This window comes from Macaca thibetana, chromosome 9, assembly GCF_024542745.1.
Source record: "Macaca thibetana thibetana isolate TM-01 chromosome 9, ASM2454274v1, whole genome shotgun sequence".
Lineage (NCBI taxonomy): Eukaryota > Metazoa > Chordata > Mammalia > Primates > Cercopithecidae > Macaca > Macaca thibetana.
Window position 1 is genome coordinate 103,768,377 of NC_065586.1, and position 144,179 is coordinate 103,912,555.

A 144,179-nucleotide genomic window follows, 5' to 3' on the forward strand; every position below is an offset into this window, starting at 1 on the left:
TGGAGACACGCTCTCTCTGTCTCTCTCTCTCTCTCTCTCTCTCTCACACACACACACCCTACATGTTTGTTGCCCCCCAAAATTTATAAATTTACTTCTTGAAAGCAAATTTCCCAATGTGATGGTATTTGGAGGTGGGGGTTTTTGAAGGTTACCAGTCATGAGGCTGGATCTCTTATGAATGAGATCCATGCCCTTATATAAGGTGCTTCAGAGAGCTCTCTCCCCCTTCTGCCGTGTGAAGACACAGCAAAGAGATGGCTGTCTGTGAACCAGGTGTGGGTACCCAGTAGACACAAAATCTGCTGGCAATTTTATCTTGGACTTCCCAGATTTCAGAACTATAAAAAAAATTTTGTTGTTTTATAATCTTTCCAGTATATGGTATTTTTATTATTATAGCCCAAATGAACTAAGATATCTATCTATCTATCTATCTATCTATCTATCTATCTATCTATCTATCTATCTATCTATATATTCTCTCTCATAAACATATGAAAGAGATGAGAGAGAGACAGAGACAGATGGGGGAGGGGGAGAGAGAGAGAGAGTGAGAGGGAGAAACCTCACACACTAAGCTAGTCCCCAAGAATCAAGAAAAACTGAAATATAAGCCCTGGCATTGTAAGCTTACAGTTCTGTGGAAAATTAGAAAATAGTGTAATACAGAGTAAAAAAATAAACAACTAAGTAAAACTTATTAAGGAGAGTATGATAGGAGATGATGTTTGAGCCTGTTTTGAGGTCTAGGGAAATAAATGTGAGTGACGGATTCTAAGAGGAAACAGTGTGCTCATGTGCATAGGTGCAGAGTCATTTGAAAACATGACACTTTAAAAAAAATTAAGTTCCTTCTTTGTAAATTTAGAAATGGGTCCTGCTAGGTTGCCCAGGCTGGAATGCAGTGGCTATTCATAGGAACGATCATAGCACAATGTAGCCTTGAACTCCTGGCCTCAAGTATCTCTCCTGCCTTGGACTCCTGAGTATCTGGGACAACAGGCACATGGCACTGCACCCCAGCTTGGAAGCATGACACTTTAAATGGATATGGAATCAAAGAATATACTTGGGGGAAATTAGCATATAATGCCAGAAAGCTGACAGATCATGAAGAACCTGGTATGAATCCTAAGGCTTTTTGACTTTCATACTCTGAGATTTAGGAAGCCATCATGGGATTTTAAACAGGGAAGAAACAATTGATTTGTATTTTAGTAAAATCATACTGATAACACAGAAATATAGATAATAAGAAACAAGGCTGAAGTCAATAGGTTTGTGGTTCTTACAGTAATTCAGTGGGGAAAAAATACATTGGTAACTTCTGTGATTAATAAAGAGTTGACAGCTTGAGAAATAATGTCTAATGCAAATTCAACATCTATTGGTGACAATTAGATGTGAGATTTGAGAAAAAATTAAAGGAATTTCTGTGCTTGGATACTAAAGATAGTGATGCCATGTACTGCGATCACTGAACGAGATTGTTGGAAGGAGGAGAGAAGTTCTGGATAGGATGTGTTGATTCATGGAGCTAATGGATTTTCTGCTGAAGATGAAGAGGAGATTTTTAGAAAGACCAAGTAGAGAAACTCTTTTAAAACCCAAACCAGTCATTTTTTCCCAAATAGTAGTGGTATATGTTTCACAGCAGAGATGAGGCAAAAGGTGGTTCTGGAGACATGAAATCAGGAAAGGTTATAGGAGAGTAAATTAGAAAGAACAGGGACATGGTGCAGGGAAGAGAGGGGAGAGATGACAGACAAATTTAAAAAATTCATATTTCACAAACCTTGTGCTTGGTTTTGAAGGCTATGAAATCAGTTCAAGTTCCTTGTTCTCAATAGGATATCGCTGCTAATTTTTATGGAAACTTGGATTCATATTAATGGGGTTTTATAGAAGAGTTCAATGGGTTTGGGGTAGCTGTTTTAATGCTACAAGGGGCAGGCATCTCCAGTGAGCTGTGCTGTTGTTTATAATGGCTCCGTACGGCCACCAGTGAGCAGCATGGTGGATATGGATGAGAACCTCTCTCATAAAGGTTTTCACCAATCTCCTATAGCTTAGTGGTTAACTTTAAAGCCCCATCACCACTCAAATCAGCTATCATAGTATATATCACTATCCATGTCACCCTTCCACCTTGAATTTTTTGGGGACTAAGCTATTTGGAACCAGGCCAGCAAACAATGCCAGAACACAGAACTCTTGAGGAGAATCAAGCACGTTCTCCCGGAACACTCGCAGCTCATGAAGTCAAGGGGAATGATGGAAGAAAGGTGCGATCATTATAAATGGTGAGTAGAGTGAAGGGAGGCAGATTTCTTGCCTCAGAGCCACACCAGGGACATCAGTCATCTTGTAGCCTTCCCCAAAAACCTGGCCAGCAGCAATGACACCTGTACTTAACCACCAAGGTGCTATGTGATCTAATTTCAACCTGAAAATAGGGGCTGGTTCCAGAGTAAACAAGTCACAACTGTTATATATCCACCCTCTTTGCCCTTGTTGGTTGTTTGATAAGCCGGAAATGGGGGGTGGGGAGGTTAGAATGGATATTGCTCATTAATATGCAATAGTAAAAAGCTTAAATGATAGAAAGAAAACATCAACCTTTGATTTGATTCCTTCCTTTCTTCTTCCTGCCTTTGCTTTTCCCTCTCTTTTCCCCTTCCCTATTCCCCCATCTTTCTCTCTTTTATTCTTTTTTCCCTCTTTCCTTCTTTTTGGGTTAAATAAAAATCCCATCGCAGATGGGATTGAAATAAATTTCTCCATGTTTGTAAGTGGCAGAATACAATTTCTGTTCTTAATTTCCTTGTAGATAATTTAATGAGAAAAAATTGGGATCTCTGTAATTCCCAGTAGCACAATGTACTATACTTACAAGTCTCACTCCACCTAGAAGCAAACAGCTGCAGTGTGAGCGAAAAGAGTGGAAATACTCTACAGATATCCTGATGTCTGCATGACAAAGAAGGAGGAGAACAGGAGACAAACTAGAAATGTAGCAATAGACAGGATTGTTCAATATAAAATTAAAAGGTAAGGGCAGCTGATTCTGAGCAAGTACTTTGAACCAACCAGGAATCGTGCATCAAAGTCAGTTAAAACCACAGGCTCCCAAATAGCACTTCTGACCACAAATTAAGGACAGTCACGTAAGTACACTATAGAAAGAACAGGTGAGCACCCACCAGCCTCCTTAACAACACAAAGATTGGTGACAAATGCATCATAAATACACATCATAAATAAAGATCATTAACTATCTCAGATCTGAAGCAGTAAAAAAAAAAAAAAAAAAATCACCAAATTCATTATTCATATGTCTGTCCATCAAGGACAATAATTTGTTCACAATGTAATGTTCTAGCCTAATTAAGGCATTAGTGTCCATTACAATGTGTTTTTGTTTTCACATTTTTGTTTTAACTTCATATATTTCATCACTTCAAGGCTTTCCTCAACTTCTGTTTTTACAATTAACCATTAACTTTAAGCGTGTGAAAAATGAATTTCTTTTCACAGGAGAATAAGTAGACCCCTACTTTGTTAGTTTGCTGAATGTCCCTCTTTCCCTTAATTCATCGATTTACTGAATGTTCTTCTTAACTCAAGGTACTTGACAGAGTTTCATTTGAAGCTTCAATATTTTGTGACTTCAGAATATGCATGAACTGGATTATCTATCACTGAATAAAGGTTGTTGAGGGTTATTCAAAATATTCATTTAAGAGTGCAAAAGAAAGGTATATCTAATGGAAAATCACTTGCATGTCATCCATACCTTTATTAAGTAAATGCGCAACTAGGCTCTTTAGTACTCCAGGCAATTTATATTCTCAAGCACAATTTGTTGCCAGTTTAAAATATGTGTTCATAATAAATAATTCAATGGTATCATTGGCTGGTTTTCCTGGATACTTAATCAGTGTATTGTCTCATATACAGTCATTATTTCCTCAGCTTGCTTTTTAGAAATACAGTGTAAGGGAAAAGAGACAAGAAAATTTCTAGTTGAGTGTTAATAGTAGTAAAAATGCAGAGGGTCATTACAATCTTGATAAATATAGGGCCCTTAGAATGAGGCCCCTGTAAACTGCCCATTCCCCAGGCTTTCTCCTGCCATTGTTGGCATGTCTTCCATGGGTCAAGTGTCTTATTTGCCTTCATTCCATTGGAAGGCTTCTATCTAAGTGTAGTAGTGATGATTGAATTCTGGCTCTTGTGCATGACAAAGGAGCTAATGTCATCAGACCATGAGGCTGTTCTGAGGTTAACTTCTATGGTCAGTTTTGAGGACCCTATGTCCCCTCCATCACTGAGTCTACCACCAACAGGACTCTCATTGATTTTTCACAAAAATGTAATATTTAAATATACCTGGAAGACAGAAATCCTGGAAAGATCTAGTCTATCTCTTTTCTGTCTACAGAAAGTTTCAACATACTATACAAAGCATGTGTGTTTATATTTACATTTATATAAATATAAATTTATATATTTCATTCTCATTTCATAAATGAAATGTTCAAAAAAGCAAAAGATTTTAAAAACACTTGTGGATGGACATTTGCCTTTGTTCATTTCTTCCCCCTTTGTCTGGGCAGCATGGCATTTATTAAACTAGAGTTCTAATTTGTAAGTCAGCTTCCCTGCTTTCATCCTCTTTGTGAATGTTTCAGAATTTAGACTTCTGCTTAATGTAGTAGGATGGATAGCATTATCACTTGATAGATAACAACCTAGGCTTTCCTACTATTGGCATTTTTTATATTCCTTCTAATTTTCTGCTATATGTGAAGTTCTCTTTACTGTTTATATTCTTATAATGGGCTCATTTTTCAAATATTTGTCTTCCAAGATCATATTTTCAGGGTAACAGCATTTACCCAGAGGAGTTATTTGAAGAGTGAACAGAGCTGTGTTTCAAATGCATCCTTCTCAAGTTATTTCCCTTCAACTTTGCTTTTTGTCATGTAGGACCTCTCTGTGAGTTTACCAGGGCTGGCGAAAGAACTCAGATACAGCAGACTAGAGTTTAGAATTATAAATGAAGGGGAGAGCTATAAATGAAGGAGATAGTTATAAATGAAGGAGGGAGAGAGACAGAGAGACACAGAAAGTGGGAGAGGGAGAGAAAGAGAGAGAGATAGTGAGAGAGAGAGACAGAAGAGAAAACGAGAGAGGCTCAGCTAGGGAAATGCAATGCTTTCAGGCACTCCTAAGACTCTCATTTCACCAAGCCTCTGTTTCATTTTTTCCACAACTCTCTAGTTAAGAAAGCAAGATGAATATCTAAAAATTAATCCAAGCACATATTGTTACAGTAAGTTGTTAGACACATATGAGCAGGGAAGGAGAGGGCCCCCACCTGCCATGAATGTTCAGGCGACCATCATGTGATGATCAGGCAGTTGTTAAAAGTCTGCCTAAAATAATAATTGGTTGCAGCCAGTGTCAGGGAAAGGCAGCCTCCCAATAGATAGAAAACACCTGAAACTGGTGATCAGCTGCTTCCAGGTAAGTTCTCAGAAGTCGGGCAAGTGGGCTCAAGCATGTGCTTTAAGAGGCAACATGGTGGAGTCTAACTGGTATATGACCTTCCTCTAGGACACTCAACTGGTAAGGGAAAGCACCTCAAGTGAGCATGTGCTCAACTTCAGTAATACACACACAGTGCATGTTCATCACCTCCCAAGTGCTGATAGGCCACTGCACATGCAGACCACCCACCCCAAGGGAAGAATCAAGGGAGAAGTAACACAACCCCAGAGGAATACCAATGTAAAAGACCCAAGTCTAAGGTCAAACTGCTGACTTAAATCTTTCAAGTCACCCACTTGGCCTTCTTCCAAGTGTACTTTACTTCCTATCATTCCTGTTCTAAAACTTTTTAATAAATGCTCTCTCTTGTTCTGAAACTTGCCTCCATCTCTCACTCTGCCTTATGCTTATTGGTCAAATTCTTTCTTCTGGACAGGTAAGAATTTAGATTGCTGCAGACTCATATGGATTTGCTGCTGCTTACAATATCACACATGATTTACCTAATATTTATATGTGGGAACACTGGGAAAAAAGACAATGAAATGCATCAGTAGAGAAACTCTAAAGACAAATGAAGGAAAACAGTAACAGCACAACAACACATAATTTTAGACAACCCATGTTAGACTATGATCCTTGGAGGACATGAGGAATCACTGGAAGAAATGGTTTTAAAAGGTGTAAGACAGAAAAAAAAATGTCCAGAGGGAAGACTTTCATGAATAATAGGGCCATTATCCATAGGCAAAGCTTACTTTAATAGTGAGCTATTAGGAGTGTTTATATTTTCATAAGATTCATATTTTACACTTTTAAAATCCTTTGCCAATAATGAGATGATAAATAGGGAGACAGAGAAATATTAGAAAGACACAATAGGCAACGAAGAGGGAAGAAGCTAGGCAGAGACATACAGAAGCCCTCCCTTATCTACTAGGATATGTTCCAAGATTCCAGTGGATGCCTGAGTTCGCAGATAGTCCTGAACTCCACATGTATTATGTTTATATGATGTGATAAATAAGAGGACTCTGAAGTGACTAGTGAGCAGGTGTGGTATACAGCATGGATACACTGGACAAAGGTATGATTCACATCCTGGGTGGGCCGGAGCAGGACAGTGTGAGATTTCATCATGCTACTGGGAATAATTTAAAAGCTCTGTATGTTTTCTGGAATTTTCCACTTAATATTTTTGGATTATGGTTGACCTTGGGTAACTGAAATCCCATTAAGCAAAACTGGGGATAAAGGAGACTATTGTATACATATTGATCAGCGTTGCCTTAATGTTTCTCTCAGCTTGATTAAACTTTGGAGAGGATTCCTTCTGTCCCTAGACTCCTGACTTCCTTTGTCTTAGAGCATTTACTTTAGAAACTCTTACTTATAAATCCCTTTTCTGCCCCTTTGAGACGTAGATCATTTAAAAAGCATCTTGCCAGTTTTATCATCCAGGAATGTCTTCCTCAAAAATCTAGCATCATCTCTTTGAAGTATAATCATCAAGGAAGAGAGTGACCCTATCTTTCATTTTCTGTGGGAGCTGAGGGCTTTAACCCAAGTTGTACAACTACCTCCTGTAATGAAGATATCAGAAGGTTTACTTTTCCATTGGGTAATGCCAGTTAGCAAACCTAGATGGCCTATGATCTCTCCCTCATCCCAGTTCTTAAAATTCCACTTCTTTTTTTAGTTATTATTTGTTTGTTTCAGTGAGTTGAGTTCAGACTTATTTTTGGTCATTTTCCTCTATCTCAATAGCCTCTAATATTCCTTCTTGCCTAATATTGCCCAGTTCACTTTTGGTTTGACATATACAATAAAGATCATCCCATCTGCCTTTTTCTTTCTATTTTCATCTTGATGTAACAGAGAATGAATAAACTTTGAATAAATATAGAACTGGCCTCTGCTTTGTAACATACCAGCTGTATCCTTAGACACCATCGTTGAGCCTTCCTCTCGTAATTTATAAAACAAACTATCTTGCATGGTTATTATGAGAATAAATGTAAAATTTCTGGTACAAACAAACCAGTAAACAGTTCCTGACCCCATTTTTAATCAAAAAATACTTTGTGTGCCCTAAGGCACATGTTCTAAATGCAACTCTTAAGTACCTTTCAGTTGTGGTGGTATCCGTGAGGAATATGCTGACAATGGAGACTTACTTTTTGAAAAAAAAATATGTAGCTTTCTCGTGGGCAACTGTCTTTCTGGAATTAGAACAGGTTCAGTGTTAAGATGGACTGCTTGGAGTGGATATTGTATTATGAGCTTCATGTCACATAGAAGTGACACATTTGTGATCAACAACACACTTATTCCAAATAAAATTGGACTTCTATCTGGTATTTGCCTTGTCCTGCATTTTATTTTGTCCACAGAAACTATGAAATTGTACACACACACACACACACACACACACGTGTGTGCATATCTATATCTACATATGATGAAAACCGAAGTAAATAAGTTGGTTATGAAAGTGGTTCCTAAGCTAGCATGCTGATTTTGTATAAGTAACCATATCCACATCTGCCAGATGTAATGCAGCAGCCCAGTTTTACTCAATGTGAAAGGCAGAGACAGTTAAATTCTAACATGATCTCTATGTAGCTTTACATTTTTGTTTATAGCAGGTTATTTTCCTAGGTGAATTTTACTCTAGCAGTGTAAAGATGGACTAATATATAATAATATAGTTGTTCACCTATATGAAACCTTAATTCTATTACTGAGTATGTACTCAGGGGCAACCTGTGTTTGGGAACATGGCAGGTTCTGTCTCTGACTTTCTGTCAGGAGAGGTTTGAAGCATTGACTGGAAGTTATCTAGAAGCCCTGGAAACAGTGGTGCTGTGTAACTGTCCCTGGCTGTAACACAGAAGTGTTAGAATGATATGGTAGGTATTGCCCTTAGTGAATTACTACTACAACTTTTCAAGGTGTTTAACTAATGTAGTTAACAAGTGACAGATCAAATATTCCCCTGGTAGAGAAGTAAAGTTAGATAGCTTACCTATCAATAGTAATGGGCTTATTTTTTTTTAATGAGCTGATTTTGTCCTTCACAATGGCAGAGCTAAACTCCCTTATTAAAAATTAAGTTTGCAAGAGCCCACCCAAGGCTTCCTACAATACTTGATAATTCTTGGAACTTTATGACTTCTTTCAGTCTTCTCCTTCTCCTTCTCCTTCTCCTTCTTCTTCCCCTTCCCCTTCCCCTTCTCCTTCCTCTTCCTCCTCCTCTTCCCTCTAATGCCTCTTTCTTCTTCTCTAGCATATTGATAAAAAATGTGCTTACCATGTAACAGATATGGTATATACTAGGCTAAGCAGTATACTGGCATTATCTTATTTCCTTCTCAGGAAAAATGTCTACGAAGTAGGCACTCTCACTGTAGCCATTATAAAAATGAAATATAGTGAGTTCTGCAACTTGCATAAGGCTACAAAGTTTGTAAGTGCTAGAAATGGGAATGTTTAAATCTAAAGACAGGGGCTTTAATAACTGTTCTATAACACTTCTCATCTGAATGTGTCAATGCAGATATCTTGGTACAAACTGATGTGATTAATTAACTTCTTGTTTCATCCTTGAATATAGTAGTAAAAATTAGCTACATGGTGGTGCATGCCTGTGGTCCCAGCTACTCAGGAGGCTGAGGTGGGAGGGATCCCTGGAGCCCAGGATGCAGAGGTTGCAGGGGGCTGAGATTGCAGCTCACTGTACTCCAGTCTGGGTGACAGAGTGACATGTCATCTCAAAACAACTGAGAAAAAAAGGAAAAGAATAACATTTTAAAATAATAATAAAATAAGACTATACTAGCATTAATGTACTGAGAGTAGGACTGGCTTAGGAATGCACAAAAGAAATATTCTTAACCAAGAGTAACAAATCAGCATCAGCATTGGGAAAAAAATCCGGAGAATTAATGCCTAATCTGTTTCAATAAACAGGTAAAAGAAAGAAAAGTAATTGCTTTCAGAAGGTTTATTGGGCAAGGGAGGGGGTTAAGCAAGATACCTATGCCTTTCCCACTATTACTGTTAATAAATATTTTAGTTCAATTTTATATTACCATTTATAAAAATTAATTTTTGGAAGGAAAAGACCAAAATAACAAGGAATTAAAAATAAACTGGAAAGCTTGTAACTTCTTCCAACCTTGATTCTATAGCTGAAACTAGACTTAACTCTCTTACTTCCAACAAAGAGAAAACAACAAAGTAAGTGTAACAACTTTTTTCAATTGTCAGCCAACAGGCCATGCAAGACTCTGATCCCTGATGGCAAGTTAATTAGTATAATGTCAGTCCTATAATTATCCTGGCTAGCGATAATTTCTAGATCACAATTTGAGAAGTAGAGTAATATAACAGTAGGTTTGCTGAGTTGAACTTGGAGTTTAGAGTGCAGGAAGAATATCAGAAATCTACATTCAAGTCCTTGTGATCTTGGGGTTAACTACTAGAAACATGTGAAACTCCATGAGACTGAGCAAAGAATTACCAAGAAACTAAACGCTAAATAAATCCAAGAGTTCACACAGGGATTGGAGGTTTTCAAGTTTTAACCAACTAGAGCGGAGAGTCATTCTGAACAGCTGGCATATTCAGTAGAAACCCAAGAAGCATTTGTAGTGTCAAACTAGCTAACATATAAAGCCTTCTCTAAACTTATCCCAATGAAGCCAAAATTTATCTTGAAAGAATTAAGTTTTTCCATAAGTAATTTAATTGCCTGATATATCAAAGTTCAATGACCTGTAGACAGAACATAAAATCAAGCATACAACTTCAGAAAATTCACATTTTGCAACAATGAAAAATGACTAGTCATGAGAAGAAATTTAAAATATTTACCATAGCCAAGAGGGAAATTAATCATTGGAAACATGCTAATAAGAGGTATTATGGGATTTGCAAAGAAGGATGTTACTATATTTATTATAAATAAATTCAATGAATTAAAGGAAAAATAAAGATAATGCACACAGAAATGGGTAATTTAAAAAGTAACCTAATAGAATTTGTAGAGATGAAAAATACATCTTAGAACTTAAGAAAGAATCACTGGCATGTCAACAGATTAGATATAGCAGAAAAAGAAACAATGAATATAACTAAATAGTTATAGAAATTATGCAACTTAATCAGGAAAATAAAAGGATTACAAATACTCAAGGATCAGTGGCATTATCAGATTTTCTACACATGCATAATTAGAGTAAGAGAAGGAAAAAAGAGATGGTGTTGCTAGGGAAAAAAAAGCCAACACTGTTAAAATTTTAGGAAAAATAAATCAGCTTACAAAGCCAAGAAGCTAAAATAACCTGAATCAAGAAATCACCAAGAAAGGGCATATTATAATCAGATTCCTAAAAAGATAGATAAAGATGAACAAATTAAAGCACCAGAAGGGGAATAAAAACATTACTTACAAAAGAATAAAAATAAAATAAAATTACATCTGGGTGACATCAGTACAAATGATGTTGTAAGGACATCGGAAAATTCTCTTCTCCATAAAGTAATGAGTACAGTTGCAAAAATTGTCAAACTCAAATTCTTTCAAAACTCGAGAAATTAACCAAACACTTGTATCAATTTGTGGAGCAATTATTTAAAATAAATGACTAAACATTGGTAAGAATGGTGAACATGGTGTATTTTAACTTGTCGTATTCCCCTTTCCCTCTCTCCAGCTCTGTGGTAGCCTCAAAAACTAATAGTCCCACAATCATGGTGAAAACTAAGAACTGATCTGCCCCCAGAAGGGACAGAACAGGGTTAGTGGGAGCTGCTCCAAAAACCCATTCCCCCAAATTGTTTATATTTAGTCTGTCTGACAGTTTCCTATTAAACTTCAGTCATTTGTTTTTTTTAAATCTACAAAAATTGTATATTTTTGTGTACAACATGTTGTTTTAAAATATAAATACATTGTAGAATGGCTAAATCAAGTTAACATAAGTACTACTTCACATATTTTTTTGTGGTGGCAACAATCAAATGCTATGCTCTAAGTGACTTTTAAGACTGAAATACATTGTTATTAATTATAATCACCACATTGTACAATAGATCTCTTGAACTTATGCCTCCTATAAAATTGAAGTTTTGTATCCTTTGAACTAATCACCTCAACTGTCTTTTATTTGATCTGACTGCAAGCTCACATGGTGTGAGCACAATTTAACCCAGGGGTGTCTGTATTTGTGTGAGAGTGTGTGTGTGTGTGTACCAGTTGTTTATCATCACATTTGCCTGAGTTGGAAGTACAAGTTGGGGCCAAAACAGCTCCAAGGAAATATGAAAATAAAAAAGGAACTATGAAAATAATAGTGGAAAATGTTAGTGAAATGGAGGTTCATAGAGGGCTATTTTGAAAATCTGATATATTTTTGGGAATGTAGAAGACCACATGCACATACATATGGCTGTACTCATGCCCAGAACTATGCACATGCCCATGAAAAACCTCGAGAAGGCTCTACACTCTTACTTCTCTCTGACCTTGAGGCTCTGTGCGATCAAGAAGTTAAGGCTAAGACCGAATTATAAACTTCCTGCCCAAGCATTGATAGCAAGCACTAACACATGTAAAGAGGCCCTTGGCAGAAACTAGTAGGAGTATTAGAGTCTTCAATATATCACTTTCAATAATGTATAGAACAACTCCTAAAAAGATCAATCAGGAAAAAAGAAGACTGAGTTCACACTATACGCCAATTAGATTAACAAACATATCTATAGGATGCTCCACCCAACAACAGCAGGATTCTTCAGAATAAACCATATATTATGCCATAAAACAATTCTCAATAAATATGCAATAATTAAAATCATGTAAAGTATGTTTTCCAGCCACAGTGCATTGAAATGAGAAATCAATGACAAAAGGAAATTCAGAAAATTATGAATATGTAAAATTAAATAATACACTCCTAAGTAACCAATATGATTTAAAAAAAGGAAAATCAGAAAAGACTTTGAGATGAATGAAAATGAGGATACAATACATCAAAACATGGGATGCAGCGGCTCAGAGAGAGCTGTAAATGGGTATATTGAAAAATAATGAAGTACTAGTCGAATGACAGCACATAAAATATTAAAATATATCCATTCAGCTGAAAGGAAAATGATATCAGATACAACTCAGATCTAAACAAAAGAAGGAAGACAGCCATAAATGTTAAATTTGACAAAATATATAATAAAAGAAACTAATTTTTCTAATTTATTTAAGAGGCAATTGACTGTAAAGAAAAAATAATAACCACATATTGTGGGGTTTATAACATATGCAATGATAACATTATGACCATAGGAACATAAAAGAAGGTTGAGGGAAAAATGTGAGTTACAATATATGTGAAGGGGCATGATAGTTATTTGAAGATGGATTCTGATAAGTTAAGGAAGCATATTATAAACCCTAGAATAATCACTGAAAAATGATTAACACAAGGTTATAGGTAACATGAAAATAGAGTACATAATATAGAATTCTAAATAATAATTATTCCAAAGGAAGGCAGAAAAAATGATGTAAAGAAGATATAGAAAGGTTAATAATGATATCAAGAAGATGGACTTAAAGCAAGTTGTAGCAATACTTACATTAAAGGAAAATGAATTAAACATAGTAATTAAAAGTCAGATAGTTTCAGATTGTATAAAAAGGCAAGTTAAATCTACATGTATTCTATGAGAAATGATCTCTAAATATAAAACCACAGATAGGTAACAAACAAAAGAGATGAGATAGGATATACCAAATACTAATCCAAAGAAAGCTGAAGTGGCTATATTAACATCAAAGAAGGCTTTGGAATGTTAACTATTAAAAGGCATTAAAATAAGGATAATTCATAATGAAAAATAGTTAACTGTTACATAAAACACAAATACCTAAATGTACATGAATTTAATAGCAGAACCTCAAAATACATGAAAAATAACTGACAGAAGTAGAAGAAGAAATAAAAATATTTCTGTCCATATTGAGAAAAGAGGAGACAAAAAATTAAGAAGATAAATAGCACTATCGACCAAGTTGATTGACATTACATTTACAAAACATTATACCCAACAACTGCATAATACACATTTATTTTAAGGATATGTAGAAAATGCACCAAAATAAAACATACTGGGTCATTTAACAAATTTCAACGAATTTTAGAAACATTGAAGTCATATAGAGTATGCTGTGTGTCAAAATGTAGTTATATTAATAATGAATTTTTTAAAGGTATTGGAAAATAAAGCCCAGGTATTTGGACATTAAATGTTACACTTCTAAATAACCCATTAGTCAAAATGAAAATCACAAGGGAAATTAGAAAACATTTTGAACTGAATGGTAATGAAATATGATGTATCAAAATTGTGAGATACAGCTACAGCTGTGATTACATAAAAATTTAAATTTTTAAATACGCAAATAATTTAAAAGTTACAAACACACACATATATACAGACACAAGTCCAATGATAACATAAAAATATATAACACAGTAATATTCAAGAAATGTCGTAAGTAGAAAGCTGAAACTGGATCCTTTCCTTACTCCTTATATGAAAATTAATTCCAGATGGATTAGAGACTTAAATGTTAGACCCAAAACCATAAAAATAAGAGAAGAAAACCTAGGTAATACCATTCAGGACATAGGTATGGGCAAGGACTTCATGTCTAAAACACCAAAAGCAACAGCAACAAAAGCCAAAATTGACAAATGGGATCTAATTAAACTAAAGAGCTTCTGCACAGCAAAATAAACTGCCATCAGAGTGAACAGGCAACCTGCAGAATGGGAGAAAATTTTTGCAATCTACTCATCTGACAAAGGGCTAATATCCAGAACCTATAAAGAACTCAATCAAATTTACAAGAAAAAAACAACCCCATCAAAAAGTGGGCAAAGGATATGAACAGACACTTCTCAAAATAAGACATTCATACAGCCAACAGACACACGAAAAAATGCTCATCATCACTCATCATCAGAGAAATGCAAATCAAAACCACAATGAGATACCATCTCACACCAGTTAGAATGGCAATTATTAAAAAATCAGGAAACAACAGGTGCTGGAGAGGATGTGGAGAAATAGGAACACTTTGACACTGTTGGTGGGATTGTAAATTAGTTCAACATTGTGGAAAACAGTGTGGTGATTCCTCAAGGATCTAGAACTAGAAATACCATTTGACCCAGCCATCCCATTACTGGGGATATACCCAAAGGATTATAAATCATGCTGCTATAAAGACACATGCACACGTATATTTATTGCGGCACTATTCACAATAGCAAAGACTTGGAACCAACCCAAATGTCCATCAGTGACAGACTGGATTAAGAAAATGTGACACATATACACCATGGAATACCATGCAGCCATTAAAAAGGATGAGTTTGTGTCCTTTGTAGGGACACGGATGCAGCTGGAAACCATCATTCTCAGCAAACTATCGCAAGAACAGAAAACCAAATACCGCATGTTCTCACTCATAGGTGGGAATTGAACAATGAGATCACTTGGACACAGGAAGGGGATCATCACACACCGGGGCCTATTATGGGGAGGAGGGAGGGGAAGGATAGCATTAGGAGATATACTTAATGTAAATGACGAGTTAATGGGTGCAGCACACCAAAATGGCATATGTACACATATGTAACAAACCTGCACATTGTGCACATGTACCCTAGAACTTAAAGTATAAGTTAAAAAAAATTCAAGAAATGTAAATTAAAAACACAATAAAGCATCACTGCCCATCACTGAAATGTTAGAAGTAATAAAACGGAAAATTTCCGAACTCTGCAGAGACACAGAATTAACTCAAATTCTAATACATTGCTGGTTTAAGTACAAAATGATACAATTATGCTGGTAAAAAATTTATTAAGTACTTGTAAACTTAACCATCCACCTATCACATGACAAATAGACATGAAAATATATATCTACAAAAAGTCTTGTAATGCAAATATTCATAAGAATTTTATTCACAGTAGCCCCAAACTGTAAATTGTCCATGAATGAATGAATTAAAAATATTAAATATTCATGAAATAGAATACCACTCAAATACAAAAAGGGATAAACTGCTGATACACTGAAAATAAATGAATTTCACAAATATTTTGCTAAATGTAAGAAACCACATAACTCATAAAGGCTTGAACTTGTGAAACAACTCTGTAGTAATGGAGATCAGATCTGCGATTGCCTGGGGTAGGGAGGACAGTGGATGACTAAGGAGTAATACTGAATATTTTTACTACGATCAAAATTTTCTACATCTTGATTTGTTTGGAGCCACAATATGTACCTAACCTACTGTTTTTAAGGAACTGTGCTTTGCACCAATGGCAGGATGGCAGATATGAGATATAACTAATAAAAGGTCTCCTTTCGTAGAAATCAAAATGCTGAAAAGTTAGGCAGCTTGACCAAGGTTATACTTGGAGAGTAACAGAGCCAGAATTTGAACTAACATAGTTAGTTTACAATCTTTACACTCTTTTTGGGAGTTAGCAAAAAGAACTTACAATCCTTTTGTGATTTAGCAAAATAACTCTGGCTACAGAGTTCAAGGAGGCAGCATTAAGATCAGAGATACTGAAAGCTGTTGTCATAATTTTAATGAAAGAAAATGAAGATCTGTAATAAAGGGAGATCTTTTATTAACATTCAAGCAGGTTACAGTCCATTCAAGCAGATTACAGTACAGACCTATACTCATAAAGTTACTATTCAAGTTAATAAATGGCATGAATAATGTTATATAATTGTGATGGTTAATTTTTAATGTGTCAACATGGCAAGGTGAAGGTGCCCAACTGTTTGGTCAAACACTAGTATAGGTGTTGTGAAGCTACTTTTTAGATGTGATTAACATTTAAACCAGTAGATTTTGAGTAAAGCAGATTACCCTTCATTATGAAGATGGTCAGTTGAAGGTCTTAAGAGATAAGATTGAGGTCTCCACAAAGAGGAAGAAATTCTTCTCCAGACTGCCTTGGCTTCAAGACTGAGACATTTTTTGCAGAATTTTTTGCAGAATTTGGACTTGGCTTCCCCTACTGTCAATCAACTGAGCAAGTTACTTAAAATCTATCTATTTATCTATCATCTATCTATCTATCTATCTATCTATCTATCTATCTATCTATCAATCATCTATCTAGCTATCTATCTCTATCTACCGTCTATCTATCTCTGTCATCTATCTATCTATCATCTATCTATCTCTATCTATCATCTATCTATCTATCATCTATCTAGCTATCTATCTCTATCATCTCTCTCTCTCTCTCTCTCTCTCTCTCTCTCTCTCTCTCTCTTTATCAACTATATTAGAGAGGGAGAGAGAGAGACATATCTTAATGGTTCTGTTTTCTCTGGAGAACCCTGACTAATAAATAAATCATAAAAAAATGACTTGTTCTGTCCTGAAGCATTAGCAAAGACATCACAAAGAAGATAATAATTGGGTTGGGGCACAATTCCTGCTTCTACCATATGCCGGTCAGTGTTCTAAGTATTGGGGCTGTGCTATTTCATTGACTTTTCATAACTACTACTCTGTGAGTGTTAAAGCACAATTTGCACATAAAAAATACACCTAAGAAAGCTGAGGCACAAATATTAACATAATTTACCCAAGATCATTTGGGAGGTAAGTGATGAAGCCAAGAGATTCTAATTCAGACCATTTCACTCGTAAGACTCTTGAGCACTACCTTTCAGGGACTCACCTTGAAGGATGAACAGCTGTTTACCATATGCAACAGAAAAGGAGGGGTATAGTGGATAGAGAGAGCAGTGACAATGAAAAGACTGTATAGAATGGAGTTCTGTGAGTTCAGAATAAATGACAAAAGAAATATATGAGGGAGAAGGTAATATAAAATGCTGAAGCCAGGATTTGAATGCTATACAATGTCATGGTGAATAATTTAGACGAGCTTTGATAGGCAGTAGGACATTCCTAGTTTGTTTTTAGGATGGAGGTTTGACATTATAGAGATAACTCATATTTCTTGAGCCCTTGCCAAGAGCAACACATTACTCTAAGTAATTTAGACATATACATATAATTTAGACATATACATACAATTTAGACATAGTTCAGGTAGATTCTATTTGAACCTCCATTTCATAGATGAAGAAAGGAAGATCCTGAGAAGTTAGGCAGCTTGACCAAGTGTATACTTAGAGTGTAACAGAGACAGGATTTGAACTAACAAAGTCTGATTGTAGAAATGCTTTTGCAACTTAGTAAATAACTCTGGCTACAGAGTTCAAGGAGACAACATTAATAGCAGAGATACGAAAAGCTATTGTTATAATATTGATGAAATAAAATGAAGATCTAAACAAATTCTCTAAGGATGACAAGAAATTATGCTAAATTAGAGGCAGAAATTGTGTCTTTGACTACACTTCCTACTCATCACATAATTATCGGTTGATTGACTGGCTTCATAAATCACAAGCTACAGACCTCCTAATGAGATTGTCTTCTTTATCTTTAAATCTATTGCTGAAAGGTTTCTGTGTTATTGGTAAGGTAATTCCCTCTTTGTTCCATATTCAGCTAGCCTGCCAGGAATCACCTTTATAGATAAAATGGCTTCTTTCATCCTGGAGCTGACAAGCTAAATTATATTATTCCTTATAAAAATATTTACAAATCGTGTAAAAATGTATGCTGAAGAATTTACCACTATAAGCCTCTCACCTCTACACACAAAATATAATGCCCTGGGCTTTTCCCAAGACTTGGGGAGGGCTTCTTCTGTTTATAGAGGCCTTAGGGCATGACCAAAGCTGCTAAGGAATAACTATTCCTGCAACGAGCATTCTGTTTGCATTATGACCTCATTTGGTGCTGCAATATAATGTGTACATACTATTTTCAATTTGTCTAGGAACATTATTTGGTGTCCTGTCTTAGTGTAACTGTCAGAATTATTCATAACTCAGGAACCAAATTACATTTTCCTGCATAGACTACTCAAATAATAAGACTAAAGGCAAGTAGGATTGGCTTTTCTTTGCACACATTTTTCACTCATACCCATTGCTAATTTCTTCCTTCATTAAATATAGAAATGTTGTCCTGTGGTGTTATTGCAGGGGGTATCACAGAAAGAAAGTGATCGCGAATCCATTTCCTGGGGATTGGAAGGCTTCATACCAGTGGTATGTATTTCGGGTGAACACCTCAGGATGTTCTGACTTCTTTGTAACAAATAAGTGAGTGGAGTTTTTATTTAATAGAAAATAGGAATCATTAAACCAAAATGGTCATTACAACAAAATTTAAAGATCTTGGAACTCTAAGGTTGCTGTGACTGGTTATATAGATTGTTTACTGACAAAGACAGTAAGTTAAGGGGTTGGTGAATAGGGGTTGCAAGGCATTATGTGTTCCATTTGATGAGTCCTATGGCTATGAGGCAACCAGAGGGTTTAACTTTATTTTATTTATTTTTAATTTTTTTATTTGTATAAATGTATGGGTTGCAAGTATAATTTCGTTACACGGACATATTACATAGTAGTGAAGTCAGGGCTTTCAGTGTATCCATCACCTGATGACTGATCATTGTACCCAGGAAGTAATTTCTCATTATCCCCCTCCAACCCCTCTGTCTTCTAAGTCCTCGTTAACTATCACTGCACACTCTATGTCCATTTGTACACATTATTTAGCTCCCACTTACAAGTGAGAACGTGTGTTATTTGTCTTTCTGTGTCGGAGTTACCTCACTTTGCACAATGGTTTTTGTGGACAAGCACAGGCTGAACTTGGTGTTTCCATATCATTGTTTATTTGCTAATAAGTTAGGACATTTCTACTTGTAAGCACTAAAAAATTCAACCAAGAACAAGATTGTAGTTGGGTCATAGAAAGAATACAACCATTGAGATGCTTAAGATCATCTCTCTGTTTCTGTCTCTCTCTCTCTTTTTTATCCTCATCCCCATTTCCCTCTGTGTCAACCTCATTTTTCTCTACTACGTCATAGCAGCTTTCTTCTTGACCAAACACATGATTTTTGAGAGCATCTGCCTTTCACATCTTACAGATCATAGGGAGAAACTGATCTATGATTTCCCTTGTTCCAAGATTTTAAAAAAATCTTTGATAGGTGACTCATTTGTTGAGGTAAAGTCAGAGTCCTATCCTGAACCAATCAAATATCACCAGCAGTTTTATGTATTCAGTAGGGTTTTGGGGAAAAAAAAAAAAAAAGATCTTAGACATTATAACTCGAGCTAGGGAGGAGTACTTCAAGAAGTAGATTTCTATGCCAAGAAGAGAACTGAACTCAGACAAAACACTTACATGTTCATTGAGGGTACATAAACCAGGAAAATTCCAAATCATTCGCATGCATGAATTTACCTTCATTTAAAGAAAAAGATAAAAAAGAGTCGTGTGCTATACTCACCCAAATGCATCGATAACTATGCACTGTGGTCCCTCATTGAAACCCAATCTGGAAGTTCTTTTCTCACATTTTATTCTATTTATATCCCAGCCACCCCTCTTTCTGCAGCACCAGCCTCTATTCATGTCTCACCTCCAAAAAGTTTTTACTGAATTTTGTATTCTATCTTTTCTCCATTACTATAAGTTTGACAAATAGGTTTACAAATTTCTTTCCTTAATGATACACTGTTTTGCATTGTTCATTAACTGTTTTGGGCTCATGGTTCATCTCCCCTACAGAACTTTAAGCTCCATAAATCTTTTATAATGACAATTATTGGTACACTAACAACTAAGATTACCTTAGTTTTGACTCCTGCTGCTTATATCATAATGCTGAGTGCACTGTTGAGAAACACATAAATAGGGAGAGATTTGGCAAATATAAGGTTGAACACTAACTTTACAAAGTACATTGTAGATTTAAGATCCCCAAAGCAACCAAGGGGATGGTTTCTATTCTGAGACACAAATGGGTAACTGAACACTGAATAATATGTTAAAGGAAAGCTCAAACTCTTAGCGTTTGTAAGTGTTCTAACACAGAGCTTGGAGGGACCAGTATCCTCTTTCTCCTCTTCTTCATTTAAGGAACATCTTGGAAAGCAGAGGTTGTTAATAAAATGTACAGAGGAAAATGCATTATTTTCCAAAAGAAAATGGAGTTTATGAACATAAATTTCCAATTTGGAGGCTTGTCAACTCAGACCATAAAAGTGGCTGACATATAAGCTTACTAATTTGGACTAACTAAAATGACAGGCCATTTGAATCTGGTAAGAGCCCTAATTATAAAGGGATTTAAAAGCCACAACACCTAAAATCTGAATTATTAAAATATCATCAGAAAACACTCAGGGGAGAGACTTTCCTGGAAATTCGCTGTTGAGACATAACTTAGGTCCTAAGAGATTGAAAAAATCACATGAATTTGGAAGTAAGATAAATTTTCTCTTTTATACTTATTTACATTATTGTTGGTTGAATTTATTTGTTGAATACTTTCTCACATCTGTGTGTATTTTAAACTTTAAGAATCCATTCACATTTAATCTTTTCTTGGCCCCATGAGTAAAAGAAAGACACAATTATGACTCTCTTTTGGGGCAAACAAAGAAAGACGTAAAAATGCTCCCTAACTTTCCCAGGTTGCAGTGTGAATGAGGAATTCAGTGAGAACAGAAATCCATACACATGTATGTCTTTCTAAGGCCCCTGATGAGGTTACTACTGACCTGAATGGCAACACTACTAAGCCAGGAAGACGTTTTTAAAAAGTCTTACTATATTCTGAATTGTTAAAGATAAAAAAACATGTTGATGTGCCCAGAAGACTGAAAAAAAAAAAGCAATTATGGGGACAAAAACACCCCTCTCCTCTAGATTAACAATAAAGATATTATATTAGGTGCAATGTTTAGTAGATGTCTGGGGAAGAAAGAAGGGGAGCTCCTTTCTGCTGATTTGAGTTAAGCTTGTTTGTAACTCAAATTATTATTTCTTTCTGTTTATTTGCTTCTATTAAAAAGATATATAGATGATAGATACATAAATAAATATTCTCTCTCTTCTTTCTGAACTGGTAAGATCAGATAACTGGAAGCAAATGGATGATCTTTGTAGCTTACACCCTAGAATCCTCTCTCCTTTGCCCTTCATGTACTCCACTTTGGCAGAGCTATGTTTATGGAGGAAATTGGATTCACTGTTTGCCTACAGCAACACATTTAGCTGGTAGCTGTGCAGGTCCAATTAACTCTCTTAACAATATGGGTGAAATGAGGTTATTGGATTATGTTTGTAGCCAATTATAATTGTTTTGGTTGAATACTCCCTCTTGTAACCTTATTTACAGTTAAGAAAACAGCATAGAAAAATATTTCATTGTGTGGAGGAAAATAGCCTAGGCAAATATTGGAATAACAATTTCTCTTTTCTAGATCATGAAACATGACCTCTTATTTATGTTTGGGCATAAAGTAAAGGCTTTTTTGCAGAAATAAAAATAAAAGTGTTAGACATAAAACACTTGGAACAAACATTATTCCATCATTATCATTATCATTATTATCTCTACCCCATCATGAAAAGTAATGCCTTTCATGGGACACAATGTTATAGGAAGGAAGGAATACAAGAGGGAGATGATGTAGACCAGCGTTCTAATGTTGGCTTTGCTACTGGTGAGTCATAGTCTCTCTGAACTTAATGCCCTCCATCTAGAAAGTGGAAATAATAAGCTTGTTACCACAATGACTAAATGAAAAAAATGTACATGATGTGCTTTACCGAGTAAAAATAATACGATATTGGTTACAAACTAGTGTTGAATAATAGGAATTTCTTCTGAAGTTATTTTAAACTATATTGCAAGGAGAATTTGTTCCATATACAGTCATGTGCCACATAACAATGATTTGGTTGATGATATACCATGATGGTACCATAAGATCATAACAAAGCTGAAAACTTTCTATCAGTGATGTCTTAGCCATTATAATATTGTAGTGCAATGCATTAGTCACACATCTGTGGTTAATACTGGCATAAACAAATCTACTATGCCTCCAGTCATATAAAATGTCGCACATACAATTTTGTGTGGTACATAATACTAAGTAATGATAATAAACAGCTATGTTACTGATATATGTAGGGACTTTTTTCTGTCATTTTAGAATATGCTCCTTCTATTTATTAAAATAAAGCTTACTTAAAAACAGCGTGCTGTGTTATTCTAGCAGCAGGATCATATATCTCCTATTTACTGTGTCTCTTAATTACATCATTTTCTTTTGTGCTTGATTTAATCTCATCTTATTTTGTTCATCATAAATAATGAATATAAAATATATAAAAATATAAAATATAAAAAGCCTACTGCTAATATTGCCATAAGAAGCTACATCAAGTGATTGACCTGAAAACAAAATGAGAAGTGATTAAGAACTACAAAGGTGGAACGTCAATGAGGATTACTGCTCACCAATCAGACAGATCTCATTCCACTGTAACTATGATCTTAAAGTACAAGAAATAAGTGATGGAAGCTCTGAGACCATCTGCTTCACTGAAGGCAATGAGACTAACAAAAATTTGGGAAGGGCCTGATATTTATGTCAGATATGGAGAAACTTCTAATGATGTAGATTGAAGGCCAGACACAGAAGTGTACTCCTCTCATCACCATGATAATCACGACCAAAGCAAAAAGTTGTTTGCAATGATGAAAGAAAAGGTTTGACTTGACTATGCTGTTGAATTTACTACTAGGTCTGGGTGGTTTAAATGATTCAAGAATCATTACTCATTACCTAATATGAAAGTAACTGGTGAGTTTCTAAGTGCTGATGTGAAGGCAGCTGAAAAATTTTGGTAAATTCTAGATAAGCTAATCGTGGAGAAAATTTACTTGCCGGAGCAAATCTGGAGTATGGCTGAAACCTCTCTATTCTGGAAGTGAATGCATGAAGGGACTTTCATCCATAAGGCCAAGTCAATGCCAAATTTCTAGCTCTCTAAGGATAGGATAACAGTCATCTTTGGAAGGTAGTGTTGTATATTACACATTGAGCCCTTTGTGGTCTGGCACGGTGAGCATTACAGAGCCTGCAAGCACATCAGTAAGAACACATTGCCAGTGTACAACCAAAGCAATAAGAAGTGATGGATCAGTCAGCTCCTTTTCCAAAATTCCCTCCTGAATTGCTATGTCAGCAAAATGGAGAAGTCCTCTTTGGAAAATAACACACTTTCAAGATTTTGCTTATTGTTGAGAATGCTCCTGCACATCCTCCTTTATTGGTGATCTTCCTCCTCATACCAAAGTGACGTATCTCCCTCCAAATGCCAATTCTTTGACCCAAACAGTGGGTCAAGGAGTCATAGTGATTTCTAAGGCTTATTGCCCAAGTAGGACTGTTGCTAAGGCTGTTGCTGCAACTGAGGAAGACACTCATGCAATTCTGGCAGGATTACAACATCTATGATTGCATCAAGAATCTTGCTTGGGCTTGGGGTGATATCAGCCAGGGATGTGTGAATGGCATCTGGAAGAAAATATTCAAGAGTTTTGCTCATGACTACAAAGAATTTGCCAAGAGTGAGAGGGTTGTAAAAATTAAAAAGGCTGTGATTGAGATAGCAAGTAACTTTAACCTGGGTGTGGACAAGGATGATATAGAGGAGCTCCTAGAGGTGGTTCCTAAGGAACTGACTCATGAGAAGTTGGAAGTGGAATAGGAATGCATTACTGAATAAGAGGCAAGAGGAAAGGAAAGTGCAGGAGGAGAAAGAGCAGAATAACCCTTAAAAAATCCACAATGAAGAGTTTAGTATAAGCTCTTGCAGACCTCAACAAGCTCCTTAAAAAGTTTAAAAACATGGACCACCAACACCAAAAGGTCATGGTGCATTAGCTGCTTACAAGCAAATCTATGATTAAAAAAGAAACAAACTAAGCAAACCAACATGAACATACTTCAGAAAGATTGACATCTCCTCAAGAAGAGCCCCAGAGAGGTCTTTCAGGAGGGATTCCAGAAGAAAGCATTGTAATCATCGGAGATGACAGGTCCGTGTGTTATTGTTGCTGAACACCTTCTAGTGGGACAAGATGTGGAGGTGGAAGACAGTGATATTGATGATCCTGACCCAGTGTAGGCTGAAGCTAATGAGTGTTTATGTCTTACTTTTTAACAAATTTAAAAAAATGAAAGTAAAAAGCTTAAAAAATAGGAAAAATCTTATGGAAGTAGAATATAAAGAAAAATAATATTGTTGGGCTGGGCATGGTGACTCACTCCTGTAATCCCAGCACTTTGGGAGGCGGAGGCAGGACAATCACGAGGTCAAGAGATTGAGGCCATCCTGGCTAAAATGGTGAAACCCTGTCTCTACTAAAAAATGCAAAAAAAAAAAAAAAAAAAAAAAAATTAGCCTGCCGAGGGGTGTGTGCCTATAGTCCCAGCTACTCGGGAGGCTGAAGCAGGAGAATTGCTTGAACCTGGGAGGTGGTGGTTACAGTGAGCCTAGATAGTGCCACTGCACTGCAGCCTGGGTGACAGAGCAAGACTCTGTCTCAAAAATATATATATATATGTAAATAAAAAAGAAAAATGATATTCTTGTACAACTGTACATACTGTTTCTGTTTTATGCTAAATGTTATTACAAAAGAGTTAAGAAGTTAAAATGTTAAAGCTTATAAAGTAAAAATTTACAATCAAAGTTAATTTATTGTTGAAGAAGAGAAAATTTTCAGATAAACTAGTGTAGCCTAAGTATACAGTGTTTATAAAGTCTGTGGTAGGGTAGAGTAATATCCTAGGCCTTCACATTCATTCAGCTCTCACTCACTCACCCACTCACTCACTCACTCACCCAGAGCAATTTTCACTCCTGCAAGCTCTGTTCATGGTAAGTACCCTGTACAGGTATACCATTTTTTATCTTTTATACTATATTTTAGCTGTACCTTCTCTATGTTTAGATATATAAATACTACCATTGTGTTACAGTTGCCTGTAGTATTTAGTACAGTAACATGCTCTACAGGTTTGTAGCCTAGAAGCAATAGGCTCTACCATATGGCCTAGGGACACAGTAAGCTATATTATCTAGGTTCATGTAAATACATTCTATGATGTTTGCACAACAATGCAATAGACTAATGACACATTTCTCACAACATATTCTTGTTGTTAAGCAACACATGACTATATGAAAACTGTTCCTAGGGAATGTTAGGAAAAATGCTGTTAACTAATAATTTTTTTTCCTCTCCTGTTGCAAATATGCTATGAATGTGAATAGGGTTTTCTAAAGACAATGGGGAAGTCCATGATATATAATTGGAAAAGTCACTATGATTAGGTATATCACCAGAAGAACAAGTGGCTCTGTAAGGAACCAAAGTTAAATGCCAACAACCAATCAAATGAGTGATTCTGAGCCCCAGGATATGTTTTAAAATGTAGGTTTCATCATTATTCAGTTCTGGTTAAGCCAAAAGATCAGAAAATGATGGTAATTGCAAAAATAATCTGTTACTTACAGTTCCCAAAAGGGGCGGCTGTGCCGCAACACACAGAGCCATGTGGGGAACTGCCATGGTCAGTCAAGAGGCAGAGAAAGAGCTAGGAAAATGGACAAGAGTCTTTAATTTGGCTTCTGCAGTGAGGAACGGGTGAGATATAGTAAACAGCTTTAGGATTGGCTGGTTTGAATAATTTTAGTACATTATGGGGCATAGGGGTTATCCCTAGTTGCATGGTACCTGCCTCTGGAATGATTTGGGCAGGTGGATAATGACTCTGACTGTAAGAGCCTAAAAGAGAAAGTGTTGGGTTCTGTGGGTTCTGGATTGGTTATTTTGCATTTGAAAAGTGCACTCCCTTAAAGGTAAGCCTTTTACTATTTCCAGGAATTGACTGGCTCTGGGAGGGGCAGTCTTTCCAAATTCATCAAGGCCCCAGCTGTCAAAACATTAGAAGCACATGCTTAATATAGGCTGAATCCAAGGAACCTATCATCAGGTATTTGCAGTTACATGTGTAGTTCAGCTTACACTCAAAAATGGCAATAGCTAATTTTTCTGACAACCTTTGTAGGTGAGTTTTATTTGTATCTCCAATCTGCAAATAGATAAAGAGATACATCAGTGAGGTTAAATAATTTGCCCAAGTAAAAGATATTGATTTGATTCAGGTTATATGTGGGCGAGACCAAAGTCCATGTTCTTTCTATGAGCCAAGAATGACATAAGGTTATTATTCACAGATAGGCCTGTGTGTTTGTAGTACCTACTCCAGACATCGTGTCCTTGAGAAAAAGCAAAGAATAATCATAGACCAAGGCAGGGGCCTGCCCTGTGAACTCAGATGCTGGGAAGGAGATGCATTATGGTGCATTTCATTTCTGGTAACTCTGAGGGTGACTGAGTATTCAGGAGGGTGAGTCCACTCTGAAAGTGGAGTCAAGGTGAAAAACTACCACGTCTGTGGTCAACATCTGAGAAAGTTCACCGAGTTCCTTGTCCTGCTGACACGGAAGAGCAGGACAGTAAGATCATTCTATTTCCAACATCAATCCAGAAGCCTGGTGCTTTCTCTCTCATGTGCCACTGGCAGTGTGTCATTTTTGACAGACCAAAAGAGCAGTGAGCTATCTTTAAGATCCAAGGGATCAAGATCCATTTCTTAGTATCAGACAGTTTAGTGATTAAGACAGTGGACTCAGGAATAACACAACCTGGGTTTGTAGCTTAACTTTGACATTTACTAGCATACGACCACTAATGATTTAAAATTTTAAATCCACACCAAAACTTGGGGATAATGACTCCACCTACTTTGTGGGACTATTGTGAGGATTAAGTGGGGAGGAGCACACAAAGTGCTTCATATAGTGTCTTACACAAAGATGCACTTGATAACTTTTTGATATTTTTATTAATGATTTTGTTAAAGTTTAGCACAAAATTTATGTGCAGAGTGGATTTTAATTTATTTTGGTATTCTATCAAGACCTGTTGAGAACAACCGTAACAAAGCCATGGAACCATGAGAAAGTAATCTCTCTCTCTCTCTCTCTCTCTCTGTCTCCCTCCCTCCTTGCCTCCATTCCTCACTCACACACACACACACACACAGATATACACACACACACTTATAAATGAGGATCTACTGTACATTTTTTTGGAGATCTTTCAGTATTTACATCCAAGTCAGTGTTAAACTCATATTGTGTTGCATCATATTCCAGGCCTCAGTATGAGTATTTAGCCATTTCCTGATTAATGAATATTCAATGACTAGATGTTTTCCAATGATTGGATGGTTGCATGAAATATGGTGAGAAGCAGAAGATGAGTCTGACAAGGTAAGAAAAAGCCAGATTATGCAGGACTTTCATGACATGTTAAGAAATTGTGATTTCATATTAAATACAGTGTGATGACATCTATGAGTTTTAAGCATCATGTCCATTAACACCAGTATTTTTTTACGCTGTTGCTGCATTGAATAATTATACATACATCTTTAAATGAGTGTGCAAGTATTTCTTTACGTTAAATCACTAGAAATAGAATTACCAGCTTCACACATTTTACATTTTCAGAGATATTAACAAAATACTCTGCAGAAAGGTAACTAATTGTTCATCTGAGCCAGTGTCTGGAAACTCACACCCCGTCTAGCAAATCTTTGAAACTATAATGTTTAAAAAATAATTTGCTAATTTTTGGAAGAGAAATTGTACAATGGTTTTGCATCTTGTAGTGGAATTATATTCTAGAGTTGATACATAAGGAAAAATATAATCAAAATCGTCCTAGGGTGTTCCATGAATCATGCTTGAAGTATCATAAATAAAATGTAATTTGGGGGGTATACAACCCTCCATTGTAATTCTTATGTACCCTAAGCACAAGAAATACTGAGTCACAAAAAATAAAGAAAATAAAGAAAGTTTATATTGCAGATGTCTAGGAACGGAGATCCTTCTGCTTTTAAAATAACTACCAAATTCTAGGGTGAGTGGGGTCAGGACATGCAATTCTAAAGTAAATTATTTCTACTTGTCTTCAGGGTTTATTCTATTTTGTGTTTACTAAGTCTGTAATGTTACTCAATGTTAAGCATTTTTATCTTTGTAAAAATTATTAAGATAATATATAAAATACCTATCAGGGATCTAGATTAAGAAGTGTTGTATCGCTGTTTCTGACTTCGAATCTAAATTGTGCCAAATTTGATACATATTCTTACTGCTCTTTGAAAAGTCAGAAACGTGCTTTTTGAAAACTGACGTCTCCTCATGTGTTACCAAGTAAGTGTTCTTGCCCTCATGTTTGTAGCTATTACTTTTAGTAGTACTGGGGGGAAGATGAGCACGAGAAAGAAAGATTTATGTTAAGTTCCATAGTCAGCATTACATTAAATAAACGTGTAATGACACAGTACTAGATCTCATTGTTTACTAACTTCTGCTGATTTCCACTGAGTTTGATAATATTTCATCTGTTTATAACTTATTATGATTTCTTTTTCAAGAATTGGTGGCTCACGTTCTCTGCTTCTATTCTTGTTCAGCTCATATTGGTTCGTTTTGTATTTCAAATCTTTCTCCACATTATGCTTATACTTTTAATTTGATTTGATTATGATGCTTTTTGATATACAAAGCATTTTATTCTTTATATACTCAAATATACCAATCTTTTCCTTTGTGGCTTTTTGGTTTTGCATAATCTTAGGACATAATGCCTTTATAGCATTCATGATCGTTATCCATTTCATTATTTTTAAAAATTTGTAGGGAAATGGGAGTTTAGTGAAGTTAAATGGCTTGTCTAGCAAGACACCAATTCTAAGTCGTGAAGCAGGATTGAAACCCAGGCTTCCTGAGTTCACATTCTCTGATGCCTCTTTTCACCTTTGGTTGTTTCTTTCTTCAGGTTGGACACAAGGTGGTGACTCAATATACTTCCATGTCATCTATTTTTAAAATAGTGTCTTGGTATGTATAATTGTATTAGGCCTCTTTTTGTTCCAAATGACTGATACCTGATTCAAGGTAGTCTAATAAAAAACAAGAATTCATTAGCTCCTTATTTTATAGTCCAAGGGTGAATCTGTTTTCAGGCACGGTTTTATATATGGGCTTGATACAAGCAGGACTATCCGTTTTATCTGTTGTTTTATCTATCTATCTATCTATTTATCTATCTATCTATCAATTATCTATCTATCATCTATCTATCTGTCAATCATCTATCTATCTATCTAATCATCTGTCAATCATCTATCATCAATCATCTATCTATCTATCTATCTATCTATCTATCTATCTATCTATCCATCCATCTATCTATGTAATCTCTGTCCTTGTCCTAATTATTTCTGCTCCTCTCTGCATATCAGCTTTATTCTCTTCTGATTTTGATAAACTTTTCTACACAGTGGGAAAGATAACTGCTAGAAATTCCAAATCCAGTATCTTACAACTCATGCTCTAAAAGGCAAAAAGGTGTCCATCAGAAAACCATGAAGATAATAACCCTGATTATGCTCTTCTAAGTGATGTACAAGTTTCTGAACCAATCACTGTGTCCATGATGGGCCAGGCTTCTTGATTGATAGGCCCACCAAGATGTGTGTGGCACTTCCCTACAGGAACACGTGCAAGAGGAAGGAGAAAGCAAGCAGGGCATTAAAAGCGGTGGTTTTCGACATCCTTGACAGTGATTTTCCCAATATTTACTGTGCCTGAGCAGTGGCAAAATCACCTACACCCTAGCTGCTCTGTCTAGATGAGAGGTGACTCATCTTCGATCTCCACATGGAATCTGAACTACAGTAAAAGTATTGTTATATTACAAAGTCTCTTTACTGTGCGTTCCTAGTATCTCTGGAGTAAATGCCATTTGGCCATGGGATGTATGTTCCTTTTAACGTATTGCTTGATTTGGTTTACTAGCATTTTGCTGAGAATTTTTGCAACTACATGTTTCAGGGTTACTGATCTGTAGTTCTATTTTCTTGGGGTATCTTTGCATGACTTTGGTATTAGAATATTGCTGGCCTCATAAAATAAGTTTGGAATTGTTTCCTGAATTCTTTCAAAGTGTTTGAGAATTGGCATTAATTTTTATTTTGCCAAAAAATTTTTAAAAATTGGTATATGAGTTATACAAATTTGGGGGGTACACCTATGGTATTTTGATATCTGTATATAGTGTGTATTGATCACATGAGGGTAATTGGGACATTCATCACCTCTAATATTTATCTTTTCTTTTTGTTGAGGACATTATAAATCCTGTCTTCTAGTTATTTTAAATTATACAATAAATTATTAACTGAAAATTTTCTATTACGCTACTGAATACTAAAACTTATTCTTTCTATTTAATTGTATTTTTATCCAAGTTCTCTTTATCCCCCTCTTCTCCTCCCAGCCTTTGGTAACTACTATTCTACTCTCTTCCTCCATGAGATCCATGTTTTTAACTCTCACATATGAGTAAGAACATGTGAAATTTGTCTTTCTGTGCCTGGCTTATTTCACTTAACACAATGACCTAAGGTTCCATGTGTGTTGCTGCAAATGACGAGATTTCATTCTTTTTAATGGCTGAATAATATCCTATTGTGTATATATACCATATTATCTTTATCCATTCATCTGTTGAGGGACACTTAACTTGATTCCATATCTTGACTATAGTGAATAGTGCTGCAATAAACATGGAGTGTAGACATCTCTTCAACATACTGATTTCCTTTCTTTTGGACAAATACCCAGCAGTGGAATTGCTGGATCATATAGTAGTTTCATTTTTAGTTACTTGAGAAACCTCCGTACTATTTTCTGTAATGGCTATACTACTTTACATTCCTGCCAGCAGCATATGAACGTTTCCCTCTCTGTGCATTCTTGCCAGCATTTTTTTTTATCTTCTGCCTTTATTTTTTATTTTTTTATTTTTTTGAGACGGAGTCTCGCTCTGTCACCCAGGCTGGACTGCAGTGGCTCTAACTCGGGTCAGTCGGCTAATTTTTTGTATTTTTAGTAGAGACGGGGTTTCACCGTGTTAGCCAGGATGGTCTCAATCTGCTCACCTCGTGATCCGCCTGTCTGGGCCTCCCAAAGTGCTGGGATTACAGGCATGAGCCACCGTGCCCGGCCTTTTTTGTTGTTGTTGTTGAGACGGATTCTTGCTCTGTCGCCCAGGCTGGAGTGTAGTGGCATGATCTCGGCTCACTGCAAGCTCCGCCTCCCGGATTCACGCCCTTCTCCTGCCTCAGCCTCCCGAGTAGCTGAAACTACAGGTGCCTGCCACTAAGGCCTGGCTAACTTTTTGTATTTTTAGTAGAGACATGTTTTCACCCTGTTAGCCAGGATGGTCTTGATCTCATGACCTTGTAATCCACCCTCCTTGGCCTCCCAAAGTGCTGGGATTACAGGTGTGAGCCACCGTGCCCTGTCTCTTCTGTCTTTTTGATAATAGCCATCCTCACCCGAGTGAGATGAAATCTTATTGTGGTTTTAATTTACATTTTCCTGTTGATTAGTAATGTTGAGCTTTTTAAATTTTTTTTTCACATCTTGTGGCCATTAGTATGTCTTCTTTTGAGAAATGTCTATTCAGGTCATTTCCCCAATGTTAAATTGTACTTTTTTTTTTTTTTTTTTTTTGCTATTGAGCTCCTTATATATTTTGGTTATTAATCCCCTGTTGAATGCATACCTTGCAAGTATTTTCTCCCATTTTGTAAGTTGTCTCTTAACTTTTTTCATTGTTTTCTTTGCTGTGCGGAAGTGTTTTAGCTTGATGTAATTTGTCTATTTCTGCTTTTAATGCCAGTACTTTTGAGCACAAAAAATCTTTGCCAAGGCCAACATCCCATAGTATTTTCTCAATATTTGCTTCTGTAGTTTCATCATTTAAGCCTTGCATTTAAATGTTTAGTCCATTTTAAGTTGGTTTTTGTATATGGTGAAAGATGAGGTTTTAGCTTTGTTCTTTTATATATAGATATCCAGTTTTCCCAGGACCATTTATTAAAGAGGTTGTCTTTTCCCCAGTGTATTGCTTTGCCCCTTTCTCAAACATTAATCTGCTGCTAATATGTAAATTTATTTATGGGTTCTCTATTCTGTTCTGCTGGTCTTTTCGTCTGTTTTTATGACAATAGAATGCTGTTTTGGTTAGTATAGCTTCAGAGTGTAATTTGAAATTAGTCCAATACTTCGGCTGTGTTGTTTTTGGCTCAGGATTGCTTTGGCTATGCAGGGTCTTTTGTAGTTCCATACGCATTTTAGAATTTATTTTAAATTCTGCAAAGAATGTCATTGGTATTTTGATAGGGATTGCATTGAATTTGTAGGCAACTTTGGTTAGTGTAGAGATTTTAATAATATTACTTTTTAAAATTCGTGAGCATATCTTTTCACTTTTTGTATATTCTGTTTAATTTCTTTCATTTATACTTTATAGTTTTTTTCTAGAGATCTTTCATTGTCTTGAATTTCTTTCATTCATATTTATAGTTTTCTTTATGGAGATCTTTTATTCTGGTTAAATTTGTTTCTAGATGTTTTGTACATATTGTAAATGAGGTTGATTTCTTAATTACATCTTCAGATTGATGCTAGCATACAGAAATACTACTGACTTTTGTATATTAATTTTGTATCCTACAACTTTGCTAAATCCTATATATTTACTGAATTTGTTTGCCTAATTGACATTTATAGAACCCTACACATAATGTCAAACTAAACATGATATGGAATTCCCCATATATATTCACCCAAATAAGCCATATGTTTTAAATAAATTTAAAGATTCAAATCATTCAGAATATGTTATCTGATCATAGTAGATTTACATAAAATATATTAACAATGAAAAAATCTGGGGAAGCATATTTAAAAATTAGATAACACATTTTTGAAGACTATGGAATGAAGAAGATATGAGAAAAAACCACAGGAAAATATTTTAATTGGATACTAATGAAAAATTCAACAAAATCTCTGTGAGTTGGCTAACAGGTAAATTTATGACTAAAAATGTTCATGTTAGAAAAGTAAAAAGACCTAAAATTAATGACATAAGGTTTCATCTTAAGAAGTCATAAAATAATGAGCAAAATAAATGTAAAATTTGTCAAAAAGTTAAGCAGAAATTAATAAAATCAGAAATACAGAAAATTATCAAAAACAAAACCTCATTACTTGGAAAGATAAACAAAAGTAATAAATCTGTAGATAGACTACTGAAAAAAGAGAGAGAACAAAAATACTATCATCAAGACTAAAAGAAATGTTAACAATGCATACCTTAGAGACGTTAAAAAATGAAAAAAAATTATTAAAACCTTTATGCCAAATATTTTAAAGACAATGATTCAGGCAAATTCTTTGAATAATGTTACTCACTAAGGTCAACACAAGATGTAATAAAAACTGAAAAAATTACTAATGGTTATGGTATTTTCACTGGCAAATTGTATTAATATTCAAGGAATAAATGACACCTATGACACATAATTCAATAATAAAAAGACACATGAATTGATTATAAAATGAACACAGAAAATTGAATAGACATTTTTCTGGAGAAGATACAATTGGCTGATAAGCACATGAAAGGATGCTAAATATCATTAGTAATCAAGGAAATGCAAATCAAAACCCAAACTGGATATTACATCATACTCACTAACACAATTATACCAAAAATACAGATAATAGCAAGAGTAATAAGCAAGATAAAAAACAACATGAGTATGTAGAGAAATTGAAACCCTTGTACATAGCTGGTGGGAATGTAAAATGGGGCAGACACTTTGGACCTAGTCTGGCAGTTCCCTAGGAAGTTCAACATAGTTATCATATGGGCCAGCAATTCCACTCCTTCAGTAAATACCCAAGAGAACAAAAACACATGCCCACACAAACTTGTATACACATTATCATAGCAGTGCTATTTATAATAGCCATAAAGAGGTAATAACATCTATCAACCGATGAATGGATAAATGAAATATGTCCATACAATGCAATAATGTTCAGGAATAAAAATAAATAAAATATACATGCTAAAACATGAATGGTCCTTGAAAAGACGATGTGAGGTGAAAGAAACTAGGCACAAAAGACTCCAAATTACATTATTATATTTATACAAGTATTTCAGAATAGGCAAATCTACAGAACCAGAGATATTAATGGTTGCTTAGGGCTGGGCAGATGGATGACCCAGAGAAACAGTGAATGGCTGTTGGTGGGTGGTGGGTCTCTTTTGGGGATTATGAAATAAAATTTTGTAAAATCGATTGTAATGATGGTTGTAAAACTTATTAAATATATATTTAAAACCTTGAATAGCACATTTCAAATGGACTAGATGATTAATTACGTATGTCAATTTGGTTACGCCATTGGACCCAGATATTTAGTTAAACATGTCTGGATGTTGTTGTGAAGGTATTTTTAGATAAGATTAACAGTTAAGTCAGTAGACTTCGAATAAAGTGAATTACCTTTAATCCTTAATGTGAGTGGGCTTTAACTAATCAGTTGAAGGTCTTAAAGAAAAACTGATCTCGGCCAGGCGCGGGGGCTCACCCCTGTCATCCCAGCACGTTGGGAGGTCAAGGTGGGGGGATCACGAGGTCAGATCGAGACCATCCTGGCTAACACAGTGAAACCCTGTCTCTACTAAAAATACAAAAAATTAGTTGTAGAGCATGGTGGCGGGCGCCTGTAGTCCCAGCTACTCAGGAGGCTGAGGCAGGAGAATGGCGTGAACCTGGGGGGCGGAGATTGCAGTGAGCCGAGATCACACCACTGTACTCCAGCCTGGACGACAGAGCGAGACTCCGTCTCCAGGAAGAAGAAATTCTGCAAGCAGACTGACTTTGGGCTATAACAACAATATTGGCTGTTCCGTGGATCTTTGCACTGCCAGCCCACCTTGCAGATTTTTGTCTCGCCAGACTCTACAATTGTGTGAGTCAATTCCTTAAAATTACACACACGCACACACACACACACACACACACACACGACGCTATAGCTTCTATTTTTCTGGAGGAACCTTACTAATACAATGAGCAAATTGTATAGTATTTGAATTATATCTTAATAAAATAATTTCTAAAAGCCCTTAATAAAATAGAAAAACAAGCCATAGAATACAATAAATTATTTGCAATACATACATCTCAACAAATATGCATATTAATATTTATATAAAATCCTCCTTCAACCCAATGATAAGAAAAACAAGCTAATTTAACAATGGACACATATTTAAACAGGTACTTTACAAAAACTAATGTAGAATGAGCAATAAGCTCTTAAAAATGCTCAACCTCATAAATTATCAGATTAATAGAAGTAAAATCAAAATGAAATATCACCATACAAATATTAGAATGGTGAAAATTAGTCATTAATATGACATTTTGGCAAGGATGTAGAGCAACCGAAACTCTTATAAACTATTAAAAGAAAAGTAAAATGATAGGAGTGATTCTGAAAAGTCTTAGTTATCATCTTCAAAAACTAAAAATGCACCTATTATACTGTAATCCCAGCACTTTGGGAGGCCAAGGCGGGTGGATCGCGAGGTCAGGAGATCCAGACCATCCTGGCTAACACGGTGAAACCCCGTCTCTACTAAAAAATACAAAATATTAGGCGGGTTTAGTGGCGGGAGCCTGTAGTTCCAGCTACTCGGGAGGCTGAGGCAGGAGAAGGGCGTGAACCCGGGAGGCGGGGCTTGCAGTGAGCTGAGATAGCGCCACTGCACTCCAGCCTGGGCGACAGAGCAAGAATCCGTCTTAAAATACATAAATAAATAAATAAAATAAAAATGCACCTATTATATAACAGCCATTGCAATTCTGTTTTTACTCAAGTAGTGTTTGTATAGGAATGTTCATACCACCTATATTCTCAATAACCAAACCCACAAATAATCCAAGTTGCTCATTAAGAAGTGAATGAATAAACAATATGTGGAAAAATTGTACCATGGAATAACATTCACTAATAAATATTAATGGACTATCTGTAAAGTCAATAAGAGGAATTAATCTCAAAATTGTTACGTCGAGTGAAAGAAGCCAAGCACAGTTACTCGGGAGGCTGAGGTGGGAGAAGGGCCTGAAGCCGGTGGGGCGGAGCTTGCAGTGAGCCGAGATCGTACCACTGTGCTCCAGCCTGGGCAACAGAGTGAGACTCCGTCTCCAAAAAACAAAAAAAAGAAAAGAAAAGGTGATCTTTTTAGAGGAAGAAGAAATTCTGCCGGCAGACTGACTTTGGACTGTAACAACAATATCGGCCCTTCCGTGGATCTTTGCACTGCCAGCCCACCTTGCAGATTTTTGTCTTGCCAGACTCTACAATTATGTGTCAATTCCTTAAAATTACAGACACACACACACACAGACACACACACACACACAGTAGTACCAACAGAGTTTGCATAAATTCTGGAAAAAGAAAATATATGTATGGTGATGCAAAGGAGATCAATGGTTGCCTGAGGTTAGGGGTAAAGGGGTGTAAAGAGACATTTTTGGGGTAATGAATATGTTGTGTGATGTGTACAACTATGATGATGGTTTCACAGTTGTATATACCACTCAAAAGTCAACATATTGTATATTTTAAATGAGTGTATTTTATTATATCCATTTTTTATTTCAAGAAAGCTAATTTTAAAATGAGGAAACTAGTCTGTCAGTTTTATTGAAATATTTTTATTTGTGAATTCCATTGAGAATCTAATAAAAGCTGCATACTTGACCAAAGTAAAGGTAAAATGAAACGCATCTTAATTTGGGATAAGAATTCTACACAGGGTAATGAAAATCCATGCTTAGGGAACTGGTGTCAAGACTATACATTTTGCCAGTTACTGTGGATATAATCATCTTACATTCCTCCTGTTGTCTTACATGTGTTAATTGAGTCTCTTCAACTATGGTGTTGGCTAAGTATATTTACAGCATACATGCAAAGAAAAAAACTTCAAGGAAATATACCATGCTTATACTAAATAATTAACTCTTAAGGAAAACCCAATTTAAGGTAATTTCAATTACTATATTTCCACAAGTGTTTAAATATTTAAATAGATTGTCATTTTTATAAATTTTTATTTAAATATATTTATCAATCTGGGAGGAAAATCACACAAAATAGCATAGATTTTGTTGTAGAAAATATGGTCTATATAGTTAAGGCTTAGGAGACGAAGAAGAGCAGCACAATGAATTTAGTGTCTCATCCAGTATACCTAAGATTAGCTTTGTGCTAAATTGATAAAATGAAAACTAGAAAAATAAAAATAACTCTCTTTAGTTTAGTAGGAAGTTATTTTGCATCTAACATATTATTTCAAATTTATTAAATCATAAAATATATTTAGCATGACATACCAGAGTTTTCATGTACTGTATACTGAAGGTAGACAAGCAAAATTCCAAATCAAGGTAAAACGTTACTTAAAATGATGCTGTACACTCAAGTGTTGTCAGGTCGTTTTATATTCTTTACATATTGTCTTATTATATTCTACAGTAAAGATATGCATTAGGGCAGAAAGATATAGACCAAGAACTGTAGGAAGTTCTGTGGACAAATAAATGAATGTATATAACCATGTCAGAAAGCTACTGGACATACTAATTAAACGTGTTTTTCCAGAAACATTCTTACAGAAAAGTCAAAGGATTCTGAGACATCAAGCCAACACTGTGACAGAGAATTTGACTAACTAACAAACAGAGGGAGTCAAGATCTTGGCACAGTTTCTGGGAGAACTGAGTACAGGTAATAAATATTTAGAGAAAACTGACTTCCTGATATTTTTTTAATGGGTTGAATGTGGCCTTTTTATTTTGAGACCTTTTATTTTGACATATTTTTAAACTTACAAAATCTTAACAAGAAGTATAAAAAATAAAATATCATATACACTTTAACCATATTTATCAAATATTAACATTTTGATGTGTTTGTTTCATCATTCTCTGTCTCTCTGGTTCTGTCTTTTTATCTACACATTTATAATACACACACATGCACACATACTTTCTTTTCTGAAATACGGAACAGGAAGTTGGACACATACTCTTTCACCCTTAAATGTCTCAGTGTATATTTCTTAAAAACAAAGTCATATCATATAACTAAAGTGGAATTAGCAAAATCACAAAAAGATAATAGCATTTAATAATCATCTGTAATACATAGTTCATATTTAAATGTCTCCAAGCAAGTTTTACAATTTTTTTTTTTTTTTTTTTTTTTTTTTTTTTTTTTTTTGAGACGGAGTTTCACTGTCGCCCAGGCTGGAGTGCAGCGGCATGATCTCAGGTCACTGCAAGCTCCCCTTCCCGGGTTCACACCATTCTCCTGTTGCAGGCTCCCCAGTAGCTGGGACTACAGGTGCCTGCCACAGCACCTGGCTAATTTTTTGTATTTTTAGGAGAGACAGGGTTTCACCATGTTAACCAGGATGGTCTCTATCTCCTGACTTCGTGATTCGCCTGCCTCGGCCTCCCAAAGTTCTGGGATTACAGGTGTGAGCCATAGCACCAGGCCTACAATAATATTTTTAATAACTTTTTCTATATGTTTGTTTCCAGGTTCAACATATAAGTCAGTATCACACATAGCTATTAGTTGATATGGCTCTTTAGTCTTCTATATTCTGGAAATATTTCACATTACACTCAGCTTTCACACACTTGACATTTTTTGAAGTGAATAGTCCACTTATTCTGTAGAATGTCTATCCATTTGAGTTTTTCTGATAATTCAGCCATAAGTACATTCATATTATGTACCTTGGGCCATAGAATCATGTTGGTAGTGATTATCCTTCTCTATCAGGAAGCATCTTATACTGAGTTGTCCCATTGTTGGTGATGTTAACTTTGATAAACTGGTTCGCATAGTTTCCACATTTTTCCATTTCAAAGTTCATATGTTTCTGTATTTTGTTTAATAAATAATTTGTGGGGAGATATTTTTGATTTTATATAAATATCCTTTTCCCAAACAAATTTTCACCTACAACTCTTAGATGGAAAGTATATTTTCAGACATATGTGCATCTATTTAAGTAATATCTTCAGGCTTTCTCTATTCACTTCTCAGAAATTAATATTGGACTAAAAAATCTAAAAAGTAAATATACTCAACACAAGAAAATAACAATAACAAAAAAGCCCATTTAAATATGTCCTAAAATCAGTTACAAATACAGTTAAGCTGGATGATGTTTCATAACCCTTTAAATTTTAAGATTCTATAAAATTTTCAAAGCATAGGGAATACCCAATATTCCAAATAGTTCTCCTTACACTACACAGTGAAATCCCTCCAGGATAATACATTATTATAGTTAAAATTGAGTGTATTTATAATTCATCAACTCACCAGATCTGTAATATAATAATTTCGTGTTCTTTTACAATTTTAATAATTCCCTTTATCCTCCTTCTATATTTTAGGAAACTAAGAATTCAGGCCATGTTTACTCTTTGTATCTGTACCTGTCCTGCTACATGGACCCTACTGGGCTCTCAATAAATACATTCTTAATGAATGAATAATAAAAAAAAACTGAAAACTTCATATGGTTGCCTGCCTTCGTGTCTCCAGACAAAGGAAGACATCAGAATGTAAGCTCATTAATCAAGCCAAGCATAGTAGTTCACTCCTGTAATTCTATCACTTTGAGATTCCAAGGCAGGCATATTGCTGGAGCCTAGGAGTTTAAGACAAATCTGGGCAACATAGTGAAATCCTGTCTCTACAAAACAAACAACAAACAAACAAACAGCTGGGCATGGTGATGTGTGCCTGTAGTCCCAGCTGCTCAGTAGGCTGAAGCAAGAGAATCACTTGAGCCCAGGAGTTTGAGGCTGCAGTGAACTCTCATTGTGCTACTGCACTCCATCCAGGGCAACATGAGCGAGACCCTGTTTCAAAAAAATTAAAATTAAAAAATTTTAAAAAGCCATTAAACAATTCTAAATGTATCATGAAAATTGAATAAAACTAGGAGGAAAACAAAGAAGCAGTCTGAAGCCTGATTACTTCCTAATCACCAATAATTCATTGGTCTTTCCATATTTTGAGTATGGCATTAATCTTACTTATGCTTTTCATTAAACAATTTACCCTATTTTTGGTACTAGATATTTTGGGAGAATATTTGATTCTTTCAAAAATTAGGGTCATTCCCTAAGTGGTTATTGGAGTGCTGCTAATTTCCTCAAACCAATATCATACCCTCTTGTCCGAGAGCACTTTTCATATCTAACTCATATTTTGTGTTTTTATGAATAAATGTTTATATATGGGGCATAGAAGTACATGACTTTCTGAAACATGATTATTTTTCCCCAAAAATAGAGAAACAGAAACATATTTCTAACCTAAATTCTGTCTTGAAATCTTGCACATTTTTTTATTTCAGTGATTTTCTTAGGATTCAATAGTTCTGATACGTAAAAACTATGTTTCTTTTGTTTGTACCAGGATAGAGTTAAGAATAACATAACAGGTATAATAACCAATAGGATTTTTTCTGCCTCTTGTTTCCACCCAAAGATATAAACAAAGTTTTATTCATTTATATCTCTTGGTATCCTTCAAAGTTTTATTCATTTATACAGTGTAGTCCCCATCAGGGGCCTCACATGCCCTTTAACAAATACTCCACAACAGATCTTCCACCTGAATTTCTGATGCCCAAGAAGTTGCTTAAGTGCAAACCCCTCTCTCCCCAAGGACAATTTTGTATATTAGGCTCATAGCTTCCAACACCCTCTAATGATCTCTTCCTACAACTCATGTCACAGACAGCGTGGCTTGTCCTGTCAGGCTATGCTGCCCACGTGTGATCTACTGCAATCTTGGAGCCCCTGAAACCCTGGAAGTCTTAAAGCAGGTTGAGTCCTGGCTGCAGGGATTTTATTTGTGTTAATTTTGCCACTTGATTGTCAAGTAGGATCTAACTTTATTCTCCAATGTTTTACAAACCATTTAATGTAAGCAAATCTTTTTATTTTTGCTTAAAGCACATCTCTCTTCAGGACCCAGATATGAGTCCATGAAGGCTGGACTGGGGGAAACTACCTAGCAAAAACTATGCTCTCCTCAGAATTAACCTTCTTCCCTGAGAATGAGACTTATTTGTAAGTCCAACTCCCTCTCCATAAATATGAGTTCTCTCTTGTGATGTAACTTGGGCCCATACACAAATATGTAATTGGTGGACTGTCCCATTGCCAGCCATGACTTGTCAGGCATACATGTAGAATGGACCTTAAACTCAAGCCAGATGTATCCCTGCTCATAATTTAGTACTTTTTCAGGCTGGAAAGACTAGAGCTATTGATTTAGTTTTCCATTCTGGGTAGAAACATTCTAGGAAGGAAGTATCGCTCAGTCTCTTCTGTGTAAGAACATAGTGTTTACCCACAGAAGGATATAGAGAATAAGGAAATAACATATCTGTAAGTTTCTGTGCCAATCAAATGAAAGTCAAGGTGGATAGAAAGGGTAGAGTCCAAGTGAAACAATATTGGGAAATCTGTTCTAGGATGTGACGAAGTAATATTAAGGGGTGTAAGGGTCTCCTTCACTCTTCAACTTTTGACATTTAGCAGGTCATTCTAAGGCAGAAGACCTAATTGTGAGTCACAGACACTAACCCATGGGTCAAAAATTGTCCAGGAGTGTCCTCTAAAATGTTAATTGAATCCAGCACCCCATGTTGTATAATTCCCTGATCAGATCCACTCTCTGGCTTATCTCTTGATTTTACAGCCATGAAACCCCACAGTTTTGGGTAAAAAGCACCTCTTGTATCATCAACCTCTGCAACCCTCACCTCTAATGCCATACTCCCATCAATTGAGGGAAGTGCCCTATGGGCACTGCTAGATATAATAAATGCTGATGATGCCATCCGTGGGACTATCAATATTTATGACCAGGGTGTTGTGGTTCTGTGACTAGTAAGCTCCCATTGAGTTTCCTCTAGTGGCCTGTGTCATCTGGCTCTGCTGACATCTCTAGCCAGATCTCTCGCCACATCTCTCCCATTCGGCTCCCTGAACTCTGCGCTCCTGCCATGCTGAACTACTTAATGCTTCCTGCTGTGTCATGATCTCTTCTGTCTCTGTGACCTCTTCTGCCTCTGTCTCTGCAAAGGACACTTTCTCTTCTTCACCCCTTTGTTGCCTCTTGGTTGTCATCGTTCTTCTTTCCGGTCTGAGCTCTGAGGTCTTTCCTTCCCAGAAAGCTTTTCCAATTTCCTTAGATGAGATTACATCCCCGTCCTCACCCCTCTTTCCCTCTCATATCACTTTTGTAACTGTATGTTTCTCTTCCCATGTAGCCTGTGAGCTTCTTGAGGAGACAGGAGTGATGTCTCACATCTATCTCCCAAGCTTAGGCAACTGCCCAAGATACAGAGGCACAATAAATATGTGTTGAATAAACAGGTTATGCCTTTACCACTTTATTATTTCTGTCATTTCTGATTGCGTGGGGCACTTCACACTCTCCACCTTTGTGATGCTGTTCATTTTAATAGGTGTTAACAGAAAATAAATTGCTATTGATGCAATTGTTACTTAGAATGCAAGAGTGGCCTTTAAGCCCAGCTCTGTGTCAACAAAATGCAAGGACAGCCAACTGTTGGGAAGAATTTCCAGGAAGTAAACCAATTAGTTTCACATGCTTTGCTTAATATTTTATTTGCATTTCATGCCTCATGTTTTAGTGAATCTGTATTGGCAACCCATAATAATTGCTAGTTCACCTATTATTTGTTCAGCTAATGGTTTGGTTTAAAGTACAAACAAAACTGAAATCAGAGAGATGATGAAAGGCATGCAAGAAGGGGAGAAAGGAAGAAAGGAAAGAAAGGAAGATGGCTGAGAGGGAGGGAAGGAGGGAGCAAGGGAGGAGAAAGGGAAAATAATTCCAAACAGGTTTCAAGATTGAGCTGACCCTGCCATCTAAATATAGTGTGGCCACATGTACATATTGAAGACAAATGATTTACTCACTGGCTTAGAGGAAATCAGATAAATTATCTTCCAGTGACTCCTGACTAGCCAACCTCAGAAACAACTCTCTTTTGAGAAAGAGGTTTTGTGATAGGGGATACATTAGCTATTTTTTTGTTTCACCTGGTTACAGAGTTCTCAAGCTGCCTTAAATATCATAGAAGAAATTTCAGGTTGAAGTTGATGACTTTATTCAGCTTCTTTGAACATGTCAACATGGAAATTGTCCTTGAACACACAGCTCCACATGCACACGGGCTGAGGAAGATACTGGGAAATGGATTCTATATGTAAGTATAATATAGATCTGGTGCTTTGAATACAGCATCTTTGAGCTGCCTCACATCATGGGGCCAGTGGGGAGAAATGTGTTGTGGCAGAGTAGAAAATAATTTTCTTAGTTTCATGATTTATTGGACAACTCTATATAGGCTTCTGTGCAGAACATGAGGCAGAAAGACCATTACGTCTAAGAAAACAGGGACTAAAGGTCTAGTTGTATGCTTAGGATTGAGCACAGACTAGGCACATTATTGATATTTAATAGTTATAAGTAGAATTAATTAACTTCGTATGATTGTCTTGACTCTGTAAGGGAGAGGTATTGTCTCTTGAAAAAGTGTCACCTGTAGATACATTTTACTCTCTCACCTACCTATTCTTCAGCCTGTTGAATAGCAACTTTCTCCAAGGTACTTCTTGATAACCCTGTATTTCCAATGTGGCCATTTCATTGTCAGTGATGGACCTGCAAATCTCTCAATAAATCACTTTACTTTGGGGACGACAATCTTATTATACAAAAATCCTTTAAAAGCCTTGGTGGGCTAATCGATGCTGAGCGAACCAAGGCAGGAATCCAGAGTAGGCTGTGGGCACTGAGGAAAGTGACAGCCTCATCACAAGATAGTTATTGCAGGAAGAGGAAAGAAAATCAAAGCAGAAGCCAGAGCTGCAATTTCGTTTGTGCAAAATGAGTTTTTATTGCTGTGAAAATAAAAGGTGATTCTAATGCTTGCCTTTTTTCAAAGTAGTAACTTAAGCTCTACAAAGAAAAGGAGACTTAGTCATAAATTAAGGTTATAGAACTTTAAACCACATTAGGAAAGCATGAGGGGAAATGAGAATGGAGAGTCACTCTATGTAAATCCCAAATTGCATAGACACTGATCCAAGCCAACCCCTAGGACTTATTCAGTGCTGGCCTCTCAAGGGGTAACCTGGTTTGGGAACTAGGGATTATCTCATTAAAAATATACCATTTAAATTAATATTATTAGAAAGAATAGAAGATAGCCTTGAAAAGGGAGACAGGAAAAGAGATGAGAAGGGAAATCGAAGATTAGGAACCCAAGCTGAGAGGTTGAGGCAGCAGAATGATGTTTGAACTGAACTGAGCAAAAGCGAACAGTAAGAGGTTAATTGTGGAAACTCCATGTTCCAATAGAGTAGACATGGACAAAGCTGATTGCTAACTTTCTCCTTGTAAGGAAAACTCCCTTCAAATGATGAGTATTTGACATTAAATTTACCTCTCATCTCTGTCAGAAATATCTTTGCCTTCTAACGTGTTCAATCTTCTAATTTGATGATGGATTCATTTCTTTAGATCTCCTTCATGCTGGCCAGAACTTTCGCTCACTACCTTTGTACCAGGCATGAGCACTATCAGCTGAGCACTTACTCACATATATCCTTCTAGCACTTTCTGTTTCTCTCGTATCCAATTCCTCCACAACTTCCCATTAATGCCTGCTTTATCTATGGCCCATGCTATGATTTCCCATTGCTTTATTATTTAATATTTAAAGTGTGCATATAATTTATCATCCAAACTAGAAAACTTGAGAGTAAGGAACAGGCATAAGCCATGCCTGTCACTGGGCAAATCTAAATATATGATCAGTCTTTCCATAAAGTATATTTCCTGGGGGCATATATGTGGCAACTTATTACTATGATCTTTTGATTTTTCTTTAACCTTTTCAAAAAAATTTGACTTGGGCCTTAATCTAAAATGTCATCTCCCATAGAACAGAGACTCTGTATTATTTCTTCTTTTGTTCCATTCATTGCATAACACTTTGCTAGCAGGTGCCTAGCAGGTACACAGTGAACACACAGTGTATGAATTTAAAACAAAATAAATGATTCATGGCTGATGATCACACAGCAGTTGTCCTCAGTTTTAACTGCTCATAATGATTACCTGGGAAATTAAAAATAATCAAAGTTAATGATGTCTTGGTCCCATCTCCAAATATTCTGTTTAATTGGCCATGTGTCTGGCTTGGACACCAGGGCTTTTAACCATTACCAGGTGATTCTGAAGTCTAGCTAGTATTACAGACAAGCCCGAGGGACTTCATTTTTCAAAATGGTGGTGATGAAAACATATACTCTGTGAGTATAGAGGCCAGGAAGGAAGAACCCTACAAAATCACACAGTATCAAAAACCGTGTCAGAACTGCAGGATTATTAAGCACTCAGACTTTAAAGCTAGATGGATGCAGATTCAAATTGAATAGGACACAACCTGCTGGACAGAATGACAAGGACACAGTACTCCAATTCACTACCTCTGAAAAGCACTAAAGAGTAGTACATTGTCCTAGATTTCCTCCCATCATTTCAATTTAAAATATTCTGAGGCCAGGCATGGTGGCTCACGCCTGTAATCCCAGCACTTTGGGAGCCTGCGGTGGGCGGATCACCTGAGGTCAGGGGTTTGCGACCAGCCTGGCCAACATGGCAAAGCCCTGTCTCTACTAAAAATACAAAATGTAGCCGGGCATGGTGGTGGGCGCCTGTAGTCTCAGCTACTAGTGAGGCTGAGGCATGAGAATTGCTTAAACTCAAGAGGTAGAGGTTGCAGTGAGCTGAGATTGCGCTACTGCACTCCAGCCTGAGGGATAGAGCGAAACTCTGGAAAAGAAAAACAAATAAATAATTCTGGCCTGTGGTAAGACATAAATGCAAAATTGCTCTGAAAACATGATCATCAAACTCCTATATCTCTAGTAAATCATTCATTGCCCCGCCCCATTGTAGGAGTATGACTTTCCTTTAGACGTCAAAACAGGGCAGTGTCTAAAGTTGTTATTTTATTTGACTGCTAATTATGAGACTTCAAAACAAGCAACAAAGGTTAAAGTCCTTCCAAGATTTCCCACTGATTACTGGTCAATGTCCATACCTTTGATGTTCAGCTTTCATGATGTGATCCCTACTCTTCCCTCCAGTTGTATCCCCTGGAGTCTATCCCATATATACCCCAGCTGTTTAGAATTGCTGTCCCATGTTTCTTCTCACTTCTGCCAATGAGTCCCTTTTACTGTGCCCTCATCATGCTTGACTGCAGCAGACAGAGGCATTGATTTTAAAGTGTCTCCTCATATTGCAATTTTTGGTTTCTCTGTTTTTTCATGGAATGTGAAACTTCAAGGACAAAGACAGGTTTAATGCTCCTCTATATCTTGAAAAACAAACAGACAGCAGGCCTATACCAAGTTCTCCAAAGGGATGAATAAGTGAAAGAAGGAATAAATATTGATTTTGCAATGTTACTGATAAAGGCAACCACAAAATTAGATCACTGATATCTATGAGGAAAACATGTTTGCCTAGTGATGAAGCAAAGGAAAAGTTTCTACCCAGAAATTGAAAATGTGGATGCTATTATTTTGTTAGAAATGACTTTGTTTCCTTTGCTTGGGAAGAAAGCAAAAATTTCAGCAAACGGCTTCTTTACTAGGCAAAAAGCAGTTTATTTGCTGGTCTGCCTGAATAAAGAAGGGAAAATAAGTTTGGTTGGTGGAGGAGCTAAAAGTTTTGCTGTTACAATAGAAGCAGTAGCATTTAATTGTCACTGAGAGAAGACAGGAAGAAGAGCATGGCTTGAAATTCAGTGGTCTGTATCATCTACTAGCTCCTGGCCACTGGAAAATTAAACATGCCACTGAACTCCTATTTTATAATCTTTGAACTGGTTATAACAACACATGCCTTCATTTGTCTAAATTGTAAATTAATTGACCAACTTAGTTCAACATATGTGACATATAAATCTTCCATTTTCCCTGCTCTTTCCCTAAGTCAGAAGTGAGCAAAGCCAATCTGTAAGAAAATAAAAATGAAAGGAGTAGATTATTTTGATTTTTTAATGTCCAGTGATTATATTGCTTAATTGAAATTCCATGGAAGTAACTAAGATTATACTTAAATAAATAATAGCAAGTGAATACCAAATGAAAACATTTTTAAAGCGAGAATTTTACACTAAAAAGATCAATTTAGTGTTGTATAAATATAAACATGAGCATAAATACATCAACAAGATCCATGGATCGATCATTTGATTGAAGATAGTGTCTTTCTCTGCTGAGAAAACAGTTTTTTCCTCCTTTTTCTCTTGGTTGGTTCAATATTTAACTCTGATCATCCAAGAGAAATCTTTGTGGTACCTGAAGAGGTATAAGCTGTAGGAGTCCCTGCTTTGAAGGCAAAAAGGAAAATAAAGCTATGTTTATCACAAAAAAAGAAAGAAAGAAAGAAAGAAAGAAAGAAAGAAAGAAAGAAAGAAAGAAAGAAAGAAAGAAAGAAAGAAAGAAAGAAAAAACAGAAAAGAGCAAACACAAGAGACAAAATGCCTTGCTAATTGTATAAATTTGCTAAGGACACCATAACAAAGTACCATGGTTGGAGTGGCTTAAAAAAACAAAAATTTATGTTTTCATAGTTCTGGAGGCTGGAAGTCCAAGAACAAGGTGTCAGCAGGGTTGAATCCTTCTGAGGACTATGAGGGAAGGATTTATTTCAGTCCTTTCTCCCTGGTTTGTAGACAGCTGTTTCTTTCTTGTGTCTTCACATTGTCTTCCTTCTGAATGTATTCTGTCCAAATGTTCTCTTCTTATGAGGACACCAGTCATACTGGACTAGTGCTCACCCTAATTACGTTATTTTAATTTAATTGCCTCTATAAATCAATACCTTCTTTCCAGATTCAGTAAAATTCTGAGGTATTTGGGGTTAGGATTTCAACATGAACTTTTTTGGGGGCACAATTTAGCCCACACAATAGCTTTCTCCTTTTTACAAAGTATAAGGATGCCAACAAATGCAGCTGTTACTCATTTTCATCTTAGTGTGTATTTTAGTCCACTAAATTTAAGCACTTAAATACAAATGTAAGCAAATGAGCTATTTTAGCTTTAAAAGATAATTTTCATGTCAAAATAAACCTGAAATTGTGAAAAGAGATTTTATCCTTGCTTAATAGAATACCTAAATGATAAATGATATTAAGTGTTCACTATATGTTGACCACTGTAAAAAAAAAATCCTCTTCAGAAATCACCTCATTTAATCATGTGCTTACTGCAGCAGTGGAAATTAAGTGAGATTATTGAGGACCCCTAAATCTGTAAAAATAGAGTTATGGCAATGGGGAGCAATAATTCCTCAAGTGGATCACTGAGACTACCGGTAAGCAGAGTCACTTCTATGTCCATGCCTTGATTCCTAGATTATGTTCAGCCTTTAGGGGCCATAGCTTCATAGAATGGTTACTTTTCTGTAAGACTTTTGGATAATTTTGCTGGCTAATGCTCTGTGGGCAGGGAATAACAAACCATACCCAGAATATGTATCAAATCCAGTCAAGATGAATTATGCAATTTCCAGGATGGAAGGAATCCAATATAATCAATTTGCCACCAGGTGAATAGCTTATCTCTTTGAGAGATGGTGTCACATTGTAATTCACCATTTGTTTTTGTTGGAGGTGGATATTTGGCAGCGGCAAGAGCTAGACAAGCTTTTGTGAGTGCTAGACCATGTTATTGGGCCTGTGTGTAGCCTCCATTCCTGCTATTGTAGCTGTGCAATCCTTGTAGACTTCATGCCTGCATTAGTGTGGTCAACCAGCTGAGTTGTTTTGTTTACTTGATTGTTTAGTAATTTTTCTATGGTGAATGCATTCCAGTTGATATTAGCATGTGACACCAATGATCTTCACATTTCTTGCCCATCCCATGATGTCTAATATAGGCCTCTTTCCTATATTATTTCCTATATTTCCTCTGATCCTCCACTTTATCTCTTTCTAGGTCCTTGACTAACTAGTCAAGTCCTTTGGTTCGAGAGTTTATACATCCATATTTAGGGACACATTTTCCCATCAAAAGCAGATTGTGAGGCATTGCTCTTGAGGGCCTGCCAGTTAGAATAATTTTTCCCTCACTGCCATCTTTCAGGGCCACTATTGCAAGTCTATAGTACATTTGTCATCTATTTTCAGCATGCATGAACATATTGAGCTAATTCACCCATGAATCAAGTCCAACATTTCATTGTATTTGTTGGCTGGTTACCATAGATATTAGCAGAGAGTAAGCCACTATAGTAAAACTGATAGATGATATGGGTTTCTGGGCAGCCCAATTGATCAGCTAACTTGGGCCCTACTCCTGCCTGATCTGGGAGTCACTGTTTTTACCTAATAATGTCTAGGCTCATGAATTGCTGTGTCAAAGAGAAGTCAGCTCATGCTGTGTCGTTAAGGTCATGTAGCCACACAATGTCATGGCTTAGCTCAAGAAATACAGGGAATCTAAAATACATTCTAGTTATTTTACTGAGGTTGAACATAAAATCCACATGACATTTTTTCCTATCACAGATAAATGTAGTAGCAAAGAATATCCAGGGCAATGTGACAGAGCCTATACCACATCCTTTGTATGCTCTAGGATCCACTCAAAATAGGTGGCTTTTTGTGTCACTTGGTAAATAAGCTGAAGTGATTGTATTCTGTGTGAAATATACTGCCTCTAGAACCCAAAGAGGGCTATCAGGTTGTGCTTCTTTCTTAGTGGTATGAGATGCAAGAAGCAATAATTTATACTTTATTTTGGAGCTGATATTCTGTCATACTCAGAACATTGGACTCCTAAAATTTCCAATTTTGTGTGTGGTTCTTAAACTCTTGTAGGGTTTCCCTCCCAACCTGGAGGGCATGTGTCTAACCAAGGCTTCCAATCTCGTTTCTACTTATTGATTATCTGGTGTGATTAACATCATGTTATTAATATAGTGGAACAACATGATGTAGGGATCATGTGAGACTTTATTGTACCGGTTGACAAGAGAATAAACATAGCCCTGGAGGATAAATATAAATGTATACTGTTATTTATCCTGCATAAATGCAATATATTTCTGGTACTCATCCTTGGTGGGGATGGAAAAGAGTACATTTTCCAGATCAATAACCTCATACTATGTATCTGAGGCTTTTTTCAATCTCTTTTAGGAAAGAAACCTCATCTGCACAGTATCAGCAATTGGATCTGTTACATGTTGGAGTCTGCAATAATTTATTGGCATCTTCCTATGTCCATCTGACTTTGGAGTAGGGTTATTAAATATGAATACAACTGGGATCATCTCCCCTTCATCCTTTAGGATTTTAAATATGCCACTAATTTCTGTTCCTTGCCTCAGATTCAGGGCCAGGACTAGGATGCACAAGCTTGAAAGTGAATGCTTTCTTAAATGTTGTGCCCTAGGTACTTCGCTGGCTTCATCATAGTGCTGGTTTTACTTAGGATGCAATATTGTTTTTAATTTAAAATTTTGGTGTACTTGGCTTCCCCTACTATGACAGTCCTTGCCACATATGCCAGTGAATCAGTGGAACATCCTGCCAACAACCACATGTGTACCTGCCAACTATAAGTTTGAGGACCAAGGGAAAGATCACTGGGTGTGTCTATGGACCCAACGTAAGCTGGACCCGATCCAGAACTTTACTTTTGACCCAGCCCACAAACTATACTCTAATACAAGGGCCATATGATGTTTCTGAAGTCCAGATTTTAATGTCAAATTGTGTTCTCTGTTTAACACTTCCCAAAATTTCTTTATATCCCCCTTTCCCTAGCGAAAAATAGTCAGTGTTTGTGATCTTAGATCTCTTCAGAACCAAGTGTCAACATTACTTTATTTCCTTTTTGTAATATTACGTGGTCTTTCACCTGAGGATACAATCTCTTCACCAATCAATATATAATGTATCTGAAAATTTGCTCCATTCCCTAAATTGAGCAAAGGACTGTGATTTTGTTACTAAGGTGATGTTCCTTAGTCTCTTGTTTATTTTTCATTTCTTTTGATTGTATAGGTTGAACAATACTCTTATTCCTGCCCATCCTCTTGCTCCTGGCAAATACTTTGTTCTATTAACTCTGCACAGTTCTCTATGAGTGAGCCGGCCCTGGCTGTCATTCTGACATTCATCATGATCTTTGTGTCTACCTGACTGATGTTTGAGCACTGCAACCTGGCTCCTATAATTTTGGTATCCTATCATTGCATTGTTATGAGGCAGCCCGGTTCTGTAACAGCACCTCCTTTCATTAGCCGCGACCTAAAGATGACAGTCAGTATGAGTTTCTCAAGATTCTGGGCTTGTCTCTCTAGCACATTCCTTATTTCTTTGGAACAGAGTCTTCTGGCCATTTCACAGAACAAATCCAACTGGCCTTTCATAGTATATACACTCTCATATTTCCACTTCTCTGAGCCCTTTAATCCTTTCTTCCAACACCTACTTTAATAGCTCTGGCATTTGTACCTCAATTATTATGAGTCATCTCCCCATCAAAATTTTCAAGAACTATTCTACCGGCAAATTAGCACCCAGAGTCCTTGCTGGTTGTTAAATCCTATATCTTGGGATAATGCTTATAGGTCAGTAACCTATTCTTGTCTACCTGTGTGTTCTTCTCCCTAGGTGAAGAATCTTCAGGATCCAGCCTCACATACTCTTCTGGCTACCGCCAGTATGATCTGGCTTGGTTTAGCAGCTCCTGCAGCTTTGTGGGGCAGAGCTTAGTTTAATAGGCTAAGGCTTCCCTGACTAGTTTATGTTGTGACTTAATCCTACGTATTGGTCTTGTGGCCAGGAGGGATGGTGAGGGTACATGCTTAAAGGAGATTTGCATTGTCTTGCAAGTTGGAGGACTCTTCTTTTTCTTCAAACAATGGGGACACTAGTTATTGACATATTCCACTTCTTCAGGCCCAGTTTAGGGATTTGTAGGGATTCAAAATTTAATAATTTATCTACCCAGAAAATCCTACCCCAATTCTTAGGGTCTCACCACTCCTCAATTTATGAGTTTTTCTACCCAAATAATCTGATCTTTGTTCTTAGGGTCTTGCTACCCCTTTGTAGTCAGAGCTCTGCCTGACAGAGCAGACTTAATATTTTTGAGAACCTTCTCTGGACTTCTGTTTCCCATATAACTGTGCATGGCACTTGATCCTCAGATAGTTTTCTGTCCTCTGATTGCAAAACAAATCACCCTTATCTTTAAACTGGTGATTAATAGCCCTTAGCATTTCACTGTCTTTCTTCAATACATTGATCAACTCTGCACATAGCCATCGTATTTCTATTGTCCTATAATGACTACTTTCTTGTACCTCTCAAATACCAGAGATATGGAACCTGTTGGTGCACTTCCTTTCACAATTATCCCATCCCATTTCACTACTGGTCAAAATTAAATACATATACTGCAAAGGGGCTGTCTGTGAAGGGGCTCCATCTTTCATCAATGATAGCATTTTTACTGCCAGCTAGTGGGTGATCATGCTCCAAAATACCGTTTTAGAATGTTCACTTTGACCACTTATATCTCCAAGTGTCAAAGTCGGGTTTCCTGGAAAACAGACTCTGAGATACAGATGGGCATGCTGTTGTTTTATTTGGGAGCAAGGGATGCAGGAAACGACAAGGGTGAAAGCTGAACTGTAATTCACTCATAATAGAGGCCTCAGCTAATCAAATGGAGTGCTATAAATTTGAGATGTCCCTTCAGAGATATCCCTAATTAAGGCAAGAGCCAGACGTTTGTATCCCTACATTGACTTGTCCTTAGATGTGGGAGGGAGGTGCCATGAAGAGAAGATGGGTAAAGCAGCTCTCTGGGCAAGGATAGTTTATTGGGAGAAATTCAGCTGAGATATACCAGCAGCAATATTCCCTGCAGTTGGATTAGTGGATACCTTAGTCCTAAAGGGCCATCTCAGGGATACACCACCAATATATAGTACTGATTACCTAACACTTTCTCTCCCTGCTTCTCAGGAAATTTCATGTTTAGAGAATAGCAAGAAGGTATAATAGAGAAGAAGAGGCAAAATGTGGTTAGTATTAAAATAGCTTAACTATTTTCCAGAATAGTTTCCAGAATAGTGATTGCTTGTTCTGCATATCTTAATGATAAAGGGAAAGATAGAATTTGCTACAGTGCACTGAGGTTTGGAATTCTAGAAAGCTAGTTTTAATTCCATGCTAGCTACTTTGGGCAAGTAACTTTATATCTATGTCTCACTTTCTTCCTCTGTATATAATTGTACTGATACCTCTCTTGAAGAATTGGGAAATCTGCCTGGGTCCAAAGATCTTAAAACCTCTGTCTCAAAGTTTCCTGCTATACTGGTAGGAGAAACTTAATAAGTTGGATTTCTTTCCTGCTTCTACCATCATGCAGCTACTCTGTCAGCAGTGGGGATGGGTTTGGACTGAGCCATCTACTCCCTCTAAACAAATACTCAGAGAGATATATAGATGGCTGGCCTTGACTGTGTGGTACATGCATTTTCTGATAGTAAAACATAGGTTTTTGTCTATATGAAGCCACTTGCCTGGAAGCCTTACTCCACAATTTTAGATTCATTACCTCTATGTTCAGTTAATCATCTGTGCCCACCCAAAAGTAGGAGATAGTCTGGACTCAGAAAAAAAAATAGTACTGATATGTGTGCACTTTTTCATGTGTTAAATGCTCTTGGTAAAAGTCCCTACAACTTTAATAATCGTGAAAATGCAGATATGTATTACAATTTCAGAACCACTGATGACTGGAGTTAAGCATAGGGGACAAATGCATGCTAAAGAGGATTGACCAGAGTTTGGATCTCCACCAGATGTTCAGGGAAAGACAACTGTTTTCTGGGCAGGTCACACCTGTTTTATTAGCAATGATATGAGCCTTTAGGTGATCACACAGAAATTAAACAGTTAAGGATAAATGACCTAAGAGGACTTAACAATTTAATCTTAACTAAAGAGCAAAGAGAATGCAATCTAAAAACAGGATTGTAAGCAGAATTGTGGGTTAATGACCTTGTACTTTTTAATCTAATGGAGCACATATAGTTCTGGGCTGGAAGTAATGAATTTTAGGAAATAAATACATATACTAGAATTTTATGAATAAATTATTGTAACACTAATCACAATTAAATTGCCTTGTTTTAATATGATTCAGTAATTAAGCCACAAGTGGCTTGCTGCCTGGTTTTTGCCTGAACAGGCACCAAATAAAAGTATTTGCCTCAGCTAAAATATTTGTGAATATATTTTCAAAGTTTTTATTTTCAGTAAGTGGACATTGATAGGAATATTAATAATATAAAATGATTACTTTGTTCTTTTTGTTTTTCCCTTTTAGGATATGCATCTGCATAGGAAAACCATCACTATAATTAGCTGGGTAAGCCTGGGCCCTCTTGCATTCAAGAAACACTGTCATTGCTGACTTCGTTCTCTTGCCAAGAGGAGAATTGTTTCGAAATCATTCAATTTCACCTGCCATCTATTCCTCAGTACTAAATTAGGGCAGCTCTGGTCAGAAATGAAATAACAACTGTCCCCTTATCTAGATATGTATAAGCCTCTCTTGGTTTTATCCAGGTCAGTTGCCTTACTTCTGTGTACTCACAGGAGGCTATGAGCTAGATCATAGCTAGATCAAGGGAACAGTTGTTATTTCATCTGTGTAGCACTGTTCTTACCACATTCCAATCACCTACACATGATTCCACTGCTGATCCAGATCATATTAATCTTGTATCCCCAGATGATGCTCAATAAATATTAATCCATTGAAGGAAGGGAAGAAGGAAGAAAAGAAGGAAGGAAGGAAAGATGAAATGAGACTTAATGTGCAGTTGAGTAAAATCACTACTTATCTATTTGTATTGTTATTCATTGAAAAAATTCTTAGCATTTGCCTTGAGTGGGTATCTATAAGAATTAAAAAAGAGAAAGAAACATACACACAATAATAGTAGGAAGGAGCAGGGAGACAGATGAGATTAAAACAATTTTCTGTCTTCATAAAATGTAGAGTTCATTTGATATAATTTGTACACACAAAACAAGCAAATGAACAAAGACAACAACAACAGAACAGCACAATAACAAAATTACTTGTCAGGCACTGCAGTGGTAATCATATTAATTGTATTTCTCACTGTAAGACTACGCAATAGATGCTGTTGTCATTACAGTTTTAGAGATAATGAAACAGGTAAAAAGAGCTTAATAAACTTCTTTAAGGCCTCTCACAATATAAGAGATGGAGCCGGGCCGGGCGCGGTGGCTCAAGCCTGTAATCCCAGCACTTTGGGAGGCCGAGACGGGCGGATCACGAGGTCAGGAGATCGAGACCATCCTGGCTAACACAGTGAAACCCCGTCTCTACTAAAAAATACAAAAAACTAGCCGGGCGAGGTAGCGGGCGCCTGTAGTCCCAGCTACACGGGAGGCTGAGGCAGGAGAATGGCGTAAACCCGGGAGGCGGAGCTTGCAGTGAGCCGAGATCCGACCACTGCACTCCAGCCTGGGCGACAGAGAGAGACTCCGTCTCAAAAAAAAAAAAAAAAAAAAAAGAGATGGAGCCCACTTTTTAACAAAGACAATCTGGTTTCATAACCCATGCACCAACTGCTACGTAATATAATTGTCAAAACCATAAATATTATATGTTCAAAGGAGGAAGACGTCATTGATAATTAATAATTGTGGTGACCGGATTACAAAATGTGATCACAAATCACAAAAATGTCAAGAACTATAAAGAGTCTGAAGTTTTACCCTACTTGCAAGCTATCAAGTAACCAGCCAGAGTTTAACTTAGGATACTAGTAGAAGACAGGAAACGTCTGGGTCAAAGACGATGGACAGTTTATTTCTCGTAGCAATTGCAGATGCCAGAATACTAGCATTTACACTGGTTCCTCAATCCTTGACATTCTTAGGGGTATACTACAGCAGAAGATCCCTGAGGTTAGATAATGCAATTTTCAAACAGAGTGTTGTAGGAAAATTGGCCCTTTTGTGTCAGAGAGAAATAGTATTCTCATAGTCCAAGGGTGTAGGCAAGCTGCTGTTTGCTATTTCTGTCTTCCAAAACTGTTCATTATGCAAGCATCCTTGAAATTTGAAAATATTGGTATAATTTTATATCATTACAAAGATTCTTTACAGATAAACATATTGAAATTTGATAAAAACCATTGTCAAAGAGCAATTAAAGGAAGTTGACGTAAACATTGTATAAAATGTTTGTAAAAAATAATTATACAATTACTAGTAATTTTAATCCAGTAATTCTAGCATGGGAATAAATACTAAGGAAATGATTGTGAACTTCAGAAAGCCTTTGTACATAAAGACGTTCAGTGTAGTCTGTAGTAAAACTGAAAGTGCTAAAGTATTTGTAAGTCCATTGGAGTATCTTTATTGTATTTTACTTGTCTAAATAACATTTGGAAATGTTCATGTTATAAGTGTTATTTATGTATAAAATTCTGTTTTTCCAACTTATTTTTAAATATGTTAACATACAACAAATATGGTATTTTACTTTTTTCTTCTTACATTCTTATATTTTCTTAATTTTCTACAGTGGTATATATTAGTTGCATGATTAAAAATAATAACAAGAGATTCCAAAGAATTTCACTTTAAAGACACATTTATCACACACTACTTGGCATTGTACCAGATTTTCAAGGGATTAAAGGGAAAACATGACATATAACTTGAGGTTAAGGAATTCACAATTTAGTAATTAAAAACAGAAACATAAACCACTACTAAGAGTAGAATGAGCAGCTCACGCCTGTAATCCCACCACTTTGGGAGACCAAAGCTGGTGGATCATGAGGTCAGGAGATCGGCTGACATGGTGAAAACTTGTCTCTACTAAAAATACAAAAAATTAGCTAGGAGTGGTGGCGGGTGCCCGTAGTCCCAGCTACTTGGGAGGCTGAGGCAGGAGAATCACTTGAACCCAGGAGGCGGAGGTTGCAGTGAGCTGAGATCACACCACTGCACTTCAGCCTGAGCAACAGAGGGAGACTCTGTCTCAAAAAAAAAAAAAAAAAAAAGTAGAACACTACAAATTTTCAAAAAAGTTGCAAGTAGCATGATTTGACAGACAAGTGTAAGGAGCTGATTGTTCAAGGGAAAAGCAGATGCTCCATGGAGGGATATATATTTGTCTGGGCCTTAAAGAAAGAGATTCTCCTGCCTACAATGTCCTGGGGTAGGGTCAGCTGGGGAACTCTGAGAGTCTCCAACCTTGATATAACAAATGAAGGAAGTTCTGGTCCAAGTAAGGTTTGATGAAGTGAAATATCATCTTCCTGCTTGGAGAACAAATGTACTTATCTATGCTAGGATACAGAAAAAAGAAAAAGGAATTACAAGGACAGCAGGCCCAGGGAGGGAGAGTTGGCAGAGGAAAAAGAGGTTATGATTTATAGACAAAGATGCCAGTTTACATTCTCCTGCTAGGGGAAAAATCAGTATCGGTATCAAATAGAGTAGCTACTTCTTTAACCAGAGTGAATGGGGGGAATTAGGTACATTAAAGGAAACATGCCATTTTTGGGTGTGTAGGGGGTGGGAGTACTTTTCCATAATGAGTGAATTTGGAGGAGAATAGAGGAAGATCAGATACAATGTTTTAGAGATTTTGAGATACCCAACAAACAACGGCCTGCTGTCCTACTGGATTCTGAATGAATTGAGGATAGACTATTACACTGGTTTTCTTGGCTAAGTGTCCACTTAGGGTAAAACATTTGGCTTCTCCCCAGGTCCACCAAGTGGTCTTTCTAACAAGAGTTGAGCGAGAGTTAGATCCAGTGTGCCCCTGTCTTTTCTTGCTTAGCAATACACTAAAGGTAGCAATGGTAGGAAGATGTGGGTTCTAATTTGGAGGCACAGGCCTTGGTATTTGCTCATTTTCCCCTTTGCAGAAATTTCATAAAGAATATTTTCTTTGTTTAGTGGTGTCTAAATTTTCTATGTCTGATTACTTTAAGCAATTGTGACTCCATGGACCAGGAACAGAAATACTTAAGCATTCATCTCATTTTATCATAGTAAAATTCCTATTCGGAGGAAATCAGTTTGTCCCCAGGTGAAAGTTGGAATCAATAGCCATTCTGTGCATCACCATTTTACTGAACAAGATATTTTAGTAAATTAGGGTAGTGGATGATGGAGATGTCCTTGAATCTTATCAATAATGAATAAGCTGTTGTTTAAAGAAAACAATATGGGTCCTCTCTTGGCAGAATTCAGGCTATATCTCTGTAGGGACAGATTTTCTGAGTAATCTGATGATCAGATTTGGCTTCGCTGTTCCAGGCACCAATCTAATGAAATTACAATCTTTTGTGCTCAGCCTGACTCACTGAGGAGGACAGCTGTCTTCAAAGAAGGCCTTCAGGTGACCTGCAGGAAGCCCCTGGTGAAAATGGAATGAAAGAGGACAAGGCATATGTGGAGCTAAGTGAAGTAGCAGAGTAACCTACGAGTCCTGGATAGATAAGGTTTTTTAACTATTACATATGAATGTTATTATTACCAATTACAACTATTAATAACAGTGATTTCAGCGATTTCATTGTATTAACCATGATTTAATGCATATTCCCTGAGTGCCAGATACAGTCCACAGTGACATATTTCATTTATCCTGCAACAACCTCATGAGAAAGATGCTATTAACATCATCATTTGTTTGGATGAGAAAATTGAAGCTTAGGAAATTAGTAACTGTGCAAGGCAGTATGACTAGTAATTGGTGGAGCCAGAATTTAAGACTGGGTTTGTTTTCTGCCAAAACTCATGATCTTAACATTACACAAAAGCCTGCTAATTCCTTCATCTACCATCCCACAATAATGAGGTATACTTGAACCTGAGCCACATAAACTCATTTCTTTGCTAAAGGAGTATCCTATTCTATGACAGAAAAGAAATAAATCAACAGCTAGTTATTAGTAAGATTTGGGAGAATATCAAAATTTCACTGGTCTGACAATCTATCCTATATATTTTCTATAGGTCTGAGATCCCTTTGAGTTACCACAAAAGACTGTGTTCAAATTTCAACTTGTAATGTTTAAGAGGATACAGGGACAGTGAGAGAAGAGAAACAACTCACTTCACCATCAACAGAGCTAAACTGCTTCTTAGGACTATTTCCTGATATCATGTAGTACCTGACAAATTTGAAATAAGACAAAACATTAAGGAGAAAGGGAAAGTGAAAAAAATCCTCCACTAAATAAAATGTAAACGTGAGAAGGGTAAGTTTGTTGCTTCTTTAATTTCCCAGAAAGCCAAGACGTCGCTCAGTTGGTTAAGGGGAAATCTCCTCTCCTCTACATTTTAGTTACTTCAAATGTATTGTTAGTATTTAGTATTATATAAATACTATTTATACAACATATAATTTTTTACCGAATAAAAGCACTAAACACATTAATGTCTGTTGTGCATTTTGACATATGTTCTCCTGTTTTGCTCTTCCAAAACCATGTGAGAGGCTGAGTATTTTCATCTCCATTCTCATGATGGGGACATTAAGGCTAAAACAGCAAATGTTTCATCTAATGTCATACGATTCAAAATTAGCAGAGCCAGTTCCAGACTAGATCTTCAGTTATAAATATTCTTTATGTGGTACGTTTTTTATGGAAACTGAGACAGATAGAAAGAAGTCAATTATGAAGGCAAGAGAGAGAAAGATATGAACTTTGACTCCTTTCTGCTGGGACATTTTTCCTGCTTATACCCAGATCTTGGGATTTGAAATAAAAAAGAGTGTGTGTACTTAATTGTGGCAATTTCAAAACATGGACACACATTCGTCAATATTCCTTCCATTAAGAGGTGAGACCTATACCCTGAACTATGGGTATATTTCTATTAGCTTTTACCAATCGAGTATGGCAGAGGTGCATTATGTAACTTTCACGTGTAGGCCACAGAAAACATACAATGACTTCCTTGTTCACTGACAGAGTCATCCTTAGGGCCATAAGCCACGACATAAAAAGTCTGTCTACTCTGATGCTTCCATGCTGGAAAGGTCACATGTAGGGTCTCCTGACCATAGCTGCAGCTGAACCCAACCTTCCAGCCATCCTCAGAAAGGTGTGAGGACTATGAATGAAGCCATTATGGACTCTCTAGACTACTCTGTCTGCCAGCTGTATACCAGAAGTAACTTTTATCAATGCCACATGGAACAGAAGAATCTCTCAGCAAATGCTGCCTAAATTCTTGATCCACAAAGGTGTGAACTCTGATGAAGTGGTTGTCATTTTACACTACTAAAATTTCAAGTAGCAGTGATAGGTAACTGGAACAATGTGTGCCTGTGTGTTTGTGCTGGGAGAGAGGAATACAGGCAATTCTAATGGCCTTGTCCTAGACATAGAAATTAGCTAACAGGGTGCTAAAGGCAGATCATAATCTTGATTTTAGAATGTGACTCAGAGTCATCCTTGGTTTCTTTTTCTCATCCATCTTGGCTATCTTAGAGTATAGTGGCCTGAGTGGTTTTCAGATCATCTCATTGAGAAGGTTGGGGTCTGGGTAGAGATAAAGAAATATGCCTTTCTTATTTGTTAGAATTTTTAAAGTTTTTTATTTTTATTTCTTTTTCAATTACACAGCAGTCAGCAAAAGCATATTATTAAATTCTGCCTTCAATTGAGATGGCTTAAAAGGACAGATTTTTATTTTATTTTATTTTTTTTCAGTGAAAATGACAGATGCCATGTTTTTCACCACATAGTGTTCCATTTTAAAAGGAGCAGGAATTTAGAGATTTTTGGCAGGGCCAAATAATAATTACTATTATTATTATTGATAATGCCAAATTATCATTATCATCAGCAGCAGCAGCATCAAATGTCCCAAATAAATTAATCATCAGAAGAAAACAATAAGCCATATAATCACATTTCCTGCTTGTAACAGTGATAATTGCTCCAGAATAAAACCTAGGCTTTGATGATCACTGCTAGTTAGTCTAAATCTCAGAGAAACAACTCTAAATCTCCTTATACTAGGCAACCCAGCTTGAAGCTGTGTAGAAAACACACACACACACGCGCACACACACACACACACGCACACACACACACACACACTCTCCATAGTGGCAGCTTTTCTTTGATGGTGATGAAAGCTGACATATGGCATAGGTCCCATGAGACAAATATTTGAAAACTCGATCTGTGCCTTTAAATTGCCTCTGCACACAAGAAACTTAAACCTAAGTAAGGAGACCACTCTTAGACAAATGTCTTAGTCTGGCTCATACTGCTATAACAGAATACCCGAGACTGGGTAATTTATAAAGAACGGAGGTTTGCTTGCCTTGTGATTCTGGTGGCTGGAAAGTTTAAGATTGCACAGCCGATCTAGTGAGGGCCTCAGGCTGCTTCAATTCATGGCGGAAAGTGGAAGTGGAGTTACTGTGTGCAAAGAGATCACACGGCAAGAAAGGAAGCAAGAGAGCAAAAATCAAGGAGGCCAGATTCTTTTCTTTTTTTTCTTTTTTTTTTTTGAGACGGAGTTTTGGTCTTGTCACTCAGGATAGAGTGCAATGGCATGATCTCAGCTCACTGCAACCTCCGCCTCCCGGGTTCAAGCAATTTTCCTGCCTCAGGCCTTCCAAGTAGCTGGGATCACAGGTGCCCCCACCACACCTGGCTCATTTTTGTATTTTTAGTAGAGACGGAGTTTCACCTTGTTGGCCAGGCTGGTCTTGAACTCCTGACGTCAAGTGATCCTCCTGTGTCTGCCTCCCAAATTGCTGGGATTACAGGCATGAACCACCACACCTGGCCTCAGATTCTTTTTTAAAAACTCATTCTCTTGCAAATGAATCCATTCCTCTGAAGGAAGAACTTACCCCTGTAGGAGAAAGGGCTTCATCTATTCACAGAAAATCTACTTTCATGACCCAGATACCTCTTACTAGGCCCCACCTCTCAACTCTGCTACATTGGGGGTCAAATTTCAACATGAGTTTTGTTGGGGACAAACCACGTCCAAACATGTAATAACTGGGGAAACAGGCTCATGATTCCTCATATACAGGAAATGCAATCAGTTTTAGGTGCTTTTGTCTCGGTCTATAGACTGTCCAATACCGTGTGGGTCATAAGAAAATAAGTTCCATATTCTGGCTTTAATTCCCATCTTGGTCCCCTAGTTTCTGAGTTATCTTAGATATATTTTATCTCTGTAAAACTTTGTTACTCTCTGCAAAATGAGGACAATGATATGAGCTACCATATGGCATCTTTTTGAAAAGTAAATGGATTTAATGCAGGGGAAGAACTACAGTGTCCGACTTAAGTAAATGTTTCATACATGTTAGGCAAATAAAAATAAAATGGCAAGGCTGGATATGATCAGGTGGAGCCCAAGAACTCATATGAGAAGCTACATCTTAGGGTTATGCCAGGCCAGAGCAAAGGAGGCCGTCTGGAATTTGATTGCTAATCTACATGGGCTACTCAAGAGGAGGAAAGAAGCTAGAGACATCTGCAGCAGAGGGGACCAGATGACAAGGAATGTTTTAAGCAGATGGTGGGATGTAGAGCCTGGAAGCATTTCAGATATGACATGTAGTTGGCTGAGGGCACTTCAGGTCCCCTGGCAATTGATCCTAGTAAGGCTAGAGTTTTTTAGGGGTGGCAGTGGAAGGGACATCAAAAAATAAAGACAGCCAGATTTATGTTTCAAAAATTTTAACGAAATCTCCATCTTTATCATATGACTCATTTCTTCTTTTGTTTTTATTTTATCTTGTTTATTTTTAGAGACAGTGTCTTACTCTGTCACCTGAGCTAGACTGCAGTGGTGTGATCAAAACTCACGGAAGCCTCAAACTCCTGGGCTCAAGTGATCCTCCTGCCTAAGCCTCTTGAGTAGCTGGGATGACAGGCACCCGCCACCATGCTTAACTAATGTTTTTGGTTTTTTGCAGAGATGCGATCTTGCTTTGTTGCCCAGACTGGTCTCACATTCCTGGCTTCAAGCATTCTTCCCGCCTTGGCCTCCCAAGGTGCTCAGATTATAGGCATGACCATTTATTCTTTTATCTTCAGGTGTCATCCTTGAAATAGGACTTTGGCTATTGTAGCCTTTGCCATGGATTGGATCTATTAAGTGAGGCTAAGTTTAATGTGAGCCGGAGAATCTGGAAAGTACATTAAATTTATTTTAGGAAACTACCAATCTATGCCCATTAATGTCAGCTCCCCATTCTCATAATCTCAGAGTGCATGTCCAGATGCCCCAATCCTACCTCTTCTTGTTCTTCCACCAAACCTATGAAGAAATCAGCTCCAGCTAAATATAATTGAAGAAGACACCTGAGTGGAACGTCTTGCTTGGAAAGCTGACTAAGTTGATGGGATCCCTGAAGTTGAGAATTTCAAGAAGGAGGCTTGGAGGGAAAATCTTAAGGGGATGTGAAAGGTGCTCTAAAGTCAAGATTGGGGCTCACGGTATTAGATCATAGGCACACAGAATTACAAAGAATTAAAAATCCCAGGCCAGACACGGTGGCTCATGCCTGTAATCCCAGCACTTTGGGAGGCGGATCATGAGGTCAGGAGATCGAGACCATCCTGGCTAACACGGTGAAACCCCGTCTTTACTAAAAACACAAAAAGTTAGCTGGGCATGGTGGCGGGCACCTGTAGTCCCAGCTACCTGGAAGGCTGAGGCAGGAGAATGGCGTGAACCAGGGAGGTGGAGCTTACAGTGAGGCGAGATCGCGCCACTGCACTCCAGCCTGGGTGACAGAGCTAGACTCCGTCTCAAAAAAAAAAAAAAAAAAAAAGAGTCCCAGAGAAAGCATATGAAGAAAACAGAATGAAGCAGACGAGGAGAGAGATACAGAGAAGCTATGCGCAAAGCAGATTAAGCTTAGAGAAGTCCACGTTTTGCACTTCCTGAGGCGCGGCATTCAGCCTTCCCGGTGTTCTGTCCAACCACCCTCTTCAGTTCAGCTGCTTTCTCTTCCTGTCCACAAAATGAGTTCTAATTACAAAAAGAACTCTTGATTTCCTGTTGAACCATAATTTGGGTTGCAAATATACCATTTTTTTTCCAAGAAGGGTCAGTGCACAGTGGTTGATGCTCTGAGAATGCTTTAGGGAAATCATATGCAATGACATTCTGCAACAGGCTGGGCAGCCACAACGAAGCCACCTTGTTTCCACTTATCTAAAAGATGACACAGCACGTCTTCTTAGGAACCCTTTCCTGAGGTGCAGTAGAGGTCTTCTGACCCAGTAGAAATAAGCACAGTAGAAATAAGTTTGGTAGGTTTGGAAATTCAACATGCCCAAGCACTAGCTATGTGGTGCTGGGTTTTGCTTCTCTGAGCAGCAGTTCCCACATCACTAGGGTGCGTAAATGAATAAACACCTTGTATGGGTTTTGTGCACATTAAATATAGTCTGCAGAGCTTCTAATCTGCTCTTGGCACCTGGGAGCTGACCTGCTGTTTCTTCATAGGGTGATTTTGTGTAAATTAGAAAAAAGGAACTCTTCCCTTTGAGTGACTAAGTTGGCAACTAGAACATGGGCTGAATCCCACCCTTTCTATTTCCTCTCTGCTGGGTGCTCTTGTTTGATGCACAACCAGTATCAGAGCACATGGAGGCATTGAAAAGTTGACGTTTGTTAACTGACCATTATTATAATGTTGTTGCAGATCACCTATATCCAAGTTCATTTTCTTCAGCAAAACAGCAAGGATATATATATGAAACTTGTAACAAGTATTGTTTTCCACTGTACAGATTGTTTCATAAAAAAGAAACAGTAAGGATGAAAGCAACAGTGTCATCAAGTTTTTCAGCTGGATGTAAAAATCAATGCAATTTGCAGTATTTTCAGTATCATCAATTACATCTTATTGGTCATAATTGAAAGCAGTTTGCACTTACCTATTACACATTATTATTTTAACCTGATGCTTAGTTACTTGTCATCCTAAGCACTGAGATAGAAGCAGATTAAAATTACAGTAAAATACATCCCTGGGTTCTCGAAGATTGACTACCAGCTAGGAAGCAGTTGATCTATCTATAATGCACAGTACATAATTCAAATTAATATTGAAGGAAACAAATAACTTGCCCAATTTCATGTACATGGAGAGTAAATGTTTCTGATAGATTTATGAGATTCAACGTGTTGACACTTTTCATTCACTGACCTTTTTTTTTTACCCACTTCCTACTGAGGACAGGAAGATAAGTTAATCTTCAAGCCCTTTGGATGATCTTTCCCTGGGTCTCAATTGACCTTAAATCTATCAGAGAGGAATTTGTTCAATCTGACTTAATGCTACAAATGGTAGCAGTCTGAGGCCCTGGGCTGTAGCAGCTCTAAAAGCGATACAAACCTCTTCAAGTGGCATTTGCAGTTTTGATGACAATGTACATTAGAAATTGAATTGAACTGAAACTCAAACATTGTTTGAGTTTCCCCAGTTTTAGGTTGACAGGCATTTGACACACAACTCTGGATCACTGAGAACATTGCTCAGCCACCCAGTGCCCTCTTCTGACTTTTTTCGGGGGCTGGGGGTTATGAGAACATTAACTCAGAACAACATGATTCTCTCACCTCCGGAACAAGGTGGGGTAGTAATACAGTAAAAGAATCCCTCGAGGAAATGCTGAGAATTTAGAAATATTCTTTGGAAGAAAAGGCAGGGACCACATATTTGGTTCACAGAGTTGGCTACTACGAGCTCTGTGTGTTGATGCATGCTAGAGAGGAGAGGTTGAGGAAGGCTTCAATCCAACACCTGTCCTTGAATGATAAAGGCCATAAGAAAGCCTAGAATGGCAACACTTCTGCAAACTGAGTTCTCTAGGGTTTGTTTCCGTCTGTCTGTCTCATAGAGCAGTGTGTCTGTACTCAACTCTGAACAAGAAAAAGAGTGAAAAATTTTCCATGTGGTAAGTCTAAAAGTGCTCAGCACACAGATAATCAAAAAAGAGGTCTTCCCTCCTTCTTCACAAAGGACACCCTGATCCTCTCCTACTAGCATTGAAGAAGGGAAGAGTTAGCTCTGCCCAAAGATAAGCTGCAAATGCAGATTCCCTGAGTCTATGACAGAAACCTGCACCCTCAGCAGCAGCTAGTGTTCAGGAATCCCCCGCACCCTCTGTCGACTCCAGAAGCCAGATCAATAGCCGTATCCATTGGAGGGAAGTGTCATCCTGGCAATGAGGGGGATCCCAGTTAATTCTCCATCAGGACCACCTTTACCTGTAGGCAGTATGAGTGTTCCCTTGGACTGACCATCACATGTGCCCTCCACCCAGGTAGATTTCAGTACTAAGTGTAGTATTTAGTATAAAATGGCAAACAGACCAGAGTTTGAGATATTTTGGGAAGAGCTTAGTATTATGTCTGAAACCTAGCAATCCTACTTAAAGAAGAAGATACTGCTTTTACTTAAAACTCTACCAATAGAGAAGGATTTCTTTAAGTTAAACACCTCCACTCCTGCCCACTGCACCTATATGCACAGTCATATTGATGCCAATTTCCCCGATAGATGTACTCATTAAGTTTCCAGCATCAAGTATAAGTCTGTACCACAGATGACCTTCCTAGGGAGTTTTTCTGGGGAAGCTACAACAACCAGACATAAGAAGGTAGAGGAAGGAGCAAACAAAAAAGAAGTTCCATGTCCCAAATCTCAGTGAAATTTGTATTATTTAGAGAAAAGCAGGCATCCACTTGGTAGATATCACTTCACTATCACAAACAAGTCATTAAACAAACAACTTTAAAGACCACTTAAGCCTGGGCATGGTGGCTCACGCCTGTAATCCCAGAACTTTGGGAGGCCAAGGCGGGCAGATCACGAGGTCAGGAGATCAAAACCATCCTGGCTAACATGGTGAAACCCCGTCTCTACTAAAGATACAAAAAAAATTAGCTGGGCATGGTGGCAGGTGACTATAGTCCCAGTTACTCGGGAGGCTGAGGCAGGAGAATGGCATTAACCTGGGAGGCGGAGCTTGCAGTGAGCTGAGATCACGCCACTGCACACCAGCCTGGGTGACAGAGCGAGACTCCGTAAAAAAACAAAAACAAACAAACAAACAAAACACTTAAATCCTGTTAGGGTAGGGAGTGGAAAGTCTTAAATTATAAAATGAAGAAAACTAAGACTTCTATACTGAATAGGAAAACCACAATGCCGAGAAAGTGGCAATCATCCTCATAAAAATAAAAATGAGATCCTTATACGAAAATCAATTCAAGATGGATTAGAGACTTAAATGTTAGGCCTAATACCATAAAAACCCTAGAAGAAAACCTAGGTAGTACCATTCAGGACATAGGCATGGGCAAGGACTTCATGTCTAAAACACCAAAAGCAAAGGCAGCAAAAGCCAAAATTGACAAATGGGATCTAATTAAACTAAAGAGCATCTGCACAGCAAAAGAAACTACCATCAGAGTGAACAGGCAACATACAGAATGGGAGAAAATTTTTGCAATCTACTCATCTGACAAAGGGCTAATATCCAGAACCTACAAAGAACTCAAACAAATTTACAAGAAAAAAACAAACAACCCCATCAAAAAGTGGGCAAAGGATATGAACAGACATTTCTCAAAAGAAGACATTCATACAGCCAACAGGCACATGAAAAAATGCTCATCATCACTGGCCATCAGAGAAATGCAAATCAAAACCACAATGAGATACCATCTCACACCAGTTAGAATGGCAATCATTAAAAAGTCAGGAAACAACAGGTGCTGGAGAGGATGTGGAGAAATAGGAACACTTTTGCACTGTTGGTGGGACTGTAAACTAGTTCAACCATTATGGAAAACAGTATGGCGATTCCTCAAGGATCTAGAACTAGATGTACCATATGACCCAGCCATCCCATTACTGGGTATATACCCAAAGGATTATAAATCATGCTGCTATAAAGACACATGTACACGTATGTTTATTGCGGCACTATTCACAATAGCAGACTTGGAATCAACCCAAATGTCCATCAGTGACAGATTGGATTAAGAAAATGTGGCACATATACACCATGGAATACTATGCAGCCATCAAAAAGGATGAGTTTGTGTCCTTTGTAGGGACATGGATGCAGCTGGAAACCATCATTCTTAGCAAACTATCACAAGAACAGAAAACCAAACACCGCATGTTCTCACTCATAGGTGGGAACTGAACAATGAGATCACTTGGACTTGGGAAGGGGAACATCACACACTGGGGCCTATCATGGGGAGGAGGGGGGAGGGGGGAGGGATTGCACTGGGAGTTATACCTGATGTAAATGATGAGTTAATGGGTGCTGAGGAGTTGATGGGTGCAGCACACCAACATGGCACAAGTATACATATGTAACAAACCTGCATGTTATGCACATGTACCCTAGAACTTAAAGTATAATAATAATAAAAGAAAAGTAAATGGGAAAGCAGAGAGGAATCTAATGCCAGGGTAATTCTTTGGCTTCTAACTCTGAGCATGAGAAAAATCCGAGTGCACAAAGCAGACCATAGATGATACTGAACTATCACTGCCTGTTTCCAAAAAGCTGTATAAAATTTTTCTACTCCCTGACATTGAGATTCAAGTGATTTGAGTGAAATATAAGGTGCGACATCAGTTTAGTGTCACTTGCCTGGGTTTGAGTACTAGAATAGGGCTTCCAAGATAAGGGATCATGGGCAGGTCACTTGAACTAAGTTTTAGTTTGCTCCACTCTAAAATGGAAATTATATGAATAATTAACTGAAAAAGCTTTATGAGGAGAAAGCAAGATGGCATATGGAGAGCACTTACAAAAGTGCTTAGGAAATATTTATTATTATTATTAATACATGATATTTTGTGATGGTTAATACTGAGTGTCAACTTGATATAATTGTAGAATGTTAAATATTGAACCTGGGTGTGTCTGTGAGAGTGTTGTCAAAGGTGATTAATGTTTGAGTCAGTGGGCTGGGAGAGGCAGACCACCCTTAATCTGGGTGGGCACGATCTAATCAGCTGCCAATGCAGTTAGAATATAACACAGGCAGAAAAAAACATGAAAAGACTAGACTGGCCTAGCCTCCCAGCCTACATCTTTCTTCAGTGCTAGATACTTCCTGCCCTCAAACATCAGACTTCAAGTTCTTCAATTTGGGACTTGAACTGACTCTCCTTGCTCCTCAGCTTGCAGACAGCCTATTGTGGGATCTTGTGATCATGTGAGTTAATACTTAATAAACTCCCGTTTATATATATATACACACACACATATATCCTGTTAGTTCTGTCCCTCTAGATAACCCTAATACTGATTTTGGTACCAGGAGTAGTTACAGAGGAACGGAATATTAAGGATGAAGTTCTTTTGTTGGTTTTGGGGTTTCTGGAGTTGGCTGTTTAATATAATTAGACCCCAAAATGCTAAGGACTTTACTTCTGATAGTACTGAGAACACTGATAGTCCTTGATGTGAACTGTTTAGAGAGTTAAGCAAAATAAATGCATTTGATACTCCTGATTCACTGCACATGAGAGTCAAGGAGTTGAACAAATCTGTACATAATACCTAGGACCATATGTGGAGAACCAAGGAACATAATGCTCCTAAGTTCAGTGGACAAAGTGATGAAAGAAAATGATGAACTCAGGGATTCTAACTCCCAGCTTCAGAAGCAGATACTGAGCCTCAAATCTGGTAAGATTGCCAGGTAAGAATTTTATCTCCAGTAGAAAAAGAGCTGAAATTGTGGAAAAAACCAGACACAAGCTCTTATCTTGCAAGTGGCTGACCTGCAACGAAAGGTGCATGCACAGCCTCGCCAGGTGTCTACTGTTAAAGTGATGGCATTGATTGGAAAAGAATGAGACCCTGCAACTTGGAATGGAGACATTTGGGAGGACCCTGATGAAGCTGGAGACACTGAATTTGTAAACTCTGATGAACTTTTTTTGCCAGAAGAAACAGCTTCCCCATCTCCAGTACTGGCAACATCCTCTACCCGACCCATGCTGTCATCAGCGTTTCCACCTTTGTCTGAGGATAAACCCTGCACTGCCTGAGGCAATGGTGATGGCCTCCCCTGAGGCAGTTGCGGGGCAAGATACTGTTGATTCTCCTCAGGAGCCACACCCAACACCCCTGTTTGCTTTAAAACTATAACTAGACTAAAGTCGAGGCGGGCCCCTAGAGGTGAGGTTGAGAGTGTGACCCATGAGGAGATGTGCTACACTTGAAAAGAACTGCTTGGGTTTTCTAATGTATAGTAACAGAAATCTGGCATGGAAATGTTGAGTTTTCTAATTTATAGTAACAGAACTGGCATGGGAATGGACATTAAGGTTATGGGATAATTGTAGAAGGAACATAGATTTGGATCAGGCTGAATTATTGATGTGGGCTCACTCAGTACGAACTCTGCATTTAATGTTGCAGCTTGGGAAGTTAAAAAGGGTTCTAATAGTTTATTTCCTTGGTTAGCTGAAATAGGGATCAAAAGATGGCCCACTGTGAGGAAGCTGGAAATGCCTGATCTCCCTTGGTTTAATGTAAAGGAAGGGATCGAAAGACTTAGGGAGATTGGGATGGGATGGTGGAGTGGATGAATCACTTCAGATCTACTCATCCCAGCTGGGAGGGTCCAGAAGATATAACTGACCAATATCTTGTGAAATAGATTTGCGAGGGCATCACCTGCATCTTTGAAGAGGCCTGTAATTGCTCTTCTCTGTATGTCAGGTCTAACAGTGGGAACCTCAGTCACTCAACTACAAAATTTAAATACAATGGAAATAATTGAATCCTGAGGTGGCAGGGGCCAAGTGGGGCACTCAACCGTCAAAAGAAAGGTGGGTGTAACTACTGTAATGGACAGCAGAGGCAAAAAAACAATCAGAACAATCTGATTTGTGTAGAGCTCTGGCATTGGCTAATCATGGTGTTCCTAGAAGTGAAATTGATAGGAAGCCTACTGCATTCCCACTTAATTTATATAGGCAGAAAACTTCTAGGTCGAATGAACAAAAGACTAATTTGAATTATAAACACAGAGAATCACAGCCCCTCAATCCATTTCCAGACTTGAGCCAGTTTACAGACCCAGAATCCCTTGAATGAAGTGGATGCTGGGTCCCCTTGAGGAAGGACTCCACTACATTACCAAAAATGTATGCTGTTAATCTTTCTTACATTTTTCCCCAAGGAGACCTCCAGCCTTTTACCAGGGTAACTGTGCACTGGGGAAAGGGAAATGATCAGACATTTCGGGGACTACTAGACACTGGCTCTGAGATGACATTGATTCCAGGGAACCCAAAACATCATTACGGTCCTCCAGTTAAAGTAGGGGCTTGTGGAAGTCAGGTAATTAATGGAGTTTTAACTCAGGTCTGACTTACGGTGGGTCCAGTGGGTCCCCGGACTCATCTTGTGGTCATTTTCCCAGTGCCAGAATGCATAATTGGCATAGACATACTTAGCAGCTAGCAGAACCCCCATATTTGTTCCCTGACTGGTAGGGTGAGGGCTATTATGGTGGGAAAGGCCAAATGGAAGTCATTGGAGCTGTCTCTACCTAGAAAAATAGTAAATCAAAAACAATATCACACCCCTGGAGGGATTGTGATTAGTGTCACCATGAAGGACTTGAAAGACACAGGGGAGGTGATTCCCACCACATCCTCATTCAACTCTCCCGTGTGACCTACTGAGGTGCTTACTGAAGACTAAGGGAATGCAGAATGGGTAGTAGAAGAAGGTAGTCGTCGATACCAGCTATGACGATGTGACCTGCTACAGCAACAAGGACTGTAATTGTCGTGAGTATTTCCTCTTTCTTTTGTTAAAAACACGTTTGTGCCTGTATCCACTTGTACTAAGAAAATATCTTCATTTTATTTCCTTTTTTCATTATTATGTGACATGAGATTTATTAAATTCATATCAGCCTTTAAGTATTGTTAACTTTATGGAATAGTGTTTGGGCTGGGGATTGGTGTGTTTCTGGTTGTAGGAAGGATATTGTACTAGGTTAGGCATAATTATGACCCCATTATTGTCTTTATTTGAAGATTATGTATGATCTCAGGAGATGTGTATGGGTTCAAGTTGATAAGGGGTGGACTTGTGATGGTTAACACTGAGTGTCAACTTGATTGGATTGAAGGATTCAAAGTATTGACCCTGGTCGTGTTTGTAAGGGTGTTGCCAAAGGAGATTAACATTTGAGTCAGTGGTCTGGGAAAGGCAGACCCACTCTTAATCTGGGTGGGCACCACCTGTATTAATCTGTTTTCATGCTGTTGATAAAGACATATCCAAGACTGGGCAATTTACAAAGAAAGAGGTATAATTGGACTTATAGTTCCACATGACTGGTGAGGCCTCACAATCATGGTGGAAGGCAGCGGGGAGCAAGTTACATTTTATGTGGTGATGACAGGCAAAGAAAGAGAGCTTGTGTAGAGAACCTCCCATTCTTAAGACCATCAGATCTCATGAGACTCATTCACTACCAGGAGAAAAGCACAGGAAAGACCCACCCCCCCAATTCAATCAGCTCCCACCGAGTTCCTCCCATGGCATGTGGGGATTGTAGGAGTTACAATTCAAAATGAGATTTGGGTGGGGATAGAGCCAAACCATATCTCTATCGGATCAGCTGCCAATGTGGCTAGAATATAATGCAAGCAGAAAAAAAAAAAAAAAAAAACGTGAAAAGACTAGATTGGCCTAGCCTCCCAGCCTACATCTTTCTCCCACACTGGGTGCTTCCTGCCCTTGTATATGGGGCTCCAAGTTCTTCAGGTTTGGGACTTAGACTGGCTCACCTTGCTCCTCAGCTTGCAAATGGCCTATTGTGGGACCTTGTGATCATGTAAGTTAATACTTAATATACACACACATATATATACACATATATGTACATATACATATATACAACTATGTATATATATACATACTCTATTAGTTCTGTTCCTCTAGAGAACCCTGAATAATACAATATTATATAATCATATATAATCATCACATAATATATCATGGTAATATATCATCATCATCACCACCATCACCACTTAACATACAGAAACTATGAGAGGCATAGGTGGCCTCACAATATAAAGGTGTGAAAAAGCACCACATGCTACCCTGCATTTCCCTAAATCGCCATAAGCTGAGAGTTGGTCAAGTGGAACATGAGGACCTCAAGAAAAGTCTAACCCTATTTAAAGGCATTGAAATGCTATGAAATTTTGCAGCCAGAAACAGAGAACTCTCAATTGAGAAGCTGCCCTAAATAGAGACCCCTTAATAAATCAGATAACACAAGGGCATCACTCAAATCTCTACCAACAAAAGATGAGTGATCTAGGGTCCCTGATCCCAAATGGCCTACCCTGGCTTTGTGGTCAGGGACACTTGGGTTTAGAATGCTCAGCATAGGAGGCAAAGGCTCTATGAATAAATGAGGTCCCAAATCACATAGGGCAGGCAGCTGCAGGCTTTCATGAGCATTGATTTTGCTTAATATTACAAATTTTAAATGCTACAAATACAAGCATGACAAATAGACATGCACAAAGTGATCATTAGTATCTTAATGTGTGTGCGAATTTGCAATCAGAATAGGCACACTGCAAACAAAGCACTATATAAATGCTAAATACTCCACCATTTGCTCCTACAATAATGTGTCATATGGCTGAAGTTTTTAAGTACTTTATGTTCTCTGCTGGTATGAAGTCATTAATCCCATTTATACAATTAATAAGCAAACCATGGATCCAAATTAGGGATCAGAGAAAAAAAACTGGAATTAAAGACAAATGATGGGTCATTTTTCTCTAAAGCTGTAATGATGCTTTGCTAAATAACACATTTTCCCCCAAACCCTATTTTAAACACTGCACAATCCGCTATGAAAAAAAAAAACCCTAATTATTATCACTACATCAATGATTTTGAGTTGGACAACCACATATTGCTATGACCCAGAATGAACCTGGGTCCTTTAAAAGCCTCCACTAATACATTCATGTTTCCATCAGTCCCAACAGGCTGAGTCAGGTTTCTCCAAGTGTGGACGGAATAGGTTAAAAAAGTTAGAGTGTCCACTTTGCAAGGTTGCCTATTTTAAAATTCCAACCCTCTTTCACCAGGGAAAATAGTATATCCTAATTAATGATTGTGTGAGTGAGCTCTGGAGTCCCACAGACCCGGTTTGAACACCAGCTCTGTTGCAGGCTGAACAACCTTCTTGCAGGGTACTTGGTATCTTTGAGTCTAGTGTCTTTATCTTTAAAATGGGTGTAATATATGATGTCTTTTGAGGGTTAGTATCATAAACACTTAATTTTAGTAATAAATGAGCAAAGTCAGAATGAGAAGAAAAGAAAAAAATGAAAAGAAAGAAAAGTCAAGCTACATCTTTTCAGTGAAAGATCTGAAAAAGAACAGATGGAAGAATTCTTTCCATAGTTAGAGTCTGAGGTCTCCTTCTTGAAGTTAAACCAAATTCCTTAATCAAGAAGAAAATGTAAAATTGAAAGAGACAGAAACTTCGTCATAGGAGCCTGAGTCCCAGAGGACATCAGAGCAACAATTTGTATGATGTTGGTATTTTCATGTTGCTGGTGGTAGTGTTTTTCTCTCCCTCCTCCTCTTCCTCTTCCTTCTTCTTTTCATCTTCCTCTTCTTCCTTTCTCTCTCTCTCTCTCATTCTCTGTTTATAAAACAGGAATTTCCCTAGAGAAAGAAATGGAGAGTTGAAACCTTGGCTTTACACTCCAGCAGAAAAAGTCTTAAACTGGAAGTACGTTAGAGAAAATCTTTGGCCTTTGTGTGCAATTAAAAGGCTTAATTAGAGGAGAAAGTTACAATAAAGAAGTGTAATGCAACCTAAGTTACTTTTGTTAACCACTGTGGCCACACATATCCTCAGACCCATTAGGGAACGTCCTAAGTACTTCACTCCAACTTGAGTCTACTGGGATCACTTCGCAGGTAGACAGTAGAAACTGAGAGAAATTGATTAGATAGATGGATGGATGGATGGATGGATAGATAGATAGATAGATAATCTCCATCTCTATATTTATCAGATAAAAATAAACTAAAATGAAATTAAAGAAAATTTTGAACTTTAAGTAAATGCTTCTTTACCACAGGAGGATGAATTCCTGTTCTCAAACTCTCCAGGGCCCCATGTCCCTTGATACTCATGCTGACATAACCCCAGTTCACGATTGGTGGTATCACTGGATTGAAGAAGGTGGCCTTTAGCTAAAGGAAGGCAAGGTAGCCTTGGTGCTGATACAGAAAGTATACGAAAGTTGCTTTCCTGCCTCAAGTATTCCCTCTATAATACTCCTGTGAGGTTTGTAATTTCCACTTTTGGTCACCGACTGTGGAAAGACTTCTCCAAGTGAAGGGAGCACTTGGCTCCAAATCGGGAGACTCGTTCCTTGTCCTTGTCCAGGCCTACAACAACTGGAATGCTTCTTACACTTCTGCTTTCTCTCAGAGGGTTGATGTGAACATCAAAAGAAAGACTAAATGGAAGAAGCTGTGTAGCGAGTGAAGTCTGATATCAGTGCAGGGCACAGTTAAAATAGTTTTATCTAAGTATAATGACAACATGCCTTGATTTTCCTGAGACAATCCCAGTTTATTCCTTCTGCCCAAGCATAATTAGTAATACTTATCCATTTAACTTTCAGAGAAAATACACTGTGGTAAGTCTATGATTAAGTCATTATTTGTATTTAGGACTTTTGCCCAAATTAGACAGCAGGAACAAAGAGCAAAAGGATAGATAGAATTGTATGTGCCCCGTCTCTGTGACATTGGCCAAATTATTTCTATTACAGAAACCTTGGTTTCTTTATTTTTAAAATGGGGATACCTGTAGAAACTATCTCATAATATGTATAATATTATAAATATAAATTAAATTAAATATCATAAATATTAAATGCAACTCCCTAAAAAAATGTAACAAAGAGTCTGACATATCATAAAACTCAATATATATTAGCTTACAAAATAAAATTATAAAACAAGATGGTAGGTTTTCATAATTAGAGAATGTAATGGAAACTACTGGATGGGGTACTTTCTGGAATGGATAGGCCAGAATGGGTAGGGTAATAGTAGGATGGGATGATGCCAGTCTTTGAGAGAAATGAAAGTTCTGGTCCTCACAGCTATTACTCTCCAGTGGGACCTGTGGGGTTAGTGATTTTGTAGGAGTTTGTTGTTCAAGGTGCCCTTCCACTTCCCAGGCTTTGCACTGCCCCAGATCTAAAAGGTCTAACTCTGAGATTTATACTCCAGAAATAGCCATTTCTCAAAAAAGGCAAAAAAGCTTGATTTCTCCAGATGTTCACTGTTTGACATCCTTCTTCAGACAAATATAATCCAAGGAATTTGCAGAAAATTTGCAGCCCTAGAATTTGATTTGCCTCAGTGAATATTCAGTAAACTCTTCCTAGGGCAGAAAATCTGCTGTGTGAAATGGTATTGTTGTATATTTTGCCATGCATCGTGCCTTCTTCTATTGAGTTCTCAGCTTGAATGATTCAGACCTCAGGGCTAAAGAGAAGATAAAAAATTTGCCTCCACCACCATCTATTTTTTTTTCTACATATTCACGTTGTTCTGGCTTCTCCCATCCTACAGACAGGAGGAAAGATGATGTGTTTCCTAGCCAAGATCATCAAAAGATGGAGAGGAAACTATTGAAATTGTAGCTAAGGATTTTTAATAATAATAAGACTCATACTCAGACATGAAAGACGACTAACATTGCCATATATGCATTTCTCAAAAGTACAAATTTAAAACTGGATGTAAAATTGCAAAGGTCCTTACATCTGGCAGGAGGTTTTGCATAGACCCAGCTGCCAGAGTATGAGTCTAATGAGACAGAACACTCATGTAACCCACCAGGTAAAGCAAATTGATTACTCAAATTTAGAATGCAAGGATAAACAGAAGCCTAGGACTCATTTTGAGCTAGTCCTCGAAGGCTCAGGAGAGCCTTGCCGGTCAATTAGAGTCTTGTCTCCATGTGTCCAATTTTACACAGAATCCAAGGGACCTTAAAGCATTCTGCTTTAGGTTTTATACCTTGAGTGGAAATCGGATCACTCAGTAAACATGATGTAGAACAACTTGTTCTAGAAGGAAGGAGATCATACCCTGTATTGTTCTGGAAATTTCCTCCTTATCTCAGGATGTTGCGTTCTTGATAGAATCTGCCCAAAGATTTCAAGCAAGGGGGGAAAAATGGGTTGGCCAAGATCATCTGGGGATGTTTCTTCCTGCAAAAATGATTAGAATGGACCCCATAACTAAAGTATATGGTTACAGTTTGAAGAAGATATGAGTAAGATTTAGAAAAAGGACTAGATGATTAAATGCATGTTATTTTTGCAATTTATGCATGTTCACATTGATATTTTCTCTCTGTCTCTGTCTCTGCTCTTCTCTCTTTCTCACTCTCTCTAAACACACATACACACACACATACACACACATAGAATGAACAGAGTCTGCATTCTTTGGTATCTTTATCTCCATTGTCCAGTGTTTTTTATATGTGGCTCTGGAATGCTGGAGTAAAAGTCATTTGGGATGCTCATTAGCAACAACAAAAAAATTCTGAGACTGCAACACAGACTAATCTTGGGTAGGAGAAGAAAAGTGGGAATTGATACTTAAAATAATATTTCAAGTGATTCTTATGCAGATGGTCCACAGATCAAACTTTGAAAAATAAATTGAAACACTACTATTCTTCCTGTGTCATCTTTAGGAAGCAGCAAGATTAAAAGTTGTCTAGCAAGGATGGTTTAATATGTATAGATCAAGTGTTGCTGATGTTTCTGGTGTGTTGGCTTTAGAAAACTTTAGCACATTTCTTAGTGCATTGACTTTTAAAAACTGGCAATTGTAAACACTTTCTCTGATCTTTTGAGATGTAAATCTTCTCCCAGCGTTTGTCAGTTTTACAACCCAGGAATATCTTTCTCAAAGACAGGAGAGCCATACTTTTGACATTTAGTCATCAGAAAAGATAGAGCCCCTATCCCCCAGTCTCTGTGGTAGGGTAAGAACCTAACTTCCATATGTTCCATTTAGCAAACTCACATATGACCTCACTTTTACAAATCTCCCCACTAATGTCCTCCAGTACTTTTCCACAATGCACTAATGTCCTCACAGTACTTTTCCTCATGCTTCAGTGAACCGAGTTCAATCTTTCTCTCTTGTTGCAATAGTCTCTCTCCTTATCGCCATAAAGTCTTGAATAATGCCTTCCTTACCTGTTTAACTCTGTCTGGTACCATTTTTCTTTGTCATCAAACTTTAAAATGATTAAGATATAAGCCCATGTTTCTTTTCATGTAAACATAAGATGTAAAGTGTCAAGAATCTCAAACCATTAGTCAAAGTTCCAGGTTCTAGCTGTAACATTTGCCTAATAATATCCTGGAAGGTTTTTTTATTTTTTTCACCATCTGAAAAACAAAAATAAAGCCTGATTTGACAAGGATCCTATCAGACTCCACTTTTCCCTACACTATTTAACCTTATAAATACTTGCTAAATATTTGGCTTCCATTACATTGTAAGCTCAATGAGGGCAGAGACAACGTCTACCTTATTCATTCCTGAGTCCCCAGTGTTCAGTATAGAACTTGGCATTTAAAAGGTGCTCATATAAGTCCTTTCTCTCACTGCTATAAAGAAATACTTGAGACTGGGTAATTTATAAAGAAAAGAGGTTTAATTTGCTCATGGTTCTGCAAGCTATACAAGGAGCATGATGCTCGCATTTGCTCAGCTTCTGGGGAGGCCTCAGGAAACTTACAATCATGGAAGAAGGTAAAGAGGGAGTTGGCACTTCACACGGCTGAAGCAGGAGGAAGAGAGACAAAGACAGAGGAGGTACCACACACTTTTAAACACTCAGACCTAGTGAGAACTCACTATCACAATATAGCACCAGGGGGATGGTGCTAAACTATTTCTGAGAAACCACTCCGTGATCCATTCACCTCCCGCTAGGCCCTGTCTTTAACACTGGGGATGACAATTCAACTTGAGATTTAGGTGGGGACACAGATCTAAATCATACCAGTTCTCAATAGGTATTTGAAAGAAGTGAATAAAGTTAAATAACATATAATATAAATAAAATGGGAAGAAATGCAAGAAAAAACACTAAAATTTTATTGACTTTCACTCTGGGCTTAAATTAATGGAAAGTCCAAATAGTCACTGAAGATAACATCAGAAAATCTGGATTTTAATTCTAGCTTTGGCATTGACTAGAGTTATTGTGATAATCTATTTTCACACTGCTGATAAAGACATACCCGAGACTGGGAAGAAAAAGGGGTTAGCTAGGACTTACAGTTCCACATGGCTGGGCAGGCCTCAGAATCATGACAGAAGGTTAAAGGTGCTTCTTACATGGTGACAGCAAGAGAGAATGAGGAAGAAGCAAAAGCGGAAACCCCTGATAAACCTATCAGATCTCATGAGACTTACTGTCACGAGAATAGCACAGGAAAGACCAGCCACCACGACACAATTACCTCCCCTGTGTCCCTCCCACAACATGTGGGAACTCTGGAAGATACAATTCAAGTTGAGATTTTGGTGGGGACACAGCCAAACCATATCAGTTATCATTTTAATTATTAAATTTCCTTGATTCTCTAGTATATCACTATAAATACAAGAGACAGAGTAAATGATTACTGAAATCCCTTGCTGAATTAACCTCATAGACTCCAGGATGATCATTGACCCTCCTTCCAGCTATAACCATTTCCTAGATCAAAATCCTGATATACAACAATTGCTCCAGAGTTGCAGAACATGTTAGTAAATTCTGATACTTAAGACAATTATTCCCCTCCTCTCCTTTTGTATTTTTCCTTTCATTCTTTCATGTATTCATATAATCATTAAATGCTTGCCCCAAAGAAAATAAAAAATATGTTATATATGTACCTTGAATTAGGCACCCACATCTTTGCTGATTTCTCTATCTCTGATAAGATTCAAATTCTAGTCATGCACTTGTTTCATTAAGTGGTTAAAAATATCTTTTTTGACCTTGATGCATTATGTAAATGGCTAATTTGCCTTGAAGCATAATTTTATGGGAATAGAACTTTGATCTCCATGAGGTAGCCAAATACATATTAGGGAAGAACTTGCCTCATACCCATTCCTCCCTGAATCTTTTGAGTTTCAAGAAGGGTTAATGTGCTTGTGTTTACTTTCTGACAGACTTCCTTGCTTTCACTCATAAATCAATAGCATCTATATCAAATTGACTTCCATAATGTAGAAGAGCAAAACCAATCTTCCTCTGACCATATATTCATTATCTCTCTTTTTCTCTTTCTCATTATTTTAGATCTGTAGGTATCATAGTTTATTCAGTGGTTCACAGTCATTAGCACAACAATGATCAAATAGAAAGACCCCAGGCATCAACCTGACAAGAGCAAGAAAACAGATGACTCTTGGAACTCATTTGTAATACAATAGTATCCTAGCAAGCTGTAAGTTTTTGACCTTAAGCAAGAGAAAGTTGATGACTTTAATAGAGTTTTCTTTATAAACCTTTTTCTTTCAGCTTCGAAACTGCTGACTTTTTTTAAGCCCTGCTTTTCTTATGATTGCTTTCAAAAGCATATTTCTGTTTTAAAGCTAGAGTTCACTTCAATAATGCTTGGTTAATTGTATGGGCATTCACACTTGGTGGCAAGCCTGAGGCCTTCCTTGACAAGATAAAATAGGATACCTGCTCCCTTTCTACACACAGAACACACACATCCTAAATATGAGAAAGTACTTCTTTGGTTCTAATTGTCTAAAAAGTAACCTGCTATTAACAATATTTTAGTTATACAGCTCAAGAATTAAGGCATTTATGATATGGGGGTGGGGGCAGGAAAGTGCTGGGTAGAGAAGGGCAGGGTCCCTGGCGAGGGCTCTACTCTTGGGCCTGGATCTATGGATTTAAGTGAGAACAGGCACTCGTGTTTTCAAGCCCAAATGTTGCATTTTCCAAGACCATTCTGGCCTGCCATGCCCCCTGATCCTGTGCCTGTGTAAACCCAAGACCTGAGTGGGCACACACACAAGTGGCTGAACGTTCAGACCAGCAGACCAGCAGACAAGCAATGGCAGAAAAATGCAACAGAAAAAGGGAGAGGAGAAGCCGGCATGTGATCTGATTCTTTCAGGACACTGGGCAAGAGCTCGGGATACCAAAGGCTGTCACATTGGCCCTCTGCCCTTGTGATAAGGCAGAGGGTCCATTGAGCTGATTAATACATAAGCCATCTGCAGATGGCAAATTTGAAAGAACTTTGTAACACACACCCACTCAGGCTTCAGGAGTCACAGACACCCACTCCTAGACACTGCTGTAGAGATGGAGTCCAAAAGCTCTCACCCTGGTCTCTGCTTCTGCCTGTCTGCTGGCTCCTCGTAGGGGTTTCAACTGCGGACAACCGAGCAGGTGATCCACACTCATGTCATACCATCCTGTAAGGGGAATCAGGGAACTCTCCTGCCATTTCATTTCTTTTAAGATGAATCTGGATTGAAGCACCGCCAGTAATAGACAGTAGTAGTGAAGTTTTAGGCAAATTACTTACTTTCTCTAAGCCTCAGTTTCTCTGTATGTCAGCATTATTTATGAGAGTTCCCATGTCATAGGATTGTGGTGGGAATTAAGTACGGTGCTTGTTAAGAAATTTAGAGATCCTGGTACGTGACAAGTACTTAGTAAGCGATGGCGGTGAATATGCGTGCTCTTGTTTTGCAGCTAAATCTCATTCCTGAGTAAACAAGATGTTTTTAGTTGGCTGAAGAAATTAACCTGACCAATGGCATAGGAAATCCTGCAGTTTGAGCCATGATAAATGCTTCTCATGATCTTATGCATTCTCCCTCCTTTTTTGTTAGACTAATGTAAAACCAGGTTTTCTGTATCCCTGGTATTTCTTCTCACAATCCCAGCCAGGGCAGTATCACATTTGCTTTCTAACACGCTGTCTTCGATATCTGTTACACAGTGGTCTTCTGTCACTTCTTTCTTCCAGGCTTATGGTTCATTCAAAAACAGTCTTTCTCTAGCAGCTTTCCATATTTTCCAGAGTTGCTGCCAATAAAACTAAGGAATAAACTTAAAAAACTTTAAACATGATCTCATACAAATAAATTACTGGAATTACAAACTGTCGTGTAATAAAGAGAAGCCTGATACTCTTTGTCCCAAGATATTTTTCTAGAAATGTCATTTATGTCATTCTCAGCAGTCAAAGCGGGCATCAAGATCCACAGTAGGAGAATGGGTCAAAGATACAGAGCTAGAACTTATTTGGCAGCATTGAGAGGTTAATTAAGATAGACCCCTCTCTTCACTTGTGGCAGTACCAAAAGTAATCCAACAATGCCATCCCCCTCTTATGGATATATCCCAGGTGGATAGGGTGAGTAATTATGAGCATTGTAAAGCTTTTCTAGAGAAAACATTCTTTGGACTTCAATCACTTACATCTCCAGCTTCAACAATGAATGATTGTTCTGCTTCTGTGACTTGATTCTTTATTCTTAAATCTTTTCTTTTTCAATATAGAAATCACCATTCTACATAGAAATTTACACTCTTGTGTATACAGATGTACCTAACTTCACTGTTTGGTTACTTTCTTGTTTAAATTGTTTTTATTATGGTAAAACAGATGTAGAATTTATACTCAACTGTTTTTAAGTTTCCAGTTCAGTGATATTAAATACATTTGTATTGTTGGACAATGATCACCACCATCTATCACTAAAACACTTCGTCTTGCAAAACTGAAACTCTATACCCATTAAAGAATAAGTCGCCTCTCCTCCTTCCCCTAGTCTCTGATAACCACAATTCTATTTTCTATCTGTGATTTTGACTAATCTAGGTACCTCATATAAGTAAAATCATATATTGTCGTTTTGTGAGTGTCTTATTTAACATAGCTTAATGTCCTCAAGGTTGTTTCATTTTTAGCATATGTCAGAATTGCCATCCTTTTTAAGGCTGAATAATATTTCATTGTAATAGTTTATACACATATCACATTTTGCTTATCTATTCATCTGTCAAGGGGCACTTAGCTTGCTACCATGTTTTAGCTATTATAACTAAATGACTATTCAAATATCTCTATGAGATTCTGCTTTTAAGTTTTGTGGATATGTACCCAGAAGTGAAATTGCAGGCTCATCAGGGAGAATGCCTTGTTCATAGTAAATATTAAATACATACAATTTGTAAAATTAGACTGAATTTAAAAAATAAATAACTGCAGTCCAACCAGATTAAATCAGGAAAGTATATTAGCCAGAATTTCAGAAAGAAAGATTTTGTAAAAATCTAAATCAATCATAATATTTTAGCAAACAGTAATCTATAATATAGACATTGTTTTGTTTTGGTTTGTACTGTAAAATTTAGAGTTAATTGGTGTTGATATAACTGGGTACTTATTTAAAATCAAATGAGTTTCAATTTATGCTTCATACCAGAATAAATCCCAAAATGGCCCAAATTTAAATGTAAGCAATGAAATCAAAATTTAGTAATAGAAATGGTAGGATAATATTTTGAATTGCATTTTAATTTTAGATTTATTAAAGTTTTTTGACTTCTGAAGTTTGTGTTACATTTAGAAGACTGTATTCAATTTCAACATAATAATAATGTTTGAATATCAAAAGCTACCATTAACAAAGTAAAAATATGAGTAGCAAAATGGAAATAAAATTAAAACTCATATTACAAGCAAAAGGCTACTTTCTCTAGTATGGAAAGAACCCCTATAAGCCCGAAAGAAAAATAAATAACAAATATCCAATGAAAAGGGATTAACAGTATTATCAAATTTATCAGAAACAGAATTAAAATGGCATTAAACTGATAAAAGGCTTACTGTCACAGAAAACAAAATACAGTCAAAATAAAATTATACTAAGATGATTTTCTATTTATAAGGTTATCAAATTTAAAAAATTATGCCACATGTCAAGGCTCTAGAGAAAGAGGCAATTAATTACATTGGTGGTAGAAGTGTATTCATACTATTTTTATTAAGCACAATATGGCAAACATTAAAATTCAATTCATACAACTTTTTGGGGAGTCAATTTACTTCTGTGAATTTAAACTAACAATATTTTCCAGTAGGTGTGAAATGATATAAATGTAAGGGTATTTATTCCATTGCCACTTGTAAAAACGAAACTTTGGGCCGAGCGCGGTGGCTCACTCCTGTAATCCCAGAACTTTGGGGGACCGAGGCAAGCAGATCATGAGGTCAAGAGATCAAGACCGTCCTGGCCAGCATTTGAAACCCTGTCTCTACTAAAAATACAAAAATTAGCTGGGCGTGGTGGTACGCACTTGTAGTCCCAGCTACTCGGGTGACTGAGGCAGGAGAATCACTTGAACCCAGGAGGTAGAGGTTGCAGTGAGCCGAGATAGTGCCACTGCACTCCAGCCTAGTGACAGAGAGAGACTCTGTCTCAAAACAAAACAAAACAAAAGAAAACAAAAAACATTTCTAGTAAAATGTAGAATAGATTGGTGAGGTAAGACATTCTTAATTCTTCTCCATTTAAGTGAAAAACATTCAGTCTTTCTCCATTAAATTTATTAGTTGATATTAATTGCAAATTTTTTTGTTGTTTATTTGTATATTACTTTGCTAGGTTTAAGAAATTCCTTTAAATTCTTAGTTTTTTGAGAGTTTTGTTGAATCACACATAGATGTTGAATTTTGACAAGTGCTTTTTCTGCATTCATTGTGATGATCAAATGTTTCTTCATTATTGTCTATTGATATACTAAATTAAGTTGTTTGGTTTTTGAATGTTGAATCAATGTTTTATTCTTTAGTAAATAAGTATTATTATCTATTTGGCTGGATTTGAATTGCTGATATTTTAAGGATTTTGCATTTATGTTCATGACTAATATCTACCTATTTTTTAATTCACATGCACTCTATCTGGTTTTGTTTAAAAAAAGTAATACTGGACTCACAAAATCAGCTAGAAAATCTTTCCTTTTCTATTTTCTGAAACAGTTTGTGTAGAATTGGTGTCATTTGTTTCTGCACTGATTGACAGCATTCTCAAATAAACCCATCTTTGTCCAGAGTTTTCTTTGTGGGTATGTATTTAACTATGAAATCATTTTATTTAAAAGATACAGGAGTAGTAAAATATTATCTCTATATGTCTTCATGTTATGGTAAGTTTTGTTTTCAAGTAACTTACCCATTTAAGTTGTAAATATCTTGTCAAAAAATTGTCATATTTTATTTTTATTTCAATATTAAATTATCTATCATTTATAGTGATACCTCTTCTGTCACTCCTGATATTGGAACTAGAATTTTTTCACTCTTTCTCTATGTCCACCTCCCACTTCCAATTTACTTCACATATGTCTTGTTTTATAGCTGCTTTTTGAGAGTGGGAAAAGTCCAGTACTACTAATTCTGTTATAGTCAAAAGCAGAACATATAATAACTTTTTAATAAAAAATAAACCTTCATTGTATCTCAGTGAAGATGTTATTTAAAAATCACATCAAAGAAAAATGCTTTTGTAAGTGAACCTGTAAGGATGCCTCTAGTGTGATAGTCACTATGCAGGGCAAATTCTGTTGGGGATATTTCTAGTAAGGCCAGGAAAGTGAAAAAAGATGCCCAATTCATATCAGGGAATTCCTTCTTACAACAGAAAGATATCAGAATGTAACTTACCAGGAATTTCCATCAAGGGGAAACACATGTGACATTTGGTCTGATAACCAGTTTCTTTCCATTGTCACTTTTGCCTCATTTCTAAAACATCAGGGTAACATTTATTTATCAGAGGATTTGATGCTTTGTGGGATGAGTTGATATATTAAATGATTTGTGAAATTTAAGATCTCAAACTACTGTTGAAAAATTGTGTAGACATCTTTCTTGGTAATTGGCTTGGTGTCTTCCAATGGCTCTTCCAAGGAATAAATCTTCTCACAGCTCACCTTTCTCTCTGGGCAGCTTATACCCTTCAAGAGACTGGACTCTGATTATGTCTGTGGATTTCTGTGGCATGATGTGAGAAAATCTAACAAGAAAGACATTGTGCATAAAAGAAGTCAGCAAATAAGTCTGAGAAGGGAAATAAACCAACAAAAAGCCTACATAAAACGTCAGAACTAAACACCTCCCAACTGCTGCTTGTAGGAGGGGTAGTGTTACATTTCTGACATGAAATAGCTTGTCTAATGGCAGTTTTAAAACCAAGCAGAAATTATACATAAAAAAGAAGACACAAATTACTATTATTAGATATGCAAGAGGGTTCATCACTATTGATCCTATGTACATTAAAAGGATAATAATAAAACATTGTGAGTAACTCTATGCCCACAAATTTAATAATGGATGAAATAGACCAATTTATTGAAAAACAAAAAATAACAAAATTCACAAAGGAAGAGTAGATGATCTAAATGGACTTAAAACTATTAAATATATTTAATCAATAATTAATAATCTTCCATTAAAGAAAGCACCAGTCCCTGATGCTTTCACTGGCTAATTCTAAAAAATATTTAGGTACAAATTAAACCATGTTTCTACAATCACTTCTAGAAAATAAAAGAGAAAACACTTCCTAACTAATCTTAGTATTACTAGTATTACCAGTATTACCCTGATGCCAAAAATAAAGACATTACAAGAAGTAAAAACTACATCCAATGTCTCTTGTAGACATAGATGCAAAAATCTCAACAAATTGTTATCAAATGCCATCCAATAATGTATAAAAGTAATTATACACCACAATCAAGTGTGATTTACTCCAGATGTGCAAGTCTGGTTCAACGTTAAAAAAAAATTAATGGCCGGGCACGGTGGCTCACGCCTGTAATCCCAGCACTTTGGGAGGCTGAGGTGGGCGGATCACGAGGTCAGGAGATTGGGACCATCCTGGTTAACATGATGAAACCCCATCTCTACTAAAAATACAAAAAATTAGCTGGTATGGTGGCACACACCTGTAGTCCCAGCTACTCAGGAGGCTGAGGCAGGAGAATCGCTTGAACTCGGGAGGCAGAGGCTGCAGTGAGCCGAGATCACACCATTGCACTCCAGCCTGGGCATCAGAGCAAGGCTCCATCTCAAAAAAACAAAAAAGAGAAAAAATAATCCATCAAATCAATATGGTAAAAAAGACAGAATATGATAATATCACTTGATATAGAAAAATCATTTGAAAAAGCCCAGTACTCATTCAAGATGAGGGAAAAATAAAAAATAAAAAAACCTCTAAGAACTCTAAGCAAACTAGGAATAGGAGGGAATTTTCTCACCTCAATAAAGAACATCTATAAAAACCTCAAGCTAATATCAATACTTTATTGTGAGAAACTGAATGTTTTCACCTTAAGTTGGGGACAAGGTAAAGATGTCCTCTCTTAACACTCCTGCTGAAGATTGTACTGAAAATCCTAGCTAATGCAGTGAGTAAAGAAAATTAGAATCAAGGACACAGTACCTGTAATTAATTTAAAAAATCTGGTAGGGCCGCAAGATAAAAAGTTAACATAAAAAGTTGATTGCTTTCCTTTATGAAAGCAACAAACAATTAGAACTTGAAATATAAAACACAATATAACTTACATTAACATAAAAAGTGAATCCTTAGGTATAAATCTAATGAAATATTTATAAGATCACTATAAATGGATGTGGAAAATGATGAAGCTCTGATGAAAGAAACCAAGACACACTAAATAAATGGAGAAATTTTTCATGTTCATGGATTGCAAGACTCAATATTGTTAAGATGTCATTTTCTTCCCACTGGATCTATTAAACCAATACAATTACACTCAAAATCCCAGCTGTCTATTTTGTAGATGTCTATAAACTCATACTGAAATTTATATGAAAAGGAAAAATACAAACCAAACAAAGCCGGAACAGCCAACACAATATTAAAGAAGAAGAACAAAGTTAGACAATGGATATTATCCAACTTTAAGGCTAATCTAAACCAGTGATCAAGACACTGTGTTTTTAGTAAAAGAACAGACATTCGGATGAATGTAACAGAAGTGAGGGCCCAGAAGTAGACCACACACATCTGTCAATGGTAGATGCCCTTTTCCAACAGATAGAAAATGATCGGGGGAGACTAAACCAAGATGGCTAACTGAGTCTCTGTGTTCCCTTCATGCATGGAATTACAGGAAGTTGGAAAATCATAGGAAAAAGGGAAATACAACAAAAACAATAACTGCCATCAGCACGCAAGACATTAAGGTCATTCTGTTTTGATATACATATACATTGTGAAATAATTACCAATGTATCAAAACATCACATTGTACACCCTAAATATATGCAATTTTTATCTGCCAACAATACCTCAATAACATGGGAGAAAAGAAGGAATTGAGGCAATTCTGAAAGATAAACAGCAGAAAAAAAAATCAGGTGTTTAGAAAAACAACTAGAGAAAATATGCAGCCTACTACTCAGAAAACGATTAAGAAACAAATGAGCAAACCAAAAACCACTAGGAGCTACCAAGTCATGAGGAAACTATGAATTCTGAAGCAGAAGTGCCAAATTCAATAGACAAAAAAATAAGTTTTTAAAGAAACGTACTTGATAGAATAAATTGAAATGGAATAGAGAATAAAAATATAATACTCTGACAACAAATTGAAAGTCAGTCATTGTGTATGATAAGATACCTTAGAATTTACATTTCTTATTGTCATAAATAATACATAAGGTCATTACACACACACACACACACAATGATGGAAAACACATGCAATGCCAATGGAAGAGTGATAGCTATTCAAAACACGGGTGAAAAATTCTGCTCAGATATTAGAATGTGCTGGTTAGTTGCAGAAGAGCCAAAGTAGAGGGAAAATATGATTACTTACATGAATTGCAGAGCTCGCAAGATACAAAATTAAACAAAGGTTAGAAGATGCAGAAGCAATGTACCCACAAAAATTAAAAATAAGAAAAAAGAGAGGCAGAAGCAGTTTTTTTTTTTTTTTTCCCTTCCCCGAGACAAGTCTCACTCTGTTGTTTAGGCTGGAGTGCAATGGTGCAATCTCAGCTCACTGCAACCTCCGGCTCCCAGGTTCAAGCGATTCTCCTGCCTCAGCCTCCTGAGAAGCTGGGATTACAGGCCTGTGCCACCGCGTCCCGCTAATTTTGTGTTTTTGTAGAGACGAGGTTTTACCATGTTGGTTGGGCTGATCTTGAACTCCTGACCTCATGTGATCTGAAAGCAGTTATCTTAAGCAAAGCTGAGAGAAAATTTTCCACTGAGTTTTTAAAAGATGATATGCTCATCATTCCTTCAATTAACATAAGATATTCATTTATTTATTTATTTATTTTTATTTTAGATTCAGGGGGTGCATATGCTTGTTGGTTACCTGGGTATATTGTATACTAGTGGGGAATGAGCTTCTAGGGTACTCATTGCCCAAATAGTGAACATTGTTACAAATTTACTAACACAGAGGTTTGTTGTCATGTTCCTCAGTAGCAGACATTATAATCATTTTTGAAAGGAATTTGCATTTTTTTCTTTAATTTTCAGATAGACTCATGAGCTTTAATTTCAGAGGTTGATCAGAGAGAGATCTCAGATATTTTTTCCAAAATACATGGTAAAAATGTTGATAAAGAAGCATTTCATAGGTAAGCAAAAGGCAATTCCTTGTTACCTGGAGTTTAGTGAGAAACTCAAAGACAACGAAAGGTTTCATCTTCATCAAACAGGATTTTTATTCCTTTCTCATCAGCAGCAGTAGAAAGACCTACAAAAGGGTTACAGGTATGATTGAAAAATATTCACTACTATGAAGTTAAGTTTGGTAACAAAATATAACCACTATTTATTGTATGTATTCTGAAATACATGAACACATATTTGACTACTGAATTCAGCATAATTGTATTTATGATATGACAATGATGTGTAATTACATTTCTCTCAAAGTCCTATTATAAGATAGAGGAACTTTATTTAATTTTATTATGTGTTCCTTCTGTATTATATTTCTAGCAAATCAGAATTTGATGAATTATTTAGTATGAGCTGGCAAACCAGTCCTGCAACCCCTGCACATAAAGTAATTCTGATTCCAATAAATGTATTTTTGACAAATGGCTTCCACTTAAATGATTTATCAACCTAATGTGGAATGGACCCACAGCAGCACAGTAGTCGGCCTCTTTTGCACTTGGTTCTGTCTTTGCATGCCGAGAGGAGAAAGGCAGAAAATATAACTTATATCGAAGATTTGTTTGGAAAAATATGATGTTTGTGCTAAGTTGACAGCATATGGATCAAGGAACAGAAAATAAGGAAAAAGCAATAAAGACATACAAAGTTTACTTTTATCTTCAATCATGGAAATTATTTGTGTCTGCTGAAGAAAGAAAACAACTACCATTAGAGTTAACTGAGCATATTAAACAATAAACCACAAGGTGACTTCTCTCATAAACTTAGTTCCAAGGGATTGCAGTCAGCTTAGATTTAGAGGCCACAACGTTACTATTGTGGGTTAATCAGATCCTAGGAGTGGTTTGGTTGAAAATGATGTAGCTGCAAAGTGTATGCAGATATTTTCGTGAACACCACTGAAAGTGAAGATTCAAGGGTCATCAAAGTGCAAGCATTTATATGATTTGAAATTCTTCATCAGCTGATAGTTCACTACAGTACATGAAATTATGTGATTGATTAAAAGCATCTACTAAAAACTAACTTCATTAACATGTATTGTGACACAATTTACTGTCCAGCCCAGGAAGTTACATCAAAGGGTCTGTTGGCTGGGGGCAGTGGCTCAGTCCTGTAATCCCAGCACTTTGGGAGGCTGAGGCGGGTGGATCACCTGAGGTCAGGAGTTCGAGACCAGCCTGACCAAAATGGTGAAACCCCGTCTCTACTAAAAGTGCAAAAAAATTAGCAGGACGTGGTGGCCAGTGCCTGCAATCCCAGCTACTTGGGAGGCTGAGGCAGGAGAATTGCTTGAACCCAGGAGGCAGAGGTTGTAGTAAGCTGAGATTGTGCCATTGCACTCCAGCTAGAAGGATGGGCCTGCCTCGAGCACACATCTTGCCCCTCCATTAAGATATTTGCCCTTCTGAAGCTTCAAAGAATGAGCTAAAGAGTAAGTCCAAAACATCAGAAAAGGCAGAAGTGAACATTCTTCATTATTTTGGGGAATAAGGAAATAGAAACACACCAGGTTTTGAATGAAAAGCCAAGGATGTCCATGCATAAGAAAGAGGCACAAACTAGAATTGAACAGACCCTTACTAAAAACATCAACTCGACTCTGGCTCAACTCAATCCCATACCCCTCAACCATATAGAATCCTGGAAAACAAAATACACGAAATATAAAACTCACTGGTAAGATTTTGGAAAACATGACAAACAAGATAGGATTAATGAGTTTGAGAAGAAGTCAATAAAAAAAATCTAATGGAAGCATAGAAGGAAAATGAAAGATTAAAACAAGACACAATAGTATAAGAAGTATGCAGAATATGTGAATAAAGAATATGTGAATTACCATGCATTTTACAGACCTTATAAATATCCAGTCTTACTTTAAAATGCTTTATGACAAATAATTTACAAAAACATAAAATTATTAAAAAATAGTTTGTCAAAACTGAAACAAGAATAGGAAATGTGAACTCACATATGATCAATAAATTTATCAATTAAAAAGAGATCTTCCTCACACAATTATAGCTCCACATGAATACATTAATACACTCAAACATTTAAGGAACTATTAATACCAGTTTTACACTCATTTATCAGAGAATAGAAAAAGATAAACAAATGTTTCCAACTTGTTTATGATATCAGAATTGTATCTGTGTAAAAACTTGACAAAATTTGTAACATGATAATAATGAATCAAACCCAGTAACATATAAAAATAATAATGCATTAAGACCAAGTAGATTTTTTTTTTTTCTTTTTTCTTTTTTTTGGAGACACAGTCTCTCTCTGTCGCCCAGGCTGGAATGCAGTGGCATGATCTTGATTCAGTGCAACCTCCACCTCCCAAGTTCAAGTGATTCTCCTGCCTCAGCATTTCGAGTACCTGGGATTACAGGCACTGGTCACCACGCCCAGCTAATTTTTGTATTTTTTAGTAGAAATGGGGTTTTGCCATGTTGGCCAGGCTGGTCTTGACCTTTTGACCTCAAGTGGCCTGCCCGCATTGGCCTCCCAAAGTACTAGGATTACAGGCGGGAGCCACCTAGCATAGCCAGACCAAGTAGATTTTATAACAGGATTTAAAAATCATCATATATAATGTACCACATTAATAGAATAAAGACACATGCTGATTTTGCTAAATATGGAGATAACATTTAATGAAAATTTAACACATACACATGTAAATCTCTAGGAAAAAAATAGAAGAAACTTTATAATTCTTAAAAAAATATGGTATGTACAAAAAACCTATAGCAAACGTACTCAGTGGTAAAGTATGGAAATTTTCCAACCTGAGCTCAGGAACAAATTAAGGGTGGTTTCAATTTTTACTTCAACATGGTACTGGAGGCATAGCTACTACAGTAGGGCAAAGAAAAACAAAATTTACAAAGATTAGAAAGGAAGCAAACATTCAGAGGAAGTAAAACTCATTATTTACAGGAGGCATTTTGTGTATATAGAAAACATTCCCTGCCACCTCATAACTCCCCTCACCTCAAAATCTAATTTGTCTAAGGGAATTATCATGGTCTCTGGATAAAAGATTTGTATTGAAAAGTCAATTGCATTCTTAGAATGTTAGCAATAAATAATAAGAACATATTAGTTTGACTAGCACAGATAACCAAAATTATAGCAATAAAATGGAATACTATAGAGTTATGCAATAAAAAAGCAAACTACTGTTACATCCAATAAAATGAATGAATCTTACAGATGTAATTTTGAACAAAAGAAACAGGAAGTAAAAAAAAAAAAAGCTTACCATGGTATGATTCCATTTGCATGGAATTGAAAAACAAATTAATCTGTGCTACTAGAGATCAGGATGGTGGTTACTTTGTGGGAACACTTGGGAGGATGGTAATGATCTATTTGTTCATCTAGGTGATGACTATATACCACCTTACAAATGTATAAAACTTCGTTACTGAACACTTAAGATTTTTACCTTTCAGTGTATGTGTGTTACTTTGCTAGCGCTGCTATAACAAAATGCTACAGACTGGGTAGCTTAAATAATATAAATTAATTTTTTTACAGTTCTGGAGCGAGGTGTCCAAGATCATTGCATTGACAGGTTTGGTTTTTCCTGAGGCCTACCTCCCTGGCTTGCAGATGGCTGACTTCTTGCTACGTCCTCATTTGGTCTTTTCTGTGTGCAGACACATGCCTGTGTCCAAATTTCCTCTTTCTTATACACACAGCAGTCATATGGGTTAGGACCCACACAAACAGTCCCATTTTATTTTAATTACCTTTAATTACCTTTCCAAATAGGGAGAAAGATAATTATAAAGCCCCAAATACAGTCACATTCTAAGAGACAGGGAGTTAGGACTTCATTATACACATTTTGACAGGCCACAATTCATCCCATACTAGTATGTAATTTATAAATTAATAAGTAGGAAAAATACATAAATTAAAGTAAAACTAAAAGGACAGGTAAGAAAATAAAGTCAAAAGTAAAGACTGAATTGGAGCAGCATGAAAGTTTTGTGGAAAACCAAGAGTTTGTGATACCAGAGTATCTAAGGGAAAAGTATTTTTAAAAAGAGGAAGTGTTCAAATGTTTCAAATGCTCTTCCTAGACCAATTAATATGAGGACTCAGAAGTGTAAATTGGCTTTATAAAAAAGAAGGCCATTATGGACTTTAGTGAGAGCTGTTTTACTAGTGTGGAAAGGATAAAGCCTTATGAGGGTGGGTTGAGTAGAGAATGGGAGGTGAAAAACAGAGTAAGAGTGAAAACGCTACCTTTGAGAGGTTTCCCTGTAAGTATAAATTAAATGGAAGTAGCTGGACGGAAATATGGGCTTGAAGAAGTGGTTATGGTTTGTTTTTCCTTTGGTTGCTTTGTTTTTAAAACTGGAAAAGACTTCTGCATGCTTGATCATTAGTGAAATAGGTAGAACAGTAAGGCAGACATTGAAGATATGGATCGGAGAGGAGATAGTCAAGAGATGGCTCTAATAAAAAATACTACAAAAGATAACAAATGTTGGTGAGGATGCGGAGAAACTGGAACACTTCTATACTGTTTGCAGAAATGCAAAATGGTGCAGTCATTATGGAAAACAGTATGGAGGGTCTTCAAAAACAGAACTACCGTATGATCAGGAAATTACACTTCTAAAGAAAAAATTGAGGAACAGATTAACTAAATATTTTGCCTTCATTTACCCTGCTGGTAACAAGGTGAATTTGGATTTGTGTTCATCTAGCTCTAAAGAAAGTTATCTTTTTTTACTTTTAGCACATAAAAAATAAACTATTAGTATTCTAAGTCTGATAATTTTCATGTTAAAATACAGTTAATATTTATAGCAAAGTATACATAATATCAAGAAATAATTCGATTGTAAAGTCAAATGAAAATTTTCAGGCTCCAAAATTGACCACATAACATGATCACAACTACATCTAGCATAATGCCCGATACTCAATAAATGTACACGAAATAGCCTGTGTTTAAAAAATAGGAAAAGGAAAACAAAATGAAATGTAACAGAAGGGTTTAACATGGTTAATCAAAGTGTAATTTTTTTCTCCCTTTCTTTCCTCTACCCCAATTATTTAAATGACTAACCATGTAGGGTGTTTAAGAAAATTTTTAAAAAGTAAAATAAAATATGAGCACAGTTCTTCTCTAAAAATATTCCACTCCTTCCTTCTACTTAATTCAGCGAACTTTCTGCCCCATCTGCTTCACAACTTCTGACCACATTGCATGTGATAAATGTCTACGAATTGCCGCTGAGAACTACCCTGACAGTTTACTCAGTCACCAGCTACAGAGGTCTGAAAGCCAACTTGTTGAGCGGATATGGGAGCAATTTCATAAATATATCCAGGAGCATGGCCTTACATGAAAGGATGCAATGATGAGAGGATATATATAGGCCTGAACCAATGGGGAAAAGCCACAGAACTTAGTTATTTTATTTATTATATTATATTTATTATATGGACAGCTTTGGAAGTGTGTGGGCTAGTTCTTGTAGGCAGGTTTCTCAGCCTTCCTGAATAACCTGTATTTATATGGAGAACTAGATGAAAATTATGTGAAGCTAGCAGCAGTTGAAGTCATCTTTCTTGAATAATAAAGTTCATAGAACAGGAAAGGGAAAGAGGGAGGGGAGAAGAAGATAGGTTTCAAAGCCTTTCTAATTATAAAGAAAATTTGATTTGTATTTCATATATCAAAATAGTCCTTGTTATTTCTAGAACCAGTCTGCTATCCTTTGAATTAACAAAAGATACATAACAAAGAGTATTCAAATTGGAAAACAGGAAGTTGAATTGTCTTTGCAGATGACATAATTTTATGTATTAAAAACCCTAAAAGATTCACTAAAACGTTTTAGAACTGATAAACAAATTTAATATGTTGCAGGATACAAAATTAACATATAAAAATCAGTGGGGTTTCTGTACACCAATTACACTCTAGGGTAAAAAGAATCAAGAAAGCAATCCCATTTACAATAGCTACAAAGAAAATAATTTTTGGGGGGGAATAAATTTAACAAAGAAAGTGAAATATCTCTACAAGGAAAAATATAAAACACTGATGAAAGAAATTGAAGAGGACATGAAAAAAATGGAAAGACTTCCCACATTTATGGATTGGAAGGATTAATATTGTGAAAGTAACCATGCCAACAGAAATTATTTGTAGAATCAATGCAGTCCCTGTCAAAATACCAATGACAGCCTTCACCCCAGAAATAGAAAAAAAATCCTAAAATTGATATGGAATTACAAAAGACCCTGAATAACCAAAGCAATCTTGAGCAAAAATAACAAAGCCAGAGGCATCACACTAAGTCACTTGAAAATACTTTTACAAAACTATAGTAACCAAAACAGCATGGTACTAGCATAAAAACAGGCACATAGACAGGTGGAACAGAATAGAGGACCCAGGAGTAAATCCACTTATTTATAGCCAATTTATTTATGACAAAGATTCCAAGAACATTGGGGAAGAAACAGTCACTTTAATAAATGGTGCTGAGAGAATGGAACATCCATATACAGAGGAATAAAACATGATTTATTTTTAAAGGTTTAATGTAATTCTCGACCCTCTCCTTCTGCCTCCCCTTCCATACATACCCATTTTTCCCTGCGACACAATCTATCATGGGGCTTTCAATAGCATTTTTTTAAAAAATGCTTTTTTCACTCTTTAAGTTGATTTTTTGTTAATACTTGTTCCACTGATTTTATTTGAAATAATGGCAAACACTAAAATTTATATTATTGAAGTCTTGTAGTTTCAAAGAATGACTGCTGCATATAATTTGTCTGGAGGAAAGAGGACCCTAATAGAATTTCCAATGCTGAGAATCCCTTCTTGATCAGGTTAGCTCAAGGATGTGGTCAGTCACCACTTGTCATAGTGAGTGTTGCAACTTTGCCTTTTCAGAAACTTCTGGCTGCCTTTTTGTGCCTCTCTCCCACTCTCCTGGAGTTCTCCCAGAATAATACGCTGAGAACGTTGATAAGGGTAAGTCACTGTTAGTGGAACTGTCAACTTGAATTGTCTTCATACAGGACAATTTGGCTGTAGCTTTGAAAGTTAAAATTGAAAAGGCTTTTTAATCCAGCGTTCTGAATATTGTAGTTATTCTACAGAAGCACTTTCATTTTCTTGGGGTGGGGTGGAAGCAAGATGATATATGTGCTTGGACATTCATTGCATAATTATAATTGTAAAATAAAGTAACTAAATGAATTTCCATGTAAGAAGACAAGTACAATAAATTATGATACCTTCAAAAAATGAAATATTCTATAGCCATGTAAAAAGACAATTTTATAAATCTCCCTGTGGTAGTTTTAAGTGAAAAATTCAGCTATAAAACAATGTGACTAAAGAAAAGAGAGATATATAAACACACATACATATACACATACACATATACATATATCCATTGTTTTATATATATATTATATATAATTACTAAATGTTATTAAATGTACTGAATACCTTTGGAAATTAAATAGACATTAGTCATTGCTTTCAAAGAGAATAACTGATTTATCTGGGATCAAAATAGGGAGGAAGGGAAGCACACTATTCACTGTATTCACTTCTATATTGTTGAATTTTGATCAATGTGTATTACCTATTTAATAATTAATAAAGAAAAGAATATTAAGAAAAAGTACAAACTATTAAGAGATGATCTTAATACAGCATCATATTCCAAAGGAACTTTTATAAAGCTGAGGATTGCATAGATCTGCATATTATGCCTATCATGTAGTCACAGATAGGTGATTTCAGGTTCATATAAGGTTGGGCAAATTTTTAGCTCTCTTCCAAACAGGGATCATTTTATTGTCCTATACACGTCAGCATTAATACTTTATTTGGTTGCACTCTACGCACATTTGTATAGATGTAACTGCACATAAATATTGCATATGTATGAATACATAATGGCATATTTATATCAATGGAAATAATACCACATGAACTATCTCTAATGTCAAACATTCATGATTAGGCTTTTTACACATACATGATAAAAAGAATAATCATATCATTGAAAGAGTCAAAAGAAAGAGAAATTACATACTATGACTGACCTAATCACCACCTTTCATTTTATAGGTTATTTCAGGACATAGTAATAAGGGCATACATTATACAAATTGTTATTTTTTTTGGCTTTCTTGATTATGTATTCTTTACCCCATCCAGTCCAAATTCTTCCTGATAAATTTAGATTACTTCTGTGTGATTCCTTTTTGTTTTGAGATATGCTTCGGTGATTCCCAGTAGGCATAATTTTTATCCTTTTCCATCAGTTTTCTATTTTCATATCTAAACAAATTGTATGCATCAGTAAAATACACTAAACTTCACATGTTTTGAAAACAAAAAAGGAACATAAGTTTAGAATAGATGCATATTTCTGTTGAGTAGACTCTTTTATAATCATGAAATGTTCTCTTTACCTCTGGAAATATTTCTAACCATAAATATCTCCCTTTTCAATAGTGGTAGGGCAACACTGGCTTTCATCTTGGTTAGTATTTCCTTGGTGCGTTTTTAATCTTTACATTCCTTTTATTTTTATATTTTCTGTGTCCTTATATTTAATGGTGTTTCTTATAATCATAGGTTAGCTAGTTTACTTTCTTCTTTTTATAATCCAGCCTATCAATTCTTATTTTAGAGAGAGGATTTAGTCTATTTTAATTAAATTACAAATATGCTTTAACTTAAATCTAGCATCTTATCCTTTGTTCTATGTGTTCACATGTATTATTTTTTCATAGTCTTGCCTTCTTTTGAAATAATTACAAATTTTATAAATCATCCATTTGCCCTCTAATAGCTTGCATGTTATTTATTTTTTAAGTTCAGTTTTACATTTATTCCTTTTTATTAGAGTATATAATAAAAACTATTTTATCACGTCCACACCAAAGATTTTGCAACCCTTACCTACAATGTATATTAAAACCCCAAAACCATTATTGCTATTATTTTAAACAGTGTCTGTTTGTTTATATCTGGTTATTTACATCATACTTTTAAAATATATTTTTGCCTCATCTTTTACCAGGGGTTATATTCCTTCTCACTAAATGACTTCCTTTTGTGTTTCTTTTCATGTGAGTTACTCTGATACAAGGTACATCATAGCCAGAAGCAAAAGTCTTATTCATTTTTCATTCACTTTGAGTTCAATAAATTTTTATCTGGTATGGCTCTTCCTCCAACTGAGAGAAAGGATGGGGGGATAAGAAAGAACTGTTTACAGCAGAGCAATGAAAGTAGATCTGAAAATAGCAAATTATATTCAAAGTTGGAATAGGTACTCAGTAGAGACACATTTACATTTGAGGAAGTATAAGCAGTATAGTATAAGTATAGTATACTTATAAGTATTATTTGAGGAAGTATAAGTAGAGGGCAAGAGTAATAATGAAAGGTGACAGAGGACCATGAATATTTATTCTGGTAAGTGCAGATCTGGGCCCAAAGTCCAAGTTATCTACTTACAATCTTTGTGGCATTAACAGGAAGACAAAACTTGTCTAAGTTTCTGGTCTTAGTCCCAAAATAAGAAAAAATAATGTTTTATATTATGAGATAGTTATGGGAATTAGATAAGTAATAATGTATTCATCACTTAATGTGATGCCTGCTATATAATTGAAGCTTTATAAATCATAGCAATCATTTAAAAAAATCAAGAAATGTTTAATGGACATAGATAGCATTGTGGTTGATGCTAAAACATAATTAGATTTTCATCGGAAAGAGATCAGAAGAAATCTGGCTGTTGAAGAGCCAGCAAGAATAACGACTTGGGTTATGAAAGAGACTACCATGTTCAGGGCACAGCAGACAGCTAACACTGCTGAGTCTCCGGCCCTGACTCTGGAGGATGGTCCCTTGGAGCTTCATTATGGAGAATTTGCGTGTTATGGAGAGGTGGTAATTCATGAGGCAGAAAGCCTGCAGAGGACTGTGTGCTAAGGGGGTTAAGCATCATTATAGATCCTTGAGCAAGAGTGTACACTTGACCATGTCTTACTGAGTTATACGTGTCTGGGAGAAGGTTTACTATTAAAAGATGGAGTAGTGCAATCTTCTAGTTCTCTGATCCTTTGCCCATAACTCACCTCCCACTCCACTGCCAGTCACCTTAGTTGACTGAATAGCATTAACATTTCCACAGAGAATAAAATGTTTTGTTTATTTTCCCTTAGAAGATTTTTAGACCATTTTATTTCCCAGTTTTTGTTCCACAACACCTTTTCTTACTGCATAAAACTTGAGTAGAAACAGACATTCTGTCTTTCCCTCCTCCATTCCTCCTGGCCTCTTTTTTTTTTTTTTTTTTTTTTTTAAAGACAGAGTCTCACCCTGTCACCTAGGCTGGAGTGCAGTGGTATTATCTTGGCTCACTGCAACCTCTGCTTCCCGGGTTCAAGCAATTCTCCTCTCTCAGCCTCCTGAGTAGCTAGGACTACAGGCCCACACCACCACGCCCAGCTAATTTTTGGGTATTTTAGTAGAGATGAGGTTTCACCATATTGGTCAGGTTGGTCTTGAACTCCTCACCTCAAGTGATCCACCCACCTCGGCCTCCCAAAGTGCTGGGATTACAGGTGTGAGCCACTGGGCCAGGTTTCCTCTTGGCCTGTTAAAGAACAGAGGCTTCTGCCTTATTTGTGCATGATATATAAAAACTCTGCCCCAGTTGGTATTAAAAAATCAACTTTGCAAATCAAAGATTGATGGAGGAAATTATGGTTTTGGTTTTGCCAACCCAGTAGATAGCACCTTCCATAAAATGACCATTTACTACCTGTGGTGATGAGCCAAGCTTTATGGAATCAGAACATGACAATCCAAACACTTGGTTTTGGATGTGGAGTGGGATTAAAGCCCTGATTACTACCTTTAATCTTTATAATTTCTCTGCTCCTTCTGCCTCCAAGAATCTACAGAATCAGGCACAAGAATCTACAGAATTAGTTCAGGCACTCTCAGGCACCACTTCTAAGAGTGATTTCTGGTAGATTAGAGTTGGTTAACTGATTCTAAGGCATTCAATTTCGTTTCTGTTTCAATGAGTTTACTCCTTGCCAAGTGGGTCAGTGATTGGAAGGAATCATCAATTTCTTCTAGATCTAATTCAAGTTGATTTGCTAATATTCAGTAAATACATTGAAAAAAGTAACAGGAAGTGACTTCAGGAAGCAATGCTTTCGTTGTCCATGGGGTAGAGGACGGGAGATGTGGGTAATACTGCTTTTCGGGAAACATTTAGGAAGACCCTTTCCGAGACTTGCAGTTTTCAGAGTAATGTGAACAGGATGGTGAATGCTCTGAAAACTATTAAAAGAATAATAATTGGAGGAAGAGGCCTCTTCAGGGAGAAAGGAAGACTGTTTTGCCAAATGACAAGAGAGCCATTACCAAATATATACAAAGGGCTGTGAGCAGGAACAAGCTGGCTTATTCAATGTTGCTGAAAGCCAAAAGGCAAAAAGTATAGATTGATGGATGTGGTCAGCGAAGAGACAACAAGAATCAACCGGAAATGGAAAAGGGATGTAGGGAATCCCCTGAGAGAATTCAGCCAGGCTACATGGCTATTCATTTATGATGGCTTAACTGATGTTGCTACATGTCATTAGACCAAATCACCTTGGTTATCCTTTCCAACACTAAAGCACTGTTTTTAAACTACAATATACTTTGGCACATGATAATTTCTCTTCGGTCATACCTAAGACTTCTCCTCTTCTGTTCTTCTCCTTTTATTTTCTTAAAAAAATTGTAAAACCTTCTTCTTGGCACCAACTGGGATTCTTCAAGCCCCACTGTGGTATTTTTTTCAAAGTATATTCAAGTTCCCTACAGAAAAGTAACCCAATTAGATTATGAAAAATATACAATTTATGCACATAATCCCCTGCTCTTAGCATACTCAAACAAGTTCCCTGGGGATAAGGCCCAGGGATATGCATTATAAGAAGTTCCATCTGAGGATTCTTATAACCACTTAAATTTGAGGATTACCATCCCAGTCTCTTTCTCTCAAGAATTTTCAGTACTTGTGATTTTTTTATAGAAGGTCAGTAGTGTCTAATTCTTTCCTCTTAGAATGGGAAATTAAGATTCAGAGAAATAAAGTCCTGGTCTCCAAGTATATCTGGTTAATTTTAGTTGCCTCCCATTCCTGTGCCAAATGGGCATCGCTGTTCCTCTGTTCACATGCAGGGTGCAGAGGATGCTGAGTCTCTTGTTCTCTCATGATGAGATCCTAAAACTAGAATATAAAAAACTTTCATTGCCTTCTTTCCCTGAGAGAGATCGTAAAGCTGCTACTGCCAAGAATAAGGAAGTTCAGCAGGACTGATACCTGTTAGTGCAGTACCTCTCAGTCTGGGCTGCGCATAGATACCAGTGAAACTTTAAAAACAAATACCTAAGTTGGGTCCTACTACAAGATAATTAAATCAAAATCTGTTGGATTGAGGCCACATTATTTCCTTTCTAAAAAGATCCCATTCAAGCATCACAGCTCTTGTGCTCCCATAGCGCTTAGTATAGAATGTTATTTTTGTACTTATCACATATTTTTGTAATCACTTATGTATTTATATCTATCTCCACTCAACTTCCCTGTGAGTGAGACAGTGTCATCACAGTAGACAGTAGGCAGCCAGGACATATGACTATTTAAAAATAAATGAAATTATACTATAGCAGATCCTTGAAATTACACATGCTCTAGAATAATCTGTGGTTTGGCTACTTCTCATCAAAGTTTACTTTGTGGCTCCTGGGAGGAAATTTCTGAAGTTGCTTTGCAAGCCTCTTTCTTCATTTGTGAAGCTAAAGAATTGCTCTAGCGTATTTTAATTACAACTAAGACGCGTTCTTTTGATCAAACATTAATAAAAATTCTAAGTCATAAACAAACTAAGATTTATCACTTGTCCTAAAGTTGACACTGCCATTATTCTCAATTACTCCTGAGCTCACACACATTATTCACTAAGTGTCTCCAGAGCAGGGAAACAAGGAGAGAGTTCTGCTATAAGAAGGAATAAAATTCTTCCTGGAGTTACATTTTTGTATACTCAAAACATCTCTTCGGGATTTTTGTTTTTTAATGTATACATCTACAGCATTCCCCAGACAAGATAATAGCATGTCTGGTGAAAAGTCCACCTGAAAGGAGATTGTGTTAGGGAGCCAGCACACACTTGAAATTGCAAAACAAAAGTTAATTGATCCACATTGTGGCTCTGTTCCTTATTTACAGAGAGAAGAGGGGAGTGGGAACAAGAATTGGGATCTGTCTTCACCAGGATGCCAGTTGGCTTTGTCTGGTGGACAGGGAGGAAGTCAGCAGTCAGCCTTCCTGGAAATAGCACCCCAGGAATAGTGGAAGTGGTGGCACTCTTTCCTACAGTTTTAGAGCTTGCTAATAGTATCATTCTCCTAAGAAGTAATAAATTGGATGCCCATTTTGAATAATTGCAATATTGTTAGTTCCTATTTATTAAATAACTTATATATACCAGATACTTTTCTAAGTACTTTAGCACATTGGCGCATATAATCCTCATACTATTCTTGCAAGGTACCTGTTATTATCTCAGTTTTACAGGTGAAGAAACTGGCACTTATGAAAATTAAGGTTGTGAGTTTTTTATGAATTTGCCCACAAGTGTTTTACCACATGCAACTTTGCCTGTAAAATAAAGTGATATAATTAATTTGCTTGAACGTATGGTGGAAAGTACCAGGAATATATAAATAGGAATATTGTCAGTGGATAAAACGGGTTCTATGATGACCAGTAGGTGAGGAATGACCTATGAGACAGGCCACAGATACTAAAACTGATGTCTGGCGAGCCAGAAAATGTCAGATCTCCCCTCTACTCACCCGATTAGATAAGCATTTTGATGTTCAACCATTGGCTCCATGGTATCTAGTGGAGACTGGACCAATCAGAGAAGCATCCCAGGGCCTTACAAAGATTATAAGGAAATTCTGCTGATAGTTGTTCAAGTGAAAGAGAGATTTCTCCTCTGTGGGGTAAAGTGTCTATCAGATAACTAGACAGTGAATGTTCAGCCCCACAAGGCCCTTAAACTGAACACAGAGAAGGAAGCTCTTCTGCCATTTCCACTGTTGAGAGCCAGATATGTGTTCCCTCTCATGATCGGGGGAGAAAGCACAAGTTAACTATCTAGGATATGACAGTCTCTTGGCAGTTGCATTGGGAGGGAAGTGGGTGTTTCTGAAGCCCATGTAGGGTGCCTGATCTGAGGGAAGAACCTTGACTCACTGAATGACCCACAGAAGAGGACATTAATTAATGTTGCAAAAAGGGGAATTTTACCACTAGTTATTGTAAAGCCACTGGGCTGCTTTTCAAGACATTTTATCTTTATTTTGTCCACTTATTTCCTCCCTTTTGAACTTTAAAAAAATCTTTTCTTTCTTCCCTCTAAAATCTTTCTAATGGGCAGTTATTTTCTTTACTTTTTTTTCCCTAGTCTTTCCTTTCCTTATTTCTTTTCTCCTTCCTTCTTTTCTTTTCTTTCTTTCTTTTTCTTTCTTTCCTTCCTTCCTCCCTTCTTTCTCTTTCTTCTTCCTTCTTTCCTTCCTTTTCTTTTCTTCCTCCTCTCCCCTCCTATTCCTCCTGTCCCCTCCCTTCCCCTCCCCTTCCTTCTTGCTTTCTTTTCTCACTCTTCCTCCCTGTCATCCTTTCTTCCTTTCTCTTGCCCCTTTTCTTCTCCCTCCTCTATTTCCTCCTCCCTTCCTCTTTCTTCCTCTTTTAATGTCACTATGTATATTAATCTGATAAGACTGTCATAACAAAATACCACAGACTGAATAAACAGCAAAAATGTATTTCTCCAGAGTTTTGAAAGCTAAAAGCCCAAGATCAAAGACATTGTTTAGTCCAATTTCTCATGAGATTAACTTTGAGATATTTTTGACTTGGAGATATTCACTTTTCACTGTGCCTCAGATGGCCCTTTGTATGTGTGTGAATTCCCTAGGGTTTCTTCCTTTTTCTTACAGGTACATCAATCCCATCAGCATCCCATACTTATGACCTCATTTAATCTTAAGTATCTCTTTAAAGGTCTTATCATCTAAACCAGTCATATTAGGGGTTATGGCTTGAACTATGAATTTTGAGGGTACATAATTTAGTTCATAGCACAATGTTTGAATTTTCAATTTTGGGGCTTGTATATTTTCATCCTGTAGTTTGAACAGTTTCAAGTATTATATACATACAAGTAGCCACATATACAATCTAAGTTGAGTATCCACCCTTAGTTTAACTTCCCATTCATTTTTTTTTTCTTAAGGAGAAAGACACAATACAGAAAGTAACTTGAGGCACCAACAGGTTAAAGCACCAATAATTTTTAGTATGAAAATGAGAAACTGGTAAGAACTGCCCTGTTCTACAAGATTAAGTGGAAGGGGGCTGAAAGGAGTACAAACCAAAAAGACGGGGATGTGCTGGAGTAGGCGCAGGCACAGGGTACAGGCTGCTGAAGCAGACAGTCTTGAGCCTGAATCCTAGGTCTACAAGTTGCCAGTTGTTTGGCCAAGGGCAAGTGAATGTTCAGTCTTAATTTCCTCATTTACAAATTGGTCACACCAATCTGCTTTGAGGAGACACTGCAAAGACACAAAAGCACAGGTAACATACATGTGTGCATGTACACACATGCTGAAATGTCTGATGGGGAGTAAGAGCTCAAAATAAAAATCCACAGACCACAATTTTAGAAAACATTAAAGACCATGTAGATTCCAATGTCTTACAGACAAATCTTGACACCAGGCCTACAGGCAATAGGTGTGCAAGCCCAAAGCTTCAGAGGAAACATCATACTTTCACATTCAACATAAAATAGAATTTTCAGTGCAGACATTGGCACTTGCCCTACATCTTATCAGGGGCCCACTAGAGTAAAGAAGCTTGAATAAATGGCCCTTTGCTCACACTAAACTGAAGGCTCCTTGTGAGCAAGAATGCTGTCTGTTTTGTGGATTATTGTATGCCTAGAACCTAACACAGTACCTGAACATAGATGCTGGTGGGTATTTATTTATAACTGGATGAAGGCATACTCTACTCACAAAGTACTTTACTGAGCTTTGCAGATGGACACATAAGAAGCTGTAAAATAAGACTATGACAAAGGCCTTTCTCCATCCTAAAACTGAATGATTCTTAGAAGTTGTTCAAAGTTGCGCTAGAGTTTACTTCACTAACAAAATATAACCCAAAGGCTTACAATAAAAAATGACCAAGGACTCTAGACAAAAGATGTTAAAACTTTGTCCTTTCACATCCCATGATAAATGTAGCAGCAAAGATGCTTCTTAAAATAATCTTAAAAGCCCTACAGTAGAGTTGAAGAAAAAATTAGGTTAGAAAATAATTTTTGATGGATGAGAATCACCAATTTTCCAGCAATCAGAAATAAGGTGCACAATTTCTTCCATAATATCTGCCATTAAACTATTTCAGCCTAATATTCTTAACAGAAGACACATATCAGGCACAAGAGACGATTTATATCACCAAGATATTGACCTCGGCAACGATTCTTACATGTAATATAGAAGAACAGATTACAATTTGGAGGGATGGTTGCCTCGAGTCCAAGAGAAGTAAATTTCTTCAGCTGAATATTGCATGTAGCTCTCCCGGGGGGAAAAAAATCTATTTCTAATTGCAACTTTTAACCTGATTTGCATGACCTAAAACACACTTATAAGAGCCAGCCATCATTTTCATGCCTTTGATTTTAGGTAATTACTTTTATAGCTGAAAGATTTTCACTGTCTTTCATATTACTTTTGGCCATAAACATAATAACTTTTGATTTTCAGCTTCCTCTCTTCTTAAGAGAAAAGGAAGAATGTTTTCCCAAAACCAGCTTTCACAGGGAAAATAATTGCCCCAAGCTAATTAGAAGAGAGGCTGGTTAATTAATGCAATCTGGGTTGTGGGTGAGGTGGGAGGATGGGGGTATATCTAATGCAGTTGTCAAGTCAGAGTCACTTAAATCCACTAGTTCTATCCAAAATGATTCCCCAGGAGTGGATGGGTGCTATCTCTCAGAACACTGCTACAGATCCCTAGGACTGGTCACCCTGCTTTCACTCATGTTCACTAAATCCATCCTCTACACAACAGGCTGTGATCTTTTAAATGAAATCTCAGTAACTTCCCCTGACATTTAGAACAAAATTGAAATTTCATCTCATATTCTACATGCTCCCCACAATAGAGCTAGGACTCCTTTGGCCAGGAAAACTCAAGAAACTTTCAAGACAGAGGGTGTCAGCTTTGGATCTATGTCTACGGCCATAGTTCAACAGGTTTGACCAGGAAACACAACTAGCAGGGTTCCCGGCGGCGATTCTTCTGACAACTTCTCTATCTGCCCATTTTTCACTCTGTCTCTGTATCTAGAATATCTAGTATTATAAATCTCTGATAAACTTTATTTGCATTTTCTTTCTAGTTGGAATTGCCCCAAGGCCTTGCACCAGGAGCAAAGACTTTGCTCCTAAAGCAGACATTCAGATCTGGAAAATCTGAAAGAAGTACAATTTTTATTCAGGTTATCTTTGCATGGAAATCATTTGCATTTTATCTTAGTATTGAAAATTGAGAGTGTAGTTCAACATTCTTTTTTTTAAGCCTTAGGAAGAAGCATTTAATAATGACCTATGAATGGAAACTAAGTCTGTGTGTAGGACAGTGGCAAAACAAATTGGTGGATCCCCATGCTATTACCAGCAAGACCCAGGGATCTCTAGAACAAAATCAGTCTGACCCCTAGAGACATATTAACAAAAAGCACAAGCCAAGGAACTGCTCTAGAGCTACCAGAAGCTGTAAGATGAAGAGTATGTTCTCCCATGAACCATTTGGAGCTCTGCTGATGTCTTTATTTTGGACTTTGGGCCCCCAGAACTGCAAGAGAATGCATTTCTATTGTTTTAAGCCAAGAAGTTTGTGGCAATTTGTTAGGGCATCTTTAAAAAACTAACAAAGTCGCAGCACACCAACATGGCACAAGTATACATATGTAACAAACCTGCACGTTATGGACATGTACCCTAGAACTTAAAGTATAATTAAAAAAACAAACAAACAAACAAAAAAATAACAAAAAAAAAAACTTAACCTGAAGTGAATCATAGATCTAAATATTAGAGTTAAAACTATAAAACTGCTAGAAGAAAATGTAGAAGAAAATCTTATATCCGGAATGTTTAAGGTCTCTTAACAAATTGGTAAAACTAAGAAAACAACCCAGTTTTTAAAATGGGCAAAAGATTTGAACAGACACATCACCAAGAAACAATGACAAACATACACATGAAAGGGTTCTCAACTTCATTACTCATCAAGAAAATGAAAATAAAAATCACAGAGTTATCACTGCGCGTTCTCTGGAATGGTGGAAATTTAAAAGACTGAGTACCACATGCTTGGCAAGAATGTGGAGCTATGAGAACTCTCATAGATTTTTGTTGGAAATACAAATTGGTGTAACCACTTGGAAAACATTTTGGCATTTTCTTATACAATAAAGCATCCAATTATTATGACACCCCCCCCCGCAAAAAAAAAAAAAAAAAGCACTTTATGGATGCAAGCAATCAACTCGTCATGCAAAGAAAGCTCCAGAAACGCCCCAAGGGGCAAATTCCAGCCTTGCCACTCACCACCTGACCTGCTAGAGGCCCCTCTCATAGCCTGTCTGTCTGCCTCAAGGTCTTGGCATGGATTAATCTATATTATTAAATCTATGTTATTAGTCTTAAGAAATTACTCTTGGGATTTGTTGATTTTCCCCATTATATATTTGATTTCCTTTATTTGTCAACTTCTGCTTTTATCACTATTATTTTCTTCCTTCTGCCCTTCTGGGAGCATTAGTTTGGTGTCACTTCTAAAATTCTTTAGATGAATTTTTATTAAATTTATGATACATGTTTTTTTTTAAGTGTTTTCCTTCCTTTAAAATATATTCTAATTTTCATTGATAAATAAAAATTGTATATACAGTCACCACTTTATATCCTTGAGAGACTGATTATAGGATCCCCTTCAGATAACAAAATCTGTAGATGCTCAAGTCCCTTATGTAAAGGGCATAGTATTTTTATATAATGTATGCACATCCTCCTGTGTACTTTAAATTATCTCTGGAGTACTTATTATACCTCATATGATGTAAATGCTATGTAAATACTCTTTGTACTATATTGTTCTTTATTGCTATTAGTTTTTATTGTAATATGATTATTACTTTTTTGAATATTTTTAAACTGTGGTTGGTTAAATTGCAGATTCACACTCTAAAAATACAGAGGGCCACCTGTATTTATCATGTACAAAATAATGCTTTAATATATGTACAGATTGAAAGATGGCTATGTCAATCTAATTAGCATATATAGTACCTCATAGACATCATTTTTTTTGTGATGAGAACACTTAACATCGACTTTCTTTGCAATTTTAAGTATAAATATATTATTAGCTATAGTCACCATAATATACAAAAGATTTCGTGAATTTATTCCTCCTTTGTGTGTTCTCCCCAATCCTCCACATCAACCCCACCATACCTCTTGTAGTCACCATCCTATTCTCTACTTTTATGAATTTGACTTTGTTAGATTCCACATATAAGCACATTTGTGGCATTTGTCCTTTTGTGCTTATTTCACTTAAATGATTAACTTCTCAGGTTTATTTTTTAATGTATATATTTAAAAATATAAATTTTATCTATTCATAGCTTTATCTGAATTTCTTAATTATTGAATGTTATATTTTTTGTTGCAATGATGATATTCATTCGTAATATCTTTTTAATCTATGGATTGCTTAGACACATATTGCTTAATTTCCAAACTTCTGCCAGTTTCTGTTAGTGTATTTGTGATTAATTTCAAACTAGAGAACTCACTCTTCAGTATGTCAATTATGGAATATTTGTCATGATTTGGGTAATGGCTTAACAGATAGTCCATTTAGTTAAACATCCTATATGGTCTTGAAAGTGATTTGTATTCTGAAATTTTTGGGTTCAGTGCTTGTTAAGTTTGTCCAGGTATGTCAAGTTTGTGATTTTGTGTTTCAAATGTTCTGTATTTTAGTGATTTATTTTTTACCCTCTCATATACTGAGAGAGATGTATTAAAGTCTTGTACCGTAATCATAGTATCATTTCCTAGATATTTCTCTATAGTTTTGTTTCATATATTTTCAGGCTACAATATTAGATGCACATGCATTTAGAATTTTATATTTTCTGGTGAATTAACTATTTGATCATTATGAAATTATCACTCCTCGTGACAAGAATAATGATCCTTGTCTTAAAATCTGCATTTCTTTTGGTTAGTGTTTGTATAGGACATCTTTTCTGATTCTTTTTCTTTCTACTTTATATTTAAGGGTCTATTGCAACAGCAAATATGTGAGTTTGTCCCACAAATATGATAGGTAATATTGGTTCCCCCAAAGATATGCTCAACTCTAATTCCCAGTACATATGAATATTACTTTATTTGGAAAGAAAAATCCTTGCAGATGTATGTAAGTTGAAGATTCTGTAAGAGAACATCTTCAAATAACCAAGTGGATCTTAAATCTAATAACAAGTGTCTTTATGAGGACAGAAGAGTAGAAAACAGGGAGGAGAAGGCCATATGAAGTTGAAGACAGAGATTGGAATTATGTTGCCACAAGCCAAGGAACTGCTTCTAGAGCTACCAGAGACTGTAAGATGAAGAATATGTTCTGCTGTGAAATATTTGGAGCTCTGTTGATGTCTTTATTTGCACTTTGGGCCTCCAGAATTGTAACAGAATACATTTCTGCCGTTTTAAGCCAAAAGGTTTGCAGTAATTTGTTAGGGCATCCTTAAAAAACTAATAGGGCATTTTGTTTGCTTCCCCCTAGTTAGAAATATTTAGACTACTGTTATAAATATGATTATTCATTATTAATATCAAAATAGCTTACCTTTCCTTATCTATTTGACCTGACTGTCCATGTTCCCTTTTTTCTGCTTCTTTGAATTCTTGTTGATTGAGTTTTTACATTTTTATTATTAACTTTGTTCTGTATTAACTTATTATAGATTATTTTATAGTTGTACTGGTATGCTAGAGATTGCATAATGTATCTAATGAATAAAGTTAATACTTTATTGACTTCCAGGCAATTCAAAATGTTTCAAACACTTTAACACTATTTCTCTTCTGACTTTAGTATTACTGTTGTTTTATACTTTAATTTTGTGTATATATTAAAGCTTGCAACATCTTCATTTTTGTGGTTACTGTCAATATTTATTTAGATTCATTCATGTAACTTTCATCTGACTCTCCTTTCCTTCATACACATTCCACCTTTCTCCTAGGCTCTTTTTTATTCTGCTGAAAGAATACTTACCTGGGAATTTTTTTGATGTTGGCATTATTATTTTTGCTATTTGGTTTGATTTTAGCTTAAATCTGCTAATAAAATTTTTCTGAGTTTGACTAAAAATATTTTTGGCTTTTTAAAGGAATATATATGTATTTTTTTCTTTTGCATGGTTTTGGATAGACAATTTAAGATTAGTATTCATATTCCTTTCACTAATTAAAGACATCATTCACCTATTTCCTCTCCTCTGCAGCTCTCATTGTGGCTCACTTGAACGTAATACGGACTTTCATATGTCTATTTGTAAGGTTTTCTTTCTTTTGGACTTTAATCATGGTGTTCTTGTGGGGATTTTTGGGGAATTTTTCCTACATCAGTATATTATTATTGAATATGAGCCTTGATGACTTACGTCTGTTTGGGGAAAATTTACTACCACTATCTCTGTTCCCTCTTCTGTCCCCTCACCTCTCTGGATTTCAATTCCATGCATACTAGAAGTTTATAATAAATTCCATATGTGCTTTATGCTCCTTTTTTGCAATTTTTATAATTTTGTCTTGATGTGCATCTACGTGTGTGTTTTCTGCTTTTCTGTCTTCCAGGTCACTAGGAGGAAGTATGCTTTCAGCATTTCTATCTTCCAAGTCACCAGGTCTCTTGTGGTCTGTGTCTAACCTGTTAGCACATCTATTTATTGATTATGATTTTGATAATTTTATTTCATTTTTATTTCTATTTTATTTTACTTCTAGTTTTTGTTGCCAGCTGAAATTTACAATACTATTTATAATTTCATAAACACATTAAGGTTCGTTTTCTTATTAAAACATCATAAGCCTAATTAGCCTATTGTTGGAGTCTCTGTTGATCTGCCTCTTTTATCTGTCACTTTTTTCCCTCATGCTTTTTTTCATGCTTTGTGCTCTCATATGGGTTTCTTTACTGGTTGTTTTATTTCTTCATATCCAGACATTAAATGTGAAAACCTATAGAGATAATACAAGGCATTTACTACAACCATCTCCCTCCATATAAATTTTACTTACGTTTTTTAAAAAGCAGCTGTGCTAGCAGAACTAGAAATTCCAGGTCATCTTAATCTCTACTAGGGATTGAGATGATTTAAAGGTGGACTTTATTTTATTTAAGGACTTGTCTATTTCCTCTGCTCCCTTCTCCATGGATGTATCATTATTGCAGTCACGACCAAAAGCTGAGGTATTATCAGGGCTTTTCCTTTTGGTATCACATCATCCCTACAACAGCGTCAGAAGTTGTATTCAGCTTCTCAGCCACTGATTTCAGAAATGGAATTTAGCAGTTTCAGATCCATGACATCATTGCATTTTCTCCTCCCGTAGATCTCAACCACAAAACTCCTCACTTAGTAGGTCTTCAGTACATTCCAATGTTTTCTCTCTCTCTTTCTCTTTCATCTATTTATATTTTTCTTCAAATTACTTAGTAATTATAAGAGGGCACATTAGTCACAAGCAATGAATTAAACCATTGCTAGAAAAGACCTGTTACTAATTTTATTAAATATAGTCATATGCCTATTTTACTGCTGTATTTACCAGCTTGCTTTAAGCTAAGTATTTTGACTAGTGAAATGTAAATAGAAGATATTTGTATAATTTACAGAAAAGCTTTTTACAAGAGTTGAGTCAGCACATTTTGTCCCATATTTCATGCTGTCTAGAACATGGGCATGATTTCCTTCATTTAAAAAATCATCTTGAATCATGAGGCACATTTGAAATGCAAGGTATGTGATGTGAATGGCAGAAAAGAAAAATACCAGAAGACCGAATTTCCAATAAATGTGAGTCTGTGCTACTGGCACTTAACTTTCTTCTTCTTAAGGCTAATGATATTTCCATACTTTGTTATGAGCAGCTGAGTAACACTTATACCTGAATACAATTTCGTAGAACTATTCATACTGAACTAAATATGTTATTCTTATTCTGGGATGAACAGACTTTTTTTACATCAGCAAAGCAACCAAATTTCAATTTACAATAGTGGAACTCAGGACATATTTTTCCACCAAAACATCCAACCAAGTATAAGTGAATGGCCTGGCCTTAACACACTATTTGCTTGTAAGTATGCTTATCTAAACAGGTTGTTTATTATTATATTTTATCTAGCATATTACTTGTTATTTTCTATTATTATTTTTCCACTAATCTTGTCTTTGGTATCTTCTCTTCATCTTTTTTCTGTCATATTAGGTTTGTTTAGGGTTCTATAAATATTCCTTCTACTAATGATACGAGTTGTATGACAGCTAACAGCTCACATTATTTACAGTCTTTGCTTTTTAGAATAAAACAGGAAACAATCAAGTGCAGTGATTTACTCAGCTGCAGGATACAAGGCACTCCAGTCCTATTAAGGAAGAATAACTGTTATGATTATTTAATGACATACACAATGCCTGTTATTAGCTATTTATTGATGTATGAATACTTGGGATCTACTGCTTCTAGTGCCAGTGAGAACAACTCATTTTTCAATCAAACCTAATTGACAATGCTAGTATATTGAGAAAAATGTAATGCTTCTCATTAGATTTATTGGATGGCACCATTCTTGCCAAATTTCATATTGACATGTAATCTATATTAACGTCAAGGTGATAGATTTGTAGTTGTAAGATCAAGCCTTATCTGTAATGTTCCAATCTACAGGAACAAAAATTTGCAGGAAAGTAGATATGTTGATAATATAAAGTATACCATATATAAATTGATATATAGACAGTAATTTGTATATATACATATACATGAATTATACTTTGGAGGAATCAGGAACCTGAAAAGTGTCGCTTCTTGGGAGTCTGTCTCTTGTGGTCTTGGAATAGAAACCAGATATAAGCTAGAAAAAGTATAACTTCTCTAAATGCCTGCATGTAGCCTTTACTGCAGGATTATCAAATGAGTGAGTTATAAATGGAACAACGTATTAGAGATGAGTGTCTGAGCCATCCATGCATGATAACTAAGATTTAAATGACACATTTATCAGTGAATATAACCCTTCAACTCATAATATCCTTAATTTTGAATTATATTCTGCATTGATAGGTAAATATCACTGAGGAAAACTCAAGAGTAGTCACATTCCGGCATCATCACCAAAGGTACTGGGATCTTCATCCCTCTGCTAGATATGGGTTACAAATACTCAGTCTTCCAAAAAAAGATTCACTGAATATCGGTACTACTTTTGGGGGAAACACCACAGATATTAATATGGCTTGTAGATGCTATTTTCCTTGAGCCTTGTTTATTGCATGTTTGGGGCTGTTTTCGTTGTTGCCGTTGTTGTTTTCACTTGTTGTTTTTAATATTACTGCATTTTTTATGTCTACTGTGCATTAAAATAAATTATTTAACCTACTTTTGGCTCTTCTCTCTATAAAATACAAGATGATAATAGTATCAATTTCATAGGGTTGTGAAAGTTCAATAAGTGAAACCATGTCATTTAGTTAAAACAGAGCCTGAAAGAGAGAAAGTAAAATATGAGAATGAATGATCACTGTCATTATCATTATCATGCTGATTGTAGTCATAATCATCTTCAGCAGCACTATTTATGATTTATCTATCTCTATTTATCTATTATATATTAAATCTCTATTCATCTCTACATCTATGGTCATCCTCATCAGTGATACTCAGCCTTGAGTATAGTTGAATGACAACAGGGGAGAACTTGTTGCCTCAGCAAAGCACTCTTGACGTAATGTCTTTCTGACTAGGTGGCAAAGGCTTATTCTGTTTGCATGTATTGAGTGAATGAAACTAACTGCTACTCTGTTCACAAATGTTTGGACTATGAAATGATCATGAGCTAAAGGAAGCCATATATGCTGAAAAAATACATACATGTTAAAAGAAAACCTGTAGGCAAAATAAATGTAACAGGGTTCACTTGAGCATTAAAAGGTTCACAAATCGGGCAGTACTCAAAAGCAGAAGAGGTTCAGAGCTCTCCACTTTAGCAGCCTGAGCAGCAGGCTTTTATAGACTGAATGCAGATTCAAAGTATGAACATCACTTGATTGAGTAAAGTGAGGCATTTGCTTTATTTGTGTATGGCCCAGTGGAAAGCCTCTAGTAATACAACTAATAGCTGTTTGTGAATGGCTGAAAGTCAGTTTAATTCATTTGTTCATTTTTTTCAAAATTAATGCATTATAAGGAATGCCTTTAAGTTAAATATCACTTTATTTGTGTAAGGATTCTGGGTACAGAAACAATCCCAAGCTAATGGTTTTCTGCTTATTTTGTTTTAACCAAAGGTAGAGATAAAAAAAAAAAAGAGGGGAAAAGAGAGAGCTTGAGAGGCCAGCTGTGGCAACCCCCTAACTGGTTTCTCTTTTCCCTTGAACAATATTTATTCTAATCCTGAACTTATCTTGCCATTTCTCCTCATCCATTGCTCAATGTCTCCATTAGCCTAATTCTTCAGTCATCTACTTTAATGCAAAGAAGATAATAAACACAATAAGGTTACCTGACTGCTATAATAGCCCCTATATTTATTTATAGGCTTCTCTTCAGTCCCACCTACTTAAGCTAACAATCAAATCTTCTTTCTTGAAACCACAAAGGTACCTTATTTAGTCACTATGTTTCTACCCTGCAGAAGTGAAGACAAATCACATGCACAGTCTGCATCATATATATATGAGACAGAGTCCCACTCTGTTGCCCAGCGTGGAGTACGGTGGTGGTGTGATCTCGGCTCACTGCAACCTCTGCCTCCTGGGTTCAAACGATTCTCCTGCCTCAGCCTCCCGAATAGCTGGCATTACAGGTGCGTGCCACCATGCCTGGCTATTTGTGTATATGTGTGTGTGTGTGTGTGTGTGTGTGTGTGTGTGTGTGTTTAGTAGAGACGGGTTTCACCATGTCATTCAGGCTGGTCTCGAACTCCTGACATCGTGATCCGCCTGCCTTGGCCTTCTGAAGTGCTGAGATTACAGATGTGAGCCACCGCACACAGCTTGCATCTCATATTTTTATCACGAGAACCCTAAACTTAATTCATATGCTTTCAGCTGGACACATCATTTGCCCACTTGAGGCAATATAGATTTTGATTTAAGAAAAATTCAGAAGCCTAAAAATGAAATTGTCTGAAGAGTAGAAGACTGTCAACCTACCCATTTGAATCTTAGAGAAAACATGTTTCAGATTAAGTATGAAACAGTCCATGGAAATGATTTTGAGTCATAGAGCGATCCATTCATCTCCATAAGCATTTAATTTAAGATGTAATTTTAACATAGATTAGAAATTTATATTTAAAGATGCTTCTTGGAGACACCCCAGTTGGATCTGAATTGGGTTTTACATGACATGTCATTTAAATTTCTCTGCTTATTTAACTTCTAACACTTGGCAAATGCATTCCCAGGAAGCAGTTACACCTTCTCCAAATGCCTCAGCCCTTGGAAGAGAGAAAGCACTAGAATTTTAAGCCAAGCTTGGGCACCCACACAAGACAACATGGCATCCAACCTGAAAATGTGTCAGAAGGAGTGAAGGAATAATGTATCTTAATGTATCAGAATACCACATATTCAGCAAAATATAGGTCACTGGTGGTTGCATGTACAGGGCAAGGTGGATATCAATCATTTACTAATTAACGTTCAGTTCTGCCTCATCCCTTACAAAATGGACTACAGAGACCAGGAGAGCTCCATGACTCAGAATATAATAATTTAGCTTTTTGTTCCTTCACTGACTAATAGAAAAGATGAAAAGATAAAAAATATAGATAAGATGTGGGGATTTTGCTGTGCTCCTGTTTAGAAGCCTGTGTGCAGAGCACAAAACTGCAGTGCCAGGTATCTGTACAACATCCCGTGACTTGAGAGATAATAGTTGTTTACATAACACTGACTTATGTCTGCTACACTGTGCTTAGGACTTTGAATTTATTCAAGTCTCTATTTTTGAATGGTATATAGTCTTGGTAAGGAGGCAAGACTAAACTGTGCAAAAACAACCAGGATTCAGAGTACAATGCAACAGGTGGAAAGTGTCAGAAAACGTTGCCAACATCATTCTAAACAAGATTAGTCAACCATCTTATGTGGATGTAGGAGTTTGAAAAAGGACTGAATTCAAGTATAAGAATCTGTTTATCTGATAACCAGGTGCAGTGGAGTAAATCCCAATCTCCCACCAGCAATAGGCTTATTTCCATGTCAAGGTTTTCTAGAAAGAAGGATGCATGCATTCATTGCTACGTGGTTTTAATGACCTTTGTTTGTTGCTAGCGTTGTATGTACTGAGTCTGAGTTTTCATAGTGCTCAGCTGTTTAACAGGAGTTGTTCCTGTAGAGGCTTCCCTCCACACCTTTAGCTGTGCCTGTCTTCTCACCTGGAATGCTTTCTCCTTTCATTCCACCAATTCTACTTTTTCTTAGTCTGCATCCTGCAAGGCCACTCTTAATTGTTTCTTCAGTGGAGCTTTCCAATGGTAGCAGTCTTTTGTTTTCATTTGTTTTGGATTTTAATCTTCACTTCCCTCAATAGATCTTTAAAATTTACTTTTTACCAAGTGAATTAATTTTACTCATGATCACAAAGGAGGTCTTTTCTTTTCTTATTTATTTATTTATTTATTTATTTTTATTATTATACTTTGAGTTCTAGGGTACATGTGCATAACGTGCAGGTTTGTTACATATGTATACTTGTGCCATGTTGGTGTGCTGCACCCATCAACTCGTCAGCACCCATCAACTCGCCATTTACATCAGGTATAACTCCCAATGCAATCCCTCCCCCCTCCCCCCTCCCCCCTCCCCATGATAGCCCCCGGTGTGTGATGTTCCCCTTCCCGAGTCCAAGTGATCTCATTGTTCAGTTCCCACCTATGAGTGAGAACATGCGGTGTTTGGTTTTCTGTTCTTGTGATAGTTTGCTAACAGTGATGGTTTCCAGCTGCATCCATGTCCCTACAAAGGACACGAACTCATCCTTTTTTATGGCTGCATAGTATTCCATGGTGTATATGTGCCACATTTTCTTAATCCAGTCTGTCACTGATGGACATTTGGGTTGATTCCAAGTCTTTGCTATTGTGAATAGTGCCGCAATAAACATACGTGTGCATGTGTCTTTATAGCAGCATAATTTATAATCCTTTGGGTATATACCCAGTAATGGGATGGCTGGGTCATATGGTACATCTAGTTCTAGATCCTTGAGGAATCGCCATACTGTTTTCCATAATGGTTGAACTAGTTTACAATCCCACCAACAGTGTAAAAGTGTTCCTATTTCTCCACATCCTCTCCAGCACCTGTTGTTTCCTGACTTTTTAATGATTGCCATTCTAACTGATGTGAGATGGTATCTCATTGTGGTTTTGATTTGCATTTCTCTGATGGCCAGTGATGATGAGCATTTTTTCATGTGCCTGTTGGCTGTATGAATGTCTTCTTTTGAGAAATGTCTGTTCATATCCTTTGCCCACTTTTTCATGGGGTTGTTTGTTTTTTTCTTGTAAATTTGTTTGAGTTCTTTGTAGGTTCTGGATATTAGCCCTTTGTCAGATGAGTAGATTGCAAAAATTTTCTCCCATTCTGTAGGTTGCCTGTTCACTCTGATGGTAGTTTCTTTTGCTGTGCAGAAGCTCTTTAGTTTAATGAGATCCCATTTGTCAATTTTGGGTTTTGCTGCTGTTGCTTTTGGTGTTTTAGACATGAAGTCTTTGCCCATGCCTATGTCCTGAATGGTACTACCTAGGTTTTCCTCTAGGATTTTTATGGTATTAGGTCTAACATTTAAGTCTCTAATCCATCTTGAATTAATTTTTGTATAAGGAGTAAGGAAAGGATCCAGTTTCAGCTTTCTACTTATGGCTAGCCAATTTTCCCAACACCATTTATTAAATAGGGAATCTTTTCCTCATTTCTTGTTTCTCTCAGGTTTTTCAAAGATCAGATGGCTGTAGATGTGTGGTATTATTTCTGAGGACTCTGTTCTGTTCCATTGGTCTATATCTCTGTTTTGGTACCAGTACCATGCTGTTTTGGTTACTGTAGCCTTGTAGTATAGTTTGAAGTCAGGTAGCATGATGCCTCCAGCTTTGTTCTTTTGACTTAGGATTGTCTTGGAGATGCGGGCTCTTTTTTGGTTCCATATGAACTTTAAAGCAGTTTTTTCCAATTCTGTGAAGAAACTCATTGGTAGCTTGATGGGGATGGCATTGAATCTATAAATTACCTTGGGCAGTATGGCCATTTTCACGATATTGATTCTTCCTATCCATGAGCATGGTATGTTCTTCCATTTGTTTGTGTCCTCTTTTATTTCACTGAGCAGTGGTTTGTAGTTCTCCTTGAAGAGGTCCTTTACATCCCTTGTAAGTTGGATTCCTAGGTATTTTATTCTCTTTGAAGCAATAGTGAATGGAAGTTCATTCCTGATTTGGCTCTCTGTTTGTCTGTTACTGGTGTATAAGAATGCTTGTGATTTTTGCACATTAATTTTGTATCCTGAGACTTTGCTGAAGTTGCTTATCAGCTTAAGGAGATTTTGGGCTGAGACACTGGGGTTTTCTAAATATACAATCATGTCATCTGCAAACAGGGACAATTTGACTTCTTCTTTTCCTAACTGAATACCCTTGATTTCTTTCTCTTGCCTAATTGCCCTAGCCAGAACTTCCAACACTATGTTGGATAGGAGTGGTGAGAGAGGGCATCCCTGTCTTGTGCCAGTTTTCAAAGGGAATTTTTCCAGTTTTTGCCCATTCAGTATGATATTGGCTGTGGGTTTGTCATAAATAGCTCTTATTATTTTGAGGTACGTTCCATCAATACCAAATTTCTTGAGCGTTTTTAGCATGAAGGGCTGTTGAATTTTGTCAAAAGCCTTTTCTGCATCTATTGAGATAATCATGTGGTTCTTGTCTTTGGTCTGTTTATATGCTGGATTATGTTTATTGATTTGCGAATGTTGAACCAGCCTTGCATCCCAGGGATGAAGCCCACTTGATCATGGTGGATAAGCTTTTTGATGTGTTGCTGAATCCGGTTTGCCAGTATTTTATTGAGGATTTTTGCATCGATGTTCATCAGGGATATTGGTCTAAAATTCTCTTTTTTTGTTGTGTCTCTGCCAGGCTTTGGTATCAGGATGATGTTGGCCTCATCAAATGAGTTAGGGAGGATTCCCTCTTTTTCTATTGATTGGAATAGTTTCAGAAGGAATGGTACCAGCTCCTCCTTGTACCTCTGGTAGAATTCAGCTGTGAATCCATCTGGTCCTGGACTTTTTTTGGTTGGTAGGCTATTAATTATTGCCTCAATTTCAGAGCCTGCTATTGGTCTATTCAGGGATTCAACTTCTTCCTGGTTTAGTCTTGGAAGAGTGTAAGTGTCCAGGAAATTATCCATTTCTTCTAGATTTTCCAGTTTATTTGCGTAGAGGTGTTTATAGTATTCTCTGATGGTAGTTTGTATTTATGTGGGGTCGGTGGTGATATCCCCTTTATCATTTTTTATTGCGTCAATTTGATTCTTCTCTCTTTTCTTCTTTATTAGTCTTGCTAGTGGTCTGTCAATTTTGTTGATCTTTTCAAAAAACCAACTCCTGGATTCATTGATTTTTTGGAGGGTTTTTTGTGTCTCTATCTCCTTCAGTTCTGCTCTGATCTTAGTTATTTCTTGCCTTCTGCTAGCTTTCGAATGTGTTTGCTCTTGCTTCTCTAGTTCTTTTAATTGCGATGTTAGAGTGTCAATTTTAGATCTTTCCTGCTTTCTCTTGTGGGCATTTAGTGCTATAAATTTCCCTCTACACACTGCTTTAAATGTGTCCCAGAGATTCTGGTATGTTGTATCTTTGTTCTCATTGGTTTCAAAGAACTTCTTTATTTCTGCCTTCGTTTCGTTATGTACCCAGTAGTCATTCAGGAGCAGGTTGTTCAGTTTCCATGTAGTTGAGCGGTTTTGATTGAGTTTCTTAGTCCTGAGTTCTAGTTTGATTGCACTGTGGTCTGAGAGACAGTTTGTTATAATTTCTGTTCTTGTACATTTGCTGAGGAGTGCTTTACTTCCAATTATGTGGTCAATTTTGGAGTAAGTGCGATGTGGTGCTGAGAAGAATGTATATTCTGTTGATTTGGGGTGGAGAGTTCTATAGATGTCTATTAGGTCTGCTTGCTGCAGAGATGAGTTCAATTCCTGGATATCCTTGTTAACTTTCTGTCTCATTGATCTGTCTAATGTTGACAGTGGAGTGTTGAAGTCTCCCATTATTATTGTATGGGAGTCTAAGTCTCTTTGTAAGTCTCTAAGGACTTGCTTTATGAATCTGGGTGCTCCTGTATTGGGTGCATATATATTTAGGATAGTTAGCTCTTCCTGTTGAATTGATCCCTTTACCATTATGTAATGGCCTTCTTTGTCTCTTTTGATCTTTGATGGTTTAAAGTCTGTTTTATCAGAGACTAGTATTGCAACCCCTGCTTTTTTTTGTTCTCCATTTGCTTGGTAAATCTTCCTCCATCCCTTTATTTTGAGCCTATGTATGTCTCTGCGTGTGAGATGGGTCTCCTGAATACAGCAGACTGATGGGTCTTGACTCTTTATCCAGTTTGCCAGTCTGTGTCTCTTAATTGGAGCATTTAGTCCATTTACATTTAAGGTTAAGATTGTTATGTGTGAACTTGATCCTGCCATTATGATATTAACTGGTTATTTTGCTTGTTAGTTGATGTAGTTTCTTCCTAGCCTCGATGGTCTTTACATTTTGGCATGTTTTTGCAATGGCTGGTACCGGTTGTTCCTTTCCAGGTCTTTTCTTTTCATTTTGCACGATCTTGTGTCAATTTTTGGCCAATAGAACAGTTGTGGAATAGAGGTATTTCTAGTCCTGTTTCTAATTAAACAATAAAGCAAACTCATTTTATGATTCTTTTCTCTGTTCCTTTCAAGGTAACTTCAGAAGGCCTTATAAAAGATGTGCAGTAGAAAGAAGAAAATCTAGAACCCTGAGTGAGTACTGTTGGAAGTTCTACCCAGGAAATCTCTGAAACTAGCAACATCAAAGTTAAATTTTATCCCAATGAGAAATAAACTCTTCTTTTTTAAGCCATTGAAATTCTTTAGTATTTTAAATAATAATAGCAAGTATTAATTATCCTCAGTGGTAGATTATTTTCTCAGCTTACTCATTATATAAGTTAATGCATGAAAAACACTTAGAATCATGCTTAGCACATCCTAGGTGCTTCATAATGCTAGGTGTTATTATAATTATTATCTTACTACTGTTATTACTAGTGCAATACATTCAACTAATATTTAGTGAGTGCTCACTTATACTAAGCATGCTCTGGGTATTGAAGAAAATAGTAAATAATCACTGCATTTGTTTTTGAGTTCACAGTCTAGTAAAAATAAAACCAATAGCAATAAAATATCTAATCTTGCCTAATGACTGTCACTATTCTACATTTTTCTATTTATTAACTCTTATATTTTTTAAGATAACTTAATAATTTTATCCCCATTTTACAGTTGGGGATACTGAGGAAAAAAGAGATTATACATAATGCCCAATGTTACAAAGCTGGTAATTAGCAAGGTCAGGATTTAAACCTAGTGATTCTAATTTCAGTGCTTATGGTTTTATATTTTATGCCATGCTGCCCATGAGAATTAAGTGAATTAATGGAGCTGTGTACAGAATGGAATGAAGACACTTCATTAAGCAGTGACACTGGAACAAAGTTTGACAGATGATTAGAAGTTTACCAGGTGCACTATAATGTTAAGGATGTGAAAAATAAATTCTTTCCAATTGATGAACCAGTTGATTAATTGATTAATGGTGTTAATTTTATAAAGCTTTGGTCTGGGTAGTCTAAAAGATCTAAATTAGTGATGACTCTTGGTTTTAAAATGGAGGAATTCAACTCAAACAGTACTTAAGAAAAGGTAAAAAGCTTTTATGAGGTCATGTTCAAGTCTTCAACCAGATACCTCCCTGAAATAATCGGTAAAATGACTCTGTTTGATTTAATTCTAATGAAGTTGTTTTTAAAATACTGAGTGTAAAAGAAATGGATACCAATTACTCAAGGCTCATAGTTTATGTGACTATTAATTTCTATAGAAAGAAGACTAACGCAGAGACATTTTTGTCATCCTATTCTTCCTCCTGGACATATAGGAAGACTCATTTGTTTAGCCTTATTTTCATATTGTTGAAGTCAAATGATTGACCTCTAGTCAATGAGTGGTAGGAGGGAATGGTCTAAGTCACAAATAGTCCTGTCTCTTAAAAATATTTATTTCTAAGTCTTCCAATTCTTTCACCCTCAGGTGCAGTGACTTTAGAAGCCATATATTTCATGTGACCAACTTACAAGCAGGAGTGTGACCCAACCCAAATTGGACTTCCCTTGACCTATAAATATGTCTATATATTTTTAGGCTACTAAGATGCTGGTGTTTATTTCTTGCTGTGGTATATCCTACCCATCCTAGTTAATTCAACCAACTGAGTAATAAGGTCTCAGAGACAACTCTCAATGGACTGACTCATCTTCTACACCAAACTCTGAATGAGATACAATAGCCAGGAATTTGGAATAATCTGATTGAAGAGGCCCAGCTTGGAACTGAATAAAAATAAACCAAATAGAATATTGAAGGATTCAGAATGCAAAGGAGTAAATATTTTTTTTAAAAATATGTCCACTATATATCATAGCCTTTATTTGTCTCGTAGTAGATAACACATACTAAATGTATCTGACTTTCCTATACCATTGTTAACGTACATCTGCATTCTACTAACAACTGGAAAGACAATCTTTCTGATAATAAGCCTGTGGTCTATTTTCATAATATAGATCCATTCATCATTTTAGCTCAACAAGCAAATATTTTCTTTTTCCTGAAATATTTCTTCTCACCCACATCACATTTAATGTCTAGGAGTTAATGCTGCCCAATTCAGGCATTTAATTCAAATATAGAAGGGCTTTACATACATTTCTTATTTTTTGCTAACACTATCATTGGACTTTGTTTTTATTAACTATTAATACATTTGACTTCAAGAAAAATTAAATTTATTTCCTTGAAAATCCCATGACAGAGGAAAGTTAAATTGAAGGGATTATGATGGGTATTGCATTTGAGGAAATCGTCTCTGCATTAATCCTAATATGGGTCCAATTTTTATTACAGAAAATTCTTTGCATTTAGAAAGTAGGCAGTGAATGTCAGAATAAAAATGCACAGAGAAATCCAGTTCTTCTTTGTACTTGGGTTGTATAGTACAATTGAAGAAATCTTCAAAGGCATATGATTTTTCTCACTTTAAGTTTCAGGCTTTTGGGAAAACTCAACTTTCACAATTAGGCACCATCTGAAAGATTAGCTCCAACCATAATATAGAATATTCTTCTTTTCTTAAGAAGGTATTTTCTTTATTCTCCAAAACTCCTACTAGAAATGGACACTTTGTGCTGTAAAGTATTTTACAGTAAGAGGCAAAGAAATCAATAGTTGCACATCTACATCTGAATTCTCAGAGCAGTAATAGAAGCAATAAGTCAATTTGTAGGAATTCAGGGGGAAAAATCCCAGTTGGGATCACGATGCTCTAAAGAAACTTCATGAAATAAAGTGGACTTAAAATGGTATGAAACATGGGTTTGTAAAAAGAGGACGAAAATAAAAGGTAGTACGTTACTTCTATTTGAAGCATTGAAGCATACATTGGGACAACAGATGGCAGGACTGCTTGAGAAAACATAGGCAGGAATACAGGAGAAGCACAACTAATATATTTGAAGTAATAAAAGAAAGAATGCAAATACCTGAATAATTGCACATTTATTATTATTACTAACACTGGGAAGTGTATTCTCAATATTCTCATCCCAAGATTCTCTGTGACTTACTATTACTTAACATGCATTAAATAGTAATAATTTATAAAACATACTAGTAGTCAGCTCTTTACATGAAATAGTACATTTAGTACTCACAATAAGTCTGTGAAGTAGGAACTACTATTACCTTTATGTATGTATGTATGTATGCATTTAACGTATTCAGAAACTTTTCAAATTAATGGAAACAAAAAATGACTAAAATAAACACTCATATTCACTAACTGCTGTTTCTTTCATTACACACATGTAAACACGCATATCCTACACACACAATCCATTTACCAAACCATTTGAAGGTAGAGTGCACCCATAGTAACACTTCAAAATGTGCTTCTTAATTATAAGATTACTGGAGAATCGATTTCCCAATATCAAGGATATTTGCCCAATAAACCACACCACTGATATACATGAAAAGATTAGCATTCATTCAACTAATTTTTGAAATAGCATATCTATTTTTCATCTCCAATTATTTGAAGAAGCATACTCATTTTTTCTTTTTAAATTCAGGCTTCAGGAAAAATTCATAAAATTACTTTGGCTGTTATGTCTCATTAGTCTTCCCTTCCAATGTTGACTAGACCATATTTCTCAGATATTGAATCTTTTTATGACTCTGGGTCAGTTATTCTACAAAATAGCCCATGTTCTTCATTTGATGACAATTTCATAATGATGATATTTAGGTTGAATATAGTACATTTTTGGGAAATGCCCTAAACATTCTACAAAAGAAGCTCAAAGCTCAAAAGTCATCTTTTGATGCCTAAAGGAGTGTTTATTTTAATCATTTTTTTTTTGTTTCTAGTAATTTGAAAATAAATTTTCTATGATTCCCTCACGACTGCTGCCTTTTTCTTTCTTTCCCTTGTCTCTGACACCCTATAACATGTTTACCTTCTTTATCTTGTACTATGGAAGTATGCATAGTAACTAATTGGAGTTCTCTGTTTAAGAGCTGGAAATGAGTGCTGAGAAGTTCCAATAACTGGGCTTAAGATAGCCCAACTCACACAAGTAGTATTTTTGGAGTAATAAAAGAAAGAATGCAAGATACATTACCAACTCTTCATTACCTTCTGCAAGGTTGGCTTCATTAGAAGATGGAGCAGAGATGAAAAGGTGAATCTCTTCATAGCAAGGCTTAAGAGTCTAAAATTAATTCCGGCTGATTTAAATTTCATGCATTAAAAAGAACTGCAAAACATTCACAGCCTATAAATGAATATTTTTATAAATATTAAAAGGGATTTCCAAAATTGCATGCAATTAAATAAGCCAGAAGAAAATTTAAAAAATTTAACTGCATAAAACAATAAAAATCTCATCCATTTCAAAACACATAGACTAAATTAAAAGGCTACTAAAGCTAAGGAGAATCTTTGCCAAAATATTACAGACAAAATTGAGTATTATTCTGTACAGGACTTATATTTCATCAAGATTTATACTAAAACCCTGATAGGTAAAGTAGGAATAAAGAATAATGAGATTTACAGAAAAAAGTACATATAACTGAAAAATATATGTCAAAATGTTAAGTTTTATGTCAGAGACATTAAAATGAATAAAATAATGAAATATTTTATCTAGCAAATACTCAAGGATTAAAAAATTGATTGCAATTGTGCAACAAAATTGGCACTTTCACATACTCATGGTGGGAATTTAAGTGTTTTTATTGCTCTATAAAAATAAATTTAAAATATTTTGTCAATAGTCTTAACAAAATCTGTATCAGTTAACTTATTATTTCAATTTATTGGAATTTATTCAAAGACTCAAAAAATCTACCAGAGAATCACATACAAATACTCCATGCAACTCAAAATCAAAGCAAGTAATGTCTGAACAAATTCTAGTATAGCTCCAAGATGGCATAAAACTGTACTAGTTAGATATTTAAAAGAAAGTATTTATTGAATTTTAAAAGTTCATAACTTATTAAATATAAATAAATATTATATAGTTTAATAGTAATTATAAATTATGTACACATTATTTTATTAAATAAAATTCTAGGTTTAACTCTAAAAGTACGCTTTTGAAGTTTCATTTTGTTTTATTTTTTCTTTGTTGTGTCTTCCAAATTACTGCTAAGAATCGTGTCTGCATTACATTTGAAATTTGTTTTTCAAGTACAAATAAACAGAAAAATAATTAGGGGCTGCTGTCAAATTATGTTAGCAGTTGGAGAGTGACTTCTTGCTAAAAGAGGTGTTGACAAACACAAGTAAGGTGACATCATTTGGTCAAGCACTTTGGTTATTGAAAGAGGATTATGTACATTAAACCTCTCTTTTCACTTCTCTGCTGTTTAACTGTCTAATATATGACTGATATCTCAACCATATGCATGTGCTCACTTGCAGGTTAGCCTGGTGGGAAGGTCAGCCTCAGCTGAAGGCTCAACAGGCAGCTTGGATGCTTCTTGACATCTACACTAAGGTGAGTTCAAAGTGGGGAGCCATCAGTGATTGATTATCTGTAATACCCTTGGGGACTTTCGTGTTTCACTCTGTATTCGCTTCTCGCTGGCATAATAAAGTCTTTCCAAACAAACACAACTTTTTTTTTTGAGACAGAGTCTCGCTCTGTTGCCCAGGCTGGAGTGCAGTGGTGCGATGTCAGCTCATTGCAACCTCCGCCTCCTGGGTTCAAGCGATTCTCCTGCCTCAGCCTCCCAAGTAGCTGGGATTACAGGTGCATGTCACTACGTTTGTTTAATTTTTCTATTTTTAGTAGAGACGGGGTTTCACCATATTGGCTGGTTTTGAACTCCTGTCCTTGTGATCCACCCTCCTCGGCCTCCCAAAGTGCTGGGATTACAGGCGTGAGCCACCGCACCCAGCCAACACATCTTAATATTATCTTCATTTGTAAAATGCCCAATTTTTGCTCATCTTAAAATTTCATTGTGTTTTGTCAGCTGCAATGATTTGGGAAACTTGGATATACTCTCTAACTCTTCATTTCAAAATTGATACAGAAAATATGCAATCTAAATAGTGTGATACTTATTAAAGAAAGTCAGTTTGTATTCAAAAAGCTTCCCACAATTACATTTCCGGGTACAGGTAGCTTCACCAGAATTTTGTAGTAAACATTTGAAGAAGAAATAATGTCAATACTGTTTTCCAACCAGAAAATAGAATAAAAGGGAGAATTTCTTACATATTTTATAAGAACAGAATAATTGAATAATTCTAATACCAAAACTAGACAAGATCACAAGAAAATAAAAATACAAATTAATATTCATCGTGAATATACATGCAGAATTCTTAACAAAATAGTAACAAATCAAAAGAAACATATCACAAGCAAAGTTTATCCCAAGAATGCAAGATTCTGTTTACGTTTATAATTAAATAAGTATAATTCTCCACATTAATAAAATATAAGCTACATAAAAATATAATCAATAATGTAGAAAAGGCATTTCACAATGCCAATACATTTATAATAACCTCTGCAAACTAGAAATAAAATTTCCTCAAACTTATAAGGCAGGAATATAAAAGTTCTTAGAGCTAATAAATATTTAATGGTAAAATGCAGAATTTTTATATGATTGGAGATGAAGCAAGGATGTCTACTTTTATCATATCATGTTAACATTATGTGAAGGGCTTATCTTTAGCAAGAAAAAAAGAATACAGGTAGGAATAAAACAAGTAAAAATACACTTTTCTGATACAATTACATATGTGAAAAACCCTATACAACATATTACAACTTAAGTAAATTCAGTAAAGTCACAGAAAACAAAGTTACCAATCAATATAAATTTATCTCTGTAGACTAGTATTTAGAATTGGAATAGTAAATTGAAATGTACGTTGTCACTTAGAAAACATGAATATTTAGGAATAATTGTAATAAAAGATATGCGGGAGCTATACACTGGAGAAAAAACATTGCTAAAATACAAAGTAGATAGAAATAAGTTGAGAGATAATTCATGTAAATGCAATGAAGGAGTCTATATTTTAAAGATGTCAGGTTTTTTTTTTCTGATTTCAAAATTCAACTCAATCTCATTCAAAATCCTAGCAGGTTTTTCGTTTGGAAAAAATTGACAAGTTTGCTCTAAAATCTATATGGAGATGTAAAGGACCTAGAACTACCAAATTAAACCTGACAAAGTAACAAATTTGGAGGATTCAAACTATCTGATTTCAAGATTCCTGTAATGTGACAGTAATCAAAATAGGTTTTGGTAGTAATGTAAGAATAAAAACAGATCAATGGAACACACCATAGGGAGTTCAGGTATAAAACCATGAACGTACTGTGGTTTGATCTACAAAGATGCCAAATTATTTAAAAAGGATAGTATCTTTTAACATATGGTACTGGAATAACTGAATATCCGTATAGATAAAAATAAATCTCAATCACTACTTCAAATTAACTACAAAATTAATATGTGATGGATCATAGACATAAATATAACTACTAACATTTTCAACTTCCAGAAGATAATATATAAAACTAACTTTACAACATTAAAATAGGAAAATATTCATTTAACAGGACACTAAAAGTACTATCAGAAATTTAAATAAAAATGATAAATGGGATTTCCTCAAAATTAAAACTTCAGCTTTTCAAAAGACAGTATTAAAAGTGAATAGGCAAAGCTCTAGATAGAAAGAAAGATATACATTGGTCAAAAGCTGCCATTCAGAATATGTATAGTGTACTCAAACATATCAACAAAGAAAAACAACTCAAGAAGACAAGAATGAAATACTTGAGTAGACATTTCAAAGAAGAATATTTACATATTCCTCTATAAAACTGGTAAATAAGGGCATGAAAATATACTTAGCATCATTAGTCATCAGTGAAATGCAAATCAAAAACACAAAGTATTTTTACTACACCTCCACTAGATTGGCTAAAGTTAAATGTCTAACACTAAATATTCAAAAAGACATAGAGCATCCAAAAATCTTAGCTAAATTACCATAAAAGGGGGCCAACAGAAGCATTTTGGGAAGTCCTTATGGAATTAGGATTTGAAAAGAAGCTGCAGAATGAGACGCAGAAGCAGTGAGGAAGTAGGAAGGTGGTAAAATGTTCACATAGAGCAAGTCTGAAGAGAGCCAGGTGTGCAGAGTTTAATCAACATTCCCGCTGATAAAAGTTTCCAGAGTTTGTCTTTAGGCACACAGTGTGACCCTCAAGAAATAAATTAACACAGAAGAGTGGGAATAAAAGCTAGTATCAAAATAACTGAGAAATTAATGTCAAAGGAAGAAAGAGGGGAATATAGTTTAGAAAACTCTCACATTGCAGGAAAAAAGAAAGCTGAAAGAATTGTTTAAGGATATATCCAATTGAAAAAAAAGTCTTCTAGCCGGGCGCGGTGGCTCAAGCCTGTAATCCCAGCACTTTGGGAGGCCGAGACGGGCGGATCACGAGGTCAGGAGATCGAGACCATCCTGGCTAACATGGTGAAACCCCGTCTCTACTAAAAAAAATACAATAAAACTAGCCAGGCGTGGTGGCGGGCGCCTTGTAGTCCCAGCTACTCGGGAGGCTGAGGCAGGAGAATGGCGTAAACCCGGGAGGTGGAGCTTGCAGTGAGCTGAGATCCGGCCACTGTACTCCAGCCTGGGCGACAGAGCGAGACTCCGTCTCAAAAAAAAAAAAAAAAAAAAAGTCTTCTAGGAGAGCAAAGTCAAGTTTATTCACAGGCGTGTGGAAAGAGCTAATAAAAATGGAGTTATGAAGATATAAGAGAGAATGTTGACAAATGTGGGAGCCAGACTTTAGGGAAGTCAGAAGTAAACAAGATGAGAAGCACACATAAAAATGTTTAGCAGGTGGATAAAGACACAGAAGAAGCAGTTTGAGACACCAAACATGAAGAATCATATTGTTGGAACTCAATTCTGGAAAAAAAGGAATTGAGGTTATTTTGCGAGAATGAAAGATTAGAAAGTGGAACTGATGACTGCAGAAGACAGGAGGACATTTGTAGCATCCATTATAATAAAAGAAAAAAATTAAGAAAGAAATAAAAGGATGGCTGGACAGCATTGAGACACCAAAGTAAAATAATATGAACTCATAAGTAGATATCAAATAATGCAAAATAATTTTATAGCTTCATGTAGCAATGTAGCAGCTTAGTCATGTCTGAAATTATTTGCCTCTTGGAAAAAAATTTAAAAACTCATATATATAATTTTTCTCTATATATTTATAGGTATTTTATATTCATATTTACACATACCTATGTGTTTCCTAGTTCTGTTCAGTAAATATACATTTATTAATCTATCTATATTGAATTAGTAAATTTATCATGCATTTATAAGAAACATGAGTAAAGAGGATCTAAGAGGACATACAGGCATCAATGAGTTTAGGAGACATGGAAGAAAAGTGAATTGACCATCAAAATATTATGTATAAAGTTATGGAAGAGAGATACATTCTGTTATATGGGAAAGTAATACTTAAGCATAGAAACTTAATGGATGAGAAAAATGGGGAAAGAAATTACAGTGGTTGTGAAATGTGCCTAGGCTGAGATAACTCAGGAGAATTTCACATAATATGTCTACACGTGGTGTGGGTGGCATAGCTAGATATGAGATCATGAGGAACGGTAAGTGCAGAAAATTTCAAATTTTCTAACTAAAGTGATGAATTATTTTAAACAAGTGAAAAAAATTGTCCCATTAGTTTTTTAGAAAGAGTAGAGTGAAAAAAAAGTGGAGCATAGAGTGGGTATGATTATTAGCACAAAGTCCTGATTAAAAGATATTACACTAGGAAAAGTGAGAAATTATGAGTGAAACTAAAACATTGGCTGCAGGGATTAAGGAGGATGGAAGGTTGTAAGCATGAGAGTTAATTAAGAGGCAGAATAAACAAAAATTATATTTGATTGGGAAGGGGCAGGATGAGACAGGAGAAACTTAGGATGACATACTGGATAGAGAGTAGTTTTGTGAATACATATTCTGATGTGTTATGGACTGAATATTTGTGTCCCCTCAGAATCCATATGTTGCAATTGTAACCCCCAATATTAGGGGGTGATGCCTTTGGGAGTCAAGTAGGTTATGAGGATAAAGCCCTTATAAATAGGGTTAGTACCCTTATAAAAAGAGATATGAGAGCTTGTGTTTGCTCTCTCCATTCTCTATCATGTAAGAACACCCATCTGCAAGGAGAAGGCCATCTTCAAACCAGAACCAAGTGTTTAGGCACCTTGCTCATAGACTTCTCAACCTCCAGAACTGTGAGGAATCAATGTTGTTTAAGCCATCTAGTCTGTGATAATTTTTATAACAGTCTTGGATGACCAAAATGGAAAAAATAGGAGTAGGTATTAGAGTGGGACAGAAATGTTGGTAGGTTGAGAATGGAAGAATTTGAGATGGTATGAGATTTTAAAACAAAAAAAATAAATAAAATAGAAACATATTGACCCGAGGATCCAGTTTGAAGTTTGAAATTCACCGTAGGATCCAGTTTGAGGTGAGTAAAGTCAAAAGATTCTAGGTGAACTAATGAGGCTGAAGATGAGAAGCACATGCAGTGGAAGTTTGAAAGTGAGGAAGGTAAATATCCATGATACAGAAATCTATACTTTTTGAAGCAGACAATTTACAAAAATGATTCCAACCACATTTGTCACAATATATCGACTAAGATTTTTACCTCATTCCCAAACTCTACATCAAATATTTTCAAATATAGTCAAAATATATTTGCCTCAATGTTCAATAGAAATCTTCAACTTAGGCCGGGCACGGTGGCTCAAGCCTGTAATCCCAGCACTTTGGGAGGCCGAGACGGGTGGATCACGAGGTCAGGAGATCGAAACCAGTCTGGCCAACACGGTGAAATCCCATCTCTACTAAAAAATACAAAAAACTAGCCGGGTGAGGTGGCGGGTGCCTGTAGTTCCAGCTACTCGGGAGGCTGAGGCAGGAGAATGGCATGAACCTGGGAGGCGTAGCTTGCAGTGAGCTGAGATCCGGCCACTGCACTCCAGCCTGGGCAACAGAGCGAGACTCCGTCTCAAAAAAAAAAAAAAAAAAAAAAAAAAAAGAAATCTCCAACTTAATGAGTAATCCAAATGTGGCCTATTATGATTAACCAAGATGGTATTCAAAACATGGACAACTTACATAACGCGGTTACTAACATAATACAATAGATGCCCAATTTCTCAACTGAATACACATTAATAAATAATTGCTGCAACAGAATTGCTACTTACTGGTTGAATTTTAGTTCTGTTTCACTCCCAAGTCTCTTTTCAATTCCCTGTGTGATTTGTCTCATTTAATGGTACATTCACCCATTTTCCCCAGATAAAGGTACAAGGAACGGTTATCTGTATGTTTTTTGGCCTCTCACAGTATTGAATACCAATTCCTGTTGATTCTATCTTGAAAAGGTCTCTTTAATTTTACCTTTCTTTTCTACTCCCTTCATCATGTCTTATGTTGACTATTGTATTAGTCTACTATCAGGTCTCAACTTCATTCCTTTGTATTGCTGTTCTGTGCCTGAAATGCTTTATTTCCCCTTATCTGCCTGGAAGATAACCACTCATAATTCAAGAAAGAAATCAAATGTCAACTTCAATGTGACAGCTTCTTCTGACAACCATGAAAGATTAATTGCTTGTAGCTGGTAGTGAGTCAGAGGTGACTCACACCAGCTTATTAGAGCAAATGTGCATATCTCTTTTAGGTACATAATTCTACATGATTTAGGTACCTTTAAATCTTCTAGGTCAGGATTATTCACAACTTGGACATTGGCAAACACTACATAGAAGTTGCTCCCCACCCCCAAAATCTGGTTTACTAAGATTCCATTGCTTCTAGACCTTCTGAGCGCCTACTATAGGATTTCATTGCTGCATTACGACAATGGGTTTCCTTGTCAATCTTTCCATATTAGATTGTCAGATGCAAAGAATGTCACTTCCTATTTATCAAAACCTTAGTTTCTATCACAATGCCTAACACATACCTTCCATTTAGGAGGAAGGAAGTAACAAAAGGAAGGAAGGATGGAAATAGAGAAGGAGTGAGACAGAGTGGGGGATGCTGCATATGGGTGATTCTGAGTTTGAGATTGTGATTAAAAAAAACCTAATTAAATAGTTCCTGAGGTAGAATTGCAAGTTCAATTTATCAAATCAACATGGCTGCTAGGTTCTTAAAAACAATAATAGCTAAGAATGGGAGGGTTAGTGGAGAAGGTGATGGTTATTGAAGAAGACAGATTTTCCTTCAAATTGGTGAATAGAAACAAAGGTGGGAAAGATAAAGAAACAGAATACTGATATTCAACCCAAGATGAAAGGACTCAATACTCTCCCTCAAATAACAGGCAACTTAGTTTTTCAGTTAGATTGAGGCAGATGTTTGATCATTTTGCAAATGGAGACAAATGTTTTGGCTGACTACTATTTTTCTCAGTTAAGTTCACTCCATAAACAGCTTGGTTACAAATCTCTTTGGGAGACAAGCAAGATTCCTTATCTAGACAACATAGAGCAAGAAGGATGAACTCCATCTTTCCTCTCAGGCAGAGATAAAGGGCACCTGACTTTAAATAATAAGGAGCAGTTGGGGGGCAGAGTAAAAGCCCTCATGGATAAGGCACTGCTCTGTTCAGATCACTGGAGTTCAGGTCCTAGTTCTGCCACTTATCATCTCTGTGAACTTGAACATATTACTTATTTCTGGGCTTCTCATTAGAAGAAGTGAGAAATGGGATTAAAACTACTTGATTCATTGGTCTGTTTAAAGAGAATCAAATAAATCTATAAGTAGATTAAAACTACTTGATTCATTGGTCTGTTTAAAGAGAATCAAATAAATCTATAAGTAGATCATTTAGCATAGTGCCTGGCATATACTTATCACTTAGTGAGATGTTCATGACACCAATGATAGTGAAAATGTTGATACAAATATGATTGGCTAAAGAAGACCCAGACCTCTAGCTCTTTTGATGTATAGTTCAAAACACGTGTACTTCTGGAAAGACAAATTGCCTTTGAGAAGGCAGGGAGGACCATGCAGGATTCCTGAAGGCATCAGTGAGAACTGCAATTCTACCATTTTCAGTGAATGCCCAATATTAATTCTAGAATGTTGTTTCTTCTAAAATATTAAGAGTTCAATCTCTGGGTTTATGGCAAAGTTTCTAATAAACTTCTGTCCCTGATATAAAATTTCACACTTAAGAAACAAGAGTGTTTCCATGGAGCAATTATATCCCTTAGTTTCACATCCCTTCCTTGTTCAGAAGACATTGCATTAAATTTTTTTTAAAAAGTCTCAATGTGTTCATTACACACTTCATAATGATTACCTGAGTACTATCAATGTTTAAAATATTTGTCCAAAGGAAGAATTATTATCCTCTCTGAAGGATTTCTGGTGTATATAGAAGAATTAACTATTAATTTCTACAATAAGAACTTTGAGTCAACCCAATGTTCACTGACATCATTCTCAAAAGTCATAAATAAGTCCACCTCAGAGAAGAGTTTTGTATCCCGAATTCTGATTCTTTTTCTATAGTTGGAGAGATTTGCCTAAAATATTAACACTGAAATCCAAGACTATCCTTTAACAGGTGGTGATGCATGCAAGTCACAATATTAATAACAAAGTCACTTTCACTGACTCTGATTTCCAGTCCTCTAGAAAGCCCTTTTCCTGTCCTGGCCAAATGTATCTGGGATCCTCACAGAGGTGAATAGCCTATGCTCCCAAGAAGACAGTTTCCTGCTGGATCCGCTGTTACTGCTCAATGGAATTCCTAAGTATGCAGAGACTTCTGATGGGTAATTACCTGCCCCCCAGGCGCTGCTGTTTCCCCCAGGACCAGTCCTGTCCTCTGTATCTGCCTCAACTGTAGATTCTATCACCATGAAAAGGGAAAGATCTCTCTCCTTTTGGGTCACAGTGAGTGGGGCACTCAAGAAATGCTGTTTAAGTCCCAAAGCATTTCACAGATTTCAGTACAATCATTCCTTTTGGTGTTTTGTTTTTCACTTGAAAACCTCTATTCTATATTGATTTAGTTTGGCTCTGTATCCCTACTCAAATCTCTTCTAGAATTTTAATTCCCACATGTCAAGGGAGGGACCTGGTGGGAAGTGACTGGATCATGGAGGCAGTTTTCCCCATGCTGTTCTCATAATAGTGCCGAAGTTCTAAGGAGATCTGATGGTTTTTAAAAATGTCAGTTTCCCCTGCTCTCTCTCTCTCTCTCTCTCTCTCTCTCTCTCTCTCTCGCCACTTCATAAAGAAGGTGCTTGCTTCTCCTTCACCTTCTGCCATGATTATAAGTTTCCTGAGGCTTCCCCAGCTATGCGGAACTGTGAATCCATTAAACCTCTTTCCATTATAAATTACCCCGTCTCAGGGAGCATCTTTATAGCAGTGTGAAAATTGACTAATACTAATATTAAATTTAAGCATGGCTTGTGTAGGGGATAGACCAGGAACATAGCCAAGGACAGATTCCATGCTGTGCATAAAATTATCTCTTTTTTTTTTTTTGAGACAGAGTCTCGCTCTGTCCCCCGGCTGGAGTGCAGTGGCGCGATCTCGGCTCACTGCAAGCTCCGCCTCCCGGGTTCACGCCATTCTCCTGCCTCAGCCTCCCGAGTAGCTGGGACTACAGGTGCCCACAACCGCGCCCGGCTAATTTTTTGTATTTTTTGTAGAGACGGGGTTTTACCGTGGTCTCGATCTCCTGACCTTGTGATCCGCCCGCCTCGGCCTCCCAAAGTTCTGGGATTACAGGCGTGAGCCACCGCGCCCGGCCACAATTATCTCTTATCTGCCACAGAACATGTTCTGTCTCTTGGGAACCTCATAGAAGTGGACGTTAGCAGTCCCTGCCACAGGTTGGGAGACATGTGTGATTCTCCCTCAGATTGTAGCTATTGGTCTCCCTTCTCACGGCTTTCTAGGTTCCGCAACTTACACCACAAGTATTCTCACATTACCTCATCACCCAGTTCTATGTTTTCCTTACTGTTGCTTCGTTCTGTAGACCTTATATTTGCTCTTTTTAATATAAGCCTAATTCCCTTGGTTACTGTGAGGGGCACCAATGAAGCAAATATCTTGAGATCAGTTATCAATATTTCAGCCAAATATAACCATGGCCTATAGATTAGATCATATCCTTTATTTAGATGCAATTTTATAGAAAAGGGAGTGTTCTTCAGAGAGTCCCAAGGATATCTGGTCTTTACTTGAAGCCTATTTTGATTGCCTTGTGACATCACTGTCTCTAGTATTGAGCAGTTTTCAGTTCAGTTGGGAGGACAAGTGGTTAATCATGATATCCCAAGCAAGAACTACAAGTAGCACAAAATCAAGGTCTCAGGTTATAATAATAGAGTCTACCACTAATTAAAGTCACTGACAGTGAGAATAACTATGAAAACCATAAGAAGGTAAGCATTAGAGCTCAGTCTTAAAATATAAATAGAAATTGATTCGAGGGAAAGGTGGTCATTCAAAGTAAGAACATGATACTTTTATATTACAAATCATTTTCATTGCAACAGATTGTACAGATCAGTTAGTTCTCATCACCAGTGATGAGTTTCATATAATTCAATATAATATAATATACATAACATGACATAATATCATATAAATAGCAGCTTATAATGGGAATCCAAAGGAAGTTAAGAAATTAATGGTTCACCAGGTAAATAATCATGGAACTGCTTGACATTTAAAAGCCAGGGCTGTAAATAAGGAACCCACCTTTACCCATGCCATTTTGGCACCAACAGATGATTTCCCCACTGATATGGTTTGGCTTTGTGATCTCATCCAAACCTCATCCTGTAGCTCCCATAATTCCCATGTGTTGTGGGAGAGACCTGGTGGGAGATGGCTGAATCATGGGGGCAGGTCTTTCCTATGCTGTTCTCATGATAGTGAATAAGTCTCATGAGATCTGATGATTTTAAAAACGGGAATTTCCCTGCACAAGCTCTCTCTTTCTCTTTGCTGGCTGCCATCAACGTAAGATGTGACTTGTTCCTCCTTGCCTTCAGCCATGATTGTGAGGCCTCCCCAATCATGTGGAACTGTAAGTCCAATAAACCTCTTTCTTTTATAAATTGCCCGGTCTTGGGTATGTCTTTTTGAGAAACGTGAAAACAGATGAAAACACCCACATTTCTCACCATTTCACCTCAATTCAAGACACATTAAAAAAAATAAATTTGGACTTTTCCACATAAGGTGTATTATTTTACGGAATCCAAGGATAAAGCTAAAACTTTGCTCATTTTAAATCAAATCAGCTTTGCTTCAACTAAAAACTGAAGCTTATAGTGTTTTATCCAATGTTTCATAACCTTAAGTACTCTCTTCTGTAACCTGATGCGTTGGCAAAAGTTGGGAAAAATTGAGTTTGTTTTAGGAAATTCTTGATTTAGCAGTCCACTAAACTCATCAACAAGTTACAATAATGTGTGTTCGGGACTGAAACCAAGAACATAATTAGCCTGGTGCACCCCTGACTTCTTTATTATGGAGCAGTAATTTCATAAAATCTTAAAAGAAGTTAAAACTTCAACAACAAGAAAAGATTTTCTGTTGAGGAAATTTTATTTGTTTTGTAAGCAATATGAAAAGAGGTTTCATATGAATACTTAATTGTACCATCATGTGCTTCGTACAATTGCAGAACAATTTTCCCTCTCTTTTTACTCATGTCATCATATATTCTCACTGTTTCATCACATAAAGATGACATAAAGCATGGAGGAATTTATATATATATATATATATTTGTCTACTTATCTACATAACTAATATTCAGTAATGTTCACTTCATTTATTTGAAGATGGTGCTTTACATGACAGAAATAGTTAAAAATTCTTGAAAAGCAAAATATCCTTATTTTTGGAATTTGGTTCCAATAAGAACAAAAATGGAAGAGAAAGAAAGAAAACAGTTTTGGGGTATCAAGGCCTGGTGACCTTTAACAGAGATGCTTCATGGAAACTGTACAATAGAAGACATCTGGACACTTAATCAAAATCGGTCTACAAGTACCTGAAAATTATGCTGTAGGCCATTTTCACCTCTCTTTTGTAGAGGGAAAGAACACACTTACAAGCCCTCAATCTATTCACTTAGAGTTGTTCTAATTGGTGCCATTTGTTGAGAGCCAATTATACATGAGCCACTGTGCTGATACCAGATACAGCACGTAACCTTGCAATAACTTTAAGTGGAGGAGTTGTGATTAACTCCACTGCACTGACAAAGAAACTGAAGTTAAGGGTCATTAAATTATGTACTTCAAACCGTGTATTAATAGCAGAGCAAGGAGCTAAGGAATCAAGAGAATTGAAAAACCCCACCCCTTAATACTAATGCACAATCGAGTCAAAAGGAGGCTGAATGATTGCAAACTCCACAGTATTCCTCATCCAGCTTTTTCTTCTTTCTTTGGTTTCTTGTGTTATTGTAATTTAAATGTCTACATGCTTCGTTTTAAGTGTCCTAAAATTAGATGACACATCTTAGAGGGAAGGATGTCTACAGTAAATGTAGATGTCTCCTCATAGTCTGGTCAATAGAACAGCTAAGTAAATGGCAGCATCCTTTATTCACTTAATAGATAAGGTTATCCCTGAGCACAGACACACTGAAAGCTTCTAGGTAGCCAGGAGAGTCTCTCAGGTCAAGACACTCAGTAATGACCTCACTGATGAGACCCTTTAGACTTAGAGGCTCATCATCAGAGAAAAGACTTACAGGTGCAACCAGCTGCAAAACAGGAGGAAATTCATTCTACATAGAAGCATTTTGACCCTGGTTTCTATCCCAGGTAAACAGAGAGGCCAGTATACATGCATTTGTAAAATCCGGCACTTAGTATAGTGCCTGACATAGTGTGTGAGAACTCACTGAAACAATATTAACAACATTTGCCAAAATGTAAATATTAATCACACTTCACTAAGTGATTTATGTGAATTATTTAACACTCTCTGCATTTTAAAATAGGTTCTATTCTTGTACACATTTTTAGGTAAAAATGAGGTATGGAAAAGATATTAATTAGTTCACATTCACAACAGTAGTCGGTAACTGAGGTGTTTTAAGGGGTTTGCCCGACTCCAGAGCTCTTAAATACAAAATTGAATTGTTTTTCTCCTATAATCCTAAAATCTAGAATAAACCCGGGCACAGATTTAAGATGGAATAATGTTTTTATGTGTATTGGCCACATAAGCACAGAGTGGGCATCAAAGAAAGCAACTGTGGCCAGGCATATGGCCACCAGAAACTAGTTGCTACTCTCATGGGGAATTTTGGTTCTATGTTCATGGAAACTCTACAGGCAATGATTGCAGAGATAGAAACATATTCTCCTCCTGCTTTATACTTACAACAGTCTTTGTCCTCTTACCACCCGTCCCCCTGTTCCCTAGCTGCTTATGAGGATTGAATCCCAGATGATGAGTCTTGGTGCCCCTCAGCAATAAAACCCTGCATTGATGTGCTCAGGAGGGGAGGCAAGCACTTGCAAGAGGTACTCCATGCACCCTGTGTGTCCTAGAACCAGATCTATATATTAGTAATTAATGGGGCATTTCATGTTCTCCAATTCCTTTGTACTAATTGCCTGCCACAGGGTTAACACAGACAATTAGAAGGAACTACAAAGGCAGCAGAACACTCTCTCGTCTCATCAGCTTTTGCATTATCTGGGAAATTTAATTCCATCATTAGGAAGAAACTTCAGATAACACTATGGTCTTGGAGAATCTGAAAGTCTATATCATATTTTCCTTAATTTTATCCTTATCTTACTGTCTGACAGACATATGCATTCCATTTTCAGGAGGTTCAAGCAAGATGCTTAACGCTCTTTACCATGAATTTCAGGTGTCATAAAATATTTATGAAATGAAAAATGACAAAGAATCAAATCTTTAGAACATCACTTCCATTCATCATGTTCAGTAGCCTTGGTTCCAAAAGAACTCTGATTTTGATATTGTTACAATAATTGTATATCATCTAGTATGATATACTGTTTCCTGTTGTTTCTTTTTTAAAGAAAAAATAACATAACTTACAGATGCAATGAATAATCTTCCCTTTTTGCTACGAACAAACATCTGACAATTTAACCAGTAAGCATCATTTATTATGCTTACCAACAGTTCTGTAGATTTTGGTACCTCTGGCAACCAGTAAACATAAGTGAGGTTAAAAAAAAAAAAGAGCATACCTACTTAACTTTGAAATGCATTATTTTCTCAGGGCTACAAAGTACATGACTGCATATATGCCCTTTTATGCTTATCCAGATGTCCACAACAATGTTTAAGAATAGTGTTCCAGAGAATCCTTAAGTTTAATTTCTGCCTAACCCTTAAAACACTCTTGAGCATTAACATGTCTTGCTGCATTTCTTTGTATCAGCCTACCTGTTCTAACACATTTTATTTTCCAATTCCCCCAGACTGCATCTTAGGAATGAGCTGGTTTTTGAGCTCTTCCTAGAAGCTTTCTTCAAGAATATTACTATCTGGACCGGGCACGGTGGCTCACACCTGTAATCCCAGCACTTTGGGAGGCCAAGGCAGGATCATCACCAGAAGTCAGGAGTTCAAGACCAGCCTGGCCAACATGGTGAAACCCCGTCTCTACCACAAATACAAAAATTAGCTGGTCCTGGTGATGGGCACCTGTAATTCCAGCTACTTGGGAGGCTGAGGCTGGAGAATCACTTGAACCCAGGAGTTGGAGGTTGCAGTGAGCAGAAATGGCACCATTGCACTCCAGCCTGGGTGACAAGAGTGAAACTTTGTCTCAAAAACAAACAAAAGAATATTACTATCTGGTTATAGAACTAGGCACATGAACGTTAAATAACAGAAGGGCCATCATAAAACCACTGTAAACAAGACACTGCAATTTAAATGTATCAGTGTGCGGTTTATTACTTCTCCAGGTAATATTTGCAGTTATGTTCTATCCTATCCTAGCTATCTCATTCAAAATTTGCAGAAAACTTCAAGGAGAGTAGACAAGAATAACTTGTATCAAAGACACATGTGACTTGTATCAATAATGACAGCTTCATTGCTTCTCTTATTTTATTTGTACAGAAAGTAATTATTAAAATTAAGGCCTAATGAAAGGAAACAGGATAATTCATTTTGGGCTGCATCTCATGTGCAGGGGAAGTGATTCATGAATAGTTATAGGCCTCAAACTTTCGGGAAAAAAATTGCAGTATTACTAGAAAGATCATCATAATTAAGTAAAAGCCAATCCTTAGATATCAATAGCCACTCAGAGATTCAGAGGCAAAGGTAATGAAGAAATTATAACTATCATGAATATTCCATATTAGGCTTTAATTATCAGGGCAGGAGCCTGGGCCCTGATGATTTTTTAATGAAAGGTGGAATAATTTCCTAATTTAGAGTTTTTCATTTAAAAACTCATTAGCAACAATATTCAACAATGCAATAAGACTCTCCAGATGGGGAAAAAAAAGAGCAGAGGTAAAGAGATTTCAGCTACATTTGCAAGGGTAGACCTTGACGATGTTTGCTTACATTTTTTGTTACCCAATAAATAATTCTTTACCAATTTGCCCAGCCTTCATTGTGCTATGAAATATTGACCCTATATTCCCAGCCAAAGAAAGAGTACTCTGTGTTACTTGGTACTGGGTTATTTTGGATACTGTAAAATCTGGAAAACCATGTTCCAGTGATTAAAAAATAGAGGTAGGTAGATCGACTTGGCGACCTTAGATACTCCATTACTTAATT

At 36.5% G+C, this 144,179-nt stretch overlaps 2 long non-coding RNA genes across 5 annotated transcripts; both read left to right on the forward strand.

Annotated features, from left to right (window-relative positions):
• Positions 1-2,236: 2,236 nt before the first annotated feature.
• LOC126962352 (uncharacterized) lies at positions 2,237-60,190 on the forward strand. 4 transcript variants are annotated; one of them, XR_007728664.1, is made up of 10 exons: positions 2,257-2,306; positions 26,162-26,291; positions 38,342-38,467; positions 40,156-40,326; positions 41,731-41,847; positions 43,865-44,021; positions 55,258-55,299; positions 55,666-55,755; positions 59,290-59,437; positions 59,955-60,190. It is a non-coding gene; the product is annotated as an uncharacterized LOC126962352 (long non-coding RNA). The 4 variants fall into 4 exon arrangements; XR_007728665.1 differs by lacking the exon at positions 41,731-41,847 and adding an exon at positions 53,889-53,947; XR_007728662.1 differs by lacking the exon at positions 41,731-41,847.
• A 37,610-nt stretch (positions 60,191-97,800) lies between these two features.
• Positions 97,801-128,788, forward strand: LOC126962356 (uncharacterized). Its single transcript, XR_007728667.1, has 4 exons — positions 97,801-97,868; positions 108,425-108,506; positions 123,344-123,403; positions 128,697-128,788. It is a non-coding gene; the product is annotated as an uncharacterized LOC126962356 (long non-coding RNA).
• Positions 128,789-144,179: the final 15,391 nt, after the last annotated feature.